Below are 121896 nucleotides of genomic sequence, written 5' to 3' on the forward strand. Positions count from 1 at the left end.
GGCTCTCCCATCAGATCACTCTCCATCCTGTCCCCATGGTATCTGAACATAGAATTACCATACAACCTAGAAGACACTGAGTAGTCCCTAGGGGCATTTCGCTTAAGTCGATGGGCTGACACCAGGAATGAGTCTGGCCCACTGTGAGGAAGTCGACTGTAATCCACTCCCCTTTGCAATGTAGCACAGTAGGGTGGGGGAACAAGCCTAAAGAGTTGGTTTTGCTTTTTAGAGGACAAATATCACCAGCAGCAGTCCGTTTGCCCAGCCACACTACCAGTATTTTCTCTTTGAAAGAGTTTCGATAGAGGTATCTCTCAGTAATCATGGCTTTTTCATTCTGATGCCCAAAAAGATTCCTCTGAATTACTTTTTGTAGAATGAAAAGGCTTTTTTCTACTCTCCAATCTCTACTCCTGATACACACTCTCAATTTTTCTTTTTATATTGTGCTTTTGAATTATGTTTTCTTTCAAAGGTTAAAAAAATTGACTGCATGAGAATGTCACCCTCTTATCAGGAAATCTGCTACCTATTTCCCTCCATTGCTATCATCAGTTCAGCTCCACCAGTGTTAACATTGAGAAACTGTCCCTAGTGTCAATAGAACCAAAGCCAAAATTACTCGGTGACGTTCTTTGGCTTGTGTTACGTAGGAGGTCAAACTAGATGGTCATAATGGTCCTTTCAGGCCTTCAAATCTAGGACTCTATAAAAGCCACTCTGACTCAGTGGAAGCTATTGTTACTTTCTGTCTGTCTCCCCTGGTGTTTGCCTAGTTCTTCTTTGTTAACACAACCCTTTGCTGTAACCAAAGAGCAGTAAAAGCACATGCACAGAGTACAATAGTAATTCTTTTCTACATCTGGAAGAGCAGAGGCAGTTTTGCATGCTTGGGGCACAGACAGGTGTGGGTTCTCTTCCTGGGATCAACGTAACTAACAAATTCTATTTGCTTCTCTTGTGAATACACAAATTAAGATAATTGACTCTTTCCTTTGTACTTCCATTTTTATTTTGACTCAGACCAAAGACCACATATGGGTGTGACCTGAACTCAGTCTCCCTTGATAAACTGCTTTTTATGCCATTCCCATAATGAATTTAAGACATCAGCTGTTAATACTGCTGTGGCCTGACTGCGTCCTTCCTGGTGTTAAAAAAAGAATTCAGAGAACCCGGTTAATACTCGCAGCTCTATCCAATTTAAGAAGAGGATTTCAAGGCCCAATTATGTCACTTATTGGCTGATTCTGAGCTGCGACTGTAAACTGTGTCGGAACCTTTTGGGACCAATGGAAATAAAATGATACACACCAGAACATTTGTACAAAAGCTCTTATTTACTTTACATGTAATTTTCTGCATTCTCTGTGCTGCCATTGCAAACACCTGCTTTTGTATAGGAATTTGCCTCTTAACAATGCAGCGTCTTCTGTCTGATCCTAATGTAAAGGTATATTAATGATACTTTGTATTCTATAGCTCCTTTCCTCTGAGGATCTCAAAGCACTTCACAAGGTTTAATAATAAATCCATTTTAATGGATGGAAAACTAAGATTCAGGAAGGGAACTTTCCAAAGAAATCTGTGGTAGAGACAGAAATAGAACCTAGGAATCTTGACTGCCAGCCTCCTGATGTAAACACAGACCCATTCCCATCCCATAGCAGAGAATAGAACACTGGAGTCCTGATTCTCAATCCCCTCCTCTAACCAGTAAACAATTTCTCCCTAATGGCATTGTGCTTCTGATAGTGCAGTCTATTATCAAGGGAGTTGCAGTTCAGCACTCTGGACTAGATTCACCTCTCAATTATAACAATGCAAACCCTGAGCGAATCCATTGAAGTGAATGGCACTATTCTAGATTTGCACAGGTTCAACTGAAGGCAGAATTTGTTCCTCTGAATTTAGTGCAAGATCAAGCAGGAGAAGAAGATGGTCTCAGAGAGAGAAAAAACAAATCATATCTTGACAAAAATAGCTTTGATAATTAGTGGAAGGGACAGGGGAAATCACAAGGATGGCACAAAAGGGAAATTGAAGCATATCATTTTTTCATAAGTGGATAAGGAATCATGGGGCCTGATTCTGATAATTATTATTTGTATCATAGTAGCTCCAACCACGAGCAGTGTTTCAGGGTGCTAAGCATTATGCAAACACAGGGCAAGAGACAGTCCCTGCCCCCAAAGAGCTTATGCTCTAATAGAGAAAGGGCGTGAGAAAGGGAGTTTATGGTCCTCATTTTACAGATGGGGAACTGAGGCTCAGAGGGATAAATGATTTGTTCACACAGGACAGCTGTGGCAGAATGAGAAATTGAACCTCCACCTCCTAAATGCTAGACTATAGCCTTTCCCACAAGACCATCCTTCCTCTCGCCTTGGTGTCATTTGGGAGTAATCCCTGGATGTCAGTGGAATGACACAGGTAATGACACAGGACAATGCTCCCATGTAAGTGGGAGCAGAATCAGGCCCATGTGCTTCAGAAATGGAAAGTGGAAATGACCAATTTGGTGATCTTCTGTATCTCCCTGGCCAGTGCAGGATTGTGTCCTTTAGTATATTTGCTAGGGCTTTACCCGTTCTAGTTTGATATGGATCTTTCACGTGATGCGTGATGGTAAAATATCTTCTTCCTAATGGGAGGCAGAGGGAGAGTCTGGATAAGTGGATGCTATTTCAAGCAATTAGAAGAGGTTCTGGAATTATTCTGGTTATATCGACATCATCTCCACTCTGAGGTTGCTCCGGGACATTGTATTGGTTTTTGTGGATTCCAAACATTTGTAATTCAGAGTTAGTTTAACTGCTTATGAATTTGTACCCAAACTTTCAGAGCAGCTGACAACATCTTTTAGATTTTTTTCTGAGCAATGAGGATGAACACTTACATTTGGTCAGCTGGATTAGTCTTTTAAGGAGGTGTCATCACTGAGGTACATTTGATGCAGATTTGCAGTGAAGCGTTCTTTGAACCTCTTGAATATCTGAAAAAGCCTATGTATTGGTGAGTGGCAAGGTTTGGCACCACCTGCTGTTCTTTAATGCAAAGAGGCATGCAAAGGCCTCAGCTGTATTTGTATGTTTACACTGCAGTGGCCGTTCCTTGGTTTTGCAGGAGTAATGCTCATCAGGAAATGACTCCAGACATTTCAGAGCTTGAAACACGCTCTGGGTTTTTATACTGAAGTCCATTTTGGATGACTTGAGCGAACCACGGCCACTGGGAGCTGCAGGTGGCCGTGCCTGCGTACGGTCAATGAAAACAAACTGTCTCAAGGCCTGCCAGCAGATTACTGTCCCCTTTCAGTCTTCCCTTCTCCAGACTAAACAAACCCAATATTTTCCATCTTCCCTCATAGGTCATGTTTTCTAGACCTTTAATTATTTTTGTTACTCTTCTCTGGACTTTCTCCAATTTGTCCACATCTTTCCTGAAATGTGGTGCCCAGAACTGGACACAATACTCCAGCTGAAGCCTTATCAGCAGAGTAGAGCGGAAGAATTACTTCTCATGTCTTGTTTACAACACTCCTGCTAATACATCCCAGAATGAGGTTTGCTATTTTTTTTTGCAACAGTGTTACACTTGTGATACAGCAGGGCCAGGGAGCAATGAGAGAGGGGAAATATATAAGCCCTTAGCTAATTAAGGCATGGTTCCTTGTAGACTAGGGAGGGTTGCTACAGGTTCATTGGAGCACCTGTGTGAATTAAGGCCCTGTCAGGAACCTAATAAAACCGCCTGCTTCAGGCAGTCAGGGTTTGTGAGGAAGGAGAGAGGACTGGAGTTTGGAGGTGTGTTGCTGAGACTTGAAAGACCACAGAACTAAAGGAAGGGAGACTCCCTCCTGCAGTGTCAAGGCCCAAGGGTAGCTCTACCCAAGGGGGAAGAGGGTAAGAAACCCAGAGGGGCTGAGGCTCAGGGTGAGGAGGAAACCCAGACCCCTCCCCTACTTCCCTCCTCTACCACCTTCCCGAGCCACTAGCAGGGCCCTTAGTGCCCCAAGAGCAGGGACAAGGGGTGGCATCTTAGCCCCCCACCAGGAAAAGTGTGGGACCCACCACACCACCATTGGCCATTTTGTAACACAATGTTGACTCATATTTAGCTTGTGATCCACTGTGACACCCAGATCTCTTTCTGCAGTACTCCTTCCTGGGCAGTCATTTCCCATTTTGTATGTGTGCAACTGATTGCTCCTTCCTAAGTGGAGTACTTTGCATTTGTCCTTATTGAATGTCATGGGTTAATGGGCTGATGTAGTATGGCAATTCCTATTTCCTAAGATCAAGAATAAAGATCCTTTGGGTCCTTTTATTATCATCATTGTTTTGATGTTAAAAATACATCATGATATGAGGGGAGAAGATGACCAGAAATTCACAAATCCTCCTATCTCAGGCATGCCTAAGCATGAGGCCTGTAACCTAAGTTCCCTCTAAGCTGCACAGCTGTCCATTAAGCCCCGCGCAGGGGCTCAAGGCTGCAGCAGGGAGAGATGCCTCTGCCACAGCATGGACCTGCTGCGGCGGGGAGAGGTGCCTCTCTCTCCCTCCTCCAAGCCCATGTGCTGCTGTGGGGGGAGAGAGCTGGGGGGAGTCCTCTCTCCCCACCGTAGCCCCTGGGCAGCCTGCACCCCAAACCCTTCATCCCCAGCCCCACTCCAGAGTCGCACCCCCATCTGGAGCCCTGAGCCGCTCATCCCCAGCCCCACCCCAGAGCCCTCACTCCCCCCCACACCCTAATCTTCTGCCTGAGCCCTCTTCCCACACTCCAAACCCTCAGCCCCACCCCCACCACATGAATTTTGTTATGTGCACCAATATGGAACTGATGTGTCACACATCACCTCCATATTGGTGCACATAACAAAATTCATTCTGCACATATGTGGGAAAAATTAGAGGGAACCCTGTGTAACTCATCATTTCAGTTCAAAATGTACCACCAGACATTATCCCACTGTTTGTTGCCACCAATGGAAGTTGGAAATTGACATCAGAAATGATGAAACAGGAACTGAAGTTAAAGAAAGCTTTGCAAATGAAGAAGATATTGCAAGACGCAACTGTGATCCTCCTGTGAAAAGCACTCACCCCAATAGTTCTATTGATGTGAACTGGCAGCCCATATATCCAGTACAGCTTTCCATTGTTGACATTCTGAGACCCTACCTGGTGCGATTTACAATTCTTTTGGCACCATATTTGCTTCATTTTTTCAGTCTATAGAAGGAATCCCATAGCAGAGAATTGGCAAAGGATCAATGAGCTCTGAGTGACTGCACTGGGCTATTCCCTGATGGGAACCTTGGGCGTAATTTGAACACTAAAGTTGCACCCTGGTTTAAACCCATACCACGTGTCCTTGCCTTCTTCTGTATGATGAGCACAGCAGTTTGGCAAGAACTGCAGTCTCTGTGCTGGAAAGGCGTAGGACTGGCATATCAGGGTGTGGTGCAGGTCAAGACTGAAGTGCATGGGTAGAGTTGTGTGAGTTCCAGGATTAGACTTGCAGCTGGCACTGAGACTAGGTTGAGCTGCATTGGCAGAGCTATGGAAGAAGGGACCACAGAGCTGGACTATGCAGGAGTATTACAAGTCAGGGTTGAGGTGCACTGGTTACAGGGGCAGTGTGGGGGGGCCTTGTGCGGACTGATAGCCACCCCAAAATTTGCCTTAGCCCTCCCATAGTCATCCCATAGCAGCCGCCACTCTCTGGCCACCCACCTCCAAAGGCAGAGCAGAGACAGCTGTGGCTGCTGGCTAGGTGCCCAGCTCTAAAGGCAGCGATGCCATCAGCAGCAGCGCAGGAATAAACCCAGGTGGGTGGGGGGAGAGCAACCCCCCAGCCTGTGTCCCCGCCCACTTGAGTGCGCCACCCAGGGCAGGTGGAGGGTCCAAGACTCCCCACAGCGGCCCAGACTGACCTGCTTCGGCCTGGACTCCTGGGCCCCGCCCCCTGCTGTCACTGTTCCCTGATTGCACCGCTGGCCCCAGAGCCGGGTCCCCCCACCAGGCCATTTCTTACCAGCTGCAAACAGTCAAAGGGTGGTGGGGAGCTCAGGAGCAACTGCAGCCCCGGGGCCCTGAGCAGCAGCAGAAGGAGATGGGGGAGGACTGTGGCTGCCCGCACCATGGCATCAGCTAGTGCAGCAGCCACCCCACACTGCAAAGGGGCAGGGCCTTGTGGTGAGGGGGGGCACAGCCCCCTCAATTTTTTGTCTAACCCGCCTCAGCCTCCCCATCCCACTGGGGAGAGGCTGGCGCTGCCCCTGATTGGTTCTGTGGATGAAATGAAGCTGGCACTGGGCCTGGCCACACTCAGCCTCACTCTAAATTTCAGGTACTTCCAGGGAGGAAGGGTGTTCTTGTGGTAAAAGGACTAGCCTGGAACTCTGGATTTGATTCCCAGCTCTGTCACAGATTTCCTGGGCAAATCACTGAATCTCTCTGTGCCTCAGTTCCCTACCCATTAAAAGGGATATTAACACTCCCCTATCTCACAGGAGTCTTCCCAGGATAGATCCATTAAGTTTGTAAGGTCGTCCGACACTACAGCAGTAGGGGCCATATATGGTAAGTATCTAAGTAGATCAGAAATGGGAATTACCGTGTCACGAGCACTCGGGTTTACAAGCTTCACACAAAGAATGAAGCAAAGAGACGAATGGCAGAAAAAGCAGGAGCTAAAAAATGAGTGATCAAAATAGCACAAGAATTACATTAAAACCCAAACCTAGTGATGAAATGACAGAACTACCACAGCATGCAGCAGTCTCTCCCCTGCATTTATTCTGTCTTTTGTGCATGGTCTGACCTACTTGGTATATTTTCCCCACACTAAGGCCCTACCACTAAGTATCTTAGAACCCTCAAATCGCATTCCAGATTTATAATGGCAAAGCAGCTGTCAGCTTAGAGTCCTGCCATCGTATCCCTCCCATCTGTTCATCTATATAGCATTACTGTCAATGAGAGCAGGAAGGCTGAAACTGTATCACATGGAAGGATAGTAACTTGCTGCAGGACCCACAGGGCCAGATGATATCATTTGCATTTCCAAGAGCCTTGGAATCTGCCCTGTTCTTAAAGAACAGTGGGCGAGAATCCAACCAGAAGAAGGGAGAAGGGACAAAGGCAAAAAGGATTAAAGTTCAGTGGTGCGACGGTGGCATCTGAATTAAACAACACAGACATCCCCAGTTTTGTCGGGAAGTGGACATTGGACTCCAGGGTGGGGCTCAGGATCACTTGAGACCTTCTTAGAGAGGCAAAGCTGATACTGTAGCTTTCCCAGAACACTCCCTCCGCCTCCAACCCTGATGTGCTATTAGGTATCAGCCATATCAGTCAACCTTGGCCGTTTTAAATCCATAGGGTGAAATCAACTCAGCTGAAACACAAACTTAGCTGAGCAGAAGCAGAGGCTCCTCCTGAATACATTAATTTGTTAATGTTTGTATAGTGCTTTGAAGATGAAAAGGGCTACATTACAGTTAAGTAGTAGCTCTGGGCACAACCCTGAAGCCTTTACTCAGTACTCACACTGGCAAAACTCCAAATGGAAGTTAATGGCTTGTTTGCCTAAGTAAGGATCGAGTAAGTAAGGGGTGGGGACTTCAGAGTTTGGCTCCAAATGAATACGACTACCTTGCGCTTACAGAGCACCAAAAGGTATATGTCTCCTTTCACCAAGGATCTGAAATCACTTTACAAAGATGGGGAAGCAGATATGGAGAAGTTAAGGCTACGTCTACACTACAGACCTTACAGGGGCACAGCTGCACAGTTGCAGCTGTGCTGCTGTAAGGTCTCCTGTGTAGTTGCTCTATGCCAGCAGGATAATTAAACTAACAAGCAGAAGTAGCTATGTCGGCAGGAGAGCGTCTCCTACCAGCACAGAGCTGTCCACACCAGCGCTTTTGTCAGTAAAACTTTTGTCTGTCAGGGCAGTGTTTTTTTCACACCCCGGACCAACAAAAGTTTTACCGACATAAGTGCTAGTGTAGCCATAGCCGATCTTGCCCAGGTTCACACAGTCTGTAGCTCAGCTGCAAATAGAATCCAGGTCTGCTGACTCCTAGTCCCTTGAGCCAACCACTTGATTCCCACGGTCCCCTTCTCATTTGGAAATCACTGCCAAGGAGAAAAAATAAAGAAATTTGTAGTTAGCAAAGTTGGCAGCATCACTCATAAGTCTGGGTCAGGACCAGAGTGTGGGAAGAACCCCTGGGATTCCCACTTCTTGGGACCATGGATGTCAGATAAGGAGGCAAATGCATTAGGTGTCTGCGTGGGTGTGACTGGTGCTCTGTCTCCTGCTACTTCATTCATGATACAAGTGGAGGAGGCTGCAGATGGGGAAATGACAAGCAGTCAACAGTTGCTAAGGGAGTTAGAAGGAGCAAAGGAAATTCCCATTCTCTACCCTAATGAAACTGAAGAGGCATGACATTGCCCCGTCAATACCATTCAGCTTTAGTAAAGGTGCAGCCAGATCCAAGTACCCATAGTCCTCTTGCCAACAGACTGTGTCCCTAAGAAATAGATGCTTGACATTGTCAGGGTCCGTTCCCTTACTCCCCGCCCCCCACCATTATACCAACTGGTCTGCTCCTCGTCTACCCTGCAGCTTCTGCCTCTGGGGGTAGATATGACCAAAAAACCAGAAAACTCTTCCAGGGCAGCATAAACTCCTCATGCTTCATGACTAATCCTTCTGATATGCATCCAAAGCCCAGGTCCCAGTTCCATTACCCATGCCATAGACACACACACGATCACTCTGAACTCAGCCCCCCAGCCCATGCTCAGTATTTTGGTGCTCTATGACATCCATTTCCAGCAGGTCCTGGAGTTGCTATCTGCTTGTCTTGGACCATATGAAAACTCCTAGTGCCAGTGTAACATATTCTCACAAATTCTTTTTCTGGCAGAACATGGACAGCGGAAGGCAGAGATGCTCCCATCGGTCCATACTGTTATACTGAATGCCAGCCCAGACAACCCAAACCTCTTAGAAGGACACAATACATGCATCACAAGCAGCTGATCTCTCAACTCCCAGGGTCCATCTGGTGTGTGGGTAGCTGCACAATCAGCAGAGGGGACTATGACGCATGATGCTATTTCTGGATCGCTGCTTTATAATTTTGTATTTAACCTCTAGACCTTTGTTTTCTGTGGGCCAAATCCTTCCTGGGGAAAGCTATCACTGAGGTCAATAAACCAAATCACATGGTCTTTGGGCAGTCATATTCCCTTTGATTTCAGTGGCAGCTTTGTCTGAAGGCTTTTCTACACTGAGGGTATGTCTACACAGCAAAGAAAAACCCAGGACTACTTAGTAATCCACCTCACCAAGAGACAGTAGCTAGGTTGATGGGAGCATTCTCCTGTCAACCTAGCGCTGTCTACACCAGGATTAGGTTAATTTAACTGCATCGTTCGGAGTGTGGATTTTTCACATCCCTGAGTGACAGTTATACCGACCTAATTTCCTAGTGTAGACCAGCCCACAGACAAAGGAATGTATATTTGATTCTCTGACCAGCCTGATAGTCACTCAAAGACAACGAAGGTCCAAATTTACAGGTAAGTAGTAAACAGGATCATCAAGACAGCAGGGGTGTAGATGGCAGGGAACAGAACAATTTGCATTTTAGCAAACATAAGTGGTGGGGGGAAAAGAGTATGGAGCCTCCTTCACCACCAGAATCCATGCTTCCTCCCTGCTTGAATACACTTTACTTTGAGGGGTAACCCTCAGAAGAATCCATGTCAAAGGTTCACTGGTCTATAAAGACAGGAGACCTCAATATCAAGTGATGAGCAATTGAATCAACTGATTGTATACAATATTACTGTATTATAAAAGTGTATAGAGTGAGGTCTTTTCTGAAAGCTAATGACAGACTGGTGATTAAAATCATTGTGAAAGGTATATAGTACACTGCATAAGGATTTATGGAATCTCATTCCTATTGGGCTGTACAGTCTACCCCGACAGAAGGGAAGGTCACAGCTATCTACCTGTCTTCTGTGTAAATTAATCATGGTGAAATCAGAAACAATGGAAGCCCCATTTACATAGAAATCCTAGCAGGGGATGGGGAAGCCCACAGGAAGGGAAGAACAACATGAGTTGATCCTGCTTTTTGAAACAAGTTCACTGAACTTTGGAACATATAAGCAAGGACAGAAGCCATCTTTGGCATCCATCATGAGACAGACACCAGGGAACAGAGCTCTTGAAAAATGAGAAAGATGGCTCCTACAACCAAGGTGGGGGGCAGTTTGAAGTCTCTGGAACAGAATATAGGAGAGAAACCTCCTTAGGCAAAGAAGACAAGAGAAGCCAGCATCTTGTACTTTTGTGGAAGGTCCTGGCTGAGGGAAAGATAGCCATGGCTGAGAAGAAGCATGACTGAGGAGAGAAGCCATCTTGAACAAAGCCTGTATCTTGCTAGATTAAGTTTTAGACTTTTAGATGCATATTTGTTTTTATTTTACTTGTATCTCTTTCTACATCCATTCCTTACATTTTAACTCTCTTAACCCTATGTATATTTTGTTAAGAAATTTATTTCATTTTTACCTTAAACCAACTCAGTGCTGTGTTTAAAGGGAAGGGTGTATTTACCCCCAGTTACGTTATTAAGCTGTGATGTGTTTTGTCTCTTTAGAGGAGCAAACAAACCATATTGTTTCTCTGAACTGTCCAGTAAAGAGCTCGAGATTGCAGAGCACGTGGTTTGGGGAAAGTGTGGGACTGGGGTGTGTTGGGGTGACCCTGCTGGTTGTAACCAAGGCTGGTAGAAGCCAGAGTGGGGCTCCTGGGGTCAGAGCTGCTAAACCAGGGCTGGCTGCACAGCACACAGACACTCAGGGTGTGACCTGAATGCTGGTAGGCTGGTTGGGAGCTACCAAAGCAAAGCATTGCAAAGCACCCAAGGTTGCAGGGCAGGCAGTGACAAAACCCCTCACTGGTTTGGCTAGCACCCCAAAATGTAAGAGTGTCATCTGAAAATTTTATAAGCATTCTCTCCACTCCATTATCCAAGTCATAAATGAAAATATTGAATAGTGCCAGACTCAGGACTGACCCCTGTGGTACGTCACTAGATACTCCCTCTCAGTTCAACAGTGAACCATTGATAACTACTCTCTTTCAACCAGTTGTGCATGCACCTTATAGTAATTCTATCTAGACCACATTTTCCTAGTTTGTTTATGATACCGTTATGTAGGACTCTGTTAAAAGCCTTAAAAATCAAGATATATCACATCTGCAGCTTTCCCCTTATCCACTACGCCAGTAACCATGTCAAAGAAGGAAATTAGGTTGGTTTGGCATGAATTATTCTTGACAAATCCACGCTGCCTATTCATTATAACCCTGTTATCCTCCAGATGCTTACAAACTGATTGTTTAATTTGTTCCAGCATCTTTCCAGGTATTAAAGTTAGGGTGACTGGTCTATAATTTCCCAGGTCCTCTTTGTTCCTGTTTTTAAAGATAGATATTATGTTTGCCCTTCTCCAGTCCTCTGGGACCTCACTCAGCCTCCACAAGTTCCTGAAGATAATTGCTAATGGTTACAAGATTGCTTCAGCTAGTTCCTTAAGTACCTTAGGATGAATTTCATCAGGCCCTGCTGACTTGAATACATCTAATTTATCTAAATATTCTTTAATCTGTTCTGTCCCTATTTTGACTTGCATTCCTTACCCCTTGTGGTTAATATTGATTACCCATTGATTACCCATAACTCACTGAATCTGGGGGCAGGAGGATGAGGGGGAGGAAGGGAAGTTACTCTCCTTTTCCTCACATGCCTGAAAAGTCTGTGCATAATGTGAATATTTTGCTGCACAGTGTTGCAAGGTCCTGTTCTGGGCTTGATTAATCACAGGATTCTTTGCTGGAATAGAAAATACTCCTAGCCTCCTTAGCCCTTGACACAAAATGTTTGTTTTGCTTCCAGTCTCCCAGCACATACAGTGGATAACACAGAAAACACTCAATATAGTTGGAGTTCACTGCAAGGGGAATGGAGAAGAGAATTAGTGCATAGTGAAACAAAAGCTCACTTGCAACTTTTCCTTCTGCATTGCTTGGTATGTGCTATTTCTCAACCAAAGTAAGGAGGAAATCATGTGATTAATCAGTCCAACACTGGTGTTCAATGCACAGGGCAAAACCCACCTCTGGTGGCCATAAGTGGGTTAATATCCAACTCCATTTCCTTTCATCCCTACCCCATCTGCATTCTGCTCATCAAAGGGGATGACAGCCTTTTCCCCAGACCTATATAGGCACCATCCACACAGGTACACTGACACAGAAGCACATTTACAGAAGCAGTCATTTGTGTCCTGCCTGAAGGTACAGGATCCCACAAGAACACAGAGCTCACTGTGAGGTTGTGAATTTAAATCAAAAGCCGTAAACACAGAGTGCAGACTAATAGTAATTGTCCTGCAGGAGCACTTTGGTATTAATGCTGACAAATGTCCAACACAAGGGACCTAATTTTGTCATCAGATACCTGGTTGTAATCCTTATTGAAACCAATGAAAGCTGCACCTTTGTATCTGAGGGTAGAACTGGGCTCCTGAGTTACACCCGTGTTTCTAAGGGTATATTTATGCCCAGTATTCTGAAGTCTGTGCTAGAGAATTTAGGCTCAAAAGTTGCATCAGTTTCAGAGTGCATTTTCCATGAGACTTCGCAGGTTACACAATTCCTGCAGATGCTGTACATCTCCATGAAAATGCCAATCTCCTGTGACTCCCTCATGGATCTCAGCGACGGCCAGATCCTACATTCCTTGTGAACCATGAAACTCCCATTCACTTCAAAGGGGATTTGTGGTGTGCATGATTGGATCAACAATCTGCACCCCCTACATGCACATACATTCACATAACACTCATATGCCCGCGCACACACGTACACACACATACACTTCATTAGCACCTTCACTGAATAATTTAGAATTTCCAGGGCTCACAGTTCATTCAGCTTGTTTTGTGAAGCTTACAGTAGCTGTCTTTTCTCTACATGCATTTAGGGACTGTTCCTCCAGGCTTAATTCACCCAAGTGGGGCCACTTTTATATGAGTCAGGGCTGCAGGCTGGGCGCCCACTGGGAACGTACTGTAGGTCTCTTGCAGCCGCAGGAGGGGAAGGAAGAATACTCATTCCAAATGCTAATTGCACCTTGTGATTCCTGACTGCAGTTCTTCTGTGCTTGCAAGTTCTCATTTCTTTTTTCCTTTTGCTCCAAACAGACAATTTAATCTGCCTGAGAGAACCTTTTGACAGGGTATCGGAATGTAACAAGCTCCTGCTGGGAGCAGCTGGACTGGTATGCAAGGATTGGAAAGGCAGACCTTTCCCTTCAGAGAAAGCCAGGAAACAGAAGGTTACTAGCTCAAGACAGGGAGTTCAGGCTGAACCTGGCATGGGTCTACGGAGCAGCGGTGGCATCTCTCCACCCTACCCTCAAATTTGGCCTTCAAACCTTCAAACATTCTGGGCTGTTGCCCACTGCATGAGATGTCATCATGAATGAATATAACTCTCAGAGCTTGTGCAATTAAATTGCTGCCCTGAATTTGCTGAGCCTACGACCCACCTTCTGTGCATGTAAGGCAGGCCGGAGAATCCACCCAAGAAAGAAAGCTAATGGAGCTGCTTCACGCAGCGAACCATCTTTGGCGCTATAAGAGTAAATGTGTTGATGGGCTAGAGCGGGGGAGGAGGGGGATCGATGACAGGACACACAGGCACCCTTCCACATCAGTGTACACATAAGGCAGCTATAATTTAGCCCCCAGAGCTCCAGTGCATGAGGAGAGTGGAAAGACAGCTAGAGCTGACCAAACCCAAGGGGGAGTGTCTGCATGTGGCTGGGCATAGCTAGACCCCAGCACCCTGAGCACTGACCAGCACTGTAAGTGTGGTAAGAATTACTCCACTTTCCCCAGCACCTAGAAGGCTTCACATAGGTACTGCTGCTCCGACAGCAAACTCCAACTCCCGACCAGCCCAGCTCTGCCTCTTATGTGGCATAATTTAGCCCAGTGGTTCTCAAACCATCAGTCATCCTCAAAGCCTGGCCTGGGGGTCACAGGATGAACCCAACCGGGGGGAGCCGGTGTGTTTGGGTGCAGATATCTATGGGTCTATGGGAAGGTCTCTCTCTTACAAGATTGTTCAGATTATGAAAGAGCTAGGGAACATACTTTGAACCTACAGACTCAGCTGAATGCAGCCCCCTGTATCGTCCAGTGTTTGAGCCATTTCTGGACTAGCTTATAGACCCTTCCCTACTGCCTATGACAATTTGACCTGTCTTTTAGGGTTTCGAAAAGCTGTGATGTGCCAGCATCTGGGTTTCTTATGTAGGTCTGCCACCTGGCTGTCAGAGGGATTAATCAGATTTATATGCTAGCTTTGACCCCGCTGGAGAGAGAGGCTCCATCTGTCCTTGCTGTGACCTTTAATGACTTGGGCACCAGGCCCAAGTATTTTTGTTCTAGCGTCAAGTGGGTTTATTCGTGGCTGATTAAATAATCAGGCGAAGTGTTGCTGGTTTAAATAAACATTTTTAGGCCTCTCCTGAATGTGTTCACTGAGTGGATAATAATGATCAGAACACTTTATGCTAATATTGCACCTTTCATCCAATGCCATCAAAATGCTTCACAATCATGGAATTCATTATTAATATCTTTGTTTTTAGAGAAGGGGAAATGAAGGCACGTAGAGGTGAAGTGATTCAAGCTAAGGGCTCATGAGTCATTGGCAGAGCAGAGAATAGAACCCAGCACTCCTGACGGCCAGTCCTTGGCTCTAATAACTGGACAACATCACATGCAGAAGCAACAACAGAGCTTCTCAGTCTCAGATGCTGAACTTGGAGCTCCCTGCCTCCCCCCAGGCAATTCTCTTCACTCTCCCCCATCCCTTTTGTTGTCCCACAAAGAGGGACTTTGTCTGTGTTTGGTGGTGGATAAGGTGACTGGAAGTTCTGATATTATTGTGACCGTCCCGATATTAGAGGCTTAGTTGCCTATAAAAGACAATGTCACCCCCCCATCCCCCGGAAAAAAAAAGTGTCCCAATTTTCCACACTTGCTATCTGGTCACCTTACTGGAGGAGGTGATGTCACATGGGGAATAAATGGGGTAGAGAGACAGCTGCATGACCCTAGATCCTTCCTAGCCCTTAGGGTAAACATACTCCTGTGAGTTAAGCTGTACTGGGTTCCTTGAAAGCTACCTACCATCCTCCCTGCTCCCATGAGCACTGCAGTTGGCAGCAGGAGCCGTTCAAAGGTACAGAGCTGCATGGTCAGGGAATACCATGGGGGCTCAAGAGTCTCTGCTCCCACTGTAATCACATCAGCCAGGAGAGTTCACTCAATCCGGCCCCATGCAGCAGCCACTGGATGACCTTCCCCAAGCCAAGCAGCACATAGCTTTATGATGAGTAAAGGAACAGGGAGAGGGTCATCAAAGAACAAGGGTAAAGACAAAGAAGAAGAAAAAGGTAGATAAAAATACATAGGAAAAGAAAAAAATGAGACAAGAAGGGACTCAAAGAGCATATACACAAGGATGGGAGGGAGACTCAGAACAGAAATGGTAGCAACTGCCAGGCATGGCATAAAGCGACTCTGGGGGCTGGCCTTTGCTAATCAAAAGGAGATCTGATCAAAACAAGACAGGGAACCACTGCCTTGAATGTAACCTTGTTTACTCTCTAAAAGAACCCATCAATGCTCTTCTCATGTTGAAACTATCACCAGATGATCCCCCCAAAATGTCATTTTCCATGAGACCCTGCATAGATGAAGTTGGAGAATTTGTAACTTGCCAGTGTGAGGGGTCTGGGACCAGTCAGGAGACCCTCAGGACAGCAAAGATCAGATACCTCATGAGCTGACACACTGGAGCTGTGACCCTTGTCAGGTTTATAAAATGGTATTGTAAACTGTAGATGGGATATTGGTGCCAATCAGCTGTCATGAAGGGAGTTAGAGAAGATGTGCATGGCTTTAAGAAGGTGGCATTAATTTTACTTTGTGGAAGCTCAGCATGATGTTCAAGCATTGTATGCTTTTGGGTCTAGCTTGTTATATTATCTTGCCAAAAAAAAAAAAAAAAACCCTGGAGACTTTCTCCTACAAACAAACCCCAGCTAAGATGGTGGTTTTGTATGTTCTCCATGAACATAGCCTCATGAGAGGCAGCAGTGTCTGATGGATGCAGAATTTTGTTTCTTTTGCACTGAAAATTGCCTGTGTGGTGTTTTGTCCATAGCTGTGGACACATTTTCACTCGTCAATTAGCCTAAAGCTCTGTCACAATGCTAGCTTTGAAAAAAGATACATTTTTTAAAAGAAAGATTGGGCCTGTCTGACTTCTATGTGATGGCCAGTGTGGGGGTATTCAGTAAATATCAGAAGCCTAATCTGAAGAGACCATTCTGATTAGTCTCAGATCATCCAGCCAAATTCTTTGCTGCATAGTTGGAAAATTAGAAGGAATCCAAGTCTGAAAAGCACAAAGGACTGCAGGATTTGTGTGTGTGCTGTAGACCAGTGTTTCTCAACAACCAGTCTGTGGACCGGCACCAGTTCCTGACATTTTCCTGACATGCTTTAGGGCAGCAACAAGCCGGTCTCTAGTATCAAAAAGGTTGAGAAACACTGCTGGAGACTGTATGGTGGTGCATTAGCACCAAAGCATAAACCATTCAGCATCCTGAAAACCTATCAGATTCATGGATTTTGAGGGAAAGTTGGCAGCAATTCCTTTTTTATGAAACCCAAAGATATTTTATTTTAAATAGGAATGGATATAGAATAATTTGGGTTGAAAAGAATGTCTGGTTTTTGTACTGTGTTTGTATAGCATCTGGTCTACGACTCGGAGTTCTAGATGCCACAGTAATACAAATAAATAATAACAACAAAGCGGGTCATCTAGTCTATACCCCTGCTTCATGCACAGCAGGAGTGATTTCTTTATTCCACAGTCCTCTCTACTATATAGGTGTCTAGTCTATCTTTGATCTCCAATTACACAGATTCCACAGTCACCCTTGGCAGCTTGCTCCATAGTCTAATTGTCCTAACAGAAAGGTTTAACATTTAACCCATATTACCTTGCTACAGTTTAAGCTGATTTTGTCTTGTTCTCTCCTAATAGGCTAACAAGTATAATAGATCCCACACTTCTTTTGGTCTTTTCAGCAATAATAGAAGGTTTTATATACTGTTTTCCAACTTGCAAAATAATGGACTAACTAGGTAATAAATCAAGATTTAATTAAAAGATTAATATTTATTTTATTAATTAAATTATTTAATTTGAGTAAAATATTAATATTAATGCTCTGTAAAGGTTGGGAAATCAAACACCAATGAATCAGGAAATTCTAAAGGAAAGGTGCCAAATTCTGCTCTCAATCACTGCTGTGTAAATCTGGAGTAACTCCATTGGCTTCAACAAATGGGTGGATTTATAGTGAAGGCATGGCAGCTGGTAGATCTGGATTATATCCCTGGCTGTGGTACAGAGTAACAGAGCCTTATGTCAGGAAGTTACTCATTCAACAAGCCTTTGCTTAGTCATCATTAGCTGTGACTTGTTTGTTAGTTTAATTCTCTAAGTCAATGCAGGGCACTCTGAAACCTATTTAAGCAAGTCCACAAAAGGGCGTTGCATCAATATAATTAAATCAACTTAGAGAAATGAGTTCATTAAATCAGTGCAGTTCCTGTGTGTAGATTTGGTCTTGGTGGAAATGAAAATGAGGCCCAATGGCTCAGATCTCGTGGAAAGGACTCTTTGCAGTTCCTCACATACAGTTTCTTCCAATGTCTTCCTTTGGGACAGCAGGTTTGCTCCCTCTCCCACAAGGTAAGAAGCAAGGGCATCAGCCCCCAGAATGTGTTCAATCTCCAAGATCTTGGGGAATCTGGCCAAGAGCAAGACTATCCATAATAAGGGGCCTCTTAGTGGTGCCTCTTCTATAGTGGCTCTTAGTCCCCACTGGTTGTCCCTAGTTTCCTTGCCAGAATGGTTCTGGTGGAACCCTGTGATATGATTCCCCCCAGCTGTTTGCTGCCCCATACAAGAGTGGGGGAGGGTTCTGCAGCATAGAGGGGATATTTGTTAGATATTAGGCCTCAGGATGCTCATTCCCTCAAAAGAATCAAGTGTGATGATATGCAGATGACTTTTTTAAACAATAATTTAAAATCCCACTGAAATAGGACTTTAATAAATTTGGGTATGTGGACAGCTAACAAGTCTGCATCAATCCAACTTCAGACACAATTGAGACCAGAATCTGGACTCCTATTGCCAGTGTTCATCAGTTTCCATTGCCAATCTATTTCCACACTGATCCTGAAGCCAGAAAGAGAATACTGCCATGTCTTAAATCAATCAGATGAAATGTAAAGCAGAGAGATTGGAATTGGAATTTGTTTAAAAAATGCAATCAGTTGACATGACTACTGGCCTCATGACATCATTTCCCGTTGCTGCTATTCTTTATAGCAAGACGCAAACTAGCTGACACTGCTGTCCCCAGATTTAATATCAATAGCTACTGGAAAGCAGAGATAGACCCTGGGATCCGAACATCCCTGAAATCTGAACCTGGCTCTGAACTTTCTGGCCATCGTAGGTGGAGTGGCATGCTGCAATGTGGGACAATATACAACAAAGTCCCAAAATGAGGGACAAAAAAGAATTATTCATGCAGGAATCATAAAATGCTGTGGGATTCCTTCCTCTTCAGTAAAGAGTTCCTTCTACAACATCAGCACAGTGAGTCTTATTTTTGATGTAAATACTCAGCAATAAATAGGAGAGCACATCAGATTTGCCTGGAAGGCAGTAACTTTGTGACTAAAATGAGCGTCATCCCCTGAAATGTAAAACAGCTGAGAAGTAGGTTTTGCAGCTCAGGCCCATCTCTGCAATGTGGGGAGACAGTGTTGATTAGGGCAGACGAATGGATCTCTGTGAACAGATTTCTTAGCAAGCTTCAGTCTTGCAGGGGCTAAGAGTGATGTGCTGAGCAAAGCAGGATTACGATGTGCTATCAGTTTAGGTGGGGTGGTGGTACTTTAATTGAACTATGGTGGTAAATAAGCCAATAATGCTTTAAATCAGTGGTTTTCAACCTTTTTTCATTTGCAGACCCCTAAAATATTTCGAATGGAGATGCAGAACCCTTTGGAAATATTAGACTGTCTGAGGGCTCCCAGGGGTCCACAGACCACAGTTGAAAAGCCTCTGCTTTAAACTATAGTGCCACTGATAATTGCCATCTTTGTACTAACGAAACAGGTACTAGATGCATCTACAGACTTTAATAACCTCTTATAGGTCACATTAGAGAAGACATTGGTTATGAATTATTAAAATAAATAGTCTAGAGCTTATTTCAAGATCATATAATTGAATAACTGAATTGTGGGTTCTGAAATCCAGATCTGAATCCAAATCTCAGCTACCCTAGGGACTTGTGTTTGTTTGGCCCCATTTCAGAGTTAGTACTTAGCCAGGATTATTAGATCTGAGGCCAAACTTTCCCAGAGATTGGATATGTTTGAATCCAGGGTTATGGTTTGGCCCACTGGAGCAATATCCTTGAATCATGAAGCCTGGATATAAATCTCCACAAAGTGTGGGGGTGGGGATGGACCCAAAGTTCCATTTTGGGTCATCTCTTATCATACCCAGGGAAATTGCATAAAAAAAAGTAATTCCCCTAATTATGCACTTAATCCTCAACCCAGCTCTGGTTGCTTTGTGCTGTAAAGAGTAAAGCACCCAAATAACTGCTATAAAGCAACAGCTGAGAACTTCCTGGAGAGAGCCATTCATTCCCCACCTCCTCCACACAAGCAGAGGGTTGGGAAGGGGGCAAGTTAAGGTAGGAGTGGCAGGCAGGACAGAATGCATTGCACTCTGCCTGTTCCTCAGCCAGCAGAGCAGTCTCTAGGAGATCACTGCAATCACCCACTAGAACTAAAGCAGCCCTTAGGGGAACTGGAAAGGTGTCTTACAGCCAACCTCCTCACTGGCTCTCTTGAGCTGTGCAGAGTGAAAACTCAGTGCAGCTGAGGATCTGTTCTATGTCTATTGTATGAACCTTCTCTGCCTCAAATAATTTTCTCATCACTATCTAATGACCTTATTCAACCTCAGTTCGTTGGTAGAGAAATGGTTTTCCCATGGCATCTCACACCCAAATTGTATTGTTGCAGGTCTCTGCGGACTTGCATTGAAATGATTTTTCCATGTAAACTGACATTACAATCCCATTGTCACTTGGCCCGGAAGGTTTGCACTGAAATAATTTCTCTATATCTCACATATTAATGCCATTGGTGCCCACAGATTGCACGGGAACAGTTTTCCCATGTGCAATCTTACTTTTTAATGCCATTGTCTTTACAGACTAGCATTGAAATGGTTTTCCCATATAATTTCACACTCAAATATAGCATCATTGCAGGTCCCCGCAGACTTGCATTAAAATAGCTTTCCCATTATAATGACACTACATAGGGGACATTTTTGTTGTTGCTGCTGTATAAATGTCAGAGGCAATTTACACATTTTTTAGTGCATCGAAAGTCCCAGGCATGGTAAGAGACTGTGTCATTTATGACAAGCACCAATAGTCAAAATACTGACCCTCCGAAAATAGTGCCAAGCCCCACTTGTTATAAACCTTCGCTAAAGCAGCATGGCTGCAACAGCTCCACTAACAATGCAGAGGTGCCAGGCAGTATCTCTCATCTTTATGTTCTCATCTTTACCACTCTGATTTCCACCCACTTCTGGTCTCTCTCCTTCTGTCCCCTATTCTGACATGTGTTCTCCCTTTCTCTGCGCAGTCTTTGTTCTCTCTGTTTCTTCAAAGCCTCTCTTCCTCAGTAATTTCTTGTTCTACACTCAGCTACTAAAATGCTATTCTAAAGGCTTAATACAGCATCTACCAGTTCATTTTCCCATGTTGCTTCTTGCCCTCCAAAAGAAAAGTTGAGGTTAGCAGGCTAAACCACAGTGCAACCAACCCCAAGCGGCCAAAATTCTAGAGTCAGACCTCAAAAATTCGTGAAATTGGTTTAAAAATCATGAAACTGTAAATAAAAACAAACAATATTTGAGTTCTTCTGGGTTTTAAGCCATTGAGTAGTAATGTTTTCTAGCTTTTCTCTGCAATCAAAGGGTTAGAAACTTTTCTTAAATGAAAGCTGAGATTCTAACAAAATAACATGATTCCAGGAGCTGGGGCTTTAAGAAAGACACCAAATATTATGAGACTCATAGTAAAAGTGCAAGAACTGACCAGATTGAAATGATAACTGTCTTTCAGATTGCCCCTCCTCCTCATTCCCTGTTGTGTCACCTCATTTCAACTCTTCTAAATGAACAAAATGCAAGTGCTGGATCGCTTTCTCTCATTTCCTCCCCATGAACCTCAAGAGGATTTTGCTAGCTCTTAGTTTGCCACCTCTCTTCAGAGACGCTATAGAACTATAGAATTCACTTGTGCTTCCCACAGAATGTAGCCCCAAATAACGTGAGGGGAGGAACAATGGAATGGGCTTGTCTGTGGCTGAAAAGCTGGGTAACCTTTAGTCAGTGTGATAAGTCTGATAAAACCTGCATTTCCTCCCGACAATCAGCACTCAGCACCCCTCTGTCAAGGTGAATAAAACATCTGACTATATCACCCAGAACATATTTTGTCATGATACAATGGCCTTTTCCTCAGAGAGTTGTAGGGGGAAAGGTTCCTGCTGAGGCCCATTGCAGCTGGTAGCTGCTAATACATTTTGTATTACATGAAGCATACAAGGGACCAAAGCCACAAAGCTCAGAGGCAGATCAAGATTTTGGATCCAAGGTTTTTTTCAATCCATTATAGTGAGAGGTCCAAGAGGTGAAGTTTGGATCTGTATTTGAACATTCCCAAATTCCAATGAGGTTCTTGTTTGGGGTTATAGTTAGTAACTGTATTATTATTTGTGTTGTAATGACCATCAGCATGGGTCATCAGCAGTATTCTAACCTAAGACGATAAGATCCACATTGCAGACCTCTGCCACTTAAAACTACAGGAGTAACTCTGTTAGCCAGTAACAATAGTAGGCTGTTATCCATTAGAGGACTAGCAATAAGGAAGGGCAGTGACACATAATTTTCCCAGATGTTACAATAGTAGCCAAAGCACTCCGCTCAGAAGCACAGTCTCATTGTGCTGAGCACTGTATAAGCACTTAGTAAGGCAAAGGCCATTGTATCATGACAAAATATGTTCTGGGTAATATAGTCAGATGTTTTATTCACCTTGACACAGGGGTGCTGAGTGCTGATTGTAGGGAGGAAATGCAGGTTTTATCAGACTTATCACACTGAAGATGCAACAAACAACGATTACAAACAATAGGAGAAGGAAGAGGGTAATGGTTAGGCCTGGCTGGAAAACAATAATTCTGTTTCATGAAAAACTTCTTGTCAGGATGGTTGGGCACTGGAAATAAATTGCCCAGGGAGGTTGTGGAATCTCCATCACTGGAGATTTTTAAGAGCAGGTTAGACAAACACCTGTCAGGGATGGTCTAGATAATAATTAGTCCTGCCATGAGTGCAGGGGACTGGACTAGATCAGAGGTTCTCAACCAGGGGTACATGCAATGTTCCCTCTAATTTTTGACCGTCTGTGTGTGCAAAAAATTTCTTCTGTGCAAATTGTTGTGCTTCTGTGCAAATTTTTGTGCGCATGGTGTTTCACCATGTGTGCAGGGTTTAGGATCTGTGTGCGCGCACACGCACACAGCTTAGAGGGAACAGGGGGTACATGTATCCCTGCGGGTACATCAACTCATCTAGATATTTGCCTAGTTTTACAACAGGCTACATAAAAAGCACTAGCTAAGTCAGTACAAACTAAAATTTCATACAGACAATGACTTGTTTATACTGCTCTACGTACTATACACTGAAATGTAAGTACATTTACATTCCAATTGATTTATTTTATAATTATATGGTAAATATGAGAAAGTAAACAATTTTTTCAGAAAGTGTGCAGTGACACGTTTGTATTTTTATGTCTGATTTTGTAAGCAAGTAGTTTTGAAGTGAGGTGAAACTTGAGATACACAAGACAAATCAGACTCCTGAAAAGGATACAGTAGTCTGGAAAGGTTGAGAGTAAGTGGACTAGATCAGTGGTTTTCAAACTGTGGGTCGCGACCCAATACTGGGTCACAGAATGTCAGGCACTGGGTTGCGGCTGCTCTGATTAGCACTGCCGACCAGGCTCTTAAAAGTCCCGTCGGCGATGCTGCCCGGCTAAGGCAGGCTAGTCCCTAAATTTTCTAACACTATGCTGCGCCCTGGAAGCAGCCAGCAGCAGGTTTGGCTTCTACGCGGGGAGGCCATGGGGCTCCATGCACTGCCCCCACCCCAAACACCGTCTCTGCACTCCCATTGGCCAGTTCCCAGCCACTGGGAGCTGGGGGGGGCGTGCCTGCGAGTGAGAGCCACGTGAAGCCACTTGTGTGCCTCTGCCTAGGAGCTGGACCTGCTGCTGACCACTTCTGGGGTGCAGCATGGTCCTCGGTACCAGGACAGGCAGGAAGCCTGACTTGGAGCCGTGCGAGGTAAGCCTGCACCCCAACCCCATGCCCCAAAACCCCTGCCCCAGCCCTGAGCCCCCCCAACCCACAGCCCCTTCCTAGCCCCCAAACCCCTCATCCCCAGCCCAGAGCCCTGACCCCCTCCTGCACCTCAACCCCCTGCCCCAGCCCTGAGGCCCCCCAAACCCGGAGCCCCCTTCTGCACCCCAAATCTCTCATTCCCGGCCCCAGCCCAGAGCCTGCACCCCCAGCCCAGAGCCCTCACCCCCTCCTGCACCCCAACCCCCTGCCCCAGCCCAGAGTCCCCTCCCACACCCTGAACTGCTCATTCCTGGCCCCACCCCTCGGCCCTCACCCCCGCCCCCCAACCCTCTGCCCCAGCCCTGAGCCCCTCCGACACCCCAAGCCCCCCATCCCCAGCTCCACTGGGTTGTGGGCATCAACAATTTTCTTCAACTGGGTCACCAGAAAAAAACTTTGAAAACCACTGGACTAGATGATCTCACAAGGTCCCTTCCAGTCCTACGATTCTATAAAGGTTTCAACATTCATTCTGGTTCCAATGTGGAATAAAACCAAGACTTTTTGACAATGTTCATGAAAAAAAGAGAAAGCAAGAGAATATCCAATGGCCTGGGGACTAGGGCACTCACCTGGCATGGGGAGGACCCACATTCAAATCCCTGCTCCAAATCAGGCAAAGCACTTCTTTAACAAAACTTTGGTTGGGCAGGTCTTGGAGAGACTATCTGGTCACCGAGAGTGAGAAACCCACTCCAGAATAGCCAACAGGCCAGTGATTAGGGCCCATGGTCAGCTCTAAGTCCCTGATCTGAGTCAGGCCCAGCGGGGACTTGAACTTGGGTCCCGCACAGCCCCGCCTAGTCTCTAGCCACCAGGCTATCCTGGGGTAGGGCCATCTCTTTACCAGAAATTCCATCCTGCACCTGAAAAAAGCTCTCCCAACAAACTGGCATTTTCCATTGAAAAAATGTTTCATCAAAAAGTCTGCAGCCAGCTCCAGTAACGATAAGATCAGGTAGTTACACAAGTTAGCTATTGTACAGTTTAATGATTCTGAATAATGTCAGCTATCCATAACTGCTGCTCTACCTAGCCATCTTTCGTCGGCTGATTTCTTGTGGGCATCGCAGCAGAAGTGGGTCTTGAGGCTGGACTTTGATAAGATTGAAGCTTTGTTCAAGTTCTACTATCAAGGCAAATGGGGTAGTATATCTGCAGGGAGAGGCATTCTTAAGAATAATTCCAAAATTCTCCAAATCTAATAACAGAGTTTTAAGCCATCACTGCACACGCAGCCTGTGCTGTGTGTATCAGATGCTCCCCAGGATCTGGCCCATCATTTTTGCACGCACTCAATCTGTCCTTTAGCACAAAGTGTACCTTAGGCAGTTCTTATGTTCCATGGAATTACAACTGTGTTCTTTAATCTAAATGTACACATGAATAGCCAGTCACTTCATTAAGATCAAAGCTGTGATAACGACCTCCCAAGGAATTCATACTGATCACATACTTAACGGGGAGAAAATATTAAAGATTAAATTATGCACATATTAGCTAATGATCTCTTAAGTTATTCTATGAAGATCCCTTGGTAATTAGAATTAACAGGAGAAGCAGAGCATGAGAAAAGAAATCTCTCAATGTCCCTGCATGCCGAGCATTTAGAAACCCCAGATTCAAGCTACATTTTAACTTGGGGGATACTTAAATGGGCACTATCAACAAAAAACTCATAACACTATAGACTATTCAAACTGAATTTTCAAAACCTAAAGTATTAATATGCTGGTGGTTCCCTTATTTCATTAGGCTGAGACTATCAACCTAGACTGGTTAAGTTTCACTTATATTTATAGAAAGTTTGGTCCAAATTCTCAGAGACAAATACATAAGGGCACCATGCATACTTTTGCACATGTCTAACTGAGATGTGGATATCCCAGATGTACATGTATTTACAACCTGATTAGTGCACTTTAACCAGGTACGCACTTATTGGAAAATGTAGGCCTCCAGAGTCAGTTTCACTTCCTGGTTTTCATGCAATAGCACAAATCTTTGATTTGGATTCACACCACCTCACTGCCCCCTAAAACTGCCCCTCCGTTTTATCCTTGACATTTTAAAAACATTCACAAATGCTTTTCTTTTCATAGTAGGTTTTGTAAAACACTTTTGTTAAAGAGACTAAACCTTGGGCCCAAACTCTAGCTGGTAGCATGTTCCTTTAATCCTGGACAACACATGACATTGTGAACACACAAGGATCAAGTAAAAACAGAAATGAATAGAACTTGATGCATTACAGCACAGGATCAGTGACTAATTCCAGCTTCTGTAGGCGATGGCTCTGGGATGCTGTCGGAAAACATCAATGTGACAAGCAATATGTTGAGCGTGAATCACAATTTCAGGGTTGTTTGTGGTCATGGAACAAAGGGAAGATACAAAATGTCGCACAGGTTGGATTCTAGGCCTGACTCTAGATAATAAACAATCTTTTTCATAAAAGCAAACAAGAAGCTGATTATCTGCCTTTAGAACTGGAGCATCTGAGCCTGTAACATCTGTGGCACCTGGCGGATGAAAGCTGAGTCCATCAGACAGAGGAGATGGGCAACATCTGTGAGTCTGTGCCTGTTAAGAGCTTGAAAATCATTTTCTGTCCCACTTTAAAGGTGGCTTAATAATAAGAATTTTACTAAAAAGAAAAGGAGTACTTGTGGCACCCTAGAGACTAACACATTTATTTGAGCATAAGCTTTCGTGAGCTACAGCTTCGTGAGCTGTAGCTCACGAAAGCTTATGCTCAAATAAATTTGTTAGTCTCTAAGGTGCCACAAGTACTCCTTTTCTTTTTGCGAATACAGACTAACACAAGTACTTCTTTTCTTTTTGCGAATACAGACTAACACAAGTACTTCTTTTCTTTTTGCGAATACAGACTAACACGGCTGCTGCTCTGAAAAGAATTTTACTGTTAATGCATTATAGAAATTGAAGGTGAGAGATCTGTTAGATTATCGAGCCCATCCCCATGCTTCTGCATGAAAGGTTTTGTTTAAATATTAAACAGCAAAGTTTTCCTGATGTCAAACTAATATGGAAACTGGTTTATAAATACAGTCCTGTACATCAGCAGCTAGCAGGGACCATATTATTGCTTCTAATTAACCAAATAGACCAGGCGTTGGTAAACACTAGGTGAGGCTTAAGAAAGATGTTGAAAAAAAAGAGAGAAAATAAAGATGATGGAGAGCTGGTACATGAGACAAGCGTATATTTACAGTGGGGCAGTCTAATAAACATCCACATACTGGGGCCTGTTGTAATAATTGGGGCATAGCAGGTCTAATTTAATTGATGGAAAGTGGTTAAGGTTCACAAATTTTCACATGATTTGTTATATAAAACTGTTTAAGAAAACATGTGAGAAGGAGACAGAAAGACGGAATTCATTTAAACAGAAAGGGTTTACTGATATCATTCAAGGACTGTGTTAAGATTATGAGTGGTAAACAAGAGGAATAGAGGATTGGAAATTAATGAACCAATATTGGCGTGTTAGAAATTAGGCCTAATTGGTGGATGAAATGAGGGAATGAATTATCCCACCCATTGCCTGTTTGGGACCCTTAAAAAGAGACTTTGGGGGACAATAAAAGAAGAACCTTTATTTTACCATCACTGCAGCTGCATTGGAAGGATTGTTGCCGTGACACCAGATCTTGAAATTCCATTGAGGACACTTGACCATCATTGCTGCACCAGTAAGGACTCAAACCTGGTACATGTAGGATGACCAGATGTCCCGATTTTTGGGTCTTTTTCTTATATGGGCTCCTATTACTCCCCACCCCTTTTGCAATTTTTCACATTTGCTGTCTGGTCACGCTAGATACATGTGAGATTGTACTCTATCTTCCCCTCCCTTATGCACTCCTTTCTGCTCCTATCTTCTTCCTGTCCTCTCTCCTGGCTTTTCCGCTGATCCTGAAATCAATTGTGCTGCATGGCACCTAATGTAGCAGGATCTGACAACCCCTCACTGGTCTGGATTGCTCCCCAGAATGTGACAGCATGACAATACAGTCTTTAATTATATAATCACTTACTATTTTTTCCACAGGACTCCAGCCTGTTAGAAGTGGAAATGGGTGGGAATAAGCAGGGGGGCGCAGGGAAACAAGACAATGATGAAAAGGAATCCAAAGAAATGTGGCAGGAAGAGGTGGGGACACAGGGAAAGACATGAAGAATGGATGGGTCACAGGGAAGGATGTGAGGACAGAAGGGCCCTGATCTGCCCAACCCATCAAACCACACAGCAACTACTCAAATTCTTATTTGTAAAAGAAGAAGAAATGTGCCAAACTAGCAGTCATTCAGTTGACACTGAACTAGTGTTTTCCCCAGAGCAATACATCACTGCATAGCTGGGCTCTGGAAGGGGCAGAGCACAGGGCCAAAAAAGGAAAGGGAAAAGAGAAGGAACACGAACCTATGGGCATGTCTACACTGGAGCTGGCAGTGAGCCTCCAAGCCCGGTTAACACTGGCATTAATGGGACTCAATCTAGCATGCTAAGGATAGCAGTATGGACATTGTGGCCCATCTGAATCTCTAGGCTTGAAAGCCTGAGCTCTAACCCAAGCTGCAACGTACATGTTGCTATTTGCAGTGTCCTAGCTTGAGTCTGTCTACCTGGGCTGGGACGCTGCAGTATAGACATACCCCATGACACTTGGAAAGTCTGCATCTGCAAGTGGAAGTCACCCCCACATGCAGCAGCCCTGCCTTACACAAGCCTCATTAACATGGATATTAGAGGAATCAACATGGGTAGGAGACTACTGCTCCCTATTCATTCTACAAAGCCACCTTGACACTCTGTCCTCTCACTTAAAAAGGGACTACATCGGCCACAGTGGCTTTCCAGATCAGGCACCCATCCCATTATAATGAACAATCTAAACTAGTCATGGATAGAAAAAAATATATATCGGCATGCAGATAAGGCTGTCTTGTTTTGCTTTTGAGGCTCACACTTTTAAAACTGCAAGCACAAAAATGTGCATGCAATGCAAGTTAATGTGTAATCTGCATGGGCAATTGCCACGGATGCGAGTGATTACCCAACTGGTACGTGCAATTGCAGTCATTCAGTGTGTATATTTTTTAAATCTTTTCATATTTCAGAATTTTTTAAAATATCCAAAACAGGTTTGAAAAGGACCCTCAGACTAAAGTACTGAAATCTTTACCCAGTTCTGCTTCTTTACAAAGTTATATAACATTTTCTTTATAGTGTAACTGAGAACTTTATTTAAAACCCCCCACTAATTAAGATGACAATTTATTATATGCTGGATGACACATATTTTCTTTTAGCTGTTTTGAATTTGCCACCTTGCAATTTAATTGAATGTCCCTTTGTTCTTGCAGCATGGGACAGGAAAAATAGAAGATCCTAATATGCCTTCTCTATAATATTCATTACCATAGAAAATCTTCAAATTCTGTCATAAAAACAGCCATAATGGGTGAGACCAAAGGTCCATCTAGCCCAGTATCCTGTCTTCCAACAGTGGCCAATACCAGGTGCTTCAGAGACAATGAACAGAACAAGAAATCACCAAGTGATCCATCCCCTGTCGCCAATTCCCATGTCCAGAAGAGGTGGATGCATTGAACTAAAGGGAAAGGGAATTGAGACGACAGGAGGAAAAGGCAAAATTCATCAGTCTTTTTGTCTCAATATTGGATTGGGTGTCAGGAACTTCTATGTTCTAATTCTGGCCATCTGACACCCATTGTGTATGCACCACTCTTCTCTAATACCCTGGAACGTTATACCTGCGGAAGTATTCATCATTTCCCACTCACACAGAGTAACGGTTTGTGTTTTTGGAACTGCAGATCATGAATTCCAGCTGTGTCTGTGTGTGGGAGGCCACGGAACATTACACAAGCCATTATGGTACAGTGTATAACAAGTTGCCACAGCAGTTGTCAGGGTACTGTTTAAACCCTATCTTCTCTAACTGCCTCCTGTAGGCATATTCACCCATATGCCATGGAATCAAGAATAAGCCAGTCCCATGGCTGTAGCTGACATAGCCCCAGTCTTTACCTGATGGCTGCCCCATTCAGTTATATAGCTGATCCACAGGAACAGAGAGGCAGATATACATAAGGGGCTCTCTTCTGCTCCTATTAAAATCAGTAGCAAAACTCACTGATATCAGTGGGAGCACAATTTAGACCTCACTTTCGAACTTTGTGCAACATTGCCATCTAGTGAATGAAGTATTGGAAACCCAGGCCATGCTTTCTCAATACATTCTTCCATGCACATTGTGCTATGTAGGTAGGATGGAGTGGGAAGACCAGCCACCCACCTGCAACTGAACATGCCTTTGCTTCTTATTTACAGCTTGCATTTCATATCACACAGGAATTCCCTGCCATTCATCCTCTATTATTCTCATCCATCCATAAAGCCATCTTCAAAAAGGTTTTATTTATTTCTGCCTGGAAACGAGCCCGTGCAGGATTCTTCTGAACAACAGCTCAGAACCAAAATATTCTAAACATTTAAACACTTTCTGTCCCACAAAGGGGTTTTCAAACCACCATGACCAAGGCTTTTTGGTGGGTGTTATGTACACCATATTTGTAATTGGTTGGATGGTGACTAAATTATGGCTATATAGATCAATGGGGCTTAGACATAATAATACAAGTAATAATAAGTCCGCTTTTGTGTCGTGGCATTTCAGGTGAGGACCTCGAGGTGTTTTGCAAACATTAAGCCAGGCTCCCAACCTCAGGGGGAGCTCGGGAAGTATGGGCGCCACTTTACAGGTAGTGAAACTGAGACTTCTGGGTCCTACTCCTGGCTCTCCCGCTCGTTTGTTGTGTGGCCTTCTACAAGACAACAAGGCCCAATTTCTTTAAAACTCTGATTGTGGCTGCCCAGCTTGAGAAACCTGAGGTGCTGAAGTCTCACAACTCCAACTAGAGACAGTTGTGGCAGTTGCGCTCTGTCTGAAGGAGACAGACCCAAACAGAGACACCCCAAATGAGTACCTGGGGAATGGCTGATAAAACAGCCTACCAAAGTCCAGGGATGCTATTAGTGCAAATATTATTGCCCAAATAATTATTGCCCAAATCCTGCCCTCTCCACTGTGTTTGTTAATTGAGTGATACCTCGGATGGATTGGGCCCATAAACCTCAGTGTGTAAACTTCACGATTACAAATAAAAACAGTCACCACCTGCCCAAGATTAACTCAACTTGTTTGCCTCAGATGTATCTGATGAAGTGGGTTATAGCCCACGGAAGCTTATGGCCAAATAAATTGGTTAGTTTCTAAGGTGCCACAAGGACTCCTCATTGTTTTTGCTGATACAGACTAACACGGCTACCCCTCTGAAACTTGTTTGCCTCAAACTCTGAAAGAGGAACAAACTCAGCATCATCATATCCATCACCGGAGACATAAAGCGCTCTCTACCTAAACATATCACATCACATCCTAATGCCACGGCTTTATTACAGTAGGGTGGCCCAGCAGGCCAATAAATAATTAAAACCAGTGGCTAATGCATTCTTCAAAGCAAGGAGGAACTTATTGAAGACACCGTGCTGACAATATTCATGTTCTCGGAATTAAGTGCTCCCCCGTAGGTTTTACATAGTTTGTTTTAACAGTGGAAGCTCAAGAAGATCTGCTGTTCTTCCTTTCTTCCTCCCTTCCTGCTCCTGACCCTGGGGAACAATGCATTGCTAATAAAAACCACAAAGACCAACCGTAAAAACAAATATCCGCTGTTGGGCTAGCCAGGTTTGACTTTTGAAAGAATTTGATCTGAGTGGTAATTACTTTTCATTTTTCAATCTGTACATGAATTTAGTGCTGGGGAGAGGCACCAGACCATTTATCTTCCTATCCCTTCACCAGTCCATCCATCAGCATTTATAAAGCATTCACATAGGCAGCGAGTTAATGCCCATGATGCCCGTGCTCCACCAATATTCAGGAACATGGGCCCAGCTCCACCAATGTTGGGGCTTATATTTTCAGAGCCATCCCGTCCATAGGATGGACTGGGGCAACCGCCCCGGGCCCCGTGCTTTGGGGGGCTTGGTGTTTCAAGGGGACGCGGAGTCCAGGGTGGTCTGAGAGGTTAGTGGGGGGCTTGGCCACAGCAGCAGCTCCGCCCTGCATCTTCCTGTCCCTGCTACACCCCCACCCCATCCCCATTCTACCCCTTCCCTCAAGCCGCTGCCCCGCCTCTTTCCAGTTCCCGCACCCTTCCCCAAGAAACACAGGGAGCCGGCAGGGTGGAGCAGAGCGGAGTGGGGAGGGTTGGGGCTGAGTCACTCACTGCTGCCAGCACCAGGACCCCTGCTAAATCCCCAGGCTGCCCTGGATCCCGCATCCCCCTGAAGCGTGGCACCTCCCCCCACAAAGAACGGGGACCGGGGCGCTAGCTCCCAGCCCAGTCCGTTCTGCTTGGACCCGTTCTGGGCACCACCAAAATTATACAAACCTAGCACCCATAAGCATTCCTCATGGTAGTGGCAGTGCTACACCCTAAAGTCCTTTGTTTATTCACCAAGCAGACACAGACAGAGGCAGCGGTAGTGCAAGTTTCCTATGCACACTGCCCCATTCATATACCTCCACCATACCTGGAGAGAGCACAAGTAGGCCTGAGTGACTCTTTTATTCCTTGGCCTCTGTTCTGAGGTTGTCCACTATGTTTTTCCGACGGGGAGAGTGGGTGGTGTGTGTATGTGAAGGGCTGAGTGCTATTCTGACATATTTCAGCTGGTTGAGATAACACCCAAAACAAAATAGCCCATGCCCCATGGTTGTGAACATTACCCACAATACCAGCCACCAGGGATTGACAAGCACGGAGACTGGCAGAAAATAAACAGCAACTGGGAAATTCACAAGGGCATGGCAACTAGTACAAAACAAACTCAGATCTCCAAAGGGGAAATGCTAAGAATGCAGGCCATATTTACAGGAGCGGGACTCAACCTTGGGAAGCAATGACTCCAGAAAAAGACTTGGGGAGTCATGATGGCTAGACAGTTGAACAAGAGCAGCTCCCAGTGAGATGCTGTGGCTAAAAGGCCTAATGCAACCTATGGATGGATAAACAAAGGAACACTGAGGAGGAGTAGAGAGGTTAAATAACCTCTGTATTTGGCACTGGTACGATCACTACTGGAATACTGTGTCCAGTTCAGGTGCCCACAATTCAAGAAGGATGTTGAAAAATTGCCACGAGAATGATTGAAGGATTTGAAAACGTACTTTATAGTGAGAGAATCAAGGAGTTCAATCTACTCAGCTTATCAAAGAGGAAGTTAACGGGTGACTTGAGCAGAGTCTATAAGTCAGGGGCATGGCCAGGGCCTAACCAATTAGCCCACCAACATCTGAACCTGTATGAATGCCAGCTGAGAAAGTGCCATCCAGCAGGGGAGCCAGCCCTTCCTTGGCCCCACTAGTGCTGGGTCCTGCTGGCCCTTCCAGGCAAGTCCCCTTGGACAGAGCGCTGTGCATACCCTCGTCCCTGGGCTCTACTGGCCTTGATCCTACGGGAGCAGGCCTTGTCTGGCCAGTGATGCTTCCCAACAGCCTGTGGTTAGGGGTTGGGCTATGGGGCTTCTGGGTTGTGTTCCTGGCCTTGCCGTGGTCCGGCTGCATGCCTGGAGTGAGTCACAGCCCTGTGGGCCTCACCTTTCCCACTAGCTCCCAGCCCAGCTCAGTGGCTTTTTTGGAATGGGATCCAGCTTCTCTTGAGGCAGAGGGGTGTAATGAGCCCAGGACTGGGGGCATTGGACCAGGATCCAGATGCCCCCAGTGCTGTCAGGGCCTTGCCCCATGCCCAATTCAGCACTGGGGCTTGTGGCTGGCCTCACTAGTGCAGACTCCATCACTCTCTTCCCTGTACTGATAGAAGCTCCCTCCCTTGGGGCTGAGGGCTCCTGCCATGCTGATGACACACCCTCCAAGCCATGTGAGCGCTCCTCGTCGTCAGGACACACAAGTCGGGGGACGCCTATCTTAGGGAGGTTCATGCCAGCAGCCCAGCTGCTGTATGTGCCAGTTCTGGGTCCAAGTAAAGGATTCTCTGGCCTTCTTGGAAAGATAGCAAGGTTGTTAGGACTCTTGGGTTCCATTCCCTCCTCTGTTGCTGGCTGGCTGCATATGCTGGGGCTGGGCTACGTCCTTTCTCTTGGCCTCAATTTCCCCTGGTGTCACAGAGGCTGCTGTGGGTGTGGAAGGAGACAGCCCAAGACATCTCAAGCTCTCATGGGGCTCTGACCGTGCACCCCCATCCAGTGCAAGGGGTAGGTTGTTGGGGTGCTGAGACTGGGGTGCTCTGTAATTGCACCCTGTCTAGCCCTGACAATCTGGCTCATGGCGCAGAACCACAGCATACTGGTGACCGAGTGCAGTGCCATGCCCTTCCTGCCTGTCAATGGAAGGGAATCTAGGGCTTGCTCTCCCTTGCGGCCTGTGCCCCCCACACGCCCACATCAGCTGATGGAATTAAAAGTCAAACCAGCCTGGGATCATGACTCCCCCCAAGGGGCTGGAAAGCCATGGTCTGCATTTCTTGGGCCCAGCACAGTCGTGGCAATAACATGACACCTCCAAGGGATGGGCTAGCAGGATTGGACCCTGGTGTCCGCTTTGATCTGCCAGCCAATGTGCTAGGTTGTACACTGACTGAGGTTCTCTCTGGGTCTGCAAAGCATGGTACAGCCAGCAGGAAGCAGTTACTCCACTGGGGCAAAGGAGAAGTGTCTATGTGCGGCTTCTGGGTCCACACTGGTGGTGTGGCTGGGCACTGTTATAAGGGAGCACCCAGTGTTTTTGGGGGAGGGAGCCAGTTCTTGCACTCCAATACAAGGGGGTTGTCATGGGGTGCATGCTACTCATTGCTCAACAGCACCTCCTCTTGGTCATCTGGGGAATTAGCTTGCCACTGTCCATGTCCTCTCCTGCAGTCACTCAGCCCATTGCCTCAGTCATTCACTCAGTGGCCCCTCTCTCTCTGGATACGAGCTGCAGTCAGGGCCGTCCCTAGACATTTTGGTGCCCTACGCAGCACCCCCCTGCGGGCGGAGGTGGGGAGCGTGTCCCCAGGCCCCTGAGGGGAGCGGGAAGCTGCACCCAAGGTCTATTGGGGGCATCAGCAGGCTTAGGGGGTAAGGGGAAACTGCCCCCCCAGCACGAGCCGGTGGAGTGAAGCGGGTTGGGGCCGGGTCGCACCCACGGGGTGGTGGGAAGTGGAGTGACCCGGCCCCGGCCTGCTCCACTCGGCTCCCCTGGCTCTCAGACTTGGGGGGTAGGGGAGAACTGCCCCCCAGCACTCGCTGGCGGTGTGGAGCGGGCTGGAGCCGGGTCGCTCCACTTCCTGCCGCTCCGTGAGTGCAGGCTGCGCCCAACTCCTGCTGCAGTCCCCCAGGACATAGCTCAGGGGAAGGGGTGGAGTGGGGGCGAGGCTGGGGTGGAGCAGGGATGGGAAGAGGCGGGGTGGGGATGGAGCAGGGGCCGGGACTTTGGGGAAGGGTGGAGTAAAGGTGGGGCTGGGGCGGAGCAAGGGTGGGAAGAGGCAGAGCAGGGGCGGAGCAGGGGCCAGGGCTTTGGGGAAGGGGTGGAGTAGGGGCAGGAGTGGGGGCAGCTTTCCTGGCAAGCTGAGGTGACCGGGGGATCGGGCTGGCCGCTGGAGCAGCATGCAGCTGCGTAGAGCACCAGGAAATTTGAGGCACCAAATTTCCTGGTGCCCTACACAGCCGTGTAGTTTGTGTATGGGTAAGGACGGCCCTGGCTGCAGTGCCTCTTCTTCATGGCTCAGCCCTCCGGCCAAATCACTATCATTCTCCCCTTCCGGGGTCTTATCAGAATCTTCTTCCTCAAAGTCTCAGGCAGTCTCTATATCCATGGTGCTGACTGCACTACTCGTGCAGTAGTTCATAGGGGATCCCAGGCCTGCCCGCTAAACCAGGTTCCAATCCTGGGACCCTCAAACCAGCAGTTCCTTCCTTCCCCTACTAGCCTGTACCAGATAAGGGGGCCATAGAGTGGGGTGGCTCCTGCATGGATCTGTGGGTCTTGGTGTGAATAACCCATGGTGGATGGAGAGCCACGAAGGGACCGTGGGGCTGGCACACTGCTGGGGGGGAGCCTGGTGGAGCAGTGATTTAGGGCCCTCCTGGCTCATGTGCTTTCTGTGACATCAGACCTTTGGTCATGGCCTAGCCATCATAAATGGGGGCCCACCCAAATGTCCACTCCTAGCTACACCATGGCTGTAAGTACCTACATGGGAACAGAAATTTGATAATAAACGGCTCTTCAATCTGGCAGACAAAGGTATAATAAGATGTAGTGGTGGCTACCAGTCAAAATTAGAGAATTCAGACTAGAACTAAGGTGAAGATTTTTAACAGTGAGGGTGATTAACCATTGGAACAATATACCAAATGTTGTGGTGGATTCTTCATTACTAGAAATTTTTAAATCAAAATTGGATATTTTCCTAAAAATATGCCCTATTTCAAACAGGAATTAATACAGGAAAGTCTTCTGGCTCATATTATGCATGATAATTACAATAGTCCCTTCTGGGTTTATAAACTATGAATCGATTAAGTGGACTGCAACCCTTTTGCAAGCAGGTCACTTTATCAGATGGTAATAACATTAGAATTTAGTGGGCACCCTGCCTGATAGCCATAAGGGAAAAAAAGTTGTCTATTATCATGTACATCCTATATTATTTTGGAGTAGGCTGATGTGCTCATTTCAGCTGGTGGTCTTTGTTCAGCAAGGTCGCCTTGAAGCTTCTGGCCCCCTACACAAGATTAGAGAATAACGCTTCTTACGGAGTCAGAGATGGGAGAATTTTTTTAAATAATCATAGGATTTTCCATCTCAGGTCAGACCACTGTCCAGTCTAATTTAGTCCTAAAGAATTGTATTCACCCTCTTGCCTAGGGCATATACGGGTTATGCTGGACAATATGTGAATATCATTATTTCCCTTTTCCATTATCATCGCTACCACCACCATAGTAAAAATAGGGGAGGAGAGGCTGATTTAGTCTGACATCCTGCCTCTAGCACTAGCCAGTATTGGATGCCTCTCCTTTATGGCAAAGGTTTTCACTTATAGAGATCTTATAAGCATCACATGAAAAGGATTTCAAGTGGGGAAAGTTATTTTCTTCCTTGCCTGCTTCTCTTGACAGGCAGGGATGTAAGCAGCAAAGCCACATGTCCTGATCTCTGCCTCCTTCAAGTTAGAAAGAGAGGCAGAAGCGCAGTTATTTAAAAGTTATGCACAGAGATGTGACTGTTGGCATTTTTTTGTAGGACACAAACAAGCCCCCAGTGTACTGGCACCTCTGAGCCTTTGCCCCTTAGATCCCCAAGCAGTCAGTTGTTTCCAGAGCACCTATTATAATGGGATGTTATAAGGAACCTATTACACATCTCCATTTACTTCCTGAATTCAGGATGGACTAGAAACTGAAACACTGGGATTGCTTCCTACTAGGTATTAACATAGAGTCTAGCACAATCGGATCCTGATCTCAACTGGGGCTTCCAGGTGCTACCAGAATACAAATAATAACAATAACAGAAAAATGCATGGTTCAGTGGTCTGAGAATAGAACTGAATACAAGGAATGTCTGGCTAATCCTAATCCTGGTTCATATAGTTCCTCCAGTTGTGGCCTTGGGTAAATCACTTAACCTCTGCATTTCATTTCTGTACCTCTAATCTGCCTGTTGCCAAAATATCTAGGACTGGTTCTGGGAATTCCTGTCTATTTGAAAAGAGCTTGTGAGGGTTAGTCAATGTTTGCAAGGTGCTTTGAAGATGTAAAATATAATCATCTGGGGATTCCTGACTGGGGTGAAATCTTAGCCTCATTGACTTTAGAGAGGTCAAGATGCTGCCTCAGGACTTTGTAACAACTAGAGAGTGTCCCTCCTGAATACCCATCCTGGTTTACACTTGCTCCAGTGCATGCTGGGACAGGACTTTGGGAGTTCAGGAAGCACTGATGGAGACCAATGCCATACAAATAGGATTAACAATACTCCTAACTACAAACCAATGCGATCAAATTTTAAAATTAGGAATTCCCAGTAGTTTGGGACACAACACTGGACACTGCCATTTAAGTGTTCAATAGTATATTAAATAATAATTTTAAATAACAGCTAGAGTAATTTTGAGAATACATTTGGTCTTATACATAATTAAGTGGATTTTTGAAAGAAGAGTTATCCTCAAGACTAGGAAATGTTGGGAATCACTCAAAAACACCTCTTCAGACGATATTCCCTGCCCTATGTCAAGACTGAAGATGCCCAGATAAGAACCCAAATCTTGATTATCACTCTGGAACTTCAAGGCATTTTGAGCATCACCCATGTCTAGCCATGGCATCCTACATTCTGCATGTCGTTGCATTTACTGTAAGGCAGTGGTTCTCAAACTTTTGTACTGGTGACCCCTTTCACATAGGTAGCCTCTGAGTGAAACCCCCCCTTATAAATTAAAAACACTTTTAAATATATTTAACACCATTATAAATGCTGGATGCAAAGGGGGTTTTGGGGTGGAGGCTGACAGCTCGCAACCCCCCATGTAATAACTTTGCGATCCCCTGAAGGGTCCCAATCCCCAGTTTGAGAACCCCTGCTGTAAGGGGACAGCATGCTGCAAAAAGCTATGTTGAAATACTTGCACAGATGGATGCAAACATAAAACTTCCTTCCCTCTCAGCGCACAATCTCCTCTCTTCCCACTCACAACAGTTCTCTTATTCTGCCAAAGAAACAAGTCAAGCAAAGTGAAATGACTATGGCACAGTCTGTGTTAGCTACTGTTGCCGCCTACAGCAGCCTAGTGAATTAACAACAGCCACTTCAGATGAAGGGTAAGAAAACCTGAGTGTACTGCTTTTTTGTGATAGTTTTAGGAGAGTGCACAATTTCCTGGGAAGAAATGAAGAAAAGCAAAAATTAATGCAAATGCTTATGTCAGCATCTGCATTGCACATCACACTCAAAGGGTATTTCGCTGTTTAGGTAGTGCCTGTCTTTGGAAGAGAAACTTTTTATACTGATCAATCAGGGAAGGGTTATAAATAAGTAAAGTGGGTCTATTGGAGATCAGACATGTAGGGTCTGAAACATATACAAAACAATGGACTTTTCTTCTTTCAGAAATAAGCTGCTGCTATCATGGGAATAGTCTTTAGGGCCTGTCTACATTTACCATGGATTGATGCTGCGGCAATCGATCCACCGGTGGTCCATTTAGCGGGTCTAGTGAAGACTTGCTAAATTGACCGCTGATCACTCTCCCAACTCCACCCAAATGAGAAGCATAAGGTAAGTTGACATGAAAGTTTCTCCCGTCGACCCAGCATGGTGTAGACACCACAATAAGTTGACCTAAGCTATGTCGACTCCAGCTACATTACTAACATAGCTGGAGTTGTGTAACTTAGGTCGACTTAATCCCGTAGTGTAGACCTGCCCATAATGTTAGCTGGGACTGCAGTTAAGAATTAAATCTGAAGAAAAATGTGAGTTTTGCTACAAGCCAAACAAATAACTTTTAGCTGCACTATATGAGACACCAAAAAAAGATTTGGAGAGGTGATGAACATAACTAATCCACGTTGTCTAACTGAAATTTCTTTAGTCATCTGATACAGCAGGATTATAGATCTGACATACGACAAGATCAGGCATCAATGGGACTACTCACCTAACTAAAGACAGCAGGACCAGACCCTTTGATCTGGGAATTGCTGTATATGTCATACATGCTTAGCAATAAATTATATAATTAAATCTTCACTTTTCCCTGGTACTTTCAACATTAGCTTCACCATTCTTGGTTCATATTTTCAAGTTCCTGAATAAAACACACAGGGCATCTTTGCGTCTTCATAACATTTTAAAATAAAGTTTCTACACTTTTTTTCAAGAGAGCTATTGTTTTTATTTGTTTAACCTAGTTATAAGCCAAGGGCTGAAATAAATCTTGGCTCCACTGAATACAGTGGCAAAAGTCCCAGAACTTTATAAATCTTGACATCTGAGAAGTTTCTAAAAAACCAGGATCATTTTCATCATCCCATCACATGGCTGTAAGAATGGTCTGTTGATCAGAGAATCATAGAAGTTATGGAAAAGACTCATTGTTGGCTCACCTAGTCCATCCACCCTCAAGCAATGTAGGATTGCTCTCCATAGCATATTCTCCACTGATTTGTCTCATCTAGTTTATCATGTGACCAGGCTGGTGGTCTGTTCATCATGCAGTTAAGCTGGTGGTTTTCTCAAAACTGAAGAGAAGTTCAGGGATTAATGTAAGCCCTGAGTGAAATGAAAATTCCTTTAGCCTTGGCTCATGCATTGTAAAACTCCCACTTAAATCCATCTCATTTCAAGTTCTATTTTGTTAAAGAATTAAAAACAAAACAAAATCTGTCTTAGGCTGGAAAGTTTTACATTCCACTGCATATGAGGGATGGCAACGTGCAGCTTGTGGGCCAAATACAGCCCACACGGAGTTCCACAATGTGGCAGTTTTAATCCTCAGTACAGAGGAGAAGCCCACACAGGTTATAGATCTGAGCATGCAGTGTTCCATCTTGCTCTGAGCAGAAACAGGGCATTGCATGATGGGCCCTGCAGTTAATGAGTACACTTGCAATCTACTACATCTTATTGCACTCAGACAACCAAGTATTGCCATTGATTTCAGTGGGAGCAGGACTGATCCCTAGGTGTGAACCGCAGACAGCTAGCAAGTTACTCAGAGGGCTCTTCGTTGCACTAAATTTGCTACCCTGTAGTATACATTTTCACCCTTCAGCCCACTGATTCTTCTTATGTGCTGCATATTTATAAAGCCTTGCCATGCCAGAACCTCTTTGTTGGTGCACCAGCTTCATCCATGATATCGGTACAGATGTTCACATAATATTCGTGAGTTTATTGCCACTGTAGAACCAAAAGGGGTGGATACAAGATTGTAATTTTGTAGGGGCTAAAATATTACATATTGTAATTTTCATTAAATGTATGGGAATAAAAAATGTGAGTTGTAGTCTCACAGTATTTTAGTTCCTGGATGGTGGAAGTAATGTGGGAAGAAAAAAAATGGTGTGTTATATTGTCCTTATAACTGGTTCCTTGAGGCATTAAAATACCCATGAAAATTATAAACACAAATGCAGATTTATTCAGCTTTATTTGGGTTGTTGTGGAATCCAAAGTATCAGCCCTACCGTAAAGGTATGTAAACAGATATAGCCCAGAGATTACTAGAGATCAGAAAAGTTCATCTGGTACTGTAAATTAAATATTATTTCAGAGGTAGCTTGGAAGATACTAGAAATGACCCCCACGCTGCAAAATTTGGATCTAGATGTAAATTTCCTCAGTGTTTGGAGATGGTCCAGATTCTCAGTTTTGGCCTATCTGCGTAGAAAATACCTGACATTATGTCAAAAGGGATAAGCAGTTAGACAATTCCTGTGCTGCAGAAGAAGTGTTTTTCACCACTATCATAGAATCATAGAAATGCAGGGCTGGAAGGGAGGAGGCCATCTAGTCCATCCCTCTGTGCTGAGGTAGGACAAAGTATATCTAGACTATCCCTGACAGGTGTTTGTCTAATCTTTTATTAAAAACCTCAAATGACAGCGATTACAAACCTCCTTAGGTCACCTGTTCCAGTGCTTAACCATCCTTAGGCTTGGCAGAATTTGATTTTTTTTTTTGGTAATTTCAACAGATATCAATATTTATTTTTATTTTTAAACAATTTAAATATTCATGGTTTCACAGGAGGGGCAAAAGGAGGATGCTGGTGCAGCTGTGGGGCCAGTGAAAGTGGGGTTTTCAGGGGGCTCCCTGTGCAGCTGAGGGGCCCAGTTTACCATATCCCTGCAGACGCTCGGTACAGGGGAGGCTGTGCCCTCCAGAGAAGCGGAGACCCTGTTTGATTACTACTGAAGGATTTTTTTTCATTGATTCATCTATCTGTGTGTGTGAAATTGATGTTTAAAGATGATTAATGGTACAAATCAAATCCTACCAAGCCTAACTATCCTTATAGTTAGAAAGTTTTTCCTAATATCAAACTTAAATCTCTTTTGCTGCAAACTAAGCTGATTCGTCTTGTCCTACCCTCAGTGGACTTAGCAACAATTGATCACCACCAACCTTTTACATATTTGAAGACTTATGTTCCACCTCAGCCATCTCTTGTTTTGACTAAACAGGTCCAGTTCTTTCAACCTTTCTTCACAGGTCATGTTGTCTAAACCTCTTATCATTTTTGTTGCTTTTCCTTGGTCTCTCTCCAATTGCTTCATTTCTTTCTTAAAGTTTCGTGGCTAAAACTGAACATAGTACTCCAGTTGAGGCCTCACCAGTGCTCAGTAGAGTGGAAAATTACCTGCCATATCTTACATACAACACTCCTGCTAATACCGAACAGAATGACATTTGTCTTTTTCTGAGCAGCATTGCACAGTTGACATCCAATTTGTGATGCACTACAACCCCCAGATCTTTTTCTGCAGTACTGCCGCCTAGCTAGTTATTTACCATTTTGTATTTGTGCATTTTAATTTTCCTTCCTACATGTAGCACTTGGCACTTGTCTTCATTGAATTTTATCATATTGATTTTGGACCAATTCTCCAATTTATCAAGATCATCTTGAATTCTAATCCTGTCCTCTAAAGTGCTTGCAACCTCTCCCAGCCTGGTGTTATCCACAGATTTTATAAACATACTCTCCTCTCCATCAACCAAGCCATTAATGAAAATATGGAACAGTACCAGGCCCAAGACAAACCCCTGCAGGTCCCCACTTGATATGTCCTTTCAGCTTGACAGTGAACCATTGGTAACTACTTTTTGAGTAGGGTCTTTCAAGCAGTTGCATATCCACCTCATAGTAATTTCATCTAGACCATATTTCCCTAGTTTAGGGAATGTCACGTGTCCCTTAGGAGAATGTCATGTGTGACCGTGTCAAAAACCTTAATAAAGTTCAGTTGTATCACATCTACTGCTTCCTCCATCCACTATTGTGGTTACTCTGTAAAAGAATGAAATTATATTAGTTTGGCATGATTGGTTATTGACAAATCCATGTTAGCTATTACTTATCTTCCAGGTTTGAACAATTGATTAATAATTTGTTCCAGTATCTTTCCAACTTAGGCTGAGTGGTCTGTAACTCCGAAGGTGTTCTTTCTCCCCTTCTGGATGACCCTGTTTAGGACCATGTCTGCCTTTCATGAGTTATCAAAAATAATTGCTAACGGCTCAGAGTGCTTCAGCTAGTTTATGTATACTCTAGGGTGAATTTCATCAGGCCCTGCCAACTTAAGAACATCTAACTTATCTAAGTATTCTTTAATTTCTTCTTTCCTTGTTTTGATGTGAGATCCTTCTCCCTTGTTAATATTAATTGGGCTAAGCATATGGTCACCATTAACTTTTTTTTTTTTTTTTTTTTTTTTTTAGCAAAGCTGAGCACTTCACTTCAGCATCTTCTATATGATCTGTTATTAGCTCTCCTTCCCTCATTAAGTAAGGGGCCTACACTTTTCCCCATTATTCTCTTAGTCCTAATGTATTTATAGAACCTATTCTTTTCCTTGCTAGTTGTAAGTCATTTTTTTGCCTTTAGCCTTTCTGATTTTGTCCTTACCTGCTTACCTACCTTACGTGCTATTCATTTATACCCATTCTTAGCAATTGTCATTGTTTCCACTTTTTTAAAATTTATTTTCAGGTCTGTAAAGAGCTCTTGACGCAGCCATATTGATGATCTCTTACCATTCTTTCCTTTGCATGGGGCTAGTTAGAGAAGATGTATAGAAGAGCAGGAGAAAGGGTTGCCCAGCACAATCCACACAGATGTAGCTGGAAGACAGAATTTTCCACTGTTTTATTTGCATGACAAGTTCCACCACGAACTGACTTTTGATAGACAAATTAACTCTTGAAAACTGAGGCTCAGAGTTCTGATTCCAAAACAGATCAGTTACCCTAAAAGAGATCTGAAAAATAGGCAGGGCTAGCTCTTGAACAACCTCGACCCCAGTACCATGGTATCTGGGTGCCAACTGAAGCTCTAATACAAAACTGTGGCTTCTGTAATTTGTAAGGAGCGTAGCTCCAGGTCCTTTAAACTTTTAAATTCCACAATGAATCACATAGCACCTAAAATGCAGCCCTTACATGTAAGACTCAGTAGGACTTCTCTTGAGGAAGGCAGTAGTGCCAATTTCGGACACTGGATCTGGGTTCTACTCCCAGCTCTGCCACTGACTCACTATGTGATTTTGGGCAAGTCCTTTAATCTGTGTGCCTCATTTACTCGATCTATAAAAACTGACATAATGATGGTTACCTTTGTAAAATGCTTTCATGTTTATGGATGAAGTGTGCATAAGTCCTTAGTATTATTATTCACGTGAGGGCTCTTCATCTCTGTAAACTGGCTGCTACTCTACTCTAGCATTTTTCTGAGCAATCTAAAACTGAGAAGAAACCCCTCCAAGGTACAAGGTGATGGTCAGGAATTGTCTATCCGTAGGATGATTTAATACCAAAGCAAGAGGTGAGACAATCTTGCTGCCCCTTACCCCGAGCCAGACAGCATCAGGCTTTCAGCATAGCAAAACACAGAGTATATCCCACCCTTACGCAAACTGGCAAAACAAATCTTTATTTGCAGGAAACTTAGGCTAGTGACCCAATGGAGACCAGCCCCTGCTAATCTGCCTGCTATTGCCTCAAACTCAAACCTCTCAAAATTCCCAAGGGCCTACTGGTCCCTTAAAGTGGAAAATGTTCTGATTATTTCCTCACAAATATCCAGCTCATAAACACAAGAGAGACACTGAAGGGAACAGTTATGCAACAAGGCCTTATGGAAGAGAAAAAGTGCTCAAGGCAAATTGGCCATTTACATCATGTATTTTCATGCTCTGTTTGTAATATCTTGCTGCAAGATTTTCACATTTCTGTTGCGACTAGAGATGGGTGAATAGGCTTGGATGAAATAAATAAAATACCCTGCGTGAACCTTCACCCCACACTTAATTTGAATGATTTACTTTTAAAGCTCATACACATTTGGTGATTTCTGCATTTTAAAACAAATCATGTGCCCCCAATATCGTGGTTTCAAGTGGCAAAATTGGGTTTGATTTCAAATTTCCCCAAAATGCAGGATTTCTCTGATCAGGTAAGTGTGTGGGTGGGAGGGAGGGTTGGCCTCATCTCTAACTAGAAGCAGAAGCAGCAAGAAAGCTATTTCTGTAGTATCAATAGCTCTCACAAGGAAGCCAGATTTCCAAGCTGGAGGCTCAGAGAGGCTTCCAAAAATCTGGATATTCTTTGGAACTGAAATGTCACAGCTTCACAGGTTCAGCTATCATTAACTATAACCAGAAAAAAAAAAGTGTTAAAAGGCTAAAGTGTTAACGAGATATAACGGTTGCTTCCACAGAGAACCTGTGGAACAGTACAGTCAACCTGTGGAACTCCTTGCCAGAGGATGTTGTGATGGCCAAGACCATAAGAAGGTTCAAAAAAGAACTTGATAAATTCATGGATGATAGGTCCATCAATGGCTATTAGCCAGGATAGGCAGGGATGGTGTCCCTAGCCTCTGATTGCCAGAAGCTGGGAATGAGTGACAGGAGATGGATCACTTGATGATTACCTGTTCTGTTCATTCCCTCTGGGGCACCTGGCACTGGCCACTGTCGGAAGACAGGATACTGGGCTAGATGAACCTTTGGTCTGACCCAGTAGGGCCATTCCTATGAAGGGCTACTTTAAGCACAAGCCAAGCAATCTGAGAACTGGTTCAATGCATGTTCTGCAACTCAGGAGCTTGTCACATCTCCCTTTGGAGCAGCTAAAAGAAAGCTGACACCTCTCACTCCCTCATCTTCTCTTTCAGTATCAGAAAAGGACTGGGGAGGCAATCTACTGGCTGATCTCTTCTTTAGCAACAGGATCCGAGAAGAAGGCAGCTTCTTACATAATTCCTTCCCTTCCCCACTGTGGGAGACTGGAGCCCTGCTTTTGCTTGGGGCCCCATGAACGTCACACCAGCCTCATGCATCGCATTTTGGTGCGTAAGCATTATGTTCAGATTGAGAAAGCAGCTGTCTCTTACGTATATAGTTTATATAGAGCTTCAGAGATTTGCTTAATGTGATAGATCTAGGCTGCCCATGATTCCCATTCCATCAGACATCACTTCTTTGAAATCAGTGCAGTGTCCGTAGAAACTTTATCAATATGCAGATGTTTGTCAAGTGCTTACTGATGCTTATGATTGCTCTCCCTCGTTGGCTGCTTATGAGTCAGAAGAGTGAGAAGCACAAATGAATGACTATATCAACTGCAATCAGAGTATGCTGCAGCTGACAACACTCTTACTAGCCTTTGGCTACAACAGAAAGAGCCAGAGAGATTAGTTCAATATTTTTGTTTACTTTCTTAAAAGCTCTTCTGTGTTAATCAGACAAAAGAATCACTAGTATTGAATAAGGTGAAGGATTTGCCTCCTTTTCAAATAGGAATTAGAGATTACAGGATGCTGCCTGATATTAAAGGACACAGCAGCATGGTCCAGTGGATAAAGCACTGGATCAGGAATCAGCAGATCTTTGCTTTCTACATTGACTCTGACCTATGGCAAGTCACTTCATCTCTTTGTGCTGCAGTTAACCAGCTGTAGAAAGAGAACAACAACCATGTGGGTGAAACGAGACAATCACTACGCTCTCGAATGAACTCGCACAGAAAAATTATAGAAGACATAACCACCATATCACCTGTAGGTGTATGCTTTTCATACAGCGATCACTCTCTATCTGAGCTCTCATTCCCATCCTCAAAGGAGACCTACACAACATCTTCAAAAGATGAGCTTGGAAGCTTAAACTCATAACTTGGCTAGATGCTAGTATGACAAAGTCAGCCTGCGCAGCTATAAGAGGGTGGTGGAAGGCATATATATTAGCACCAGAATGATAAAGGCCCTTTTCCCCATAAGCCGAGAAGGGGTTATCTCAGGCCAATTCAGGACTCCTGAGTCCAATTAAGGGCTGCCTGAGACCTTTAAAAACTCTTCCTCAGGTGAGAGAAGGGGATAGTGAGACAAGCTGCTGCGGGGCTAGTAGCAATAAGGAAGAAAGGCTGCTCCAGGATGGAGGGCTGCTCTCCCCCTTACAGGGGAAGCTACAAAACAGACTGTCTGCCATGGGGAAGGGCTGGCACCCCAGAGCCAATAACAAGGCCATCCACCCTCAGAGTGAGGGGAAGAAAAGGTATTTTCCCTTGTCTTCAGTTGGAATTGGTTTCTTTTTGTTTTTGTGTGTCTCTTTTTTTGGCAGAGGGGCATTCCCTCAAGCCCACCGCAGGCTTCTCTGGAGAATACCGGGAAATAAACTGCCAAGTGGGAGAGTAAACACTGTCCAGAGTGGAGGCTGACTTACCCCAGGCCCTCACTGCCAAAGAGGGAAGCACTGAGCCTGCTGAGGCAGAGGCGGTGCCTTGCCACACTGGATACTAAAAATCATGGACTGAATGAAGACACAGGATTTATGTCTTATTACAACAATCTATAATCCACTTACCCCTGCCCTCCCAACCTCCTCCTCCCCCCCACACCTCCCCCCCCTACAACTGGAGAGGTGTTTGCGGACTACTTCACCTTGAATGGTCCCTTGAAATATATAAGCTCGAAAGTTTGTCTCTCTCACCAGCAGCAGTTGATCCAATAAAATATTACCTCACCCACATTATCACACATGAAAGAAAAGGACACAATGGTTTTTATTTAACCCACAGATGTGGTTTGGGGACTGAAGCCAGGACAAGTAATTGCTACAAATCTTTCCATTTGACTATAAGGAGAATTTCCATTTACCGGTACCAGTATTAAGTCATTTAGCATATATGTAGAGCAGCCATTAGAAAGCAACATAACACTTGAGCAGGTTTGAATTGCACCAGCAGAGGGCAATAGTGATCTATGGCTACTCTAACTAGTATATTATAAGGACCCTGTTAAGAACTGTTTAATTTTAATATAGTGTCTTCTGTTGGTTTGCACTGGAACTTCCTCTCTTGCCTTAATTAAGCAGGCAACTAAAATTTAGCCTGGAGGAATGTATCATAAACATATCTAATTTAAGACAAATCAGATTAGCTTCCATACTTGTTAACACTTCAGTTCTTCCCCAGATTTCTGCTAATCAGAAGCATGCAACATCTATACACCTGGAAGAGGTAGCAATTTTACTTTAAAGTCCTGGAAGTGGACGATCTAGAACATAGCAAATCATTTCACAGACTTTCTGACGGCAAGGGCCACAGCCTGAGATGGAAGCCACAGGAATTATTTGAGGCAAAAAAATTAAACCATGTTCCTTTAATTGTGCCTAACCTGTGTCACTGCTATGTGAAGAAAAACAAGCGGTCACTTTTATGATGTTAGGAAGAAACATGATTATAGCAATTAATTGTTAAGGATGAACATGACAAAGTCAGAGTCATCTGATGTAGAGATGAATTAGTACACCCTTTCCCTGGGTCAAGTTTCTTCCCTACAATCATAATTTGAAGGTCTAGAGGAAGACTGGGTACACAGCTACAGTTAGGCTGATGCTCAGAATTATGAGTCTTTTAAATTAAGAAAGTTTATAAAGGAGAGAATCTCAGTTTCAACAAACAACTGTTTTTATCAAGGTTCTCTGTGATTTACATAGAGTACATTGGGGAAGCCAATAAGTGACTCATGACAAAATTTTAGACAAGCATTTTGTGTTGAGCGATACACTCACAAACACATTTGGCGTAATGACTTGTGTGGCATTTGTGGGGATTTTGTTGCCCAAAGAAGTTCATAAAATGAAATTAGAGCAAAGGAAAATTTAAAATTGCAAGGAAAGTATCTCAGTTGTGAGGTCTGTTAAGACAGTGAATGATGGAGGATCCCTTAATGCATCAGCACCCTTGACAGCTATAGGATTTTGCACCCACCCAATCCCAAATTAGAGATCCTCCACGGAGAGAACACCTCCCCCCCCGCTTCAATTGAGCAGTGGGGTGTTATGACAAAGGTGCACCAGCTGGAGAGAAATGGCTTGCTACTGGGAGATCAGGACAGACCAGGGCTGCCATAGAGTCCCTTTAAATGAGGAGCCATGTGCTGCCACTGGCTAAGTCTGTGACTACAATCAGTCCATAAATAATATCCCCAAGGAAGTGGTGGAAGCCCCATTGGTTGAGTCATTTAAAAGTGGACTAGGCAATTATTAGAGAATATATTGTAAAGAGCAATCCTGTATTGGCAGGGGGTTGGATTACATGATTCAACTGGCTATAATTGGAGGAAGTTATGCTTGTAAAGCACTCTGTTGCTAAGGTGTCAGATGAATAAAGTATAATAATAATAATAATAATAATGAACAATTAGTTTTAAAATTTAAGAAGAAACTAGAGATGCAGAATTATTATTTATATAATAGCATTAGGGCTGTACCCGGTATTAGACAAAGACGAGCTCTGTGCCCCCAAAGAGTTCACAATCTAAAATATACAATAGCATATCTACATAAAAGTTATAAGGCCAGACTCTTAGCTTGCAAAAGTCAGATAAAGCTTCATTGAAGTCAGTGGTGCTATGCCAATTTACTACAGCTGAGGATCTTGCCCACTGCAAAATATTTCATATATCTCCAGAAATAAACTATCATTTGAGGTCTAAAAATGTTAATGCTTTCTTTCTAAAGTTTAAACTATTTTAGTAATTGCAATACAAATGTGTATTATTGACTATAAAGCATTATATGCACTAAGGGTCAAATTCGCCCTTCTGATTCACACAGTAGGTTTAGATTCCTCTATTCTATTATCCTCCATGCATGGTGCAGTCAAGAGAAGTCCTGTGGATAGTAGAAGAGAATTTTGCCCCCAAAGAAAGTGCTCATTTGAATAAGTGATTCCCACCAAATCTTTTCATAGGATTAGGCAGAATTTTCTGAAATACCTTATTCTGCACCCAGAGGCAGTTAGTCGTTTTCCCAAAAGGCCAGGTGATCCAAATTTTGAAAGTGGGCCGTTCTCTCGTTCAAACATATTTAGGTAGCAATGCAAAATTTACCTCAGAAGCAGGTAACTGCACCTCTTTCCTTCAATAGTTTGTTTCCCTCTCCAGGCCACATCATCTAGTCCCTTCCTTTCACCCATCTTTGTTTCCCCCCTTCATCCTGCATAAAAATTTGGCTTATATATTATCATTTTTCATTTGAACTTTCTATTTGCCTTTCCCGTTCTTTTTGTTTAGTATATAAAAAGAACATCCTCTTTAGAAACCTGGAGCACAGCATTGTGCAGCCAAGTGCTTTGCAAACTTCCCTGTTGTGGATGACATGCATGTTTCTCCTTTGCTATTCTATGCCTGAGCCCCTGCATGGCTGTGCCATTGCAACACATTAACCCACCTGTACTATGTACCCTTACTATTCAAGCCAAATCTCTCCTTTGCAGGGAGTACCAATCCTGCCATAATGATAATGAGGTAACAGACTAAGCCCACCCAAACTCACATGTAATCTAACCCAGATTTGAGAAAGGATATTTAAAAGATGAAGGCTACCATGCAGTTACCCTACCCATAGCCCCTCCCCACCTTAATTATATTTCTGACAGTATAGTGTGGAAGTAGAGCCTACCTTAGATACAGAATGAGAAACTCTGGTGAACCAAAACATAACCTATACAATCTGTCTGTAGGTAAGAGTTACCAACTGAATGTTTAATGCTGGTCCTTCCTCCTTCAAAAAGCCAGATTTGATCCAAGCCATTTCCATCGGCTTGGATCAAAGAAAATAAAGAACAGTATGTTGACAGTAACTGGAAATAACAAGTGTTTGTCATGTTTTAAACAGAATTTGATATATGTATACTCAGAAGCTGAACCTGTTTCTAATGCTGAGCTTTAATCACACCAAGGCTGGTTCTCTACAGAACACTGAAGTCAATGGTGGTGATAGGCACAACTGGCACATGCATGCTTTCTGTGCCGCCGTTCTTCAAGCTAAGCTGTTAACCACAATTGTTTTTTAAATGGTGTACTTGTTTCACTGGTGCTATTAGCAAAGTAGCCAGTCAGGATTTCAGGAGTTTGAATCAGTCATAATGCAGGCATGGGGTGGAAGGAAGGGGTGGAAGGGGACGTTGCCCCCTGCCCCGAACTGCAAACCTTGGGCAGCCATGGAATTTGCCCCCCACGCACGGTCCCATTGGCCTGACTGGAGCTGTCCCCCCAAATATAGACGTCAAACTATGCCTATGAATGCAGGGCACATGTACTAAACTGTTTTATACTTACTCTGCCCCTGAAGTCATTTGTGCCTATGTAAATATCAAGACATATTTGGATATCTAACTCTCCTGCTCAGCATAAGTAATTAGAATCACATTTGATGGCAGTTTTAAATTAAAAACAAATGACTAATTTGAGAAAAATAGGCACAGCTCAAATATACATCACTGATAAAATCAGGCAAGGTGAATCAAGCTTAAACCTGAGGGAACAGAGCACCATCTAGTGTTTTGGGTGAGTTAAAATTCAAAGATCAGCTTCAAATTAATCTACACAGAAAAATCACAGACAAACAGTCATGGGGGAAGAAGCAGTTGTAAACCGAACACCCATCCTATGGAGAGGCCTTTTGGGGCCAATTGGCAGGAAGTGCTGCACCTGTTTTGAAACACCACATTAAATACCAGCAGCAGACAGTAATAAGGCAGAGTTGCACTGCACCAGAAGAAGCCATTAAGTGAGTAAGGTTAGATGTTTACATGTTCTGAGCATTTCCTAGTCTGCTGTGCTGAATGAGGTTCACCTGCAGGAAAGGTTTGAAAACCAAAGTGGAAATGGGGCATATTGCCTCCACTGTAGATCAGTAGTAAAAGGAAGCTGCAGCCTCTTTCATAAGAGGAGCTCTCCACAACTGCACATGGGAGCAGGGCATCCTACACCTCATCAAAGGCAATACAGGTAGTGAATGGGGATCAGTGCAACTTGAACAGCATTAACTCATGCATGGATATGAATGTAGGTCACGGACTGCAGCTGCTCTCCTTACCTCACAACAGGGTTGACTTAGAGCAGCAGAGCTTCCAAGGCAATAATCAAACACAGCATAGAGAGGGAAGCTTGCTACAAAGTCACTGGTTCCCTTCTCCACCAACCTTGTTCTGCTCCCTTTCCCTTCAGTAGAAGAGAGCATATAAGGCTACATGAGGTGCCTAAATACAAAAGCATTATTCTTAGATTATCTAATTCTTGCATGTGGAGAGGACTGGAACAATTTGCCTACCTAGCATGTTCTTTGCACCACATTCTAAAAGTTCTACGGCTGTCAACAGAAGACTACATTTTTTAAATGGCATAATTAATGCACTGCAGTTACCTGCAGTAATTTGAACTTCGTTTCAGCTATTGTTTCCATTTCACATACTTGAAGATACACCTCTCACTGTAAATGTAGGAAAATCATACCAGAGCTCCTCATATTATGAAAAATACAGAAAAGTTAAGTTGAGATATTCCACTGAAACCATAACTGGCTTTCTACCCAGGTTGTCTTGAAATGAGGGGAGCAGAAACATACAGATCAGATGCAACCTGGAGGTTCTTGACAATCCTTGGCACGAAAGGCAGCATTTTCTCTTTTAGAATACAAACCCAGAAGTAGAGTCTAACACATCCGGCACTCTTATTACTGTGGCCACATAAACTAGGGGTACTGTAGATCAGAAAGGATGTTCACTTTTAGGAGAAAGCTATTCAGGACAGCAGCTTGTACTGGCAAATATTATAAACTAAAATGCTAAACATGCACTATTTGAGAAACAGGCCCAGTACAGAACCAGCATCCTCACTCTAGCCCAGAGAAATTTATTGAAATGGGAAATATACCCCAATTGGGTAGCTGGCCTTTTATAACTCATAAATTGCATAGATACCTAGCTCTCATACAGTCCTTTTCAATAGTAGATCTCAAAGCGCTTTACAAATTTGGTTGGTATCATGATTCCCATTTTACAGATGGGGATTAATGGTCTTGCAGAAACTGCTATGCACTGTGGCTTAAACAAAGCCACAATTTCAGACAAAGATGCTACGACTCCCATGCGTCAGTGCTTGCTAGGTTAAGAGTCTAAAGAAAGCAGGTTCCCTTCATCTACCAGGATCACACCTTCCAATTAGACTGCAAGACACTGGTGACTACTTATACAAATTAGTCAACACAAATGGTTGATATTCAGACAACAAATCCTTTCAAAACTGATTTTGGATAATAGTTACTAGGACTGTCCCAGTGTAAAGCAGAAGACTCCATGCTTTAGAAATCATGAATGGTATGTGCATACACAAGGATACATGTTAAGAAACTGAGCACAAAACAGCCACCTCTGTATGACTGATACAACAGTGCCCTGTATAAAGAGTCAGTACAAGCTGCAACCCTTGCAAATTAGAGGAAACAAAGATGCAATGCAACATAAAAAAAATTAATCTCTTCCATAAAATAACTATAAGTGCATTTAATTCCACAATAAGTTGTAACTTGTAAATACGATGCATGTTGAAGGTTATTTTTATATACCAAAAATTGATGACAAATCAATAATCCAAAAGATAAACCATATTTATTTAAAAAAAAAAAAAAATCAGAACTCAGCAATTGCCAAGATTGCAAAACTGAATAGATTAATTTACTGATTTGACAGACACCTGTATTATAGCATTTAAATTTACTCTTCGAAAAGTAAACTGTCTCACACCATTGTCTTTCGTCATTTTTTTAGGGTTATTTTCAAAGATCCACATGCCAAGGAGGTACAAAAAAACAAAAACAAAACACAAACCAACAATGTCATATAAAAATATGCAGAGTTTTACACAGAAGCGTGAGCTGAACAGGAGCCTTATCTCAAAGCGAGCAGCTTCCAACCAGGGCAAATCCTTTGTAGTTTCAGCCAACCCTCAGTGGGGGAGCTACAAGCACAACGCCGTCACCTCTGACAAAAAGCATTGGAATATTCCTCTTGGTAGACTAAGTGGAAGGAAAGGAAAGCGTAATTTACACAACGCATCTGAGAAATGTAACCAGCTTTAAATCCATGTTCAAAGAAAGAGATATCAAAGGTTCATAAAAAGCAGGTTTTGAGGAAATACAACTTAGAGTCTTATCCACACACTGAAAAGAGCAATACAGTTAGCAGGCAGGTTTGCTGTAGCTTTTACTTTGATAATAATTTGCCTGAAGTTGCTTTAAATCAAGTCCTGCTCAAATCTAGCTAGCAAAAATCAATTTTCATCTGTCAATTTTAAGTTTAATTAGATAAAACATTTAATTTAGAAAGTACTTTCAGTTTTGTTTTTTTTTTCTCAACCACAAGTACATTTAAACCCTTACTTTATAAATCTCTTCATAGGTTTCCTCATCAATCTCTATCGTTGTCACAGTCTCTTCAACATCACCCAAAATCATATTTAAGTGCTGATCATAAGCCTATGGGAATGAGACCAGTTTAAATTATTTTCTTTATAATCTGTACCACATACAACAAAAAAGTGTTTAAATCTTTGTAGATCAAAGCAGTTCAAATACAAACTAACTAAAATGAAAGTACCTTTTCTTAGTGTATTTCAACTTGGACTCATGAATAATCAATTGCTTTGACTGTCAAATATACCAGTATTTTAACATTAGTGTTAATTTCACCTGCACTAGTGAACACAGTACAACTGTTTTCTTTTTACAAATTAATTTTCTTTCAAATAGTTGTTTCAGCTGTCACATACTTTTACCAAATTATAGTTGCACAGGTTTAAGATTACTAAAGTTATATAGGTAGGGCCCTACCAAATTCAGGTTCCATTCTGGTGAATTTCATGGTAATATGATTTTTAAAATCATAAATTTATTGGTTTTAGATATTTAAAACTGAAATTTCAGGGTGTTGTAACCGTGGGGTCTCAAACCAAAATGGGGTTGTGGGGGTGGGGTTGCAAGGCTATTATAGGAGGTTGTGGTATTGCCACCCTTACTTCTGTGCTTTGAAGATTTGAAGCTTTCAAGATGTCATAAAAGAACCTAGTCAAAGGCCTTAAAGTGGCTCTCTTAATTTAGTCATGTATGAACAGTAAAAATCCACACAATCATCTCCACTAGGGGTGTGAATACAGTTTAAAAAGTTAACCATTTACATGATTTAAAAATGTGTCATTTAAACGGTTAACCGTTTTAAGCAGCTGGGGCCCATCTGGCCAACATGGCTCGGGCTGCTGCGGGCAGCACAGCTAGCCCCGCTCAGGCCAGCTGAAGTTAGCGGTTAACTGGTAAGACTATGCTTACCGGTTAACCTTTTACATCCCTAAACTCCAGTATGCCCACTGAAACTGGATCTACCTGGGGCCAACCCAGCATAGCACTCGAAGGCCTAATCAGAGATGACCATTCTCAACACATTACACCAACATGCCATAAACCACACTGGTGCTGAAGCCATTTCAAGGATAGCCCATTTGGGACTTTGAAGATGAGGACTATACCACATTGCAGTGTTCAGGAGGGATGCTTTGACTGACAAAAAGCCAGATATCAACTTGTGAGAGTAAGGGACATGTCATTATCACTGAAAGTTGCTTGAATACAGACTAGACTTCTGTAGGATATCAGCCTGAGCCCAAATACCATTATTTTTAGAGAATGTTTCAATACCTACTTTTTATAAAGCTCTTTTCATCGGTAGATTTCAAAGTGCTTTATAAAAAGGTTGGTATCATTATCCCTATTTTACAGATGGGAAACTGCAGTATATAGAGCTGAAGTGACTTGCCCAAGGTCACTCAGGAGGTCAGCGGCAGAGGCAAGAAACAAACCCAGGTGTGTGCTGAGTTCCAGTCCTGGGTTCTATCCACTAAGCGACACTGCTCTAAAGTAGTTTAAACTAGATTTTTCCTAAACCATCATGTTGTAAAGACAACTGGTAATGGCAGGAAAGAAAATCCAGCACCTTGTCATTCTAAGATAACAGAATAAAAGACAAGGATTTATACCTTTTACAGGTACCCATACTCAGATACCAAGAAATGCTCAGAAAATGTGTCAGGCACAAAAGAAACTTCTACACACTTTAAATAGATCGTAAAAATGAACTTGAATGGAATGCCACAAAGCAACCAACCTTTGAGTATAAGTTGCCTTGACTTTTATATCTACTGTTTCATAGTTAAAAGTACACCAGTGTTAAATCTTTCCACAGTGTTTCACTTACATGTAATCTACCTCGAAGTTCTCGGTCATTCCTCATTTTCACATAGATTCGTTCATCTAGACTGAGTCTGATCAGATCCAGTGGCTCCTCTACAGTATTTGTTGTTTGTTGCTAAAAAACAGAGAGCAGTTTTCACAATAACTTTTATGTTCAAAAGCAGTCTCTCTCTCTCTCAGGGATAGGATAAAGTACCCTTCACCTTCATCTCAGTCATTTGATCCAACCCAAGCTAGTAACAATCAAAAATCATTACCATAAGATGAGCATTTGGTGGCCGGTATGAAGCGACATGAATTTCAGTCCACTTCCTAGTGGACAGGCACTACCATCACAATTGGTACCATTTACTGGCAGTCTTAGTGACAGGCCAGAAACCTGAACAGAAAGGGAACCAAATATGCCTTTCACCCTCAAAGTTGAGCTTGCACGGTCAGGTCTGAGATACTTTGGCAGGGGATGTAGAGAAGCTTACACTGTCACTGACTATGCTGTTCTCATTGGTGGATAATTATTATTTGTATTATTGTAGCACGTAGCTGCTCTAGTCATGAACCAGGACCCCTCTGTCCTAAGCATTGTGCAAACAGAACAAAATGGTGGTCCTTGCCCCAAAGAGATAATGCATTGGGGTCTCCGGGGTAAGTGTCCTGTATTTTATATTCCTTCACAATTATTCCTTCAGCTTCATTTTCAACAAAACAAACTGCAATAAAAGTAGGAAACAAAGCCATGTATTTCTTAAGCTTGATAATAGCACTGCCAATACTGAGGTTCCAAGAGACATAAAACAGCACTGAAATGGCACTAAGACCACAAAGAACAATGCAAGTTAGATTTTTATTTTTTAATAAAGTAAAGATCATAGTAAAGACTGAAACAAAGGAAAAAATTCTGATATAAAACGCAGTAGTGAGAGGTTAAAGATTTGCTGCTCCATAGGGAACATGCAGTCTGCCTCACGTCAAAGGCTGCAGCTTTCTGCTATTTCTTTATGTCACGCCTCCACTCTGACATAGAATCATAGAAGATTAGGGCTAGAAGAAACCTCCGGAGGTCATCTAGTCCAACCCTCTGCTCAAAGCAGGACCAATCCCAACCAAATCATCCCAGCCAGGGCTTTGTCAACCCAGGCCTTAAAAACCTCTAAGGATGGAGATTCCACCACATCCCTAGGTAACCCATTCCAGTGCTTCACCACCCTCCTAGTGAAATCGTTCTTCCTAATATCCAACCTAGACTTCCCACACTGCAACTTGAGACCATTGCTCCTTGTTCTGTCATCTGCCACCACTGAGAATAGCCTAGCTCCATCCTCTTTGGAACCCCCACTTCAGGTAGTTGAAGGCAACTATCCTTTTTCTGTTCTGCCTTATCTTACTAATCCAGGAAAAAGGAAGCATCTCATGTCACTCTTGAGCAAGTCCCTCTGGTTGAGCAAGGACTGAAGAGTGGTGGAGGCATGCTCTGAAGCAGTGGTCACCAATCCTAGAGAATCTCCCAGTCGATAGCAATCTCCGGCTGCAGCGGGCTACACGAATGGGGGGTGTCTCCCTCCCCACACCGCTCCTGCCTGCAAGCACCACCTCTGAAGCTCCCATTGACCAGTAGCAGGGAGCCATGGCCAATGGGAGCGGCTGGGGTGGTGCTTGCAGAGAGGGACAGTGCACAGAGCAACACGCCCTGCCCTCCCCTCCCCCAGGGGTCGCAGGGGCACATTGGCCACTTCCAGGAGTGGCATGGGGTCAGGGAGCCTGCCTTAGCCTCACTGCACTGCCGACTGGGAGCTGTCCAAAGTAAGTGCTGCCTGGTGGGAGGCCGCACCCCAACTCCCAGCCCCCTCCCAAAGCCAGTACCCCACACCCCCTCCTGCACCCCAACCCTCTACCCCAGCTCTGACTCCCTCTCCAAGCCTGCACCCCAACTCTCTGCCCCAGCCCAGAGCCCCCTCCTGCACCCAAACTCCCTCTGAGACCCCACACCCCCTTCTGCACTCCAGCTCCCTGCCCCACCCCGGAGCCCCCTCCGACACTGCAAACCCCTCAGCCCAGAGCCCACACCCCTTCCCAACCCTCTGCCCCAGCCTGGTGAAAGCGAGTGAGGGTAGGGGAAAGCAGCAAGGGAGAAACGGCGGGATGGAGCGAGCAGGGCAGCGCTTTGGGAAAGGTGGAGGGAGGTAGATCCCTTACATTCAAAAAGTGATTTGGGGCATAAAAAGGTTGGAGGCCACTGCTCTGGAGAGAGCTGTATCCAGCGTTTCTTTGCTAGACAGTGAGCGTCTGAGGCAAGCTGGGGCGGGCTGAGACAGGGGACACTAGGGAGAGCAAACAGTGAGGGGACCCCCCCCCCGGATGAGCCTCATTCATTAACCGCCCCGGCACTGTCTGAGCAGGGGAGAAGCTGAGTAAGAGAGGGGGCTTGTAGCGACAGCGACCAGGCGGGAGGGCGACCCCGCTGAGGGGGGAATCCCCAGGAGAGGGGACCCAGCCTCTGGAGGAAGGGGAGAGCCTCGCTCGACCCCACGCAAGGACCCAGGCTGGGAAGGGGGCAGGCCCCAAACGTGGCTCCCGCCAAACAGTGAGAAAGGGGCGAGTCGCTCACCTGGTCCACTTCGTCCGCCATCTTTCAAACACCAGCCCCGCCTCCTCTCGCGAGACTCTGTCACCCCTCAGGGAGGTGTCGGCGCGTAGGAGCGGGGGGGGGGGCGCCACGCATTGCGTCGGGGAGGAGGCGTGGCGCGGGCTCCGGGCGAGGGGAGGGGGGGGAGGGAGGGGCAGTTGCGCCGTTCGTCGGCCCAGGCTGGCAGAGGCGGGGCTTGGCGGGAGGGGCGGGGCAGGCGCTGTCTGGGCCCGCCCCACAGGCAGGGCGAGGGAGAGAGAAGCCGGGGGGCGCCCAGGCTTGTTCTCAATGGTTCCCTGCCCCCCTCTCCCCCCGTTGTTCTGCCCTAGACGCTCTATGCGAACAGGGCCGGTCACTGGGCCTCAGTTTCCCCGCTCCCCTGACTGCCACAGGGGGATAGGTAGGGTGTAGCGCTGGCTCCCAAAGGGCGTGGCGAAGGGAAGCAAATACTGGTAGACCCATGTTACAGATGGGCAAACTGAGGCTCCTTTGGAATTACTTTTTAACGGCCTCAGTAGGCGCAGGAGCGGCCAGCGTGGGTCAGCCCAAGGCCTGTCTGCCCCGCAGTGGCCGTGCCAAGTGCTTCAGCAGCGTTGCCCTCCGGCAGGCGCACGAGGGACGTGTTAGTGCGAGGCCGCCTCGGGGCTGTTCAGCCGGGCGACCGGCACGTGTGACCGGGGTAGCTCGCTAGCCCCTGCCCGCAGTCACTCCTGGGGGGCAGGTAATGGGGACACGGCGCTCGCCCAGCCTGGAGCCCGCGTTCGTGGGACTGGGGGCGGAGCGGACACAATGGGAACAACCTCTGCCAAGAAGGGGCCACGGGCGAGCACCGTCCAACGGGCCCCTGCAGAGCCCCGCACAGACCAACGGCCGCCCCGCCATCCTGCCCGAGGCAGCGCTGCGCAAGTGGGATGTGACGGGCGCTGTCTCCCGCCCTTGCGGGCTGCAGCCCAGCCGGCCGGGCCGGAAGAGACGTCAGGCAGAAGGGGAGGCGAGAGCAGAGGTAAGAGCCGGCTGTGCCAGCCCAGCCTTCCCAGGGCCTTCCTGCGGCTACGGGAGGCTTCAGGGGGCACATGCTCTTCGGAGGTGGGGAAAGCGTGCAAAGGCCTTGCCAAAGGAGGGGCGGGCTGCCTTCACCTCCGCCGTGTTTGCTTTGTGTCCCCCGCCGGTCTCTGGTTGCACCCCTTGAAAGACGCAGCTTTGAAGAGGAAACAGCATGGGAAAGAAGCGCAAAGGTTCCCTGCGGCAAGAGACTGCCAGCAAGAAATTAAAGGGAGAGCCTGCTGCAGCAGCCACCAGGGCCCCCCAAACTCCCAGGCAAGAACCAGAGGGTGAGTGTAGAAATAGACTCTCTCTTGGCCAGAGCCTGTTACAAGCTGTTGCATAAGCATCATGGAGAATATAAAATGAAGGCGAAGCAGCACCTGGCACCAGATTGCAGATTGGGGGAGGGAGATTGCCACTTTCCCCCAACATGCTCCTTTGTTATTACTTTAAAAATGACTTTAAAATGATCCCTCTATGCTGATGAAGGATTTTTTGTACCATATTTCTGTAGGACATTTAAAATCTCACTTGATTTTTTTGGACTTTCCCCTCATTTAAATGTTACCGTTTTTGCAAGCCTCTGGCCTGCTGTCCAAAGTGTATTTCTAATTAGATTGTGAAGAACAAACCAAATTTCCCCCTTAGTGTTTATTTCTAGCTGTATTCATTCTGTGACATCCGTTTTCCTGTAGGGTTTTTGTAGGAGTTAAAAAAAAAAAAAAAGTAAAAGTTTATTTAGAATTGTTTTTGTCTCTATTTGTCTGTTAGAGCTGAAAATAGAGCCTTTGAAATATTTTAAAGAGCAGATATACCCCCTTTAAAAACACAATCTGTTTTCATATCCACTAAATAGTGTAGTGTTTGTGTTTAACTCCATCTGCTGATCTGTTGTCTGTTATACAGTATGTAGTCATGAGATCATGACTGATTTAGCTTTTTTTTTTGTCCGCCTCATTTAAATTATACAGATGTTACCTAAGCAAGATAGTTTCCTCTCTAGAACTTAGAGAAGTGCTTATTGCTGTTAGTAGACAATCCAAGGTTTCTAAACCTTTCCTTTGTCACGATGAAAGAAGGCAGGATCAAATGATTTGGTCTGACAGGTGCAGCTAAGAAGAATGAAAGTTCTGGGGTGGATTGTTGCTGGTGGCTTTTAGTAAATGTATGTCATTTCAACAGATCTTTAGGGCATTATCCTTTGTGTAAAATATAAGCATGGAATTCAGGCCATTCTTAATTCAAATGATAGTAGAGTTTGATTGATTGTACATCTGCTTGTGGAAAAGGCTAACTGAAAGAAACTCTATAAAATATTAAGGCCTGATTCTATATTTCTTGTGCAACCAACACTCAGGCTCATAATTAATATTATGCTATGGTATCTTCTATTCCTTCACCACATCTTCCGTGCGCATAATTTCTCTCTGAATTTCACATAGGTGTAGAAGATGATGTGGTGAGAGTTCCAAGCAATCTGTATCATTCCTTAACTTGTGAGAGAGACCCTAAATTTTCACATAGTGTCCTGCTTTTTTGTGACTGCTCTGTCCAGTATATTGGATTTGGTCCTACAAAGTGCTCAGCACCTTTAACTCCTGTTCAGTGAGAGTTGAGGATACCGAAGAGCCTCAGAAAATCAGGCCTCTCATAAACACACCATTTAAGAAATAATGGTTTTGGAATCTGTGTAGGTCTTGATACAAAGTTATTGGATCCTGGTGTCTATGTAAAACCCTGTTAAAGACAGGAGGCTACTTTGTGGGCTCAGGAGTGTGGTCTCCCGGAGCAGTTCACAGGATTGGGACCTTTGTGTTTTTTTGTTTTTTTTTTAAATGGAATGTTTAAAGTACAAAAGCCTCTCTCCTCAGTAAATTTTCTCTACAAGGTTGCTTTTTAAAAATGTAATTGAATTTGAACCAATTTTACTGGTCTCAGAATAGGGTCCATTGTGGATGCCCACCAACTCATGCAGTATTGCCAACCCCAGATGTTCAAAACCATGACTCAGGCCCCCAGAATGCATGGGATTGGCTTAAAAATCATGAGACTGTAAAAACATAAGAAGGTCATCTTGTTTGCCTTCTGGAGTGGTGTTGTTACTTATTATTTATCGTACATTTGGGTCACATTTTCAAGTTTTGCTTGGCTGCCTATGTTACGCTGGGGGTCGTTCTAGCTTCCATAGCAGTCCAGTATGAAGAGGGTGCAAAGGTGGCACCTTAGACCCCCCCCCATCTTCGCCCTGGGGTTGTGAGTTCTGCTGTGCCTTGAACAGCAGATACTGCAAGACTTGCAATAAAATCATAAGAGTTGGCAACTCTGCTTCTGATATGTGTTTACAATTGCACTGGTTTGCAGTTGCTTGGTCCTATGTGAATTGACTTGAAATAAGAAAGCTTGTTTCAGTAAAATTGATAAACAGAGTCAACAGAGATCTCTCCAGTTTTCTTGCTTCTCTCAGACTTCCAGAAGATAATCTCTACTTTATTAGGAAATAAAAATCTAGGTCCTAATCCTAGCTAGCTCTATACATGCAGAGGATCTTAAAAGTGACCTTCAATGCTTTCTCCAAAGTGGGATCATTACAAACTAATGAGGTGAATGTCAGACAGTCACACGCAGAGGAATATTCAGCTAGTAAATTACTGTAAATGTAGCGTTGGAAAAAAAAATCAGCTCCTTCAAAATTACCGTACATTGGCTGGTGTTTCTCTGCTATACTGACCCAGAATGCATTGATCTGTGGGCCTGATCCTGCACACAGTTAAGCACATAAGTGACTTCATGCAAATAGCCCTTTTTACTCATGCATTGACTTCAGAGGGACTACATGCGTGATTAGAGTAACTTGTATATGTGAGTGTTTTCAGGAACAGTGTGTATGTCAGCTTGGACACCAGCAGTCTCCCTGGAATATGTAATAACCCATAAGGGATTAGGTAACTGGCGTTTTTTTCCTTACATAGAGTGGCTTTGGAAACCTCTTATAGATATAAAATAGCTATTCCTATATACTGGATACCAAATAAAATAAATTCTGTGGAGCCATGCTATATCCTAAAAAAGGAGGAAAACCTGGCACATTGCATGATGGGATTGTGCCCATCAATCCAATCTCATATGTGCATAGTGCACCCATCACAGTGGGCTCAGTGGTGTCACTGTGATGAGGAAAGCGTCTTGCTGTTGTTACAGGAGAATCTTCAGAAGTGCTTTAAATCCATCTTGCAAAATTCCACTTGTCTGGGAAAAGTAACTCTTTTGAGATAGGTGAGAACAATATGTGTTTTTCATCCACCATCATATGTAAGGGCAGGTATTGTCCATCTTGTGTATTTTGGGCTGCTAAATTTCCCTGATAGTTTTGCTTCAAGTGCACTTTTTGGTAAACACTTCACATTTGTTATGAAAATATTCTCATAGGCAGTGTGTTCATTTTAAGCCTGCATTTTCCCCTGCAGCCTGTGAGTGATGTGCTGGCTCCATTGAAGTTGTTGGGAGTTTTATTATTGACTGAGTTCTGTGGGGCTAGGATTTCGCTCTTTGACATGTATTTTTCCCCTCTGATCCATTGCAGATGATTTTGAAGAGGAAAAGCCCAGTATGAAAAAGAAGCTCTCAAAAGTTCCTGGTGGAAATAAGAAGAAGAAAGGAGATTGTGACGCTGAAGTTCATAGCCTACCAGGTAGATCTTCAAGGCAAAAAGGAGCAAAATCAGTAGCGAAGGAGGAAAATAACATAACTGTAAAAAACAAAGGGGAAACGTGCCGGTAAGTTAATCTACAGCATCAGCATAATAGTCTGGGACAATATTGTATTCACTGTTAAATGTGTTTAGTTAGAGCCTGATCTTGCAAATACACACAGGTTCCTTTACTCACACTAGTAACCTCATAGTTCCACTATGCACTTGAGCATAATTATTCAGGTGTATGGTTGTTTGCAGGATCAGGCTGTTGGAATTCATTCTGGGTGGAAAGCTAATATTTGAGACGTTTTCGAGTTTTATGTAGTGCAAATAATTTAAATTTTATATGGAAGTTGCCAAGTAAGTTAGGCCAAAAATTCAGGTTTGTTTGTCTTTAAATGAGGGTAGGGAGAAGGAATGTAACCTAGGACAAGAAGAAATGGGCTTAAATTGCACCAAAGGAAGTAATAATCCTGCTTTGTGTGCAGGGGACTGGACTAGACGACCTATTGAGGTCCCTTTCAGTCCTACACTTCTATGATTCTATGACATTTGTATTTAAAAATGTTAGAGAAGCTTTTGTGTGGACTAATAGCAGGAAGTGAAACTGATCAGTCTTGTTTCACTGGCCAACCTGAACAAAATTTACTAAAATAGTAAAACAGACAGTTCTAATTCCTGTTCTTTTTATACTGATGATGCTTCAGCAAGATTAACAGTTCTTGAATTCTTTAAGGCCCTGATCCTGCAAAATGTTATATGGAGACAGAACCTCTGCATCTATGTAGAGCCCTGTTGATTTGGGATCTTTTGAGGGTGCAGGTATCCATCTCCCTAGAGATCCTTACAGAATGGGGACCTAACATTACACACTGCACTGGGAAGAATATTTCCCTATATTTACTGTTCTGCCTCTATTTATGGCAGGATGTTTTACTTTACAAGTACAGATGCATTGTTTGCATTTGTAGTTTGCTTGTCAAATATTTTAAGGCTTTGCAGCTGTTATTTTTAATACCGATATATTGTATTTGTTTTTCTATTATTTTAATGTTGTTTTCCTCCAATTTTTAAACAAACTAGCAAACAAACTACACTAACTCTTAAAGCCTTTTTTTGTTGTCTTTTGTAATCTTTATAGTGCTTTACCGAGCCCCTCTCAGAAGGAGACGACTTTGAAGAGAAAATCAACTATTAAAAAAGAAATGGATGAAGATGATGATGGAGATGGAAGTGAGGATGAGTGGGAGGATGTGGAAGGTAAGTCTTACAGTGGCCTTATCAACTATTATGCTCTAAATAGTGTCATATACTGTTGTTCTCAGTGATGATTTATTTGACTCTGGTGCAACCTCTCTCTTGAATTCAAATAGTTTCTATACTCAGTATTACAGCTATAGATTTTTTTTAATTGAATCTCTTCTATAAATATTATATACAGATCAAGATCTTTAACATTCCAGTGTTCATGGGTGTTTAAAGATGGATCCAAACTAAAATCAATATACTTACCAGCGGGTGGCATTTTAGCCTCGTATTATTCATCCACAAACAGTGGATAAAGGGGCAGCCTTGCCCCTCTTCTAGAATTTCCTTTACTGCTTACTTAAATAACATAAGGTTCCTAGCAGAATTTGCCCCTGAGTTTAGGATTGCTCCCTGCAGAACCTCTCTATCCTGCCCATCATTCAGTCTGCCTCAGAAAGACACTAGGGACCCTTCTATGTATGGTAGTTGGTGTTACTAAGACCCACCTAGTTTCGCTGCCAGTGTCTGTGAGCAGAACAGCTCTGCATCTTTATGCGCCTGATACCTATTAACGTGTAGCAATGCTGCTACCCAACATGTGGCACTCCCTGAGCTATTTGTAAATGTGAAATATCACCTTATGCCGAGAGAAGCTTACAGTGAGTCCAACAGAAGAATCAGACTGTGATTTACTCGAGATGGAGACTGGGCAAGTTAAGTCATTCAGTCAGATACCAGTTAGTTGACCATCAAACCAGGTTATGAAGACCGGAATTGTATTGTATTTTAGCTGTAAATGCATGCCTACTAAAGTGAACTCCCTACATAAAAACACTCCTGAGTCTTGTCAGTGCTTTTGAACTGATAGAGAAAGATTTAGCCTCAATGTAGGAATAAGGCGCCAGCGGAAGAGGAGCTCCAACAGCCATATGGTGAAGTCAAGGATACCAAAGTTATGGTAGAATTTTGACATTGTTACCGTACGTAATAATATCCCTCTACCACAGAACACATGGTAGAGTCCCAGAACATGTTACTTTCAATAGGGCAGCAGTGCTGTAAAGAAGGCTGCATTCTCAGCTCCTACCTAATGTGGAGCACCCAGTTCAAAAAAAATACTAATGAAGATTATTTTACAAATAACTGTCTAAATGTATTGTTCCTGTAAGGTGCCATCGAGACAACTCTGAAACCCAAGTGCTGTGTCCCCACAACAAACACAGCATGGCCCATAGCAATGCAAAGCTTCCCTTATGCTGCTCCACCAATGTTCCTCAACCCACTTCTGAAGTAATGATTTGTTCTTTGGACTTTCTGCTAAAGGGGGTTGATTGTGATGGTAGTATTGTGAAAGGGAGACCTGTCTGCTAGAAACTGAATACCTTGATACTAAAGCGACTGGCATTCCATGAATACCTTAGATACAGAATATCTGCTCATTTAACACAGGTTACTGAAGAGACACCAAATGGCAGTGACTTTTGGCAGTCCAACTTTGGCTATGTTTGAACAGGTGAACCAGAGAGGAGACTCCCCGGGGCCATTGATTCCATGGGTATTAATTTTAATTTTACATTTCCAGAACTCGAAGATCCTGTCCTGGATAAATCAGGAACAGCTGCTGCCCTTCCTGCGCTAGTGTTGCCCAGCAAACCAGTTGAGATAGAGATTGAAACTCCAGAGCAGGCAAAGAAAAGAGAGAGAAGGTAAGATCAGTTATACAGGGGAGGCAGCATAGGCCAGTGGGTAGAGCAGGGGGGGCCAGGAGTTGGGAGACCTCTCAGGTTCCAACTCTGGTCACTGTCTGGCTGTATGACTTTGTCAGCTGGGGTAAATGGTCATAGCGCCATTGACTTGAAGTCACTGGAGTTATGACCATTTAGACCAGCTGAGGATCTGTCCCCTGATCTTTAGATGTGCTGAGCATCCAAAACCTTGAATTGAAGTCAGTGAGAACTCAGGGTGCACAGCACCTTAGAAAATCAAGCCCTTAACTTCACTATGCCTTTCTGTGTCCCCATGTATAAAATAGGGATACTTACTTTTGTAAAGTGGTTTGAGATCTGGGGCTGTTGTAATGTAAATATACAGTACTATGACTGTATATATCTTCTTTGTCTTTTCCCATTTTTAATATAGTAGTACCCCTTCAGTAAATTCAGTTAGCAGCAGCCCTCTTAGATCCTGTCACAAGTTTGGGTAGTGAGGCTAGGAATTTACATCTGGTCTTATAGATATATGAATACTAGTTATAGGTGGAATTGTGTTACCTGTATGCTGAATTTTTCTCTCCTAATTCACATGGGTATTTGGGAGGGTTGAGTAGGTAGGTAGTTCATGAAAAGTGCTAAATAAGTACTAAGTATTTTTTATTGTTTGTTGTACCTCCTTACACTGGCAGCTCTTTAAATCAAGGCACTAAGTCTCAGTAGTAAGGTATATAGTGCTCACAGTTTTTTAATCACATCTGCACCTCATGACTATTTGCATAGAATTGACTGAATTCTCCCAAAGCATGCACAGATCTTAGCATAAAACCTGGAATTGATTCTCTGACGCATTCTCTTTTTTGATTATTCCGAGTCGTGGTCAGGAATCTGGAATGGTAGGTCCACAGGGTATTACAGCATTCATTTTTTTTATAACACTGCAGAGAGAAAAGGAAAGCTGAGTTTGAGACCTATCTCCGGAGAATGATGAAACGCTTCAACAAGGAGGTTCATGAAGATACGCATAAGGTGAGGGTCACAGAAGCAACATGGCAGAGAGGGTACAGATCATGAAGACTTCGGAACAGTTGTGGTATGTGATTGAAAAGGCACAATGACATTTAGAGCCAATTCTAATCTGTATGATTCATGGACATGCCTAGAAACTAAAGGGAAAAAGGAAAGCAAAGTTTCAATCAAATTCATATACAGGTTTCTTCTGATCATCATTTGGAATCCCCTGCCGCTTGGAGAATCTGCATTTCTGGAATTCAGGAACAAAATAGATGTCAGTGGTGTATATAGGATTAGTTACTGAACTGGAGTGATTCCCACTCATATTCATGGAGTTAAACTATTCATCACGTTTGAGGCTGGTGATACTGTTGAGCACGAAAGGGATTTTGATCCGGATCCTCAAAGGTATGTAGGCACCTAACTCTCATTTACATCAATGGGAATTAAGTACTTACATACCTTTGAGGATCAGGGCCTTTATCACCTTCCTCTGGAGCACTGAAGGGTAAGATGGCCTTGTGTTCAAAGCACTGGAGCTCAGGAGATCTGGGTTCAATTTCTGTTTTGACACAGATTTCCTCTGTGCCTCAGTTTCCTATTGCTAGATCCAAGGATATGACTTTCCTACTTCACAAGAGTATTGCAAGAATAAACCCATTATTGTTTAGTGCACAGATACGATGAAAGCGGCCAGATAAGTACCTAGATACATTGAGTTAAATTAGGAAGGCATAAGTACATAATTTTACCATTGTTTTGTTATTGGCAGATCTCCTTCCAGCTTCTGTTCCAGTTTTTGTACTGGCTATAGGAAAAGGGTGGGAAATCCAATACAATGAAAAGTACTTAAAATAAGGACTAGCTTTTGACTTCGAAATTGTCTTTGGAGATGAATATTGCTTCTGCTCTCAGGTGAAGCAATGACAGTTGTTTCAAATGTGCAAGACACAAAGTTGGTTTTGTATCTGTTTTGTGCCTAGTCCTAAAAAACAAACGATGTGAAGTGTTTAAATCAAAGCTCATCAGTGTTTCCAGATGGTAGATGGACGCATGGCTGTCAAAAAGGGAACTTAACTGGCATTTCATTTTGCATTAATTTCAGGTATAGTTTAAAATCTGCTCCTCCTTTTTTAGCTATCTTTATTTCACGTCCTTAATAATTGTGCCATGGAGAGGGAATTGAAACAAAGATCTTAGAACTGACAATTTGAAGACAGAATTCCAACGGAGGCCACAGAAATTGTAGTCACAAAACGCCACATTCTCCTCTGGCTTACATGGCCACAATTCCTTTGAGAATTTTGGTATCTCCTTCCTCGTATAGCTATTGGGTCAGATTCACACTGGTATGTTAACTGTAATGGAGTTGCACCTGAATTAATATGGCTTGTTGTATTAGCTGAAGAGCCTTTGTATTTGCCCTATCCCTGGCTGTTGATGGAGGAGTAAAGTCATTCATTGAAACAGCCAGTGTGTTTGGTACAATCTTAAAACCTATTTTCTATCTCCTCCAGGTTCACCTACTATGTTTGCTAGCAAATGGTTTCCATAGGAACAGGGTCTGCAACCAGCCAGATCTTCAGGCTATTGGCTTTTCCATCATCCCCACCCACTTCACTAAAGTGCCTGCAGGTCGTATAGACCTTCTCTACCTTTCCAACTTGGTGAAATGGTAAGAACCTCCCTTGTAATCTAGCTCTCTCATGTTAACTATTGAATTTTTGATGCAGCACAAGGAGAGAGATCAAGCTGAATGAGTGTAGTCATCCAGGCTCAAGTGATTTATCTTGTTAAATACTAGTGTGGGGAAAATCCCCCCCCCCCCCCCCCACACACACACACTTTTTTTTTTTTAAAAGAGGGGTGAACTATGAAGAAGTTATTCAGGAAACTAGACACTAAGGTGAATTTGTCATTCTTCAAGGTTTGTTGCAACCTTCACTATCAACACTGAACTCTCTGTTGATCGAGAGAGCCTGCAGTCCACTTTAGAGAGGCGCTTCGCCATCTATGCTGCAAGAGATGATGAAGAGTTGGTCCATGTGAGTGACTTGAAGTCTGGAAGCTCCCAAGGTTGCTTGCTGGGGTTGGATGCCAGATCACTGGGGTAGAATTGCTGCTGTAGAGGTTGCAGGTTAGGCTTAAGGAGTGGGGCTGGATTTGAAGAAAACTGATAGATCATCTCTGGGCCTCAGCTTTTTCTTTAGTTTTTCCTGTTTTGAACGTAGCCCTGGTGCTTTGAATGACATATGTGCCTTATAACCTGAAGAAGCACCCACTGGGATCCTGCTGTGGTTAGCCCCTGATTCTAAGCTGTACCCAACTGAAGGCCTGATGATTTTGGCCCTCTGTTCGAGGCAATATCCACTTGCGTTAATGTGTAATTGGTCCTGATGCTGGTGGCTTCACAGATAAGTATGTGCATTGTTCAAAATCATTACCCCTGAGTCTGCTCTGGCAGTGCAAAGCAACTACAAAGCCAGATTAACCAGCTCCCTATTCCTCTTAGGTGAAGAAATTCCTAGGGGGTCACAGCCCCTTCTTGGTTCCCGGTTTAGGGGGTTTACTTGGAAAAAAGAGTTGTGATGAAGGTGTTACTGCATTGAGGCAATCCTCAGCAGTCAGAATGACCCTTTGAGGCCAAGGGCAGCCAGATGTTATTTAGAGTAGCCTGAAGGCTTTAACTTATTGCCAGATGCCTTAAAAAGTAGTGGTCAGTCAGCCTGTGACTTTGGAACTGGAGTAGGGGCAAACTAGTCATGTCTTTCCAGTTCTTATAGGAGTTGCTGGTTAAAGAAAAATAATTAATGAGCGGAAAACCGAACATTGAGGGAAGGCTTCCCATCCTTAGGGAAAAAGAAAAGGAGTACTTGTGGCACCTTAGAGACTAACCAATTTATTTGAGCATGAGCTTTCGTGAGCTACAGCTCACTTCATTGGATGCATACTGTGGAAACTGCAGAAGACATTATATACACAGAGACCATGAAACAATACCTCCTCCCACCCTACTCTCCTGCTGGTAATAGCTTATCTAAAGTGATCATCAAGTTGGGCCATTTCCAGCACAAATCCAGGTTTTCTCACCCTCCGCCCCCCCCACACACACAAACTCACTCTCCTGCTGGTAATAGCTTATCCAAAGTGACCACTCTCCTTACAATGTGTATGATAATCAAGGTGGGCCATTTCCAGCATAAATCCAAGTTTAACCAGAACGTCTGGGGGTGGGGGGTGGGGTAGGAAAAAACAAGGGGAAATAGGCTACCTTGCATAATGACTTAGCCACTCCCAGTCTCTATTTAAGCCTAAATTAATAGTATCCAATCTGCAAATGAATTCCAATTCAGCAGTTTCTCGCTGGAGTCTGGATTTGAAGTTTTTTTGTTGTAAGATAGCCACCTTCATGTCTGTGATTGCGTGACCAGAGAGATTGAAGTGTTCTCCGACTGGTTTATGAATGTTATAATTCTGACATCTGATTTGTGTCCATTTATTCTTTTACGTAGAGACTGTCCAGTTTGACCAATGTACATGGCAGAGGGGCATTGCTGGCACATGATGGCATATATCACATTGGTGGAGTGCAGGTGAACGAGCCCCTGATAGTGTGGCTGATGTTATTAGGCCCTGTGATGGTGTCCCCTGAATAGATATGTGGGCACAGTTGGCAACGGGCTTTGTTGCAAGGATAGGTTCCTGGGTTAGTGGTTCTGTTGTGTGGTATGTGGTTGTTGGTGAACCGATAATGTCACGGCTAACCTGGTGGCTGAACTTTGTGACTTTGTCCTTACCCATAACTATTTTATATTTGGGGACAATGTATATCTTCAGATCAGCGGCACTGCTATGGGTACCCGCATGGCCCCACAGTATGCCAATATTTTTATGGCTGACTTAGAACAACGCTTCCTCAGCTCTCGTCCCTAACGCCCCTACTCTACTTGCGCTATATTGATGACATCTTCATCATCTGGACCCATGGAAAAGAAGCCCTTGAGGAATTCCACCATGATTTCAACAATTTCCATCCCACCATCAACCTCAGCCTGGTCCAGTCCACACAAGAGATCCACTTCCTGGACACTACAGTGCTAATAAACAATGGTCACATAAACACCACCCTATACCGGAAACTTACTGACCGCTATTCCTACCTACATGCCTCCAGCTTTCACCCTGACCACACCACACGATCCATCGTCTACAGCCAAGCTCTGCGATACAACCGCATTTGCTCCAACCCCTCAGACAGAGACAAACACCTACAAGATCTCTATCAAGCATTCTTACAACTACAATACCCACCTGCGGAAGTGAAGAAACAGATTGATAGAGCCAGAAGAGTTCCCAGAAGTCACCTACTACAGGACAGGCCTAACAAAGAAAATAACAGAACGCCACTAGCCGTCACCTTCAGCCCCCAACTAAAACCCCTCCAACGCATTATTAAGGATCTACAACCTATCCTGAAGGATGACCCAACACTCTCACAAATCTTGGGAGACAGGCCAGTCCTTGCCTACAGACAACCCCCCAACCTGAAGCGAATACTCACCAACAACCACATACCACACAACAGAACCACTAACCCAGGAACCTATCCTTGCAACAAAGCCCGTTGCCAACTGTGCCCACATATCTATTCAGGGGACACCATCACAGGGCCTAATAACATCAGCCACACTATCAGAGGCTTGTTCACCTGCACATCCACCAATGTGATATATGCCATCATGTGCCAGCAATGCCCCTCTGCCATGTACATTGGTCAAACTGGACAGTCTCTACGTAAAAGAATAAATGGACACAAATCAGATGTCAGAATTATAACATTCATAAACCAGGTTTCAGAGTAACAGCCGTGTTAGTCTGTATTCGCAAAAAGAAAAGGAGTACTTGTGGCACCTTAGAGACTAACCAATTTATTTGAGCATGAGCTTTCGTGAGCTACAGCTCACTTCATCGGATGCATACTGTGGAAACTGCAGAAGACATTATATACACACAGAGACCATGAAACAATACCTCCTCCCACCCCACTCTCCTGCTGGTAATAGCTTATCTAAAGTGATCAGTGCTGGAAATGGCCCAACTTGATGATCACTTTAGATAAGCTATTACCAGCAGGAGAGTGGGGTGGGAGGAGGTATTGTTTCATGGTCTCTGTGTATATAATGTCTTCTGCAGTTTCCACAGTATGCATCCGATGAAGTGAGCTGTAGCTCACGAAAGCTCATGCTCAAATAAATTGGTTAGTCTCTAAGGTGCCACAAGTACTCCTTTTCTTTTTGCGAATACAGACTAACACGGCTGTTACTCTGAAACCATCCTTAGGGAGAGCAGCATGTGAACTACCATTTTGCAGGCATTCTGCCCACAACTCTGTCATACTCCTTGGAAACCTGGGAAATTGCAGCCTTGGTCTAGTTGTAGAATGTCTTTGCTGTGGCTGGAGATGTAAAAATACCTCTAGCTAGGAACTGAGGAATTACGCTTACATACACTGGCGGGAGAGGAGCACAGACAAAGTGAACCGTGCCTGAGTTTGAACGCTTCTGGTTTGAATTTATCTATTCTTGCCCATTTCTGCTGAACTCCCACATAACAAAACAGTCAGCAGGTCACCACTGATACTAGGTTACAGTCGCTAAACTACCATTGCAGTGTCTATATGAATGGCAGATGTTTCTATATAGTTGTTAGCATACATAATTTATTCAATCCATTCTTGAAAGAGGTGCCACTTTGTCTCCTTTAGCTCTGTTTACCTCAGGAATGAGGAACTGAGAGGAAAAACAGTCCAGTGTTGGGGCAGTAGACTAGGACTTGGGAGAACAGGGTGCAAGGCCCTGTTCCACCATGGACTTCCTTTGTAATATTTGGGAGTCATTTGACTTCTTTATGCCTCTGTTTCCCATCTATAACATGGGGATGTTGTGAGGATAAATACATATATTGTGAGACATTCAGACACTGTAGTAATGGGTGCAATGTAAGTACCAGAGATAATTGAAATGAATCTTTATCAGCACACATTGCACCAGGTGAAAGATCTGGATGAAACTTGACTTTTGGGTTGAACTCTGGCTCCAATGTGGTTTTAAGCTAGTTGTTCATACTTAACCACCACCCCCCCCCCCAAAAAAAAAAAAACCCCAACCCTCAAGTCTTTTCTTTTTTCTTAAACAGATATTTTTACTTATTCTACGAGCGTTACAGTTGCTCTGCCGGCTTGTGCTGTCTTTGCGACCCATTCCCCTGAAAGAGCCAGCGGGAAAGGTAGGGTTAATTGGGATTGTGAAATAAAGGAATTGACTATTTTAGGAGTCCACACTCTGGCCCAGAGGGTGATCATTAGGAGTCACATGATGTTAATGAAGAGGGAAAAAATAGGCTGAATATCAGAAAAATCTTCCTGACAATGAGCTGTATTAGGGCGGAGTTGCCAGGGTTTAACGTAAGGTGTGATGTTAAACTGATTTAGCTAACAGTAAAGGCTGTGTGGACACTCGTATTTTGGTTTGAATGTCTTATTTCAGTTTAGCTTATACATGTTTCTTTTCAAATTAAGATGAATAGAAATAAGCCAGGTTTAAACTGAAATAAGAGTGTCCACACAGCCTTTGCACCAATATAAATTGAATCAGTTTAAAGCCACACCTCAAGTTGAACTGGTGCGACTGAGACAAGGATTTAAGCTGTAGAATGTCTTCCACCACTTTTCTTTGGAGACCAAGTTGCTTGGGACTTTTAAAACTAGGCTGGATGAAACTAGAGTTGGACTGAATGATCCAATAGGTCTTTTCCATCTCTGACATCTGTGATGGAGACTAATTAACAAGCTCAGATCCTTTAAAGACAGCCAGCCTGTGTATCTAGGCAGTGTTCTCTTCTCTGGGTTGGGAACACAGAACACAGCCTCTTGAAGCCCACCAAATGGCCCTACCCAGCTGTTTGACTTTAGGTTTATGGTTCCCTAAAACTTGCATATTAACAGGACTACTGTACTCACAAAGCTTTGTTCTGCTTCCACCTAGCCCAGTTAATGGAAGTTGGAGTTTGTTAGACAAACATTATTTACTCTAGAAAAATCAAAATCGCCTCTTTTTTTGTTTTGAGGGCAAGAGCTCCTGCAAGAAGCACTCTGCCAAAAAACCTAAGGCTCCGTCAAGAAAAAGCTCCTGCAAAGGAGCCAAGCAACAGGAAACTCTGTCAGGGAGTGAAGGAGCTGATAAGGAACCAAACACCTCTGGGTCCAAAAGGAAAAGTAAGTCAAAGGTGATTAAGGATTGCCAGGAACAAAAGGAATCCAGTGATGATGAAAGCAACCTGGGGGAGGGGGAAGAGGAAGGAGCACGCAGGCCCAGAAACAAATGCCGACGAAGAGTGACCTTGAAAGTGTCTTACAAAGAGGAGAGTGGAAGTGACGAGGGCAGTGTTTCTGAGTTTGAGGCTTCGGAGGAGGAAGACAATCATTTCTCTGATGAGGATTTTGAAACTGTCTCTAAGAGGCAGAAGAGAACATCGGGGCCCCATAAAGCAAGGGTAGTAGTTGAAAATAGCAGGAAAGCCAGGTCTTCCGAACCAAAAGGGCCCAAGAATTCAGGTGGAAATGAGCAATTGCTGGCAAAAGCAGCTTCTCCAGGCTCTTCTAATACACCCAGGAAGAGGAACAAAATAATCTCTAGTGACGATGATGGGGAGCAGGAGGTGGTGAAAGTGACAGGCACAGATCAGTGGTTGGAAATCTTTGTTGAGCGGGAAGACAGGTGGGTGTGTGTGGACTGTGTTCGTGGCATCGTTGGCCAGCCCTCTCTGTGTTTTAAATATGCCACCAAGCCAGTTTCCTATATTGTGGGAATTGACAGCAATGGGCATGTAAAGGACGTAACGCAAAGGTACGACCCAGCCTGGATGACTTCGACAAGGAAATGTCGTGTGGATCCTCAGTGGTGGGAAGACACGCTGGAACCATATAGAAGCCCCTTTGTGGAAAGAGAGAAGAAGGAAGAAAGGGAGGTAAATGGACACCAGACATTCGGTGTCATTTCATACTGAGAGCCAAATTCTGACATCCTGAGTCTGGCAAAGCTCCCTGGGAGATTTTCCCTGAGAAGGGATGCTGGGATTTGGTGCCAGAATATTTGCTGTATTCATATGTGGGTGTTTTAAATCTGGGAACATATATGTGTATGTTACAAGAAATAAAATAAAATGGAAGCTGTTTAGGAGAGAATCTGGAGAGAACAAATCCAGAGGACAACCCCATTTGTAATTTGTTGCATGGAATAGCATTGCCCTTGTCATGAAACACTTTGAACCAAGTTAATCTGTGGTGTAATTCCATCATCACCAAAGGAGATACACCAGGGATGCCTTTGGTCATTTGGATTACCTGCTTTTGTATGGGTTTCTGATTTTTTTTTTTTTTTTCCCCCCGATCAAGTTTATAATACAATCTGTCATCTTTTTGTAAAATGCTGGTAAATTTTTGTAAAATGCAAAAGACCGTTGAATTCACTATTATTTGCATGGGTCACACAGTTTCTAGTTAAGCTTCAAGACCAACCTCTGCCGACAGCCATTGGAGAGTATAAAAATCACCCTCTTTATGCATTGAAGAGGCATATCCTGAAATATGAGGCCATCTACCCTGAGACTGCTGCTATCCTAGGATACTGCAGAGGAGAGGCGGTATATTCCAGGTGAGACCTACCTGCTTGTCATATTGTAAAAATTATACAGGTAGCTAAATTGATTGAATGTCAGCAAGACAGTTCTGTGTATTTTTGCAGTCCATTGAAAGAGTGTAGACAGTTGCTTTGTTCTGGCCTCTTTAGAGACTGTGTGCACACACTGCACTCCCGGGACACCTGGCTGAAGCAAGCTCGCGTGGTGAGGATTGGGGAAGTGCCCTATAAGGTAAGGGAGCTTGGAATCATGTCAGTGCAATGTGACTGCGCTCTCTGGATAAATAGTCATTGCTTTTATACCTTCTGCACAGACAAGATTTGCACAGTGGACTCTGTGACCAGGGCGGTGAGGGGAGTGGGAGGAGGCAGAGAGATGGAATTCTTTCGCTGCAGGGAGCTGCCCTGCTGCTGTGGATCCATCAGCCAGCCGTGCACCAGCTCTACCCAGAACTCCACTATGTGTTCTTCACACTCTCAGGGACCATCCCTGTTTGGAGGCTTCCTGCCTAGCAGAACTGCACTCATTTGATTCTGTTCAGAGCCTTCCAGGACCCTTCCTTGAATTGGAGGATTTGGCCCCAATTTGCTCACAACATGCCTAGGTGCATCGAGCATAAGCTATAAGTTACAGATGTCAAAGCTATGGAATGAGCACCCCTTTCCTCCCAGACCCTTCTCTTTCGGTCTCCCAAATAAAATCTGAGATCCCAGATTAGTGTGTGTGTGTTTCTAAAGTGTGACAAATGCAGCCATTGTGTTTGCACAGATGGTGAAAGGATATTCCAACCAGGCAAGGAAAGCACGACTGGCAGAGCCTTCGAACAGGGAGAAAGACGATTTGGGGCTGTTTGGCCTGTGGCAGACGGAGGAGTACCAGCCTCCTGTGGCAGTGGATGGAAGGGTAGGCAAGAGGGAAGAGAGGGCGGTGTGTGTGGTGAATGCAAAAATCTGGAACGAGGACACAGGCTTTATTTTCCTAGAGCATCTTTGTGTGTTAGAGGTAGATCAGCTTCTGGATCCCAAAGTTCTGGGATTTGTAGATTATATTGGTTAACTGCCCAAATTTTAGTCCCACCTTAAGTAGGCCTCCATTTTTATGATTGGAAATAATAATGGAGTTCTGTGCCTGCAATTCAGGGCTTGCAAACATGCGGAGTTATTCTTGATTAACTTTGTAAGTGAATTAAGTTAATTCGGAATAAGGCACTCTGTTCCGGTGTAAGAGCATCCACCTATGGAGAAAATTGGAAATAGTTAATCTGCTTGAAATTCCCATCCTACCTTATTCTGGATTAATTTTCATTTTTAATTTTCAAGCCCATAGTTACAAAGCACAGATGGTAACCATAAATCAGGGTTGTCTATGTAGCTAAAATGTAGTTGCAAAGTGTGGCCAATGTCTGAATATATGGCTTGTGTCCTGAATATTAAAGAATTGTTGCCAGTGTCGCTAATCAGACTCTCAGAATAAGGATAACTAAGCAGACACTTGTAATGTATCTATTTCTGAATAAGAGCAGGAATTTCCATTCATCTCCTTACTGAGCATGAGGCTTCACTTTTTATTTTCATTTTTCAATAACAGGTTCCCCGGAATGAATATGGAAACGTGTATCTCTTCCTGCCCTGTATGTTACCAATAGGCTGTGTGCAGCTAAAACTTCCCAATCTGCATAGAGTGGCACGGAAACTGGACATTGACTGTGTTCAAGCCATCACTGGATTTGATTTTCACGGTGGCTACTCACACCCAGTGTACGTGATGTGCCTGCTTTCTATTTTGTTTTACCTGTGAGGATTTTTGTATATTGCATGGTGGGTGCTCCATGCTAAGGGTATATTCCATGCCATTTTCTCTGTCAGCTGCTGTAGAGGAAGGACACCTCAGAGCAAGCTGTGGCACATGACATCACAGAATTCAGCTCAACACGTGTCCTTTCATTTCCATTAGCAGCCTGCTCTTGCTCTGGAAGAGAAGGGAAACCACCCTTGCAAATGCATCATGTGAGATACTCTGCTTTCTCTGTCAATACTCAGTAATCTTCGGTCTATGATGCATCGATACGTATTGGCCTGCTTCCTTTCTTCCTCTAGCACTTGGCCTGTTTTGCGGCTGCATAAACTGATAGGTGAATGTATTCTCCTTTCCAGTACTGATGGCTACATAGTCTGTGAAGAATACAAAGAGGTGCTCGTCGCAGCCTGGGAGAATGAACAGGCAGAGATAGAAAAGAAGGAAAAGGAGGTGAGAATTGTTTTCACAGGGTCCTTATTTTTATATTGAACAATAAGTCACCTTCACTTACAGTTATGTAAAATAACAGTCAAACGGGGTGGGGGGGGGGGCTATGCAAGCATTAAACACAGAGCTGAGCCAATGTAAATGTGTAGTGGTCACAGTCTTACATTTCAGTAGAACCACTTGTCCAGATGGATTCCTAAAGCACTTTACTCTGTCTAATATCCAAACTGCAGGGATGCACATGATCCATTATAATAATGCAGCCATCTCTGGGGTGGACCACAGCAGCTGTTTAACAGCACACAGCAACATTACACAGTTGTTCAAAACAGAAAGTGAAGTATCCATACCCTGAGCTAAATTTTAGGCACAATATAATTACCCAAGTTGGAATTTGCCAGGGAATGAGGGTCAGCATCCCTGCTCATTCACAAATAATTATAAATGGCCATGACATCGGTGTTACATTTAATCCAAATGATGGCCCCTCCAGCAGCCCTGGATAGTGGGGCATTGATTCAGTACTGACTTTGAGAAAAGTGCCCAATTCAGTATTGACTCAGAGATGAATGCCCCATATCCTGCAGCATCTACTGATGTTCTTTTGGGGCCTCCTATATAAGTACTTATACTTATATAAGACACTGCTTAGTTTGTGAGATGTGACAGCAAAAAGCCATGCTGGCTGCTGATAGTGAGTAAAATGGTATAATGTTATATGATGGAATAAATACAATGCTTCCTGTACAAACAGATACCTCTTAAAATATAATGATGTTTGGTTAATAAGCCTACTGAATGCTCAGGAGTGATGCAATACATTTAAATTAATATACAGAATTTCTCCGTTTTGTTTAAACACCAAAGACTGTTTGTATGATTCTGAATATATCAGAATTCCTGACTTTAAGGATTTCTTTTTTTGAAATAACAATTCCACATAGAAAAGAGAGAAGAGAGCACTGGGGAACTGGAAATTGCTGACAAAAGGACTTCTCATAAGAGAGAGACTGAAGCAACGCTACTGCAGAAAGGTAAGAATCTGTGTGTGTATCTGCTGCTTGTAAGGACTAAGGAGTTTTCCAAGGCAGAATTTGCCTGCCAGGTAGTGCTAAGACCTGTCAGGAAAATGGTAGCAGTGGAATTTGCACTGGATTCTTGAGTCTATTTTTTCTGCTCAATTCTTAGTCTCTTCTTGCTCATGGAACAGCTCAAATGATTAATGAGAGCAGGATTTGACCCTTCTGAATGTCAAAGGGGTGGGGTTGGGGGGGGGGGGGAAAGAAGCCCAACGAAGTGCTTCCTCAGTTCATTTTAAAATATATCTAACATTGTAACTTGTCTAGTGCTCCCTTTGGCCTTTCCATATGTTAATTGCAGTTTGTGAAAATACTTCTGGTCTTGGCTTAGCAGATGAAGCTAACTGACCACCATTGCTGTCCTCTCTATTAATGCAACCTAATTACATCTCTTTCAACACAGCTGTTGGTGGTGTTCAAGATCACTACATGCTTAGCCATTTGATGGATGAGACGTAACCTTTAGCAGTGTTTGACCCTGTTATGCTTTATATCCAAAATCTTAAATTTTCAATTGGTACATCAGAGAACTTCCAAAATCTCTTCACGCAAAGTTCTCTTCCCCTCTTCTCACACTAACTTTGAATAGGAGCTCATACTGGGTTTTGAACAAGAATTTAGCTCAATCATGTCAGTTGAAATCTCATCCCTGTTTAACATAACATGAGCACTCTGCAACCAGGCAACATGGTTTTATATTATGGCTCTATTGTTCTGACATATCCACTTCATATTTTGGATTTCTTAGTCCAAACCACAAATGTAGTTTTCAGAGGCATAAAGTGACCTGTGTTGGTTTGGGTTATGAAGTGAAATGATTGTGTCCTTAAATATGTTTTTCATCATGCTCGGTGATAAGTCAGATTTTAAAGCCGGTTTATTCTTACACTCTCTTGACTAGTGAATATTCTTTCTGAAATTGAATTAATGCTGCACATACGAGCCATGGACTGATACTGCTTTGTGTAGAGAATTACATAAAATGTACCGCTTGTCTGTTATAGATCACTCCTGCTAACTAGAGCCGCATCTTCCATGGTGATGAGACTATTATGACAAAAAAGGACTCTTAAAAAAACACCCCCTAACCACAGTTGCCAACTTTCACATGGTAAATAAGCACCCAGGCTTTCACAATAAGGCAAAAATCAAGCTAATCCCATTTCAAAACAAGGCCAAAACAAGCCAATCCCTAAGAACCCCAACACTGTATGTGACTAGAGCCCCCCAGCGTGCACTGTGGGACTGTGGTGGGCCTGCTGTGCCTCCCTATCTCCCCCCTGCTTGCCGGGAGCCGATCAAAAAAAAAAAAAAAAAGTAGCAACAAGCTAAAAGCCAAACAAGCTACAAGCCAAAAACTAGCCAACAAGCAACTCACAAATAAATTAAGCCAAAAACAAGCCCAATTTCTGCGGTTTTTTTTGTGGGTTTGGCAAGTTTGCCTCTAACATTCATGCTTATTTTTTCCAGAGTGAGGCATCCGGATCCATGATGGAGAAAGGAGCTGGATTTTCTTCTGATGAAGAAGGGGAGCCAAGTTCAAAGACTCCAGCTGAAGATGTGGTGGTTTCTTGGCCTCTGAATCGGCAAGTGGAGGAACAAAGAAAAGAGAAAAAAGGCAGAAAGAGCAAGTGGGAAAAGAAGGGAGAAGTAGCACACTTGTTCCCCTTTGAGAAGTTATGACCAGAACCCAGGGCTAAACTCTTTATGTTCAATTTCCCGATGCAAGGATGAAGGTGGTTCGTTTCTTTAAAACTATCTTGTAAATAATTTCAGAGCTAGAAAATGTTTGATGTTTTCTACCAGTTGCCTGCTTGATACTGAATGAGTCAAAATTATATAAATAGAGCAAAGAGCAGATGTGGAGATAGATAAAAATACATCACAACAGGAGCATACCAACCAGTGTGTGCTTTCAGCTCTCTTGTATGTATGTATTTTTGGTGGTCAAAGGTGGACTCTCTCCACAGTGTAATGTCAAACCCTTCTCTCTGATCTAGCATTGAGAGTTCTATAAAGGTGAAACTGGATTTATTTTATCATTTCTTTTGGAGTCATGGGTAACCTTTTTATCTGTGGAGCTTTGAGGGACAGATTTGTAGATATCATATCCTTCTCACAAGAGTGATCCATTGCAGCTGTTCTTCCCCTTTGACAAGTATTGTCACCCCTGCAGTACACCTATTGCTGCATCACTTTCACAATCTCCTTCCCACAAGTCTTGTTTACCAACAAACAGAAGCATGTGTAGCTGCTATTCAGGAGTCCCTCCTGCACTCTATTAGTGGCCTATTATCGCTATTGGTAGTTAACCCATATTGTTTCAAATCAGCAGTGCAACAAATTTTTATTCCCATTTGTAGTCCATCATCACAAGGGTGGAAATGTAAAGAATCAATAGCACCTCAAAGCCTGGCAGATCGCTAACATTTACATGTTTTGCAAAGGACAGAAATTTCTTAAGTGTAGTTTTGACTTATTTTACTTTTCAGTCCTTGATCTTTTCCCTGCCTCCATAATCCTTTTGAGAGAGAGAGCGAGAGAGAAAAGTCTTGAGATAATTTGGGACACTGTCATGTTGCATTTTTTTAAAGATTTTTTTTATCATCACCACCTTTATCATTAAACTAAAATAACTTTTCACCCTTAATGTTTATTTACTGTCTGCATATGGCATAGCTTGGACAACAAAAGCAGACAAAGAACTTTCAGTTTGGGGCAAAATATGCAAGAGCGCCATTGCCAGAAGTAAAAGTCAGTGGGACTTAAGCACTTTTGAAACTGTTACCTATTGTCTATAGCAAGTTTCACTTTCTCTCTCTCTAGCACAGTTCTGGGTTTGTATTCTAAACACTGTAAAAGAATGTTTAAATCCATGCAAACTGTTTATGGGATTTTTTTTAATGAAATAGTACTTGATCTTGACTCTAATTATTTTTAGAAAACCTATAGTTGGGCCTAAACAGACCTAAATTTCTCTTTAAGAAAACTCCTGGTTATGGAGGGAATACAGTAATGTTAAGAGCCTGCTGCTTCCTTGCCTTATGCCATGGGCTCAAACTCATAACCCCAGTGGAGAGGTTAAAAATGCAAGAAAAAAAGCTTTAGTACTTATGTATATTTAGAAAAATATTTTTATACTGAATTTTTGGAAAAAAAGTGTTTGCAAAGATCAATCCTATGCATGGTCCCTGTTATTTCTATGGGTCATTCTTTAGTGCATTTATCTGTATTCCCAATGAACAATTATTAAAGGAAAAAGCAGTGACCTCAGACAGCTTAGTTGTCATTTTTGTATTACAGCAGCAGTATCACCAGTCCTAAGTGTTCAAAACATGTAAATTTGGGTTTCTTTACATTCTGTTCTTTGAGCTTTTAAGGTTCATGTTAAGTTTTTTTTTTTAAACAAAGACTAGAAATTCTTTTAATGAAAGCTGAGATTCTCCGGTAAGTACTTGACTGCAGCTGAGGCTTCAAGAAAAACTCTAGGTAGTGCAAGATTTGACAATACTGCAGTAATTACCAGAGGGTCCCTTTGAGGTCTAGGTCCTCTTGTGCTATATGCTGTGCAAATACATGATGACATGCTCATATACTGAGAATGGTTCAGGGTAAGGACCAGAATCCAACTCACTGAAATTTGTGAGTCTTTCCATTAATATAAATGGGTCTGAAATTAAGTAACAGCTAGGCATAAATGGAAGATGACAATGGAATTCATTGCATGGTCAACCAATATCCTGGGAGATCTAACAGAGCTTCACATAAATTGAATTTTGGACTGTATCACTGGTGGAGGTTCCTATCCTGTACAGCCAGCATAAGAAATTTTATTGCTGCAGTTGTTACTATAGAAACCTTTGTATATATGCAATAAAAGCACCAATTCTGGCTATGTTGCTTAGAAAGAAAATGCACCTCTGGTAACATGGAGTTTTGCTTCACATTATTTGTGTGTGTGTAAAGTAAGCTACTGTGGATGCATACTTAAAATTGTTCTGATTGTATAATTAAGCCTAAAGCTCTTAAATATTTAATCCAATGGAACTAGAACCATTATAATAGTTCCAGTTCCATTGTATAATGCCTTTCAAAGGGTTGTGGAGGTAGGAATGTTGCTGCAGTTAAATAAGGAAATGTATGTCAAGGTTTAAGCAACTTGCTCACATCAAGTCTGTGGCAAACTAGGAACCAGAACCTGTCTTCAAGTTCTAGTGCTCTTCTTAAACCGCTCCACTGTGCTGTCTTTTATATATAAAGTACCTTACCATGGATACTAGTAATTCAGGTAATATGAACATGCCTCTTGAGAGTGAAATATTTGAATGCAAATCTACAACTAAACAGTTACCTTTTTCTCAGTGTAGTTTTAGTAATGAGCTGGTTTATCTAGGAGCTAAAAGCTGTATGTCTCACTGTATTTAATAGTCTCCAGAAGAGTTCAGACCAGCTGTGCTTACAGCACCTTTAGCATCAAAGCCCAGTTACAAAACCCAACACACACACCATCTGAGAAACTTTATTTAATAAAACATACAAAAGTTCAGCACTTCCATAGAAAACTATTTCAAGAGTCTCCATTGTACAGTAGCTGAATGCTGGTTGGGGTTTAAGTTTGGAAAGTATCAGTTCAACACAGTGTTCCCCAAAAGAACACCATTTGAGGTACTGGAAGATATACTGCAATGATTAAGTAGCAGACAAACGCTGCATAAGTTTATTAATTGACTATTTGTATATCCAGGCAACCTGCCCAAGAGCCTATTCCCACTGACTTCATTGGGGGCAGATTAGGGCCCTAGAGCCTTGAAACTGAACTGACAATGGCTGGATACCAACAGGAATAAAAGGGCATTGCCTAATGATTATTGTTCATTCAAGTAGCAACTGTCCAAAGTTATATTTTACAAGCCATTCTTTTTAATAGTTTTGTGCAAAAAAAATTCAAAAATTGCCCCATCACTAAAGACTTGGATTCTCATCTTGTAGTCAACTTTTAAATAGTCCTTGGGCTGTTAGATAAGTTACTAATGCTAATAACCTTGGTAACTATAGTAACTGATTTTAAAATTACATGGTCTGATTCCTTAAACATGTTGACTATGTGTTAAGTGGATTTAAGGACTATACCTTCCACATTCCTTAGCTTTGGTTTAGTTTCTCCTGTTTAATATCCTGAGCAAACAAAAGCCCCTTCTTATATTCAAGTAAAATAAATAATGTAGCAAGAGGAAGGAACCTTTCTTGCAGTTCTTAACTGGACTTTAAGGGATAAGATTTTGAAAATCAGGGTTGAGGTCAATGAGCTACCACATTCCTCCTTTGTGCATGGAATTAGGTATTCTTCTTAAACATCACTTGTGCTTACAAAAGTGGAAGCACAGGAAAAAGTAGGCTGAAAGACAGCCCTAAGTTGTTAGGAGCAAATACACTTTTAAAAATAATACAAAAGGGGTTCCAAAAACATAAGTATTGGTGTTAGCAGAAAAACAAACATGAATCAGTGAGAGGTTAGATGTGGAGTTGCTTCTTCCCCTAACATGACAAAGCTTAACATATAGGTTTACAAAACATTAACCAAATTTTTAATGATTAATTTCAATTAAGGTTTTTAAGTATGAGGCCATTGCAAACCCTGAAGGAGAGCATTTAAATCCAAACACTACAGCTTATATAAGTACTCAGTTTGTTTCTCATGCATCTTTCATTAGCCAAACTAAGTGAAATGAATAAAATAAAGGGGGAAATATTAATCAGTTTTTAAGTACAGGAGTTTACATTAGTTTTACAGGTTACATCAGTTCTTAGTTTCAACCTGTTATGTTTTTTGACCTTAGACTATCCCTTTAAGCAGATGGAATTTTAAATCAGTTTTAAAGTTTTACAAAACAAGGTAGACATGCTAGCAATTTTAGGTGCCCAAGTGAGACCGCTTCCAGGGTTCTGATTCAGTGAAGGCTCATCCCTTTCTGAAAATCAGGTTCCTTTAAAAGGTAAATTGAGCAGCCAAAATCCCTAGTTACTTTTGAAAACCTTACACCTGGTTTTCTAACTACTGAAAAATTAAATGTGTAACACAGCTTTCACTCATGTGCAAGCAGCATTTTGTCTATGAACATGCACTTCAAAACACTGTCAACATAAGTATATTTCTCTGTGTACATAAGAAAATAAGAGGGAATAGTTAAATGAGAGGCAGGCACACAAAATCTGGTAGAGATTGCACATCATGGATCGCATAATTAAATCTGTCCCTGTTCCCCTGTGGATAGCACACAGCATTGCTCTTTTAATAAGTAAAGATTGGCAAATAGCAGTTAAATAAGAAATGCTACTTCCTCTAAATACACAGAATATCACTCACTTCAAACTGCAGCTTCTACAGTTACATTTTCCCATGGATGTGTAATAAGCATACAAAAAATTGCACCTTTGTCTCCTACTGGACTCTCTGGTGCAGGGAATCAAGATTCTGAACTGTAATGTGCCTTAAGCATGTCATAATAGCTTGAAACATGATAAATGCACTAGGATTCAAAGGGGTAAAAAAAACAGGGTTCAAGTGCAAGGGGAGAGAAAAAAAAGGAATTCTTCCATCGTTACTGATGCTTCTTCGGCGGAACCCGGGATTTTGCAATCACAATAGGAACGGCAGACAGCAACCCAATCAGTAGAGCCCAGAGTGGGCGGTAGAAGAGCCACCCCACAGAAATAGTTAGCAGAGAGAGCGAGGTGGCTGTACAAAAAGCAAAAGCTTTAAGTCCAATATTAACCAGATCTCGAACAACAGGAAGCCAATCCACTGTGGGTGGGAAGAAGAATTAAACAGAAAATGAAATATTTGACAGTGTGAACAGCTGTAAGATTTTATACTGCTAAAAATTTGTGGTTAGAATCCACATCCAGCTGCCAGTGAAATCCACGAAAAGACTCCCATCCATTTCAATGAACAACGGATAAGGTCTTTCCACAGTCCTTTCAATCAGAGGATCGCAGATCACTTTACAAACACTGACAAGCAAAACCTCAACATCTCTGGGAGGCAGTTAAGTGTCATTCCCCTTCTCTTCAGATAGGGGAAAGTCAGGGAAAGTAGTTAAATACCAGTTCCAAGATACAACAATAATGTATGGCAGAGCTGGGAATAGAATTCAAAGCCTCCTAATGGCCAAGCCTGTCCCAAAGCTACAAGGCCATCCTTCTGCCTATGTATAAAATACATAGGATAGACGTGTGTGAAAGTCACAAGAGGAAAGACTAGGTATAACTGGTCACATTTCACTGAGAACTGGAAATTGCATAAACTTCTCTGAGGAGTCTCAAGCATCGTGAATGTTTCTCTCAAAATATGGGATAGATGCTATTTCAGAGCAAGAGGTAGCTCTGGAATTCAATTTAAACAAGTTTAATGTAAAAAATGCTCTTTTGCCAAGTTTATTCTTGTAAGATTTGCCTTAAACTAAAATACAAATAATTCAAGGGCCATTTTTTAGTTCAGTGTCTGTACAGCGCCTAGCACAGTGGTGGCCTGGGACTCAAGGCATTACTGCAATACAAATCACAACAATTCAGACTTCAGGTACATAGCAGTTCTGTATTTGGAAACAATAGCAGGTCTGATAGAGCTGCATGGGGAAAGTCTTTAAAGAACCTGCCCAGCTTGTGTTATCAGTCTCTGACTGGTAAGCACAGGGTAAGCATCCGCTGGGGACTAGACTGAGAGACGAGACTATGAATTGTGACCTAATCCACATTTCAAATTACATGGGTTCAAGTCTCAAAGTTCTGATCCAGATTTCATACATCCACAAAGCAGATGTTTGGATCTGGCATTTTGGTTCTGATCTTTATTGATTTAGAGGCCAATTGCAAAGTTCAGATCCAGATTCAAATTCTGCACCCGCCAAAAAGTTAATTTTTGTGTTTTGGTCATTTTGTCACTAGGATCCAGCGTTTTGAGTCAGGTCCCGTCTCTAAACTGAGCTTTGTTTCTAGTAACAGACCTACCCAAAGTGTGAAGGATTCTGGTCATCAGGTTGATGCCTACAAACATCGCCAGCCAGCCAGCTGCACGGAGACCCCAGGTCTTCATGGTGTTACTTTCATGCTCTTTTTGAAACACCTCCTGAAACCCAAACACTGTTATACATTGCCCATTTCTGGGTTCCTTCAAGCCCCAAATCCTGCTGCTTCCTGAACCTTATGAATAAATACATCACAAGGGATCATGCTTGTAAATATTAATGCTTCCCAAGAGATACAGGGCCATTTGCAATACTACCTTGGCTACTAAAAGTGTAGCTTTTTTCCCCTCCCTCAACAGCAGCCCAACATGTTACAACAGTGGCCAAAGGGCAGGGCCAAGGCCATCTTTGTGGAGTCCTAACTTGGTCCACAACATTTTCTGTCACACTTTGTGACTAAAGGTGAGGACACACCTGAAAAGTGCACAAGTGTTGTTGCTGATGAACTCAAATAAGGAACATCCATGTCCCTACCAAGGAAGAATCAGATACACTAGTTTTTTATTAAATGGTTGTTTACATCTCTGTAAAGATTGCTGCCTTCTCTCTCTCCTTATCCAAAACACATGCACTAAAATCAGCAACCTCCACTGGGACCAGGGAAAATTGTAGAAGATCTGCATATTAATTAATTGTGTTTTTATTCAGAAGAGATGTGTTTTGCTGACTAGAAATTTGGGCATGTTTCAAAAACAAGACACTGCCTAGCAAACAGTTTTAGTAAAGGAGATTTTCAGAACCACATGTACAACATGAATGAATTAAGTTCATACATGCTTTGAGATGCTCTGCAACTGCTTATAAAGATTTTATAGTAGGAAGACACCTCCTGGAAACTACTTGTATCCTATTTGGACCAATCTCTACATTGGTGGTGTCTCAGTTTCTGCTGAAGTAAAAATATATTAAGGGTCACATCTTACAACAAAAGTTGTTACTATTTCTTATCTCTTTCAAGACCAGCCTGAAGCAAGATCCAGTTCACCAGCTTTTGGGAACTCAAATACTTGGCATCAAGGATCTTTGCAGCAGGGCACAAAACAATCACTAATGGAAGCCAACCTGCCGGGGAGTAAGTGAATCATCAAACTGCTGGGACATGCAGGGTTTATTGCAACCCAGTTAATTGCCTGAGGGTTCCCACCCAACTGTACTAACAATAATTGTATTTCAAACCTTTAGGTCCCTTAAAAGGGATGGATTTTGGAAGGGGTAAGGATGGAATTACAGGCTTTAATTAAAAAACTAACTTATTTTAAAATATCACCTTTAGAAAGTATTTGGGTGATCATGAAACAAACAGATGGCAAACAATGTGGGGGGGGGGACACGACAAAGAATGCCATTTACAACAGAGTTGTTGTAGCTGAGTTGGTCTCAGGACATGAGAGAGGCAAGGTGGGTGAGGTAATATCTTCGGTCCAACAACAGATATTACTGTACCCACAGTCGCTCTCTCATTTACAGCAGAAGTAAGCAGTAGCAGAAGGAAGTTATTTTGTGTGGTAACTTTTGCCACAAATCACACTTTAACGAGCAGGAATGAAACAGCCTAACTGGCTGCTGCTGATAGGGTAAGAGTACACAGCATTTGCATTCTTCTGAGGCAAAGTCAAGGTTAGGCACACACAAAGACCAGGGTGGGGGGATGAGGGAGGTGGACACAGGCTCACAACTGTCTTGTCCTCCAGCAGTGAGATTAGAGGCAGGAGAGGCAATACTCAGACCAGATTTCCTCTGTCCAGCATCAGACTGGTAACTTACCACCCGATCTTTCCTCTGCAAATGAAACGTGAAGAGGGAGGAAACTCACTGTCCCATTCCCTGCTTCCTGCTACCTCCTCCAGTTTCAATGCTAGCTGTCTCCAATAGTTTACTCATGCTGTGGGATAACTCACCTCAGCAGAGAGCTCACCAGGATAAAGAATCTGCAGGACATCTCCAGACTTGGTTTGGTATGAAACCAACTGGTCCCCTCGCTGACGAGCAATCACGGACACCTTACAAGAGGCAGAGGAACCAATCAAAGAGCTTTACTCGTTACAGCACTGGGGCCTTAGGGAGCAAATCACTGGAGAACCTGAAGATTTACCACATCTGCTGGGCCCAGGTGGGACTTGTCTCCGCTCAGACCCGCATAGAAGAATGAAACACGAAGGTCTCCCACCTGGAAATACGGAAATCACAAGTTAATAAAAATTTACTTCAACAAAAGGTTCCCAGTGAAGCCACTCTGCACGGGAACGTCATGGGAGAATCATAGAATATCAGGGTTGGAAGGGACCTCAGGAGGTCATCTAGTCCAACCCCCTGCTCAAAGCAGGACCGATCCCCAATTAAATCATCCCAGCCAGGGCTTTGTCAAGCCTGACCTTAAAAAACTTCTAAGGGAGGATGCTGTGCCATAAGGCTTTGCACCAGCATATGAGACAGCCAGGTAGGATTCCTGGGTTGTGATTTTTCCACGCTGGGTTGGGAGAAGGTGAAGGCTGCAAAGACAGCACAACTCAAGTCCCAAAGGAGAGCAAGGTTTATGCCACTTTCCCCTGTCTGATTTAGGAGTGGCAAGGATGGGCTCCCAAAGAGAGTTACAGCTAGCTATCCTCAGCCGCAGGCAGGCAGCGCCAGCCAGCAGTGACCTGGCTCACTCATTACTGCGTTCAGTTCACTTGCACTGAGCAGACCTAACTCAGACAGGCCAGTTAGACACTGATGAAACCCACCTATGTGAGAATAGCAGTAGCCCTGCTCCTGTTTCTTTCCATTTAAAAGCATCTTCTTAGCCTGTCAGTCTAACATACAGGAAGAAGACACTCAAGAAGAGAAAGAGGAGGGTAACGGCAGGATAAGAAGCTCGTTTGATATACAGAAATTAATCACTCTTCCATTAGCTCTGCAGTCAGAGCTAAGTCGGCAAGCTGCTCAGCACTATGACTTGCATTGATTTCAATGGGAGATGAGAGTGGTGTGCAGCTTGCAGGATAAAACCCTATGTTTTCTTCAATGAATAGATTTTAGTTGCTGCCTTGATGATCTCTGCAAAGCCCTTTCATCTTACTTCTGGACGCCTGGGATTCTCGCTGTGATAAAAGTAATCTTCTCTTCGAGTGATGTCAGCATGTGGATCCTCCAGTTTCGACAGGCTCATCTGCTTAAAACTGTCAATTTTCTCAATAAGACCTGAGCAGAATAAAGAGCCAAATGTAGGTCTCAGGTGGCGCATTGACTTCAGGATCCATTGTGTTAGCCCTAGACAGCCATTTGAAAGTCTACCATCCCAAAAGATAATGAACCAAAAGCCATCTGCAGTGCAATTCCAATGAGCTTAATGGTGTTACCCCAGCGATGAACTTGACCCAGTGTGTATTTGTTATAATAAGTAAAAAACATCCCTTACCTTTTGAAAGAAAGAAACTGCCCACCTGGACATCAGGAGCAATTGCAGTGAAAGATTCCACAGCCATGGCACTTGGGGAAAAGAAATAATCTCTGTATAAATTCTAGTATTATGAGCATGCTCTTGATCAACAACATAGAATACGCAGAAGCACAAAATACTGACCCATGCTGACAGACAGACAAAAACCTGTGAGTGTGAGAGTGTACCAGTGAGTTAAATAACCGCCATGATGTAAAGATAAATACATTAGAAGATTGTTAGGTGCTCAGATACTACAGTAATAGGACCATTAATAGTTATTAAGGTCAGAAGGGGCAATTATGATCATCTGGTCTGATTCCTGCATAACACAGGTCAGAGAATTATACCAGGTCATTTTTCACATCTAGCCCATAACTTCTAGTTGAGCTAGATCACCTCTTTTAGAAAGCTATTTAAGACTTCACATGATGAAGAATCCATCACATCCCTAAGTAACTTGGTCCAAGGGTTAATTACCATCATGGTTTAAAAAATGAATCTTATTTCTAAGTCTGAATTTTCCTAGCTTTAGCTTCCAGCCACTGGATCTTGCTATGCCTTTGTGTCTGGTAAATTAAAGAGCCCTCTCTCAGAAATCTTCTCCTCAAGTTGGTACTTAAAAACCATGATCAAGTCATAGTAGTAGCTGAAGCCCCAGTAGTTTTGGAAGCAGCTATACGTGCTTAATTTTACTACCATAAGTAGTTCCATTGATAACTCATGGCTGTAAAGCAAACAGCATGTATAAGTGTTCGAAGGATCAAAGCCCAAGATACATACAGATAGAGCGCCACCCTACAAAAGAAAGAATAAATTCAAAGGCCACATCTTTTCCCTACAAACTGTTTCTTAGAATTTGAGTCTCTCTTACACTTGTAATAGCTAATGAGGGGATAATGCACTTTGACACATTTAGAACTGACTTGAAAGATATAGGTTCTCATCAGAAAGGCATGAACTGTAAATTTTAGTGTTCAAATCGGTGGGTTTGAGTCAGGCATGTAACTCATTTACAATGGCATTCACAGCTTTTATGGTTTGCACCATTTGACTCTGGGCTGCTACGTATTTTATTGTTATTCCTGTGGCAGCCCTAGAAGCAGAATGTGATTTGATTTCAAATAATAATCTTAATGGTAGATCTGGTTGGAAAATGTCAATAAAAAAAATAAAGGAAAACTAACACATAACAGTCCCTCCACCCTGCCATGTTTTCTGACCAGCTCTAAGTTATTTGCATAGCTCAGGGTGCCAAATTTGTTAAAAATACATTGAATATATTGGAAACAAAATTCCACTTGCATAAAAATGCTTCAGTTTATGGGACATTTGTGAAAGTCCAAATCTCCAAAGCAAAGATGCAGAGATTTTTCAAAACCCCAAATGCCAGTTTTCCCACCTATCCTTATAGACATTCTTTGCCACATCGCACCACTGGAAAATGCTCAGATACTACCATGATGAGGGTGGTATCAGAACCTGTACGGAATATTATTTGTATTACCATAGTGCTTAGGAGTTTGTAAATCAGAACCCCACTGTGCTAGGCACTGTACAAACACAGGACAAAAAGAAGGTCCCAGCCCCAAGGATCTTACAAGAATAACTCAAAAGTTAATAAGTCAATAAGTCAAAATGTGGCAGCAGGGAGTAATTAAAAATAAATTATGCCTTGAGTGATTGACACAAACAAGTCTGTGATCTTGCATATGCTCTGTCAAAAGATGCAGGCACTATTGCATCTGGCATGACAATCACATGGGATGTCATTCTATTTTCGTATTTTTAATAGCTCCATGCTTCATTGATGGATTATGAAAGTCAGAAAGGAATCCTTTCTAGTTTTCCTACTTGGAGGCAGCACACTCCAGAGGCACAAGAATACAGTTGGAAGTCAGGCAGACCCTTGCCTATTAATTATTAGCTATAATATAAATAACTTAATCTTGGCTCCACTGTTGATTCACTGTGGTACCCTTGGGCAAATCCCCTCCCCCGCCCTGTCTGTACCTCAGTTTCCCCACCTATAAAATAGCGATAATTCTCACCTACCTCAGAGTGCTGTAAGGACTAGTCAGTTAGCATGGGTATCAAATTCAAAAATATTATCTTACAGAAGTCAGAATTACCTGGGGTTTTTATGGCCAATCTCTCGATCAAAGTTTCTGCTGTTCACAACTTCTGATTTCCATTCAGTGTCTAAGGAAAATGGGATAGAAGTTGGGAAGAGAAGAGTTAAAAACACTAAAATCAAGAATGTTCTGCTTAAATGCTACAGAAGGACTGACAAGTTTTAGGCAACGTGCCTTATACTTGCAGTAACATTCTTTACACCAAGGTATATATTTAAAAAAGGTACCATATATACACCTGCATCTCATGACATATTTATAAAGGAATGGAAGGATTTAGGGAAAGGCTACCTCGTGTGAAATCCTGACTCCACTAAAGTCAATGGGAGTTCTCAGACTGATTTTAGTGGAGCCAGGATTCCACCCCTGGTTCCCATCACTGGACGATTTCTGGCTGGCTGAGAAAGGAATAACTGTTCCGCTGGAATAAGCTGCTTCAGTGTGGTGATACAGCAGACAGAGAGGGGAAGAAGCCCCAGTAGGACACAATGTTGTGCTACTGTCTTCACCGCTAAGAAACACAAAGCAGCTTCTTGAGATTTTCAGCACTGGCTCTGGCAGCTTCCTTCTTACTCCTGCAGCATTATCATCTCTTCCCCCTTCTTTCTGTAGCTCATCTGCTGAATAAGGAAAGCTCCATATTTCCATGCAGGGACAAAGACAAAGCAAGGGATCCTCATTAAAGGGTGAAGTGAGGGTGCTTGCATGGAATGCTCTCATGTGTGACCTACTGACAACTATTGGATGGAATACACCAGTCTATATTAGTTCCCTTCTAATGTAGAGCAGCTCCTTTAGCTCACAGCCACCAGTTCTGGTCCTGATATATCTCCATAGCAAGGAGCTCTGTATTCCAACAGGCTGATGGTATTTTTTATAATCATGCACATGGCTTGTTACATACCCACATTACATGCCCACGTGCTTGAATCAGGGACAAATGAGGCTCAGAGACTAATCTCCTGAGATGTGATGACTCAGAGTATTTGTTTTCTGCCATCGGGTAGCTCAGAATTGGAGGGAAATAATCCTCTCTACAGCTTCTGCCAGATGGGCATTATAGTTTTTGCCAAATGCTTGTCAAAAGGCGGAGGCACTCAAGATACTGGGCGTTTCCACTGGCTGATACCAGTGCCTGAGCAGTCTCTCAATACGTTGAACATAAAGTATGAAATACACATGCCATTCCTCCCAGTCACCCACTCGGACTATCCAAGCCTGAAGACATTTTGGGATTTCTAGGTTATTCATGAACAGCGTCCCAGTTGGTCCCCATCTCAATTACCTCATGGAACAAAGTCTCTGCCATTTGCTAAGGGAGCATGGAATGAATCTTTCCCTGATCCTCCAAACCCCTTTCTTCTCATCCTAGCAGGGTACTATAGGACTTATTTTTAAACCAGCATGCAAACCCCATTTTGAATTCAAAGGGGGAGAAGTGCTTTTGTACTGTGCACTGATGAACTTACTATATGAATATCTTGTTTCTTTCTTAACTTCACCATTCTCCTCATATTCTCTGCAGAAGAAAACACACAGCATGAAGGTCAGGACAGGGCCCACCGCACAAGTGAAACATACAGGAAGCCCATGGGAAACGAAGCACAAGCCAAACTTATCTTTAGAATGAAGTAAATGTTTCCCTAAATAATAGATTCTGAACAGCAAGGTTGGGGGGATCCTGCAGACAGGTATCATGAAGTGGCACACACCCTGCCCTTCCCCTATAGCTAACTGGAAGGGAGGCGTCCACTAGATTAGTGGCGGGGAGCCCAACATGGGAAGGACTGAACCACTGCCCTAAACCAAGGACTCTTACTGGCATTAGCATCATATGCACATTATAGGTAGTTACTCTTATGGCCGGGTGTAGAGTACAGATACCTACTCTAGAGTAGAGACAGTACCCAGCTAGCACAGGTATAAATAGCAGAGTAGACAGTGAGGCACAACTATGGCAAGTAGGGCAGAGATTCCTACACACTGTAGGGTTCAGGGATATACCCTACACAGCTCTATACCACACCCAACCAGTGCCTCCCAGGTCTACACTGCTGCCTCCCTGCTGCCAGAGCCTTTCCCTCCTGTAGTGAAAGGCTCCGGCAGCGGGGAAAGGCTCTGGCAGAGGGGAGCTACCAGAGCCTTTCCCCGCAGCTGAAGCCCTGCACTGTGGCATGCTACACACTGCAGCGACAAGTGCCTTTCACTGTGGTGCGTAGCTACATGTGTGGTGCCTGTACTTTACACAGTGCCGTAAATGCAGACTCTCTCTAAACTGGGGACCTCTTGTTTTCTGCATCTTCAAAATTTTCTAGATGATTGTTTTCTGTGTGTTATGATAACAGTTTTCCAAACAGTGAGTCCTGATTCCACACCCAAAGCTACACACATCCATAACGAGGTTTTTATTATAACAAATGTGTTGTTGTTTCATGTCAGTCAAATAATAAAATAAATAATAATAATAAATAATAATAATAATGCTTTGCTCTTCTATTGCACCTGTCAGCAAAGCAGCTAAAAGACCTTTCCTACATTCACTCTTGAAAGCTGCACAGCCCACTGGGAGGAAGGTACCACTAAGATTATTACAAACTCCAATGAACTGAAAGTTTTGGATGACCCTGAGACATTCAAGAAACTGGAATTTACAGAAATTAATTTTGGTTTTTATATGACTGTTGAAATTGCAGGGGGGAGGGGTAGAAGAAGTTTGGATAATCCCAAATTCAGACACGGTTTTTCCTGTGTAGCCATTTTATAGATGGGCAAATTCAGACAGAGGGAATTAAGTGATTTGCCCAAGGCCACATACTGAGTTACTGGCTGTTGGCAGGGCTGAGAATATAACCCATGAATCTGGATTCCCAGGCCTCTGTTCTAACCAGTATATCATACTAAATATATTTTAAAAAATTTTAGGTTATGTTAAGAGCATGGTATTGACTAGACACTTCCATAGAGTTTAAGGCCAGAAGGGACCCTTAGATCATCTAATCTGTTTACGTTTCACCTAGTTACCCGTTCATTGCATTCCAGCCAATGATCAAGGGCTGTAATTTACCACAGAATTCACATTTTAAATTGTGGGTTTTATTTGTTCTAAGAAAGTTCATCATTATTGAGCTTGAGGGGAAGAAAGGAAGAATCTATGTTTAACATGGAGAGGTTTCCAGATCCAGCAGAAGCCATTTAAAATGCATTTACTTTTTGGCAAAGGAGGTCAAAAATGAGCTTGTGCCTCCATTCTGGAGTTCGAGAGTTCAACAGTGGGGAGAGTTCAGCTGGGTGATACCAGAAAGCGTTCTATACTCTGCAGCTAGACTTTGCGCTTAAAAAACTTAAGACATCAGGAGCAAATGCTTCGAGATTATGGGCTGCAAAATGATGAATGCAGGGAGAAGTCCTAGGCCGGGGTGGCCAACCTGTGGCTCCGGAGCCACATGTGGCTCTTCAGAAGTTAATATGCGGCTCCTTGTCTAGGCACTGACCTCAGTGCTGGAGCTACAGGCGCTGACTTTCCAATGTGCCCAGGGGTGCTCACTGCTCAACCCCTGGCTCTGCCACAGGCCCTGCCCCTACTCCATCCCTTCCTGCCCCCTCCCCGAGCCTGCTGTGCCGTCGCTCCTCGCCCCTCCCCCAGCCTTCTGCATGCCACAAAACAGCAGATCGAGAGGGAGGGGGAGGGGGAGGTGCTGGTCGGCGGGGCTGCCGGTGGGTGGGAGGCACTGGAAGTGGGGGCAGGGGGACTGATGCGGGGTTACTGTCGTATTACTTTGGCTCTTTGGCAATGTACATTGGTAAATTCTGGCTCCTTCTCAGGCTCAGGTTGGCCACCCCTGTCCTAGGCAATACTGAGCCACAAAGACCCATGGGAGTCAGCAGGGTTCCGCAGGGGCACATCCACATTGATCAGTCTGTACAATCCTTAGTGCCACTTTTAAAAAAAATTGATTTCTATACTTTTTAGAAAAGTGTATTCAACTGTTTTTGTAAATTATAATAAATTATGCATGTATAGATTCTACTGACATTGCCTACAACAAATTAATATTCCAGGAGCCTATGGAATTGTATCAGAAAATGGAAGGTAAAAGCCACAGCTGTATCTTAGATTGCAAGAGGTCTGATATAGTACTATATGAGGTTAGGGGGTGGGAAAACATTTCACCTACTGCTGGAGGTTGTTGGGATTCTCTTAGACTCTGCTCCTGCAATGGGGTCCACCCGCATAGAGCTCATTACAGGATTGGGGCCAGAATCACTAAACCAAAATTAAATGTAGGGAAGATTAAAGGAAACTGTGAAAACTCAAGGGCTCTTGGGTCATCACGTTACACCCCCCCTCCCCCCCCAAAAAAAACCACACACAAAAAACGTTAATTAGCCAGCACCTTTTCCTTAAATTGTAATTGGATTCTGGTAAGAAGTAAAAATAACGAGCCTACGACTTACTTGGAGTCTTCATATTCTACCCACTGATACATTTCCACCTGACGTTTCAGTTTGACAGCGTGGATGGAGAGCCCATAGCTGGGATCAAACAAAGGCTATTAGGATATAAATAAAATACAAGTCAGTCTAAAAAGCTGTATCTCAGATAACTCCAACTTTTCATTATTGATTCCAGCAGAGCAGAAACCTGTAAATTTATCTTGGAGAAATCTCAGTTTATTGTGATGAAAAAGTAAAGGGGGTGTCATGTAAAATTTTTCCTTCTGAAATAAAAATGAAAAGAAAAAGGCCCTGGTGACATGCAGCAAGACAGACGATGGAATAAAAGTATAACAACGCATCAGGAACAGTTATTTCTCTGCATTTCTATGCTGTAGCTTCTTTCATCTGAGGATCTTGAAGAATTTTACAAACATTAACTAAGCTTCCCAAAATCACGTGATAAGATCCATTTTGTGGATGAGACACCACATTTATCACTGTCAAAAGTATGTGAAATTCCATGAAGCCACAGAGATATCTCAGTGATGGACATGCTGTACAAATCTTTTTTAAAAAGGGAGCACTACACCCTATCTGCTTATACCACTGGTGAATTTGACCTGAAGAAACTGAGACAGCAAGTCATTGGCACAGCAAGGAAATAGAACCAGGAATCCTGGTTCACACTTCTAACCATTAAACCATGCATGAACCCACTTGAAGAGAAACTTTTATTCTTTTCTGCTGGCTGCTTTTCCATCACATTCTCTCTTGCAAAAAGAGCTGACAAACAACATCACTATCTCTAGAATAACCAGAAGATGTACAGCCTCTGCAACGTAAGATCCTCAGGAATGCACAGCTGGCTCCCAAACACACAGCACAGGAATGGGGAGGAACATTTTCAGATGGGAGGTTTACAGCCCACAGTAGTATTTCATATCAAGCATGCATGGGTTTAATCTGGCGGTAAAGAGTTTTTCTTTCTTTTAGTTCATGCATTATTTTCAAACCAACTATTGTTTACCTACCTTTGATGTTCTAAGGGCACCTGACAAGTGCACTAGTTTTCCCTCGTTCTGTTGGGACACACTGTGAATATTGTCAAGAGGGACCACAAGAGAAAGCCCCTCATCAAGGGAAGTGGCTGTCTTCAAGGCTCGTCCCTATACTCAATTAAAAAAAGAGAAAAAAACATGTGGAGGTACAGTCACGCACTGCCACTTTGTGTTAGTTTAGTAGGAGTTGGAGCCACAGCTTCCATTAAGTGCTAATAGGTTCAGCCTCCATGCATGTAACCAAGGAACACATCTGCACTTCCCAGCTGTCGCAATCTTATGTCTGATACTTACTTAAGAGAGTAGTACTTATTTGTGAAACTAACCTCACTGATGTTACTGGAACTACTCATGTGCACAGGAATTACTCCCATGAGTAAGAGTCTGTGGGATAATCAGACTAGCAATAACAGGTGGCACCCTTAAAAAAAAAAAAAACAACAACCACCACCACCCACTACCCATACATGTAGCTCTACTGAAGAAAACAGAACTGCTCCTGATTTACACTAGCATGAGCGATCAACCCAGCAATCCTTATGCATGTACCACTCACAATTACTTTGATGGACATTGCAGGCACATACAAGTTGCAGGCTAGGACCCTGAAATTATTCCTCACCTTTTACCTTACCTGTTGTTTTTGAATAACTGCAATGGTGGTACCATCGTGAGTCTGTTCCACTGTCCAATTGTTCTGATTTATGATCTAGCAATTTTTTCTTCCCTTATTTTCAGATTATTGTTCCTTGTCCTACAATCTCCTAAACCTGTGAACAGTTCCCTTCCTTCATTTATATAGTGATGGTTAGAAAATGTTGATGAAAATCTGAAATAAAATTTCACAAAATTCTGCTCCCACCCCAAAGTTTCCAACCAGCTCTAACTATAAATACCTTCAGGATAACAGATTATGGCCTCAATCCCACAAACTCTTATGCATGCAATTAACTTTACAACCATGAGTAGTTCTGTTGATTTCAATAGGACTTCTCATGGTACTAAAGTTGAGAACATGCATGTTTGCAGAAGACAGGGCCCAAGATCATCCTAGGAATTAATCAAAATAGATCTGCCCAGTTTGGCTAGGTGCATTAACTTCCTTTCATGTAAGTACAATGAAGCTAGCTGAAAATTTAGCCTTGCAATATACCAAGAGAATGAAGAAGCAATGAGAGAGTAAAAACCAGGCTGGATAAAAATGATCACCCCTGCTCGCTGATGGTAAGTCATTTTCTGAGAGTGGTGAAACAAGTCAGCTAGATAACCTCCAGTTCCCATATTCAATAGTGATTCATTCTGTGCTCCTGCAGCACATCAAGTCCCTCCTCACTACAACTGCCCCTCAGCTGTACAGCACGAAGCAGAAGTTACATACACAAATGAGGTGCACTAGCACATAGCAGACACATGCAAGTCCAAACAAACTTTTCCAATCACACTTGTCATGTGCTGTTGACCCACCTTTCTCCCCACTTCCCAATCAATCCACTCCTCTGCCAATGGATCTTCTTTTACTCAGTCATATCCTATCTCTATTCTCCACACTCAGTTCTAGATAAAATCTCCATATACAGCTCTACCATCCCATATCATATCCCCCTGTAACACCCCCACCTTCTAGGGGGTGTTACAGGACCAAAGATCAGGCTACAATTCAGGCTCTTCCACATGCATGCCACCTCTCTCAAGTGTAAATTAATAATGAATCCTGAAGACAATCTGAACTGTTCAGCAACCTAGTGTTACAAATATTTTAGCAAGAAGAGCTTTGTCTTGAATAGCACTGGACTTTGGGCATAGAGGTGAACAAGGACTTCAAAAGAAATTCAAAAGTCAATATTGTTTCACTTACCTCATTGGTAAAAAGAAGGTAGAAAGAGAGAGAAAATGCCGCAAGTCCAATTAGCATCCCTCCAGCAGTGTCACTGAGTCGCTCCAGAAACCCTGGCTTGGGCTCACTTGTGATTTTAACATGTTCTTTCTTGCTGCTTGTGTCAGAGAACTGATAAAGAAAAACAAACACTAAATAACTTCTTAGCTAAGGCAGAAATTGCTTTGCCACTCACAGGGTCCCTTGTTTAAAAGGTGCATCTCCTGATTTAGAGCAAACCTGATCTCTGTCCCAGTTAAACATTTGTCTCATCTCACTTTTATTACTTTTAGTTATTTATACCAGAAAAAACTGTAAATAAACAGAGGTTTATTGAATAAGGTAACTTACACAATAATAGCCCAGTGTACTCTTTAAAGCTGCCTGAGATAGGTTTTGTTAGGTTTCTCATTTTGTGTCAATATCACATATTTGGGCCTCGGCAGGTTCAATTATATTCCTGGCGTCCCTGCCATATAAAAGTGGAGCTGAGACTAACACATAATATTTTACATTACCATGGAATAACTGAGTGTTTTTCAAAAGTAAAGACCTCTCTCCCTCTTATGAAGCATCTAGGGCAATAAATGGAGACAGCTGATTTGATCTAAACACATATTATTCTATTGTCTTCAGATTAAAAGCAAGGTAATATTGGAGTGGAGGCACTCGGTATTTATATGGGTGGTGAGGAATAGCTAGAAACAGTTTGATAATTGCTTTAGGTAGCTAAATAAGATTTGCAAGTTTGGGGATGTTTTTTAGAAAATGCTCAGGAAGGGAGTGACCACCCCACCACTTTTTGTTCCGATCTGAGCATTGGCTAGAACACAATTTTTATATCCTACATGCAGACTGACTCTTACAACCACACACACACACACACTTCCCGCAGCACCATGAAGCCACCCAGTTAAAACACAACACGGGAGAGCAGCGGGGAGACTCCGAGGTGCCGCCGCGCCCCGGAGGGAGAAGCAGCCAGCGGGCAGGGGCGAGTCAGCAGCGGGGCAACCCTGGCAGCGGGGTTACGGGGCGGGAACGTGAGTTATTCCCGGACAAAGGCTCCCCACCCGGACTCACACACTTACGTGCCCGGACATCTTCAGCCTCAGCCGGGCGCGGCTGAAGCCCGGGCTAACGCAGCAGAGACGGGACACCCGCGCTGAGCTAGCCCCGCCAGGCTCCAAACCCCACCCCAGAGGCTCCGAGGCGCAGACTCCGCGCGCAGCGAGAAACTTGCCGCCCTAGGACAAAATGTTGCCTACAGAACTTTAGCCCGGCAGCTACGCCCCAGAGCAAGGCATGCTGGGAAGTGGGGTTCCAAACTGAGAGTTGGCGTGGGGCATGCTGGGAAATGTAGTTTCACGCTGTGTCGCCGTAGGGCATGCTGGGAAATGCAGTCCACGCGCGCGAGAAGGGTGCTTCGGGCGAATCCGAGCCGGGACAGCTCGCTGTCACAGGGCCCCATGGGAAACGCAGTCCTGTAAGAACTGTAAGAAGCGCGGCAAAACGCAAAGCACGCCGGGATAGGCGGAAGGGTGGCCGGCAAAGCTCCGGGTCCTGCCTGCGGCCCCGGCTTCCCTAACGGCTCCTCCGTTGAGCTGCGACCGATTGAGGTCGCTCTCAATCAGGCGCGGAGTCGGGCAGCCCGGGGTCCTTCTGGGAACGGAGTGAGAGGTCGCAGCGTGGCGCGCCGGCCGCCGCTGGTTCAGGCGCTGGCGGGGACGGACGGGTCGCTGGCTGGGTCAGTCAGTCGCCGCGGGCCGGAGCTGCGGAGAGACCACCCCATCCCTCACCATGTCCTACTGCAGGCAAGAAGGTGCGTGGCGGGGGGAGGGCCGGCCCTCCCCTCGGTGCTGGGGGGGAAGGGCCTGCGGGGACGTTGTGTGAAGGGCCCGCTCTCAGGGGCGCGGCTTGGGGGCTGCGGGCTGGGGAAAGAGAGCGCGTGAGGCGGAGGGCAGCCACGGTGACCCCGCGTGGGGTAGAGGGCACGCGGAGCCGCCTTCCTGCCCGCACGTGGGGACAGGCGGCGCCCTGCGCAGCCGTCACGGGCAGTACTCCTTCGAGGGCCATAATTCATGGGTGCAGTGCGGCTGGCTAGCCTCGGGGGTTGTAAACCAGGAGCCCTTCCCCCGTGTTTGCCTTCGGTTTTCTGAGCCTTTAGGGTTTGCTCGTGTCCCATTTTCATGTTTTTTTTCCCCCTCTCAATCATGACCGCTAGGGGTTTCTTTTATTTAAAAAAAAAAAAAATACAGTTGAGTCTCTTCATTCCAGCAATTGCGGTGTTAAGAAATACATCGCCTATCATGAGATTTGTGATAAAATAATGAGAGTTGATCGCTCACTGGCACAAGATGTCTCTGAGGCCAGAGGTTTAGTAGGCATCAAATAAGGCTTAGGCATATGTACACATGGTAAAAATACCCAGTTATGCTACAATGTAAAAAATAAAACTCTTGCACTTTGCAGCATAAGCCATTTTATAGCAAGCGTTAAATAAGAACCTACTCTCAGGGCTAGTCTACGTGGTGCCTCAGGGGGTTTGGGTGAATTCTAAAACATGCCAACGTTCTGCCCTAAGCATTTCAGGATTCACACTCCTCTAGTGCACGTTGCCACACTGTGTGGATGAGACTTAATTGTCTACTATCTGTTTACCTTGTACCTTCCTGTAAAGGGCTGGTGCTGTCTGTGCTGGAGATGCAATACTGGGTTATATGGACCACTCATTCAATCTGGCACTGTAATTTCTATGTCTTTTAGCCAGATTGCACTGTGGTTGTGCTAGCTTTCACTATCTGAGCTGGGTCAGTACTCAGATGGGAGAACAAGGAAAACCCCAAAGCTGCACAGGATGGTGTGTAAGATGTACCGGGAGCATGCCAGTTTGGCTCCACATTGACATCCTAGTATGGCACTACTGGGTGCGGGCTCGAGGGTGGGGCTGGGGATGATGGGTTTGGGGTGCAGAAGGGTGCTCCGGGTTGGCCGGGGGTCTCGGGGTTCGGGCGCAGGCTTACCTCGGGTAGCTCCTGGTCAGGAGTGCAGCGGGGGTACTAAGGTAGGCTTCCTGCTTGTCCTGGCACCAAGGACTGCGCCGCACCCCGGAAGCGGCCAGCAGCAGGTCCAGCTCCTTGGCGGAGGCTCGAAAGCGGCTCTGTGTGGCTCTCACCCACGGGAACCGACCAGTGGGAGTGCAGAGCCGGTGCTTGGGGTGGGGGGCAGCGCATGGAGCCCCATGCGCACTCCCCCCCCCCACCCCCCCGGCCTAGGTGCCGGACCTGCTGCTGGCCACCCAGCTCTGAAGGCAGCACAGAAATAAGGATGGCAATACCACAACTTTCCTACAGTAGCCAGATTTCACAGTCTGTGACATGTTTTTCATGGCCAGGAATTTGGTAGGACCCTATATATCATACCTACTGCTTCACCGCTATTCACTAGGCCAGTAACCCTGTCGAGGAAGGACATTAGGTTGTTTTGGCATGATTTTTTCTTGAAAAATCCATGCTGGCTATTCCTTATAACCCTGTTATCCTCTAGGTGCTTACACATGGATTAATAATTTGTTCCAGTATTATTCATGGCTGCAAAGTTTGCTTGACAGGGTGGAGGGTTTGCAGTCATGCACTCTATAGTGTTTGAAATAGCAATTGCCACAAAGACACTTCACACATCTAACTGGTATATTTCAGACACATCGAAATGAAGATTAGTAAATATTTCACCAAACGTTTATACATCTTGTAATTTGTATGTGTCCACTAATGGCAGTCATGTTACCGAGAGCTAGGAAAGCCTTAATTTCTAATCCTACCCTCCCTGTTGATTCACTGTGGTAGCTTCAAGGAAATGTGAGATAGAGGGAGGCTATTGTATATCACCCTTTCTCTTCCCTCCCAAATGAAGGATTATTTCCCAATGAAGTTTCCAACACTTCCTTTTGGGAGACTGTTCTGCAGTCTCATAGACTTCAGTTAGAAAAATTTACCCTGAGAATCATCCTAAATTTCCCCTAAACTTTCCATTACTCTAGTTTCAGAGTAAAAAGAAAAGGAGTACTTGTGGCACCTTAGAGACTAGCCAATTTATTTGAGCATAAGCTTTCGTGAGCTACAGCTCACTTGTATACCCTTGGACCTTCACAGTGAGTTCTACCTTTGTAGTGTTTACACCCTTCAAATCTTATGCAGACTGTATTTTTCTATCCTTGATAGTGTTCACAGCACTTCCCAATTTAATATAATCGGCAAATTTAATGTGCTCTTTACTTTGTTCATGTAAATCAGTAATAAAAATATTAAATCCATCCCTAATACAAAAAACCTCCTCAATAGTCCACTAGACACTTGCCTGGAATTCAGCACATGTGCCATTTATCAATACCCTTTGTTTGTGTCCCTTTAGCCAACTCTCAGTCCGTTTGATGATATTGCTATCCAAGCCAGTTTTCAACTTTTCAAAAAGAACAGGAGTACTTGTGGCACCTTAGAGACTAACAAATTTAGTTGAGCATAAGCTTTTGTTTTACTGGCTACTGTAGGGAAGTTGTGGTATTGCCATCCTTAAATTGGTTAGTCTCTAAGGTGCCACAAGTACTCCTGTTCTTTTTGTGAATACAGACTAACACGGCTGCTACTCTGAAACCTGTAACTTTTCAATGTCCCTGATCTTCAGTGAAATGAGCTGTGACCTTGGGTTACAAATTAAGAGCTGCCAGTTTCTTGTTTAACTAGATTGTAAACAGGATATATACAGAGGTGCACCTGAGTTTTAGTTCTTATGGTAACTCAATTGCAAAAATCAATAAATTTTTGACAAGTCACAGTCAAGACTGCCTAAAAGTACTACTGCTCTGTAGCAAATTACCTTACATGCATATTCGAAAGAAACTTCTCCACAAAGAGCAGTAATTCTTAAGGTCACCTTGACGGTAGCCATGCTTGCCAAGATAAGACTAATCACTTTGAATGCTTCAGGGCATAAGATAAACTCCTCCCTAAACCCTGTGGTATCTGCCCCACATCATCTCCCAGCTCCAAATATTCAGCATTGTGGAACTCTACTCCAGTGATGTGCACCCTAATAAAATCTGGCTACAGCTGATTAGATATATTATGGGGTTTTCTAGCTTTCTCTGTTGGAGGAGGAATACTGGACTACATGAATAAATGGTGTAATGTGGTACATAGTTTCTTAGTAATTGACTGATGGTCATTGTTTTTTCTATGCTAAACTTTAACCAGTGCTAGCTAGTTAATATTTTAACTATTAAAAAAAAAAGGTTATCTGGTGTTTGACATCTGGGAAAGATCAGTAGGAAGCTAGTTACTTTGCTTTTAAGTTATGTTGCATCTTCATATGTGGCGAGTGCGATAGGGGGTTTGCAGGTGTTCTTAGCGAGCCAGTGGTGCCTTATGGCTCTGACCTTTAAAGCTCACCTGAAATTAGCCACTACATTTGCCGTTTTTAGCTGCCTTAGTATATCCTAGCGGAAATCCTGCCTATATGCCTCAAGAGAATATGGTTTGGGTCCTGTCTTTACTGTCTAATGGTCACTAAAGTTCAATGCAGAGAAACAAAATGAATTCTTTGCATCAGTCTTCATGGCTGAGGATGTGAGGGAGATTCCCAAACCTGAGCCATTCTTTTTAGGTGACAAATCCGAGGAACTGTCCCAGATTGAGGTGTCATTAAAGGAGGTTTTGGAACAAACTGATAAACTGAACAGTAATAAGTCACCAGGACCAAGTGGTATTCACCCAAGAGTTCTGAAGGAACTCAAATGTGAAATTGCAGAACTACTAACTGTGGTATGTAACCTATCATTTAAATCAGCTTCTGTACCAGATGACTGGAGGATAGCTAATGTGATGCCAATTTTTAAAAAAGGCTCCAGAGGTGATCCCGGCAATTACAGGCCAATAAACCTAACTTTAGTACCAGTCAAATTCGTTGAAACTGTAGTAAAGAACAGAATTATCAGACACATAGATGAACATGATTTGTTGGAGGAAGAATCAACATGGTTTTTGTAAAGGGAAATCATGCCTCACCAATCTGCTAGAATTCTTGAGGGGGTCAACAAGCATGTGGAAAAGGGTGATCCATTGGATATAGTGTACTGAGATTTTCAGAAAGCTTTTGACAAGGTCCCTCACCAAAGGTTCTTAAGCAAAGTAAGCTGTCATGGGATAAGAGGGAAGGTCCTCTCATGGAGCAATAACTGGTTAAAATATAGGAAACAAAGGGTAAGAATAAATGGTCAGTTTTCAGAATGGAGAGAGGTAAATAATGGTGTCCCCCAGGGGTCTATACTGGGACCAGTACTGTTCAACATATAAATGATCTGGAAAAGAGTGTACACAGTGAGGTGGAAAAATTTGCGGATGATACAAAACAACTCAAGATAGTTAAGACCCAGGCAAACTGTGAAGAGTTACAAAGGGATCTCACGAAACTGGATGACTGGGCAACAAAATGGCAGATGAAATTCAGTGTTAAAAAATGCAAAGTAATGCACCTTGGAAAACATAATCCCAACTACACATATAAAATGATGGGGTCTAAATTAGCTATTACAACTCAAGAAAGAGATCTTGGAGTCATTGTGGATAGTTCTCTGAAAACATACACTCAATGTGCAGCGGCAGTCAAAAAAGCTGACAATGCTGAGAATCATTAAGAAAGGGATAGATAATAAAACAGAAAATATCATATTGCCTCTAGAAATCCATGGTACGCTCACATCTTGAATACTGCGTGCAGACGTGGTCGCCCCATCTCAGAAAAGGTACCGCAAAGAGAAACAAAAATGATTAGGGGTATGGAACAGCTTTCATGTGAAGAGAGATTAATAAGACTGGGACTCTTCAGCTTGGAAAAGAGATGACTAAAGGGGGATATGATATGATATGATATGATATATGATGTCTATAAAATCATGACTGGTATGGAGAAAATAAATAGGCAAGCGCTGTTTACTCCTCATAACACAAGAACTACTGGTCACCAAATAAAATTAATAGGCAGCAGGTTTAAAACAAACAAAAGGAAGTATTTCTTCACACAATGCACAATCAACCCGTGGAACTCTTTGCCAGAGGATGTTGTGAAGGCCAAGGCTATAACAGGGTTCAAAAAGAACTAGATAAGTCCATGGAGGATAGGTCCATCAATGGCTATTAGCCAGGATGAGCAGGGATGCAAAACTGTGTTCTGAAGTGTCCCTAGCCTCTGCTTGCCAGAAGCTGGGAATGGGTGACGGGATGGATCACTTGATGATTATCTGTTCTGTTCATTCCCTCTGAAGCCCCTAGCACTGGCCACTGTTGGAGGACAGGATACTGGGCTAGATGGATTATTGGTCTGACCCAATATGGCCATTGTTATGTTCTTTTATAACTTTAATTCTGAAAGGTCTTTTCACATAAAGGGTCCCTAATTTTTTTTAGTGTCGTTCCTAGGTGTCACTGAAATACAAATAATAGTGGGTCCTGGAGTAATTTCTAACCCCAAGTCCATGAATCCTAACAGTTGACTCAGAATCTCTGATAGATGGACACCTATGGTAGCCTTGAATCCCTTCAATGAGGACTCCTCTACATCTCCCCTGGCATCAAGTTCTATTGCCTAACTGCTCTTATAAAGATGTGAATATTTTTCCTAAATTACCCTGCTGTATCTTAAGCTCATTATGTCTTGCTCTGTCCTCGTTGATTAATCAGAATAATTGATTCCTGTCCTCTTCATACCATCTTTTATGTATTTGTAGACAGTTATCCTGTCTCGCCTCAGTCATCTTTTTTTCTAGATTGAACGTAGCCTGATTCTCTTAACCTTTCCTTGTAGGTCTTATTTTCCAAATCTTTTTGTCATTTTTTAGCGGCTCTCCTCTGAACACTCTCCAATTTGTCGTTTTTAAAATGTGATGCCCAAAACCAAACACTGCTCCAATTGAAGACTAACCAGGGTCAAGTAGAGCAGACTCATTAGCTCTTAAAATGAATGCATCTGTTTACATGCACAACAGTTCAAAAGCTCGTACCGTGCAGCGGCTTTGTAAATGGCTTGTTTTGTCTCAGCTTAATCCTTTTTCTGAACTCTTGCTTTTTGTCTTTCCTTAAAATGTTAGGAAAAGACAGAATTATATTCGTGACCAAAGAGGACCATGAGACACCAAGCAGTGCAGAACTGGTAGCAGATGACCCCAATGACCCTTATGAAGACCAAGGTCAGTAACATTTGGTAAGAGGATGGTAAGACATATATTTAACAATCTAATATATTTTTGTGGCTCCCATTTAAATTAGTGGAGTAAGTCCCCAGAGAATCTCTAAAAGCTAGGTCATTCTTTTTCCTAATGCAGTACCATTAAACTTACTCTTTAACTTACTTTTTACTTTTAAATGGAGACATAATCCTTGTCTGTGTGTGTTCCCCTCTCATGTTATCTGGACCAGTGATCTACTCGGTCACTCCAATCCTTGACTCTGGGAGCCAGCCTTACCCTGCTTTGCTGTGAGAACCCCCATTCCTGGGCTGTTCACGCACAGCCTCTAGCATGTGGGTTGCTCCTTGGATTGTGCAACCGAATGACACTAGCCAATATTTCAGGTCCCAGACACAACCCTAGGAACCTCCGTCTTGCAGTGTCCAGTTATGCCCGCTGGACACTGCAAGCTTTTATGAGTTTGTCAATTTAACAAAGAAATTGATATGCACCAGGCTTGTTATCCCAGGGGGAGTCTCTGACACGCTTCAAATCAAACACACTGCTTCAAGTAGAATAAACAAACAAATTTATTAACTACAAAGGTAGATTTTAAGTGATAGGCAAAAAGTCAGAGTGGTTACCAAAATAAAATAAAAGCACGCAGTCTAAACTCTCAACCCTATTAGACTGGGCAACACCCCACTGGATATTGCAGTCCTTAATATACAGGCTTGTTCCTTAATATACAGGCCAGTCTCCTCTGTTGGAGTCTTGTTTTCTTCTCAGTGTCTTAGGGCATGGCTGCACTTGCAGAAGTAGAGCTCTGGGAGTTAAACCCGCCTTCAGAGAGCACAGTAGGGAAAGCGCTGCAGTCTGTCCACACCGACAGCTGCAAGCGCACTGGCGTGGCCACATTTGTGGCACTTGCAGCAGCATTGGGAGCGGTGCATTATGGGCAGCTATCCCAGCATGCAACTGACTGCAGCGTGCTTTTCAAATGGGTGGGGTGGGGTGGAGTGTGTTGTGTGTATGTGGTGGGGAGAGTGTGTCAACATGCTGTCTTGTAAGTTTAGACCCCCCCTCACTCAAAGCAAACAGTAAATGTTTGCTTTTTCTCAGAGCTGATAAGCAGCTGGCTTCTCCAGAATGGAGCTTTGAAAGGGCATTTCCGCATTCCTGCAGCCGATTTCACAATAATGACAAGAGTGGCCACTTGACTTTCGGGGATTATGGGATGTTTCCAGAGGCTGATCAGAGCGCAGTAAAGCAACACCTTGTTCACACTGGCTCCGCAGCGCTCCAGCGGGGGCGCAGCAAACGTTATTCCACTCGCCAAGGTGGAATACCAGCAGCGCTGTAGCCGCGGAGTCAGAGCACTCTACGTGCCTTGCCAGTGTGGACAGGTAGTGAGCTAGTGCACCCGGGACTCCTTTATTGCGCTGTAACTCGCAAGTGTAGCCAAGCCCTTAGTTGCTTGCAGTGAAGGTGGGGACAGGAGAAGGGCCCAGTATGTGTCCACTCTGTCTGTTTTATACCCTCAGTCCATGTGCTTGGGGAGTACAAGTCCAGGCATGTCTGGGGGGCATTGCTGAGTCTCTCCACGCAAGGTTGAGCAATTCCCCTGGTGTGGCCTCATGCAGGTGAGTCATTGCATTGTAGCTCCCTTGCTGGACAATGGCTGTTGATGGGTTGTTTGACGCCCAGCCTGGGCGTTGGTTACTTTCCTTGCTTTTGCCTCTGGGGAGATAATATCTGGCTGATTCCCCAACTTACAGCATGTTTTAGTGACCACCATACAACACACTTCTCATAACTTCATATGTATTAATGATACACATATATGGATAGAGAAATGACTTTCAGCAGAGCATAACCTTTCCCCTGATACCTTACAAGGCATGCTTTATATGTGAGATCACAATTATATGAAAATGAGGAATATGGGCATTACAGTACTCTCCTCCAAAGACCGTTAATCATGTCTTGAACAGGTCTAAGAGGAGGAGTTAACACAGTTTAATTCCATACAGTAGTTTAGTGTTTCTCTAACTTCTTTATTCTGCATGTTTTCTAATGGTCCCACCTTCAGCCTCAACTACTTCAGTCCCTCTCCAGTCCTTCAAAATGTTTAGTTCTGCAGACTATCACACATGCAGTTTGTTGCAGTAGTGGTCTGAGATTCTTCAGAAATCCCAATTAGTGTGAAAGTGACTTATACCCATGACTTTGTCATGTTCTACACCCAGTAACCCATTTCAACAAGTACTAAAACTATTTTTCTCCTCCTGTCACATAATGACCACTCTAAAGGGATCCAGTTTTCACTAATGCCTTAAGAGGCAAGTAATGTAACATTTGCAGTTTGGAACTGAAGTTTGCCAAAATATCATGCAAGATAAACCAGTACTGGTGCTAAACCGTTCACATCTGCAAGTGAACAAATTTAAGAACTCTCTGCTTTTACTATTGCTATTTATTCTGCTTTTTGTGAGACAGAATAACATGGGATTAAGCCTTGTAAAATCATGGTTGCCTTGGGCAAGTAATCTTTTTTTCTTAAAATCGGTGAGTAAAATATCTTAGTTTATAGTCATGGTAAAAGCTGAGTGGATATATTTTGACCCAGGCTAATAAATGTCCGTGAAAATTTAAGACTGGATTTGGGATTTATTGGATTGCTTTTATGTTCACCAGGCACAAAAGGCAACTGTTTGAAATATGAGTGCCAGAAGTTGGGACCTGAATGGAAACAATCTCATTTTTAGAGGTGCTATTACTATTCACAGCTCCTGTTGAAATCAATTGGAACTGTGGACACTCAAGCAATTCTGAAAATTGGTCGCTTTTATTTGGGTGCATAAGTTCAGGTACTCCCGTTTGAAATTTGGCTGTAATGTCTACTTCAGTTTGCATGAATTGAGGTATACTAAGTATGAAGTCTTGTTGCCTCCAACTTTGACTGAAGTTGAGCTAAGTTGTTTCTTTTCCCAGCTGAAAATCTGCTAAACATACAGTAGTTAGCAGAAACTCTGCCCCTAGCATTTTAATCTCCAGGGGGCAGTATTCACACATCATTTAGCACTCAGAAAAGGATATTGGTGGTACAAACAAACATACAGTACACAGTCTAATTTGAACCATCTTTTCCTGTATAATTAAACTTTTTTGTTTTCATACATAGATTTGTGCTAAAATGAGCAAGCATTACATACCTGCACAGATTCTGAACCTGTTTACAGCAGTATTCAGAGTGAACAGTTGTATCTGAACACATCCTCACCATGGATCCTTTGACTTTTGTAATGATCTAAATGAAAATTGGGACAAGGGAATACAGAAATCTTTTGACTTTAGATGCTACATGTATGTCAGGTGAACAGACATCTTTCAGATAGAACAGTAACTTACCAGACTCCTTCCCATAGCATTCTTGATTCAAAGTCAAAAGTTTCTCTTGAAGTTTAGGACAGTACGGTGAGAGATGCTCTGTACCCCAATCTCTCGGCCATCAGTCACTTCACCCACTCAGAAGGCTGCTAGAATCTATGAAGTGGGGCGATATTCTGAGGTATTGCTCAGTAAGGATGTGATAGCATATGTATGTTAGAACATTTAACCCTGGTGTGTGCAGTTGTTTAACCCAAGACATTTAGTATTAGCCCAGTATCTGTGAATTTAAGACAATGTTATGTTTAGGTGGTAGGTTGAGAGAACAGCCCATGTGGAACTTCTTGTGAAAGCTAGTAATAAAAGATGATGAAACATAACTTCACAGTAACAGGTAAGTAGAAACAGACATTCTTACACAGTACTTGATGATGTACCTCGGATATGGTGCTCAAAATAGGTTTAATTGGCTTTCTCAATATATGGGACTGGCAGGCTTGGTGTGATTGAGGTTAACCTTACACCCTTTCTGAGATGAAAAGAAATAGCTGGTTTCCCCCTTAAACTTTCCAGTGCGTGTGTCTTTTTTCTGAAAGATGTGTTGAAGCTAAAGTTTAGTGTCTGTCAGGAGTTCCTTTACCCCTCATATTTTCAGGCGGGATGTGTTACTGGCTAAGAGCCAATGCTCAAACAGCAGATTTGTTTTCACCAATCTGCACAATAAGATTTGTCAGCATCTCCTCTATGAAAGCAGTGCATCAGCTTCTAAAGATTTCAGGTAGAATCTGGTACTGGCCATGAAATCCAAACTATTTGCATCTGTTTTTCTTCTCAATTTATGTTTGTACATACAACTCCCTGATTATGGAGAGGAGAATAGAGCCCACAGTATCTACAAATAGTCAGTTCTGTAATACAGTTGACCCTTATATGAAAAGCATTTTCTGAGAGAAATTTATCTGATCAGCCAGTTATTGTACTCTGTGGAAAAAACAATGAGGAAATGTATTTAAATGCTGTCTCAAAATTTTAGAAAAAGCCGTTTTCTCTTAAAGTATAGTGTTAATAGCCTGTGATCTTTTTCATTGATCAATATAGTGGTGATAAGATCCCAACTCCCTTCTGCCTGGCCTGTCTCTCTTCTGCAAAACTAGACTGCCAAAAATAAAGATCCCACCACAATCTCGCATCTGGAGAACATATAAGCTCTTGGAGATGTTATAATGCATGTTAACAGTTCATAGACTGATAAGTCACCTTACGTGGTGTACAACTGAACAAAAAAGACTGCTGCTTATATTGGCAAATTCTTACATTCATGCAGTCTTGGGATATAGGAAGCTGCTTCAAGTCTTCAAATATCTCCCGTTATCATTGTAAAGACAGTGTGTTGGAATTTTTTTAAGTGACACTTCTTCTGCACTAGAAGTCATGTCTTCAACAACCAGGGCTTCTCTAGTAATGGGGTGTGTGAATTTAAACTTGCCTTATTGGAACTGAGCCGTAACAGTTCATGATATTTTGAGTTATATTAATAATTATGGTCCAGCAAGCCAGTGAGGTTTGCTGTATTGTCAGTGCCAGATCAAAAGAGGGAAGAAAAGGATCTCTTGGCATTGGTGTGATGCAGAACAGCCATGCAAGTGATTCGAACATGAACTCTGAGCATAGTTGTTCTCTTGGGACCTGTAAGGACAAGTTTCTGTGTTGTTCTTTCATGGCAGTGGTTGCACAAATGAAGTTAGTATGTCATAGAATCTAGATCCTTTCCCAGTTGGACAGCCTGGGCAGAATTTTAAGGTGGCCAAGACAACTCATCTGGAAGGGCCAGTGAAATTGCCATGTTTATGTTGGATGTGGAGGGGCTTTGGTGGGAGGGAGATATGTATCCTCTCACAAATCAGTAATTCCAGCACTTTAGACCGCCTGCTAGCTGTACTCTGGATTTATATTCCCAATTTGGCCTATCCAGGCCTATTATGGGTGGGGGAGGAGAGAGAAAAGGCCAGAAGCTAGTTGTGTTGGGGAAACCTTGCAATGAAAAGGATATCTTATCCCTGTCCTTTCCATTAGAAATGCATATGATCCAACATGAAAGTGGTTTTTGCATTAAATACTGTAGTATGCTTTTTTGAATATGCCGTGAGTTGCTGCCAAAATTTAAGGGTTTTCTCAAAGTTTCTCACTTCAGTTCTCCAAAGCTACAACAATAAAACAATCAAATAAAAAAAAATAAACAATTCACATATCACAGATTGCAGTTGTATCTGAGTGGAGTGAAATCTATGGAGAGGAAAGACATGGGCAAAACATTTTGAAGCATTGTAGGGCAGGAGCTCTACAATGTGTGGTTTTTATTTATTGTGTGGTTCTTATTTAAAAGAAAATTGGAAAAGTCTTTAGCCGATCATAAAGTAACATGCAGGTTTTTTTAATTTAGCTTATACTTTGAACAGGAGATATGATTTCCAGTGTTCAACTTCTGTGGCATAATTCACAGTAATGGCCCTTTTGATCTTTTTTTACTGTACTATACACAGAATAATCACATTTAAGGAGGAATATGATTATTATATAAATGCCTTAATCTGCACTGAGTCCTAATATAATGTAAACCTTTACATTTATGCAGAGTGTGATCATTATTTTGCAGCCTTCCTAACACATGGTATCACAATGCAAAACATAACTGTTGTTGTAGCTCTAGTTGTTAAATTCCTCTCTTAAATCAAAGATTATCTTTATTACGTTTCTGATCAATAGTTTGCATAGGAAAATCCTAATTATATGCTGTTTCTCTTGGGTAAGATAGAGGTGTATTCTTCTTCTCCCCTTCTACACTGTCAGTTATGAGGATTCAGTTACAATTATTAAAATGTCTGGAGCCCACTTTCTAAGCTAGAAGTATTAAAAGTACAATGGGCAAAGCTGCAGATGATTCCCAACTAAGTGGGATGGCAAAGTGTGTGAGAGATTTTAATTATAGCTTTTAGAACATAAAAGCTGTACCTAAAGTTACATTGTGTCTCTCATTATAACATCCTTTCTTCACAGGGGTGGGCAGGGCAAATTGCCTAAGAATCTCTTCATCAGCATTTGAATTACAGAAAGATGAAAAAATATTTTTCCCAATCTAAGACTTTGCTTTTTGCTTCCTCAGTGCAAACAGATGAACATTACAGGTGTCGAATTTTTCAGGGTGACTGTTCCTAACTGAGGACCTGTTCCTATCACTTGCAAAATCTATATAATTTAAAATTGAGAAACCTGTTATAATTGTTTTTAAATAGTTTGTGCATGCCAGGTGACTTTTGTGAATGTTACAGCACTGTTAGCATAACTAATGTCTTACGCAGAAAGAGTTAATCACAAAAGATTCTCAATAAATAGATTTCAGTGTAAAAGCAGGTTCTGTATTGAAATAATTGTCTAGTGGCAGGAGTGGTTCCCAAAACTGCTGGTGAAGGCACAGGTCCTTCCCTGAAATTTCCCATTACACAACAAACAAGGATCATAAACAGACCAAAAAAAAAAAAAAAATTCAGCGGAAGGAAAGGATGCTACAAGATCAAGTTGGGTACATGTCTTGACAGTTCCATTAACTTCAGTGCTTTTGTGGGTTTTTTAAACTTTTCATAGGTGAGACAGTAGAAGTGAGTTTTGAGGATAAATTTATGACTTGACTTCCTCTTTGCACTGCAAGAGAGAGTTGTATGGCTTTCCAGTCTTGCTAAAGAAACCAGAAGAGCTTTTTAAGCTCCCAGTCTTCAATAACTTAATTTTGAAGAGCCTACAAGTTCCTCAAGCCTAATTGTTTTGGGGTTTTCCTGAGGTTTTTTTAATGGGGAGCGTGTCTGAAGAGGATTGAGAAACTAAAATGTTAATATTTTGAATTTAAAATATTCAAAAGTAAGGAAGTTAAAACAAACGTTCTCCTAAGAATGTTAACTCCTTATCATTGCACCTTTTGCAATTTATATTCCTGTGTTTTAAAGGTGTACAAAACATAAATGTTAAGTGCCCTTATAAAATATACAAGATATGCCAAACTCATATTCACTTCTTGCATTCTGGGTATTTTAAATTTGTAGATTCCAATGCCAGAAGGGACCATTGTGTTCATACAGGCTCACCTCTGTGTAACACAGGCCATAGAACTTCCTCAATATAATTCTTGAGTAGATGTTTTTCTAAAAGATATAATCTTAATTTAAAAATTGCCAGTGATGGAGAATCAACCATGACCCTTGGCAAATTGTATGATCAGGTCACCCCATAACCTTCTCTATGTTAAGCTAAATAAATTGAGTTCCTTTAGTCTGTCACTATAAGGTGTGTTTTCTAATTCTTTAATCATTCTCATGGCTCTTCTCTGAACCCTTTCCAATTTATCAACACCCTTCTTGAATTATTGACACCAAAATTGAACAGAGTATTCCAGCAGAGGTCACACCAGTGCCAAAAACAGAGGTAAAATAACTCTTTTTCTACTCAAAATTCCCCTGTTTATGCATCCAAGAATCGCATTAGCCCTCTTGGCCATAGAATCGCACTGGAAGCGCATGTGCAGTGACTCTATCACAACCCCCAAATCTTTTTCAGAGTCACTGCATCCCAGGATAGACTCCCCCATCGTGTAAGTGTGGCCTACAGTCTTTGTTCCTAGATATATACTTAGGTGTATTAAGACGCATATTGTTTGCTGGCGTCCAGATTACCAGGTGATCGCACTTGGTCTGTATCAGCGACCTGTCCTCTTCAGCATATACCATTCCCCCGATTATTGTGTCATCTGCAAAGTTTGTCAGTGATGATTTTATGATTTCTTCCAGGTCACTGATAAAAATGTTCAATAGCCAACAACCAATCTTTGCGGGACCCCACTAGAAACACATCTGCTGGATAATGATTCCTGGTTTGCAGTTTGAGACCTCTCAGTTAGCCAGTTTTTAATCCATTTAATGGGTGCCAAGTTCGTTTTATATGATTCACGTTTCTTAATCAAAATGTCATGCAGTACCAAGTCAAATGCCTTAAAAAAAGCTAACAGAATGTTGGGAATCATTAGGAAAGGGATAGATAATGAGACAGAAAATATCATATTGCCTCTATATAAATCCATGGTATGCCCACATCTTGAATACTCCGTGCAGATGTGGTCGCCCCATCTCAAAAAAGATATATTGGGACTTGGAAAAGGTTCAGAAAAGGGCAACAAAAATGATCAGAGGTATAGAATGACTGCTGTGAGGAGACATTAATAAGACTGGGACTTTTCAGCTTGGAAAAGAGATGACTAAGGGGAAATATGATAGAGGTCTACAAAATCATGACTGGTGTGGAGAAAGTACATAAGTGTTAGTTACTCCTTCTCATAACACAAGAACTAGAGGCCACCAAATAAAATTTATAGGCAGCAGGTTTAAAACCAACAAAAGAAGTATTTTTTCACACAACGCACAATCAACCCGTGGAACTCTTTGCCAAAGGATGTTGTGAAGGCCAAGGCTATAACAGGGTTCAAAAAAGAACTAGATAAATTCGTGGAGGATAGGTCCATCAATGGCTATTAGCCAGGATGGGCAGGGATGGTGTCCCTAACCTCTGTTTGCCAGAAGCTGGAAATGGGCGACAGGGGATGGATCACTTGATGATTACCTGTTCTGTTCATTCCCACTGGGGCACCTGGCATTGGCCACTGTCGGAAGACAGGATACTGGGCTAGATGGACCTTTGGCCTGACTCCATGTGGCCATTCTTATGTCCTTATAACGCCATTGGATGATTTTAAAAAAATGATGCCCAGCAGAACGCCACTTAAAAGCATTAATAAAGGAAAGACTTTAGAGGTGCAATAGATAATAGATATACAAGCTCACATTACAAGCCAACTGCAACAAAAGTCAATATTCCAAGAATGAATTTATAATGTTAAAGGGAATCCTAATGCAGATCTTTGCATCTCTGATACAACCTAATTATAGGCACTTAAGTAGGTTAGAGAGGACAAAACATGTATTACCATAAGTGCAGACATTTTTATTTGTGGCTGTGATATCAATTTCCATTATCTAAGAGGGGTTAGGTTGGATGAGCTCTGCAACGAATTGCCAGCCTAAGCCCTGGATCTGTTATGATGCCAATTGAGTGGTTTTTGAGCGTAGCCTCAACTAGTATTTAACAGTAGGTCTGGATTAGAGGTTCAATGTGCTGCAGACTACCTCCAGAAGAAAAAGTGCAACTTTCTATTAGTTCAGAGATTACATTAAAAAAAAAAAAATCCTTTCCACTTGCTTCATGTAAAAGGATGTCCTATGTGCCCCTAGAGGTGTCTGGGTAGAATTCTAGCTAATATACTATATCACTTTTAGTGTAGGGAGACTCCTCTGTGCCTCTGGTCCACTGGGAACAAAGCTCTTACTCTTGTTCAGCTTTCTTTTAAAATGTGGTTTCTGTGCAGTTGGTATTAGAAGCTTGTGTCTTTTTAATGATGAGATTAGTGGAGTTATACCTATTTTTCTACTCTTAAAATATCCAGGAGTAAGTGCGAAAGATTCATGTGTGGAAAGTCATAATTTACAATTGAGTTTTCTATATCATCATGCAGTCTTGAGTTTCAAAACTAATAATTTCTGTTTCAGATTGGAGGATTATATGACAAGGAATTTTATTACTGCAATGCCCTGATCAGGGTATTTTCAGAAAACTTTTTCTATGTTCTTAAAGTATTTGAGACACAGCCAGTTATTTTAACAGTTGATATTCCGTAATTTCCCTCAGTGACTTCAAATTCTAGTTTGGTCTATTTACAAAGCAAAACCATATTTATTTTACACTGCAAGATCAACCTACATTCTTTCTGCTTTATATCATCCCTAGCAATAGAGAGTCTTCAACAGGCTGTCCACCTTTTTTTATGACCTCCTGCTTTCTCTCCCCCCGACCCCCCAGCTATAGTTTGCCAAAGATGCCATGATGTACTGTACTAGCTACATCTTGTCCATGAAAGAGAGTGAATTTTTTCCAGCAGGATAAGTGACAATTCTGTGAGCATGTCCAAAAGACCTATGCATGACGATGTTCCAGTCTTTGGGTAGTAAATAGCACTTCCAGCACAGAAATGGTATAACGGGGACTGTGCAGTTTACTACTAGGCTTGGTGTAAAGCAGATAGTCTGAATTCAGTGCCTTCTGGGGTGCTGAACCAAACCCACTTTGCTTCAGTTGTAAATGCTGTTTTCTCCTGGCCTGATCTGGTTGAATGGAAGTGAACTCCAGAGACTCACAAGATTCTTGAGCAAAAAATAGTAAACGTTTTAAGTGCGTATACTACAGTGAGTGCTTAGCTATTTTTTTCCCTACTTTGTTCATTTTTGTTTTTAAAAATAAAACATGAATTGTGGCCCTTGAGCACTTGGGGTAACATAACCTGTAGGCCCTGTGCAGATAGAATCTTCAGAGAGAATCTTAAACTCTAAGAAGTCTCTCCTGAGCATGTGCAAACTTCAAATAAAGAAAGAAAGCATATAACTTAGCCAAATCTGGGCAGATTTCCACAGGGACCTCAAAAGACACATCCCTGATACAAAGGCCACTGCCCTTCCAAATTTCAAGTCCCTGTTACAAACATGGAGTCACTAAAGCTTTTCAAAGAAAAAGTCACCCAAATTTTTTTAACATGGGCAAAACATCTTTTCCTAGCCTTGTTCTCAGCAATGGCTGAAGCTTTATGGCTTAAATTTTCAAAAAATAAATTCGACTGAGGCAGACACTCATCAAGGAAAACTTCAGTTCAAACAGTTAAAAGTTTGGCAACATAATAAGTGACTGAAAACAGGGACTTATAGCGGTAAGTATCAGGCGACCTTAAGTTATCATTTTCTTGGGGGATGAAGGCTAGTAGCACAACCGATAATAACATTACCAATTTACTTTATTTTTTACAAACTTACGTTTCTTGATATTGTTAAGCTGTTTAACTTCTTGCCTTCACGTTTTGTGTTTTCATTCCTAGAATAGATCTTGATATCTTTTTCCTGTGATGTTGTCATTGTGTCCTCTCTTCTGTACATTGTCTTCTCTGTTTCCTTCCCTATGATTTCTTTATTCTACCAGAGACTGAACTAGGACGTGAGCTAACCTCTCCTCTTTCCCTTTCTCAGCAGTGAGTCATACAGATCAGAGTTGAGGCACAGAGGCTAGGCAATAAAGGGTGGCTTGCACTGCCACTGTTGATTCTGTACTGGTTTTGTGGATATAATAAAGAACCTCAGACTTCAGTGCTGTCGCCCAGTACATTTCATAGAACAAAATTCACCTAAAAACAAAGAAGAAAACCTAGAGGACACCTAATTTTTATTCTGTCTTTTGTCTTTTTGTTCAGGATTGATATTGCCGAATGGAGATATCAATTGGAATTGCCCGTGCCTTGGTGGAATGGCTAGTGGTCCCTGTGGGGAACAATTCAAATCGGCCTTTTCCTGTTTCCACTATAGCACAGAAGAAATAAAGGGATCGGACTGTGTGGACCAGTTCCGGGCTATGCAGGAGTGCATGCAGAAGTATCCAGACCTTTACCCCCAAGAAGATGATGAAGAGAGAGAAAATCAGAGCAAAGATTTGGAAACTACTCCTACAGAGGCTGCGGTAGCCAAAGAGGAGAAGGGATCTAGCTAATGAAGATGCGTGGAGGCTCTTGTCTCCACTCCTTAAAATCAGACACATGGACGTTTTGAAAAGTGTCTGTCTTTTGAGTCTTCAAGAAGTGTTTCACCTTTAATGTTCTATACACTGTATTGTATGAAATAACTTATTACAGGAGCAGAGACCTCAGCCCTGTGGTCTTAAAAGTAAACACTGCAGAAAGAGCAAGTCTATATGTATGTACTGTGTAAACCGTTAGTGGGTACAGCCACTGCTTTAAAAAAAATTTTTCTCCAGTTCTCAGTTTGCAGATTGGGTTGAATAATGTCTGTAAAAGTATAAAACATACTTTTTTCAACCAAAAAGTTCCATTAGCCAGTGTGTCAGGTCTATATCCATTTCAGTTCATTCTGATCAGTAGTTGTTCCTTTTCAATGTGTTCTGTGCTGTTGATAGGAAAAGCATTTTGTGGAATTTCTTAAAGCTTCTCTGCTGGGGAGTAGCCCTTAAAGTTGGAAAGGAGCTAAGCTTAAAAGTTGCAAACGCCATAATTTCAAATGGCACTAAAAGGTATTGGCTGCATATACTACTGATTCCAGGTAAAGATTTCCTGAAAACTAAAGTTAAAATGTGTGGCTTTTTTAATGTTATGAATTGAATATGGCTCTTGCCTTTTGAAAATGGTGGTGTGTTGAGCAGTTTTTGATAAAAATATCAAGTGAATGGGAAGAATGCTGATCACTGTGTTCCTTTGTTCTGAAAGCCCAGCTTTTGGGGTCCCTCTGTTAGTGCCTGTTCCTTCTGTATAGACATGTTCTTACAATATGCCATTGACAATAAAATTGAAATGTTACCCAGAGTAACGCCCTCAGAGCAGATATTGTGACTTGAGCAGATATTAAAAGAGCAAAATCTTTTTACCTTGCTTAGAAGCCTGTCTCATTGTTTTTACTCACCTCCCAGAAGCCCATAGTGGCTATGAAGCAACAAGAACCTCTTGCCATAATCCATGAATCATGTGAAGTTAAGTATATGTAACATGAAAGATATGATAATTTGCTTTAGACTTGTATATGGACAGTATATTATAAAAATTACATTGGATTACAACTTGCAGGTCAAAGGGAT

General features: G+C 43.0%; 4 protein-coding genes across 7 annotated transcripts; 2 read left to right on the plus strand and 2 right to left on the minus strand.

Annotated features, from left to right (window-relative positions):
* Nucleotides 1–53659: 53659 nt before the first annotated feature.
* Nucleotides 53660–58919, minus strand: LSM3 (LSM3 homolog, U6 small nuclear RNA and mRNA degradation associated). The gene is made up of 4 exons (XM_074959686.1): nt 58832–58919; nt 56234–56344; nt 54370–54465; nt 53660–54006 (listed from the first exon to the last, which is right to left on the minus strand). Exons 1-4 carry the CDS (start codon nt 58850–58852, stop codon nt 53926–53928), a joined length of 309 nt encoding a protein of 102 aa, XP_074815787.1. The 5' UTR covers nt 58853–58919; the 3' UTR covers nt 53660–53925.
* A 680-nt stretch (nt 58920–59599) lies between these two features.
* On the plus strand, nt 59600–83454 carry XPC (XPC complex subunit, DNA damage recognition and repair factor). Of its 2 annotated transcripts, none has more exons than XM_074957617.1 (16): nt 59600–59852; nt 63474–63666; nt 64726–64844; nt 66415–66538; nt 67486–67570; nt 69073–69230; nt 69483–69600; nt 73751–73840; nt 74681–75580; nt 76106–76266; nt 76402–76483; nt 77021–77155; nt 77840–78009; nt 78406–78499; nt 79441–79530; nt 81046–83454. In XM_074957617.1, exons 1-16 carry the CDS (start codon nt 59639–59641, stop codon nt 81256–81258), a joined length of 2946 nt encoding a protein of 981 aa, XP_074813718.1. In that variant the 5' UTR covers nt 59600–59638; the 3' UTR covers nt 81259–83454. The 2 variants fall into 2 exon arrangements, with proteins under 2 accessions (XP_074813718.1, XP_074813719.1); XM_074957618.1 differs by lacking the exon at nt 59600–59852 and adding an exon at nt 59862–60180 and having other exon boundaries at nt 81046–83452.
* Nucleotides 83455–84084: 630 nt separating this feature from the next.
* Nucleotides 84085–101814, minus strand: TMEM43 (transmembrane protein 43). 3 transcript variants are annotated; one of them, XM_074957620.1, is made up of 12 exons: nt 101612–101814; nt 100503–100652; nt 98621–98755; nt 97608–97702; nt 94622–94671; nt 93150–93219; nt 90997–91067; nt 90658–90779; nt 89692–89766; nt 89498–89599; nt 87583–87700; nt 84085–86377 (listed from the first exon to the last, which is right to left on the minus strand). In XM_074957620.1, exons 1-12 carry the CDS (start codon nt 101621–101623, stop codon nt 86175–86177), a joined length of 1203 nt encoding a protein of 400 aa, XP_074813721.1. In that variant the 5' UTR covers nt 101624–101814; the 3' UTR covers nt 84085–86174. The 3 variants fall into 3 exon arrangements, with proteins under 3 accessions (XP_074813721.1, XP_074813720.1, XP_074813722.1); XM_074957619.1 differs by having other exon boundaries at nt 101606–101814; XM_074957621.1 differs by lacking the exon at nt 101612–101814 and adding an exon at nt 100872–100917.
* A 167-nt stretch (nt 101815–101981) lies between these two features.
* On the plus strand, nt 101982–121685 carry CHCHD4 (coiled-coil-helix-coiled-coil-helix domain containing 4). The gene is made up of 3 exons (XM_074959688.1): nt 101982–102342; nt 108658–108756; nt 120509–121685. The coding sequence occupies exons 1-3, from the start codon at nt 102321–102323 to the stop codon at nt 120799–120801; spliced, it is 414 nt and encodes a 137-aa protein (XP_074815789.1). The 5' UTR covers nt 101982–102320; the 3' UTR covers nt 120802–121685.
* Nucleotides 121686–121896: the final 211 nt, after the last annotated feature.

Source organism: Natator depressus, chromosome 7 (assembly GCF_965152275.1).
Source record: "Natator depressus isolate rNatDep1 chromosome 7, rNatDep2.hap1, whole genome shotgun sequence".
NCBI lineage: Eukaryota > Metazoa > Chordata > Testudines > Cheloniidae > Natator > Natator depressus.

Coding starts and splice junctions, on each gene's coding strand:
- LSM3 (XM_074959686.1), bottom strand. CDS start 58,852: ATGGCGGACGAAGTGGACCAG. Junction 56,345..58,831: donor TGGCGGACGAAGTGGACCAG/GTGAGCGACTCG, acceptor TCTGTTTTTTAG/CAACAAACAACAAATACTGT. Junction 54,007..54,369: donor CCTATGAAGAGATTTATAAA/GTAAGGGTTTAA, acceptor CCTTCCACTTAG/TCTACCAAGAGGAATATTCC.
- XPC (XM_074957617.1), top strand. CDS start 59,639: ATGGGAACAACCTCTGCCAAGAAGGGGCCACGGGCGAGCACCGTCCAA. Junction 63,667..64,725: donor AACAAAGGGGAAACGTGCCG/GTAAGTTAATCT, acceptor TAATCTTTATAG/TGCTTTACCGAGCCCCTCTC. Junction 75,581..76,105: donor AGAAGAAGGAAGAAAGGGAG/GTAAATGGACAC, acceptor TGGGTCACACAG/TTTCTAGTTAAGCTTCAAGA.
- TMEM43 (XM_074957619.1), bottom strand. Junction 94,672..97,607: donor GTAGAATATGAAGACTCCAA/GTAAGTCGTAGG, acceptor TTTCTTCTGCAG/AGAATATGAGGAGAATGGTG. Junction 89,600..89,691: donor ACCTGGGCCCAGCAGATGTG/GTAAATCTTCAG, acceptor GCCTCTTGTAAG/GTGTCCGTGATTGCTCGTCA.
- CHCHD4 (XM_074959688.1), top strand. CDS start 102,321: ATGTCCTACTGCAGGCAAGAAG. Junction 102,343..108,657: donor GTCCTACTGCAGGCAAGAAG/GTGCGTGGCGGG, acceptor TTAAAATGTTAG/GAAAAGACAGAATTATATTC. Junction 108,757..120,508: donor TGACCCTTATGAAGACCAAG/GTCAGTAACATT, acceptor CTTTTTGTTCAG/GATTGATATTGCCGAATGGA.